The sequence below is a fragment of the Oxyura jamaicensis genome, chromosome 7 (assembly GCF_011077185.1).
Source record: "Oxyura jamaicensis isolate SHBP4307 breed ruddy duck chromosome 7, BPBGC_Ojam_1.0, whole genome shotgun sequence".
Taxonomy (NCBI): Eukaryota; Metazoa; Chordata; class Aves; order Anseriformes; family Anatidae; genus Oxyura; species Oxyura jamaicensis.
In genome coordinates this window covers 7,867,968-8,004,667 of record NC_048899.1, presented here as the reverse complement: position 1 = coordinate 8,004,667, position 136,700 = coordinate 7,867,968, and the positions used below count along the sequence as shown (strand labels likewise).

At 44.1% G+C, this 136,700-nt stretch overlaps 1 protein-coding gene across 24 annotated transcripts; it reads left to right on the top strand.

Annotated features, from left to right (window-relative positions):
- Positions 1-17,239: 17,239 nt before the first annotated feature.
- Positions 17,240-130,490, top strand: IKZF2 (IKAROS family zinc finger 2). 24 transcript variants are annotated; one of them, XM_035331384.1, is made up of 9 exons: positions 17,240-17,577; positions 18,784-18,819; positions 20,113-20,161; positions 20,890-20,997; positions 75,572-75,838; positions 85,213-85,380; positions 108,784-108,921; positions 116,332-116,475; positions 122,376-130,490. In XM_035331384.1, exons 3-9 carry the CDS (start codon positions 20,128-20,130, stop codon positions 123,098-123,100), a joined length of 1,584 nt encoding a protein of 527 aa, XP_035187275.1. In that variant the 5' UTR covers positions 17,240-17,577; positions 18,784-18,819; positions 20,113-20,127; the 3' UTR covers positions 123,101-130,490. The 24 variants fall into 24 exon arrangements, with proteins under 24 accessions (XP_035187275.1, XP_035187274.1, XP_035187285.1 ...); XM_035331387.1 differs by having other exon boundaries at positions 17,241-17,577; positions 20,893-20,997; XM_035331389.1 differs by lacking the exon at positions 17,240-17,577 and adding an exon at positions 18,101-18,373 and having other exon boundaries at positions 20,893-20,997.
- The last annotated feature ends 6,210 nt before the right edge of the window (positions 130,491-136,700 follow it).

The window sequence follows — 136,700 nt, the reverse complement described above, 5'->3', positions numbered from 1 at the left end:
GGTAAAAAAAAAAAAAAAAAAAAAAAAAAAAAAAAAAAAAAAAAAGATGCATCACTTGCGCGTTACATTTTATTGATGTTACTGTAAAATACATATTTGCTTGCATTCCTAATTGGGGAAGCACAGATGGCAGTGGCTTCTGTTGGAGCGATATGCTCTTTAAAATATCTGCTAACATTACAACAGCGTATAGTCATTAAAATGACTGTCTGCGCACCCGTACGTGGCAGGAGTTTGGTGCTGGGGAAAACAAGTTTCTCTCTATTTTAGGGAGGGAGGCCTGGATTAACCCTTGCATGTGCCCGTGCCTGGTACATGGGGATAGCCCGGCACAGCTCTGAGCAAAAGGAAAGGAAGAGCAAGGTGACATCAGCTGCAGGTAGCTCCTCTCCTTCCAAAGGCGCTCCTTGTTCCATCTTCCCGTCCAAACCAAGCTGTCGCGAGCAACTGCAGAGCAAGTGAGCAGCATTTTGCATAGCGCCTGCAATGTGTTGGCAGCAAGCAGCCAGAGCGTGCAGGGAGCTTTTGGGAGCGAGCGGTTCTGCCAAGGAAGCTGCTGCACTCGGGTGTCCCGTGCTCCGCGATACACTCCTGTCCCTAAAAGCGTGCTGCTGGACCCAAGAGGGTCTCCTGCTCTCTCTGCTGCCCTTGGCCAGAGTGTGATGGTGCTATAGGATGGAGTATGATGGCTATAGGGTCGCTATATGAGTCTAACAGCAGGCTTGCCTTCCATCAAGTCGTAGCAGGACTGGAAATGCCCTGGGTGTAAATTCATCCTATAGCTTCCCACTAAATGGGATTTATGAGCTAGGTGGGTTTTCCCCCCTCTATGTGGGGGACAGATGCAGTGGAAAGTTTTTGGAGGGCTGGAAAAAACAGGTGTAGTGAGCTTTAGGAGGGGTTTCCCCAATGGCAGAGCTCCTGAATGCTTGCTTGTGGAGGGGGAAAAGCTTCCATGGGGACTTGGGGCTTTACGCAGCCCTCGAGGGGGTTTCAGTCCTGTGCCCCCCAGGGCTGCTCTGTCTTTGAAGTCAATAGGAAAATTATCCCTGACTTTGATACGCTTTGGATTGGGCCTTTCAAGTCATGTGAAAGACACCTGCGTTATTAAACCAGCAGCAGCAGAGCGCTCTGTCAGTTACGTCGGCTTTTATTTTTTAATGGCAGTGGTAGGTTTAGCCTTGGGCACTATCTGAGGCTCATAAATAAGCCATGTCTAGTGTAACACACCTACTGGAGAGCCACAGAAGACAGAGGACTGGGCTGTTTATCTCCCTGCATTTTTCAGTAACGAGCCACTCGTACCTTAGGAGGGGTAGATGTCCTCTAGCGTTCATTAATAAAGCATCCTTAAACAGCCAGCCTTCTCCTTGATCGTGCAGGGCTAATGCGATAAATATCTTCTTTCCGCACTCTCCTGACAACTGAAAGACAGGAATGCAGTCTAGCTTACACCAGCGGTCGTGGGAGAATATGGCAGGTCTCGCAGCATGGCAGAGCCAGGGCTCCTTCCCCTTTGGGAAGCGGGGACCTGGGCGTGAAACGCTGCACCCAACAGGGCTCGGTTTTAAGCTGTTTAACCCCTTAAGAGGGAAGAGGAAAAAGAAAAAAAAAAAAAAAAAAAAAAAAAAGAAAAAAAAAGAGGTCAGCCATGAAAGGGAATTTAATAAGTGCATCTCATCCATAAATATTTGCTTCTGCTCCCCAGTGGCTGATTCCTCTAGTTTCTCTCTTAAAAGAGGAATACCCAGGGGACGCTCGGTATAAAACCGCCCCGTTTCCAGAGCTTGTTAACAGCCTGGTGCCAGGAGCATCCCATGCTCTGGAGAAGGGAGAGGGGCTGGAAGGGACCAGGGCTGTGGAACAGCCCCATAACCACGTCCCCATAGCTGTGGGTGCATTCCTGGGCTGGCAGATGTGGGTTTGCACAGCAATTTGAGCATCCAGGGTGACTTGAACTTCTTAGGAAATGATGCATTCCTAGCGGTGTCCTTCTCCTACAGCTTATTTTCCTTTCCCTCTATCCCCATTGCTCTGCTGCTTGTCTTCCCCTGCTTGGTGACCTCCAGGGCTCCCTTCCAACCTCACCCCCCTTTGACTCCCCAAACCAAAGCATCCCTAAAGCAGAGCTGGGGCATCCGACCCGTGCTCTTCTCCCAGCCAGCTCTGCACTGGGGCTATAGGTGGCCAAGCGACAGAGTTTTTCAGCAGCAGCCTGAGCCAAAAGGCATTCAAGTCATTGCTGAAGATTTGGGGTTTTGCTTCGCTAACCGCAAATGCAACTGGAAACAGCCCGGTAGGATACAGTTGCAGCGCGAGCTGGCAGGTGTTAAATAGCACACCCGGGGCTTCAGCATCCTCCGGCTCGGCAGCTTTGAGGTGGTTTCTGACTAATAGGCTCCAGCTTCGTTTTTAGATCTGAGGAGCCGTGGCTGATACTCGCTGAGCCCCCCCACCCCCAGAGCTCGAGCTACACCAGGTTAAAGCCCAGGAGGTCCCACAAAGCTGCTTCTCAAACGGACCTGTCCAAGGATGGCCTCAAAACACCTTCCCACTCTCTTGCACGTGGGCAGAAAGCCCCAAATCCTGATAGTGAAAGCTGTGTGATGATGCCTCTTCCAAGCTGAGTGCTTTCCATCCCAAGTATGGAACAAGAATTTGATGCTCAAAGCATGGTGGGTACGTGAGCATGAGGACCAGCAGCAGCAGGGGCGCTCCTGCCTTCCTGTTAAATCTCTCCTGCAAAAGAGGGGTTGAACAGGGAGCTCCTGGCCTTGCCAGGTCTCATTTTTGCTCAACCAGAGAGCAGAAAGGAAACTGGCTCTGAACAGGGGCAGGTGGGGAGAGGAGAGGCCCCCAGGTGGGTGCCCACCCCCCAGCACATCTGGAGCCCACAGCTGGCGAGCGGGGCCCTGCCTTCAAAGGGGCACACAGCGGCAGTTTTGGGGGAGAAAGGGGGAAATTGAAGGAAGCACAAGAAATACAAGGGAGTGACAGGTCTCACCCATAGGCCTCAGGGATGTCTCCCTTGGCCCTGCTGCTTCTCCTTCCCTCTGCAGCAAAATCAGGCTCTTAAAACGCCGTGGGTGGGGAAGAGGCAAGTATTTCGCAGGGGCTGTCAGTACCGAGCTTTAGCGTTGGTGTATTTTTTTTTTTTCTTAGAGAACTCAACACTGAAAACAGTTTGGTTTTTTTTTCTGTTATTATCAAAATGTCCCTTGTTGTACCCCTGCTATGAAGGAGGAAGAGAGGAGGTGTGTTTTGATTTTTTTTTTTTCTTACCTGCAGAACGTAAAGGAATTAAAACGTCTCTGCAGATCCTAAAAACCTTATTACTTCTGCATTCACTCAGAAGCCAAGGATGAGCAGAGTATAATTTGAAAGCCTTCATTCTGCACCTTTGAAACAAATACTCTCTTCCTTCTGATAAATGATTAAAGTACCGGCAATTTATTTTTTAAAGGAAAAGATCACAGGAATTGCAGAGCTCGGCACCCAGGCTCGGGTATAAATTGGTCCTCGCTGAGGTTACGCTGCTGTACTTTAATAGCTGGGTACTTCCCGCCGTAGTAACACAGGAAACGAAAAAAGTGCTGCCCTGAAATAATATATGCAGTGACAATGAAATTGTAGCTTTCGTAAAGTTTCCTTGATGTGCTTGATGCAGCCAATTTCCAGCATCGTGACATTTCGTGACACCGGTGTCAGCTACAGCGGGTTTGGTTGTTGGGGATTTTTGTGTGTGCGCTTTGGCTTTTAAAAAAGTCATTACAACAAATGTTATGGACAAACTTGAAGGTGTAAGATTTTATTCTTCCTCTGCCACCACAGATAATGAAGTTTTATCAACTCCCTTTTATAATAGTAATCTCAAGCAGTATCCTGTAATAGGATCGTAAACATTTAATGAAACTCGATGCTGTAGGAAAAAAAAAAAAAGGCACAGGAGAGGTTTATGGGTGGGCGAGTGGATTGGAGAACAAAAGGAAATCAAAGCAGCTCAGGGGTCGCCAGTCCAGAGGCTCTGCAGGTGATGTCCAATGCTTTGTTATGACGGGGATTTGGTGCAGGGAGCGCCTCTGCTTAAGGATGAATCTTCCCTTAGGGGAGATTTTCCCTTCCAGGAGCTGCTCATGGGGCATCGGGTGCTTTGCTTTCCCTTCCCACCCCACCATGAGTCTCCCCAGGTCCTGAGAATGGAAAGGGGCCACATCCATACATCGTCCATCCCTCATCTGTACACCATTCATCCCTCACCCACATGTAGCCCTGGCACCATTGCTTAAAGCCCCTGGCGTTTGTGGGTTTGAACTTCTATGTATTCAGAGCATTGTGCCTCAGCTTTATGATTTATTATTTTTTTTTTTTTTGCTACAGTTTGAACACTTTTTGGCTTGTTCTGCGGGCCCTTTTAATGTACTGTTTCATCGCTTACTTAAAAAGAAGGGGATGTTAATTGCTCTGACACCATGAGAAGCATAAATTCTGCCTAACTGACGTTCACCGGTGCATTTCAAAGAGCAGATGTATATTATTATAGCGTGGCAGTTACATTAAGCCCGTGCAATAACAATAGGAAAAACTGATAATAAACATCAAAATCATCTGCCTTTCACCACAGAAGAAGAAAGCTGGGGGGTAGTGGAAAGTTTTGGCTTCTGTTGTGCAAGCTACCCCTCTCTTTCCTGCTCTAGAAACCTTCTGAAGGGGGCAGATTTCCGACTGGAGGAGGCAGCAAGCAGCCCCCAGGCCCCTAATTCTGTTCTGCGAGAGGCTCTCGTTTTAGTGGGGGCACTCGTGAGGATGGTGAAGAGCTCAGGAAGGATGGGGATGTGGGACATCTGATGCCCTGCACGTGCCTGCAGACCACACGCAAGCACACGTGACTGCAGTGTGTGGTTGTCTGCTCTTGCCCCTTCCAAAATGCACGCCTAAAAGCATCTGGCATTAGCTCGTGGTAGCCAGTGTGTTGTAAGTCTGGAATGCCCCCAGATTTGTGACACTGCCCTTAAACACAAGGGCAACAAATCAATGAATGCTGAGCGCTGTTAACTCTGAACAAGGAACTTGACCAGAATAAGGCAAATAATGTTATTCTTTAATTATCCTGCATCTGTTTTCCTTCCCCAGAACCTTTGCTGGGGATTTCTTTCTGTCCTCTGCAGTCTGGTGCCTTGCCTGCAGCTATGGACTAAAAGCAAGAACAAAGGTTAAAACTAGACAATTTGCCATCCTTTTTTTAACAGAAAATTTGAATTTTAATTAAGAAATATGGACAGTGAAATCATTTCCACTCAGCATGATGGTTTATTTATTTATTTATTTATTTATTATTAAGAGAATGGAAGATCCCAAATCCAGAAATATGTTTCCAAAAGTAGAAAAGTTAAGTTTGGGTTAGCCATTTCTTCAAGTTTGACTGGTAGAAACCAAAATGGGGGGGGGAAGGTTTTTATTATTATTATTATTATTATTTTTATGGCAAGCAGTCCCTCACATTGCATGTTTTTCTCTCTGTTGCAGTAAATTGTAAAGGATGGGTCCTCAGGCACTATAAGCTTGTGTGATTAGTTTTGTGTTTTCCACATTTCTCCTATTCTGAACTAACAATATCAGTAAATGTATAGTAGTTTGTACTAACTTCCACCTTTCCCCTATTATTTCAGTCTTTGTACGCGTGGCATCCGTTGTGGCCCAAAAGGAATAATGTGACATTGAGAAAAACATGGTGTAAATTTGATTTCAACTCCACAGCTGTCATTTTAGCTATACCATAGGTGGGCTTTTTTTTCCCCTCTGCTTTGTTTTAGTGAAAATGGGGAACATCATTGTGAAAAGGGAAGCTTCAAAAATAACGTGTGATCTGGAAGCATGAGAGCATAAATTATCGGAGCCAACTTTTGAAAACTACATTTGCAAGTGTTACAATCAGACACGTTTTAGAAAGTAAACTGTAGTAGTTTTAAGATAAATGGCTCCCCAGAGGAAAGCAATAAATAGTACAGCCACACGCTTGCTATGCCTCAGCTGTGTATTTCCATTATTTATGAAAAGGTAGAAAGCAAGCTACAATTCCACAAAGCCCTTTGATCAGTGTATTTTTCAAATACCTTTAAAAATAAAATAATAAAAAAAATGAGAAGTCATTGAAAGACTGGAAATTGTCTATGGATTTTAAATATGCATGAAGGGCAAAAAAAATTGGGATAAGTAGACAACTTCCCTTGAAACCTCTCCTTGATGTCAGTGATAGTGCAAAAATGATTAAACCACTGGAAACCAACTCTTTTTCTGTATCTTATGCTGCCTCTGTTATCTATTGCTTCTTGTATATATAGACTGTCATGTCTTTGAGCCTGTTTGTTCTCTGATGGCCACGGGAGCACTCTGAGGGCCATGTGAGACTCAAAATATAAGGCACTGTTAGTGCTAATGTGGAATTACTAATGGGGGAATTTAGGTTGGAAGGGATGTGCTTCTGGAGCTCATCTAATCCATCCTCCTGATCAAGACAGGGCCAGCTGCAAATGCAGTTATTGGTTTAAGCGCTTTGTTGGATTGGGACCCAAACCTAAAAACTGAAAGGAAAAGGTCTACATGTTTCACTCAGCTGAAAGGAAAGCTGAGAGACTAGGAAATATATATATATATTAGTACTTCTTACTAATAGCAAAGTTAAACACAAGCAGGTGTCTCACGACAGAAAATCATGGAAATCATGGTGAAATCATGGAAATACTGGTTGTGACTCTATAAACAAGTTTGGGCTGATAGTACCATTAAAACTGGCTCTTGGGATTCCCTCCAAAATTCACATCACTTATAAGAAGTGTCTGGATTGTGCCTCTATTCTGGATGTCTGGGTTTCTGTGCATGTTTTGAGACATTTTGTTGAAGGTATGGGACGTCAGAGGGCTGTTAGCTCTTGATGTTTTTCAGGGTTTCCAAGTCTTGAAGTTCCTCTTGTTTCATCTCTACCCCTGAGCCAACAAGTAAACATATATAAACATACAGTCAAGTACAGAGAAGGTGATTAGCCTTCACCCAGCAGCATAAACTCCCATCGTACTGCTTCCACCCATGTGTGTGATCCCAGTGAAATATACTCAGAAGTGACTTTGAAGGCTCTCCACATTTTCCCTCTCTGACAAATTTCTCAGAATCCAAACCTTCAGAAATGTCAGGGTAAATTTACAAAGGTCTCCTGTTTCAGAAGTGTCCTCGAATCGGTTGTTGCTATGTAGGAAAGACGATGGTTTCTGTTGCTGCTGGTATATTGCTCAGTACTAACGTGAGAAGGTGGAAGGATGGGTAGGTAGTAAGATGCTAACCTCACTGGTTATGGCTGAGTGAAGAAGTCTCATCCGGATGTGGTAGAGTGGATGTGATGCACAGTTGTAAAAAGCCAAACATAATAAGATCAAGGTGGTACATCAGCATAATATGCTTAGTGTGGGCTTGGGAATTGGCAAATTTGCAAACAAGTAACCTATTTGTGTGCTCCTGCACTGAGAGCTGGAGAACATAATCCTTCTTGGCAGACCTCGAGTAAGCAAATAGGAGGGTGATGGGGTGGGTCCTTTTTCAGCAATTCCATTGAAAAGTGAAATTTGGAAGCTAAACAACTTGAGGCTCCTCTATATAAATCACCTCTGTGAAGTGGTGACATCTGGGGATTGAAGGGCTCCACGTTCTCCAAGTAACCACCTGGTCCTCTGACCACAGGGCTGCGTGTTTTAGTCAGGGAGAAAATGTAATTTAGGCAAGCCAAAACAAAGTGAGCTGTGATAAGGAACGATGCTGTTGGAGGCCCCTGGCACATCAGTGCTTGTACGTGGCCGTCCCTACAGCCCCTTCCCCCCTGCTCCCAAAGGCTTCAGCAGACAGAGCATCCCTGCATGCTGACAAGTAACGCTGCGCAGCTGTGACCTGCTCAGAGCACTTGGACTTGGAAAATCAAGGTGAGGTCTTCTCCCTTAGAGTGTTTATGTTGGCCACGTGGCAATGGGTGACCCTAAAAACTTTGCTCAGTTCCCTCTGATGTCGCCCTGGCCATGGGTGAGAACAAGTTGAGGCTGAAGTGGATGTAAATAGTGTTGTACAAAATGCAGAGCAACACCGTGGCCTCTGTTCTTCTTAGGGAGGCTGCTGCCATGTGTTGACTTCAAATTCTTAATTAGCCAGCTATCAAACATCACGGAATAATCTTGTAACCTCATCAGCTTCCTTTAAAACAACGCAAAGTAAGGTGATGCTTTGCTCACCTGGAGAAGTTAAAATCAAAAATGTACGCTGAAGTCAGAGCACTAGTCTCTGTTGGAAGTCCCCAAATACAATTACTTAAAATACGAGTGTAGCTCGCGTATCCTTGAAAACCCTTGTGAGAAAAGCTAAACGGGTGAGTGTTCTGAAAAGGCGAGCACAGTTTACCCCAGTTTCCTTTTTCCCTTGAGGCTGAGCCAGCTTAGTGGCACAGAAAAAAAAGAAAAGTACACGGGCTGAAGCTGCTTAGCGTTAACAAAAAATCCTCCCCGTTTAACAGCTGAAGTTACTGCCTGGAAAGGGTGATAAGAAACAGGACAGTGCTTTGGAGATGCTGTGCATTAAATTTTGAATAATGTACTACCTTGATGTTTAAAATAGCTAAAGTGCAAAGTGATCACACAGGCATAAAAGGGCACGCTGGTTACATAAAATATAATGATGTACCGTTCAGTGAGGTGGCATGTTCCATGTAGAAGATAATGTACTATATGAAACCAGTAACATATAACAGAGCGAGGAGAGTTTCCGAGACCAGACAGGAGCAAGGAATAATACCAGGGGGTAGCACATGATGATATATGACATGTGGCGGAAATAAGAGAATTAGATTGAATCTCAGGGAAGATTGAAGTTCTCCACGAGGAGATAAATATAATCTAAAACAAAGATAGTTGGTAGGAAGGAGCTACTTACCAGGCAATCATGTTGAAAGTGCCTAAGTGGATAGCAAATCAGACATAAGCATGCAATGCGATTGAAAAAGAAGTGTATAAATGCCAGTGTGGTTTGGGCTGTGCTGCAGCAGGGAGGTGGAAAGGGACACTTCTCCGCAAGGCGCAGAGATGGTGCTGGGATTGCAACGCTACCTTGGGACCTTGGAAATAAAGCTGCAGAGGTTGGAGCTGGTAGGGTGAGGAGGAGGAGAGGGGCTTGGGATGAAGAAGAGAGGGAACCCCGCGGCAGCAGGATTTTGTCATTTTTTGTCATCACTGACAAAAAAGTCAGTAATGTTGGTCCATCTTTCTACAGAAAGGGATTTTGTCATGGAGCAGGACTTTGTTTGGCTGATTCCCCAACGACAGGAGAGGAAGGAAGGGCAGCCTGCACCTCGTGGTGCACATCGCCTGCTTCACAGTGGTGGGGTTTTGGGGCTGCTGTTGGACTTGCTGCTGCTGAGATGCACCAGGAGGTTCTCCCATCTCCTCCTACCTCGCCTGCCCCGAGGAGAGGACTGCTCACTGGCTCGCAGCGTTTCAAGTACTGGGGGTGGCCAGTGGGTGTCAGTTTTGCTCCATGCAGGAGCTGATGGAGCTTCCCTTATCTAAAGGAAGAAACTATTTCTTAAAGGAGGCAGTAGAAAAAAAAAAAAAAAATGGGAAGAACACTCCCATGGAGAAATGTGAGGTCAGCCCCACAGCCTGGCGTTTTGTTCTTGCCATAGCTCAATCTGCTTTAAGCAGACACAAATAACAATTTGTAGGGAAGGCTTTGTCTTAGTTTTCCCTCTTTCAGAACCTCCAATTTTAGGGTGATGACAACTAAGTGAGGGTTTTTCAACAGAGATCTTTAATCTCTCCAAAGAAAAAGCCACCATCCACAGACAGAAGAACACTTTATTTCAAAAGGTCATATGTGCAAAAGTTCCAAAACCTTGCGTGAGCCAGCGATGATAACCTCACAAGAGGGTTGTGATTTTGTTGTTGGCCAGCAAAGGTAGCTCAGTACAGCGTGGAAATCACTTGATGATCAAGTCAGTGCTAAAGACCTCTGGCTAACTTAGGATACAATATCCATGGAAAAATGTTGTATGTTAAGGATCAATTTCAATGCTATTTTTAATTCTGAGCTGAATGCAAAATTGTACCTCTGTTGAATTAAAAACCAGCAATCCCCAAACAGCAACAAGCCACTACTAAAAGCATTTGACTTTCTAATGCAGTGAGTAAGCTGAGACCCATACTTCTATATGGCTTCACAATAAACTTTGTGAGTGGCTTGCACCAGGAAAGTTTTCTTCTGGAAAGAAGTAGTTTGCAGTATAAGGATGTAGTAAGCTGGCCTAAGCAATTCAGGGAACAATCCTTAACACAAAGATGATGATGATGATGATCTTAATGTCTGCGAAGGTTTTCTCCTACTTATGTCCCGATTCATAATCCTGTAAAATGGGAATCTTTGTTTTTCACATTTGTAGGCTTTAGATTGGGTCTTTTTAGCTGAAGTCAGTAAGAAAATTTGTATTGATGTTTGTGGTGTAAGCTCAGGCCTGTACAGCAAAAAAAAAAAAAAAAAAGATACCTGATACCGTGACATCTTTAGCCATTGTTCCACCAACCAAAATCTTAATTAAAAGACTCCCTCATGTTGTCAGGAAACAGAAAGTAACATTTGTTCTTCCAGATCTCAGAAAGAATGACAGTGCTTTAGCAGAAGCCGGGAGGGAAAGATTTTATTTTTAATCTATAGACTGAATTATTTCCTTATTGATTTAAATCCCTAAAGGAGAATGGAAAAAAAAATGGAAACACCTCCCTCTTAAAAACAAACAAACAGGAAAAAAGAGACATTTTCAAACCACAAGAATGAAGTTATGTTTTCTTTGCTTGCACAGTTATGTGTGGGTAATGTCTGGATGTAGAGAAATGTTGTTCCTTTACTGGATTAAAATAAGAATAATAAATAAAACTTTGAGAAATGAAGAAATCCTTACCACCAAACAAAACAGTCTCTGAAAAAAGGCCATGAGCCACTCCGTCAGCTCTGCTGCTGGAGAGACAGCAGAATGCGTCGCAATAAAATTAACACGCAGCTCTAAAAGGCTGTGGTCAAACACTGCTTAATGTAACACTGAGAGCAGTGTAAAAAGATGCTAATGCTTTATTTTTATGATCTAAATTGTTGCCCAGAGTTAATCAAAGTTAACCCAGCTCCACTTTAAACTGATTATGTGGCCAGTTAATTTAAGGTGACCATATTTTCACAATCAAACACCAGGGCACTTGTATGATGACATGGGCCAAAAAAAAACAAAACAAAACAAAACAAAACAAAAAAAAAAAAAAAAAAAAACAAAAAAAAAAAAACCACCCTATCTTTAAAATGTTTTCCCCCTGTATACTCTTTTCGCCTCCATCACAGCCGTATCCAAGCCTCTGCCCCTCTCACTGCGGTGTTGCACGATTCTCAGCAGAGTTGATGGGGGAGAAGAAATATCATCAGCTTTATTTTCTAGGTGAAGAGTTGAAGGATGAACGAGGATGTTCACCCACTGGAAGTGTAATTTAGCCAGCTGATACCTCCAGCCTCCCCGTGTAGCCACTGGGGAAAGAAATGCTCCTCTGGAGAATGACTACAGGCAGGAGTCTAATTTTTGTTCCTGGAGTTGCAATCTGGACACATCAGTCTTTTTCCATGGACTCCAGAAGCAGCCTGGGAATATGAGGCCAAGTGAGGTGCCTGTAGCTGTGTGCTCCTTGTAAATGGAGAGGGAGATGAAAATCCTCCTCCAGAGCGAGGAGCTGATGGTGAGTCCCCCACACTGAGGCTTATGTTCAGTCTCCAGGCTGTGTGTCACCTCCAAAATGACATGGTGTCTGTCAGCCCCTGGCTCAGCCGTGCCTCTCTGGGAGGTGGAGAGCTGGGCGGTTTTGTTTTCTTGGACAATTTTACGCTCTGACTTCATTACTCATGAGACTGACGACGTTCTCTTTCTGCAATGATCACCAGACTGGTCTGGATGGCAGCTTTTTAAGCCCCGGTGTTTAAGGCAGATGCAGTCCTGTGCTGAGCAGCACTGGCCTAAGGTGAAGGGTGCAGGGGGACTGATCCCTGCCTGTCCCCTGCCATGCACGCTGAACAAAGGTGTTGTTTTTGGAAAGGTGGCAAGTGAAAAGCGAAATGAATAATCAGGACATCCCTCACATTTTTTGAAGTAAGGCTGTGGGACACTGAGGGAAAACGTGCAACCATCCAGGTAGAAAATGGACTGTTTAACTTCCAGGCAGGTCAGCCAGCTCCTGCAAGGTAAAGTGAGATGTGAGCTTAAAAGACACCAGTAACTTCCCTCATGCACAGCATCACTCCAGCAAAGGAGGAGTGTGATGCTCAACAGCCACAGCTGAGCAGAAGCGTGCACAATCGATTTGAGCATCTACCTTCATTTCCTTCACAGAAGCTACTCTGAAAGCTCATGCACAAAGTTGCTCAGCGTTGAAGCTGGCTGTGTGGTGTCAGCACTCTGAAGGCACTAACAGATCCTAAGGGCCATGACCAGTCTTGGCTGTGGCCTCCACCCACACCCCTGCCACCAGGCCAGGAGCACCTTCAGATTGTTCTTTGCTTGGGCTCTGCTGGTCTCCAGCCTGGCTCCAGCTGTGGACCTTTCTGGTAATAACTTGCAGATTGACTTCCTGGCTTGACACCAGACCTGCCTCACCCCTGCAGGCCTTCTCAAAGACCAGGGCTCTTGGTTAGACTTGACCAACTCCCCTGTTCCCTTCTTGGGGGGTTGTGGGGTGGGCCCTGGCTGATAGGGTTCCTGCCTGGGGTTTCCCTCCTGGCCTGTCAGGAGCCACTGGCCCATGCTAAACTCTGGCAGGTAGTCCAAGTCCTGGAGAAGCCCCTTCAAACCCAACTGGGAACTTATGACCTTTTGAGATTCATGTTAATTCTGCCACTGAGAAGCAGGAGGACTTCATTCCTGACAGATTTTCAGATGCTGTAAAGCCGTAAGTCCAGTCATTTGTCCCTGAATGTTCCCTGGTACTTTGCAATGCCAAACATAACAGAGACCTGGGATTTGTACTAAATTTCAGCTTGAGAAGCAATTGCCCATCTGCCCTCACCTGCCAGTAATTTGAATAGATCCAGCATATTTTGTATCAGCTGCTTGACGAATATCATACTGCTGTGCTGTTCTTTGTTCAATATTGGGTGTACGTGGTTCTGGTGCTGAGATATCCAGTCAAAAGCAAAATACACCTTGACTTTCAATTCTGGTGAAATATTAAGCGGGATGCTTGGTCGTGCATAAATCCTCGCTGTGCTAGGTGCCGTACAAAGAGATGATCCCTTGCTCAAGGATTCTCTGCTCGTAGCTTGAGTCATAATTAAATGTTAGGGCATGAGAATTGTCCCACCTACCTGGTAAGTGATGTATCCTTATACATTTATATCTCTATAATAAAAGAGAAAACCTGTATACTTTTACTGTTGATAGTAAAACGTAAAATATTATACTATTATCCAAGCATCTTGGATATTGTTAACAGCTATTGGATATAAGTAACAAGTTAACTTGGATATAAGTATCACACAGTCTGAGTATGTGGTGGGGAGGAGAGGAAATCTTGATTTCTTCTATGCCTTTGGTTTATATACACTTATAGCTGTTCACTTTGTAGAAGCAAGCAGTATTTGCTGTGAAAATTGTCTCACATGGAGCACGCTGAATTCAGGTGGAGAGTACAGAGCAGGAGCTGGTGCCTTCTAAGAATAAATACTGTGTCTTCATGAATAAAGCTCCAACAGTAAAGATAAGAGAAGAAAATACAGCAACCATGTGATATATTAGCGGAATGTTTTACAAAGTCCCCCACAAAGCATCCGCTGCTCTTGAAAAGCCTAACCAGCCCAAGTGAGAAACTATTCACAAATTTAGTATTCAGATTACATACTCTGTCTTTTCAACTGCTCTCTGTACAATGAATGCCTGTAAAACTACAGTAACAGACACAGATCTACAGTTTCTGTGGCCTTTGAGCTATTATGAGTATTGTGCTTCTCCATAAATTACATCTGCATGTCCTGAAAATACCAACTGTTTTAATAGGAATTAATCTATAGGCTTTTATCTTGGTGAAATACAAGGGGTGCAGTATGTTGAGTCCCTTTTAAAATTAATAGGGTATGGCCTGAAAATATTCAAGGATGTTCATTATTTTCTTTATAGGTCTCTTTATTGGTGCATATAAGCATAAAACAGTGCCTTATTGTAGTAAAGAGGAGGAGATGGAATAATGAATAGTTTAGTGCTTATATGGTTTTAGATTGCCCAACACAGTTAAGTAAAGAAAGGTCTACATTTGTCCTGTTCAAAGTATATTGGGATTTGGTCCAGCCTGTCTTCAAAGTGCCCCTTCTGTGGGCAGAGAAGAGAGGATTCAGTCCAAAGGCAAGAAAGCTGATCCGGGGGTCTGCAGCTCTGTGGTGTTCATGAGCAACGGTGTTAGATACGCCTTTTAAAAATTTGCTAGATCTAAATAAACCTGGAGCGAGCTTCTGGTGCGATAATCTATTCTTTAGGTGAATACCTAACACAAGATTTTTGGGAGCTAACTCCTAGAAGACTTTGACCTTTATAAAAAGGCCCATGAAAAAGGAGAATTGGATAATTTAAGCCAGAATTTACATAAAAGCCTTTTTGTTTTGAGTAATAATTAACACATACATCACACGCGCATACACAAGAGTTAAATGCATATAAAGTTAAATACTTTGCCAAAAATAGGTTAAGCCCATCACTGACCTATCGAAGCATGTTACTGACAAGCTATAAGGAATTAATTTCTACTCCCAGCATCCCCGTGAGATGGAGGGAATGATGCTCTCATTTTTCACTGCATTTTAGAAACAGTGAACTGAAATGTAGAGCAATAATGACCTGGCTAAAATTACACAGAGGACTTCTGGCCACAATTGGGTGTGAATACTGGTCTCCTGGTCCTCAAGATCATTGCAGCTACTCCAGAAAGTGTAATTTGGAGGCAGAAGTGTGTGTTCGATGTAAATCGCTGGAGCTCTCGCTGCAGCCCGAGCTGAGGCAGAGCTCAATTTTGCAAAGAAAAAAGTGATTCACCCCCACGCCCGTGTTGCTGTAGTGAAGATGCTGTCATCTCTGCAGTCCTTGGAGTTAACATATTGATTTTTAAAGGTGAGGTCTTTCACTTTATTGCCTGTCCCCTGCTTTTCCTTTGGTTATTCTTGCTTGCTTTCACAGCTTCATTTGGTTTTGAGAGCTTACGGAGCACCAGGATTAAAACCAGAAATAATTACTGTAGAGGTTGGGTCTGGCTTTTCCCATCAGCTTCCACGACTCAAGCCGGTTCCAGCAGCTTTGGGAGAAGAGCTGTTAGTTATTAAATTATTACCTGTAAGGAGAGCCAGCTGGAAGCTTTCAGCTTTCAACATTTTGATGAAAAGCATAATAAAAATCCCAACAACAAAACTTCTAGAATTTCAGTGATATTTCTCGCATTTATTCCCACTTTTCAGTGTCCTATAGAAGCCATCAAAGTCTTCAAAGCGCTGCTGAGACCTGTACCTCAGGAATTTTGACCCTCCAAAAAGAAAAAAAATGCCAAGACCAAAGTGTTTGCCGTTGAGTGAATTCATTAGGACAGCTTTTGGGAAGTCACCTTCCATCTGGAGGAGAATGTCCACAAGGGGAGTTATTCCGGCAGAGCTGTTATGGTATAATTACACAGCTATAGCTATGCCAGTCTATTTTCTGATGTAGGCAAGCCAAGTCTAGTTGTTGAAACGTAGGCGTGGGAAACAAGAAGTCTGCTTTCTAGGCTCAGCTCTGAGTACAGCTCTTTGTGGCCTTGGGCCAGTCCCCTAACCTTTCTGCCTCCTTCCTATGCAAAATGAGAAGAGTTAAATTAACCCACTTCACTGATGTGGCGTAATGACTAATTGGCTAAAATTTGTAGCGCTGTGGAGAGAGCTATTAACTTCACTCTTTTTGGCTCGCTGAATAATTTAATATATTGTTGAAAGTGGAGTTTGTCTCCCTCTCTCAGGAGAGGGTGGCTCTGTCACTACAAAGCAGGATGTCATTTGATACGAAGTGGCCAAGCTAATAAGGGAGGGATTTTAGTGCCTCGCGCAGTGGGATCTCAGCATTACACCTGCACGTAGCTGGAGAAGGCGTTGAGGATGTAGTTTAGATTTTGTTTGAACGCAAGACTTGGAGATACCTACAGCCTTGCCATGCTCATAAATACGCAGAGAATATGGATATGTAGCGGTGGAGGTACTCTAGTCAGGAAACATTTGGAACTCTGGCAATATGCGTGGTATTCCCCGTTGGTGACCAGTGTAGGTGAAGGATAACTCCGTCAGTTCCCGTTGGGTGTAATGGCGGAGTGTTATATGCAGCCTAAAGTCTGATGCTTCCTAATGCTTGTGCACTTGACTTTCCAAATTTAATTTGCTTTAATATCTGTGTATGTAACACACGACACACAACCAGAGTTTTTGAGCGTTAACCCAGGTGCCTACTGGCACCCCACACTTGCCCGCATCCCTCCCTTCAGCTTCGATGTCCAGGGGCGATCCTATGGCACCGGACTGAGGCGTTATGAAGGTGGTGAGGTGTCTGTGGTGACATGACGGAGGTAGAGGGGTGCCGGTGGTGACATAATGAGGGCAGTGGGGTGGCTGTTGAGATGTGAAGGCACTGGGGTGTCTGTGGTGACATGACGAAGGTAGAGGGGTACTGGTGGTGACATAATGAAGGCAATGGGGTGTCTGTTGTGATGTGATGAAGGCAGTGGGGTGTCCGTGGTGACATGACGAAGGCAGCGGTTTGCCTGTGCCCCAGGCGTTCACCACCACACCTCCGCCTGGGCCCTCCATGAGGCCCCGCGTGTCGCTTGTGACTCGGTGGGGGCGTGAGGTACTGTCTTTGGGGTAGGCGCTGGGGGAAATGCTTTTTTTTCTGACTGAAAAACGCTTGGAAACGCTTTTATTTCAACAGGGCTGCGAAGGGAAACACTTGAAAGAGGGTTAGAACCAGAAGTGCTGAATCATGACTCCGACGACAACCCACCCACCCCTCCCTCACGACGGCTGGGGGGGGGGGGGCGCGCCCCGCTTGCCGCCGCGCTGCCCTGAGGGGGCGGCGCGCGTGCGCGTGTGCGCGCCTCCGCGGCCCTCGTCCCCTAATCGATTGCCGAGCGCGCTGAGCGGCCATGCCGGCGCGGGCACGCGCGCGGGTCCCCCCCCTCCCCGCCTTTCCCTCACCCTCTCCCCTCACGCTGCGCGCCCCCGGCCGGGCTGCGTGTGAGCGTGTAAAGGCGCGTGTGAGGCGGGTGTGAGCGCGGCGGAGGTCGGCGGCGGATCGGTTTCTCGGGGTTTGACCAGCCGGTCCCGGGCTAACCCCCGGCTCGCTCGCCGAAGATGGAGGCGGCAGCGCCCGGCGGATCGCCCCTAGCTACGGCGCCGCTGCCTCAGTTTCCATAGCCGGCCGCCGTGCCCCGCACAAACACCCGCACACACACACAAGGGGGATGGAAGGGACTCGCTGAGGTAAAGCCGCGCCTGCCTTCTCCTCCTCCTCCATTCCTCTTTTTTTTTTTTTCTTGCCCCCCTTTCCCCCCCCCCCCCCCCCCTCCTCCCCCTGCCCAGGGGGTCCCCCAAGTGCCTGTCGCTGAGGGGGCGACTTGTTGCTGTGTGTGTCCCCCCGAAAATAAATAAATACGACGATAAAACAGAGAAGCGGTGGCCGTTCCCCGGCCACAACTGCCATTTCCCTCCGCCACCTGCCTTGAGGAGCCCTTTGGGGAGGGGGGTGGATATAAACGCGAGGGGGGCGGTAAATAAAATCCCCCCGGCAGGACTTGGGCTACTTTGACAGGTCGTGCTGAGGGCTGGCAGAGGCAGGGATGAGGAGCTGTGGTGGTTTTTTGGTGATTTTTTTTTTTTTTTTTTTTTTTTTTTTTTTTTTAAACCCGCGGGGGATTTTGGGGGGGGCGGGGGGGGGGGGGGGGGGGGGGGGGGGGGGGGGGCCAACCCCCCCCAAAAAAAACCCCAAACCCCTCAGACCTTCCCCAAACCCTCCCCAGCTCCCCACAGACCCCCCCCTCGGCTCCCGTTGCCGTGCCGATCGGGAAGGAACCGGTGGATCAAGTTTTTCTCTCTCCCTCCTGGTTAATCGCATTGCTGTAGCACCGGCTGACCTCCCTCCCTCCCTCCCTCCCTCCCTCTCCCCTTCCTTCCCTCCCTCTCCCTTTTTGTTCTTCATCTTCCCTCAAACTATGTGCCATTCCTGAGCGCCTGTCCCCGCCGGCTCACCCCGGGCTGCCCGGCTCCGCATGCCCCACCTGTAAGTGCCGGGGGCGGCTTTCTCCCCCCCCTTCCTTATTTTTTAAACTTTCCCCATCTCGCTGTGTCCTCAGCACACCCAAAAACTCTCTCTCCGTCCCGGGGGGGGGCCCCCCCCCGTCGTTCGGCGTGGAGGGGAGAGCGGAGCAGGCGGGGGGTGCGATCGCAGCCTAAAAATGGTGACCGAACTTTTTTTTTTTTCTCCCCCCCTTCCCCTTCTCCTCCTCCTCCCCGCTTGGAAAAATAAAAAATAAAAGCCAAACCGTGTTTTAATTTTGGTTACGGATGTTTCTGTGTTTCTTTTTTGCCTTCCTTTCTCTTCCTCCTCCCTTCCTCCCATTTCTTTCCTTCCACTTCATTGGCTGGGATGATCTTTCCCTGTTGCTTCTGATGTTTCTTTCTTTTTCTCAGTGTGTGCCTGCCTACCTGGACTAGGGGGAAGATAAGGTAATTTTGAAGGGCTTGAGGAAGTGGCTTACCTGTTTTGGAAACTTTTTGGAGATTTTTTTTTAAGTTGTGAAAAATCAGTAACCGAAGAGAGTTTGGTAGCAGTCGGGCAGGTTGAAATTTAAGTGTTATGTGCTGAATGCCTTGGGAATTTGATCTGCTTTATACCAAGGAAGAACAGAGAGAAAAGTATTTATTTATTGGGGGAAAGGCGGGGGGGTCGGGGAGGGAGGAAAGCGGGTTAAGGGAGGGGGAGGGAAGTGGTTTTGGAGACAAGAAGTGAAGCTGCCTGTTTTCCAGTAAGTAATGGAGAAATTCCAGGAGCCAGGGCTAAATATACTTGGCGATCAATACAGAAATGGCTCATTGTGAATAATTTAGCTGCCTGGTGCAGTGAGAGTTTTGAAACTAAAGGCAAAAAAGAGGCCATGGAGGGAGAGAGGAAATAAAATTCTCCTCTGGTCATGTCAGTTTCTTAACTTTTCCACTTAAAAGAACATAGTTATGATTATTGATCTCTCTCCCTCTCTCTCTCTCTCTTTCTTTTTCTCAATATATATCAAATGATAGCTAGGGGGTGTCATTCTATACAGTTACTTGGGTTTCTGGAAAGTAATAGCTTGTTCTGTGTCAGCAAAGTGCTTCCAGAAACTTTAAGATTGCTTCACGCCAAAAAATGCATGGTCTGGGAGCATCCAGTGTGACGTTCAGCCCCGTGCTGGGGCAGATCAGTAAGGTTAGAAGGAGCAGGTGTGTGTACAGGTGTGTGTGCTGGTGTGAGTGAGGGTGGTGGCGTGAGACAAAAGCTCGTGAGGACCCTCTCAAGGGGGCATGGGCACGGAGGGCTTTATTTTGTTCAGAACAGGATGGAGTCTCCTGGACTACGTGTGAAAAGAGCAATTGTTAAGAGTAGCAATCTCCTCAAAGTCTGTTCTGGCTGTGAGAGGTGATAAGTGATAAAGAATTACAGTCCTCTCTTGGACAAAACAAGTGGGAAGTCTGGGGAGGGAAAATTCAAATGAGGTAAAAATGTGAGTGGGGGACAGCTCTTGGTCAGACCATGAAGATCCCAGCACAGGCTGCCCAGGGGACAGCTGGATTTCTGTGCTCAGATAATTTGCAGGAAGAGTTCAGTGATTCGCAGACGAGCACATGCACTACACTTGTGTGTTTCTCTAGGCAATGGTTGCAACAGCAGTAAAATGGGTAACTACTTAGGGCTTTAAGTAAGTTTAATCATTTAATGGTTGATACTGACAGGCGTCTTTGAGGGTGTACTTTTCTGCCTTGCAGCACTGCACTTTGACTATGGAAGCAGAGGCTGCTGATGGATATATAACATGTAAGTAGTCATTTTATTTGATTATTCTGAATTACTTTCCTTTTCCTACTATCTTTTTGTCATGCAGACACCTGAAACTTTTAGCTTTCTTCTGTATGGGCTTTGCTTTAAGATGCCGCTGAATTAATGGCATTTAAACATAAACTTGGAGTATGGCTGAGAAATGTGTGGGTATGGGCTCATGGGTGAGTACCTCGCAATTTAAATATTTGCTGAGGATGAATGAACTTTGCAAAAGAGAGAGAGAGAGCTCATTTTCAGAAATTCACAGTGCAGCCAGAAACTTTTAATGCTTTTCACCGTGCATTTCTCCTGTTTTCCATGTCAGGGCAAAGCGTCTTACTGAGCGCGTTGTTTAACCGTCAGTTAGCTGGAGCCTCTGAGGGGAAGGTCCGTCCTGTAAAGTAATATTTCAGCCTACTCCTGCCCCGTCCTGATTCTCAGTGTTTGCAGACAGAGAAGTAATCCTAGCTTCTGTTGAGACAAAGCAGCTGGGGCAGGATTTTTCGTAAGAGACTAGTGACAGTAGATTTGAGGGGTTCTTAAAATCAGTCAGTCAAATATTTACGCGTGGCCACTGGACCCAGTTTGCACAGGCTTTTTAAGTCTCCCCTCGCAAAGGGAGGACGGGCAGGGGCGCAGGGAGCCAGCGAGGCATAGCTCTTAATCAGGGGGTCTCTTTGCGGGACAGCAGGATGGAAACTTATGGGTGACTTGTTTTGTGAAAGCAGGTGACAATGAGCTTTCACCCGAAAGGGAGCACTCCAACATGGCTATTGACCTCACCTCCAGTACACCCAATGGGCAGCATACCTCACCAAGTCACATGGCAAGCAGTAAGTCTCTTTTAAACGTGTTTCTCTCAAGCAGCGTGTTTGGGTTAGTCCGGGTCCTCGGCTTGCTTTCTGTGTCTTAACTGCCACTCTAGGCTTTGCTAATAAAAGAAGAGGACGGGGTTAATTTTTTTTTTCTTGTTCATGCTGGTGTCTCATCTAAACATGAACGGGATTACTAGTCTGAACTATCCCAAGGTGGCATTTGAGAGCTGGTCCTTACCTGTTCCAGGTAGGAAAACGCTAGGCTTGACGTGTGCTGGCTTTGTTTCATCAGGGTTTGAAATCCCAATGCAAATTGTTGCTGTTATTATTTTTTACTATTTACTGTGCTTCTAGAAACAGCTTGAAGTAGTTTTATTTGAAAACAAACGCTCTATTTACAAAAAGGCTTTACTCTGGCAAAAGTATAAAGTTAAAATGTCTGGGTTTGACGGCAGGTCGTGTTTTACTGTTCCATATAGAAGCTTCAGCATCCTATTCATTACTGTAGCTTTGCCTTGGCAAGTCTAGGGATGGCTGGGATAATTGGAAATTTATGGCACTCAGTAGCTGACTCGCTAACAAACTGAAAGGATTTTGTTTTAGAGTGTCGAAGAAGAAACTGAGAAAATGTGGAGAGATTTAGGAGCCTACTCCGAGTGTCAAGTGCTCGTAATACTTTCATAATTATTTTTCATGCTGTAGTACTGAGGCGAATAAATGTAGTGTATATACATTTCGTAAACTAGCCTCCTTTCTTTTCTGTTTGCTTGTTTTACTTCTGGTTACAATTCTGCACTGAGATACTTACCTTAGAGTACCTCAGTACTTGTATTCAAAAATAATGTGGTGTGCTTTGCTTGCAGTGTACTTTCAGAAGGTTCCTCTCTATAGCATGTGATACTGATTTTCTTTCTAGTCTGTGTGCTATAGATACGTATTTATTTTTTTAAACTGCCTGTATAATACCCCATCAAAGCATGCAAAAGAAACAGAGCGCACTTAGAGTTGCTTGCTTTAAAATACGGTGCATTGCCTTCAAAGTCTTTCTTACTGAGAAAAAGATGTTCCTTTCCTTTAAGAATTTCTTCTTTGCTCCTGCAAATTACGAGTCAAACGCAGTTTTTATGAGCCTTTAAAACTGAGGGTTATAATGAATACCTACCAATTATATACATGTTGCTAGAGAATATGATTGCTAATACTCTGGACTGAACTTTATATGACAAGCTATCATAATTCAGCATCTTTAGACAATTCCAATCCTGCTGCACTGGGATTCTGATATATTTTATTATGTTGTAAAAGTTTTACTACTCACTTTGTTCATTTTCTTTGTTTCCTTTTTATTAATGGGAAGGCTTCGTTTGAAGGGAGGAAAAAAAAAGCTCCCTGTTTTAAATCTTCTTTATAATCTAGACTAAAAACCAGAGTCAAATTAGGGAATAAAAAGATCTAGGATGAAGTCATGCAAAAATACTCTAACACATTCAATATTTTCATGTTCATTGTGTTAACTTTTTCAATGATTTTTAAGCATCGTTAATTCATGGAGCACGCATGTGTTTACAGCCTTGGTGAATACATTTTTTTTTTTTAAAAATGTGTTTTGTGGTATCTCACAGGTGTCTCAGTTGCCTTCATCCCCATTGGTTTTTGTTAAGCACATGCTGCTGTTGGAAAATTAGGGGCTCTGCCTGGGGTTCTTAAGCCATGCAAAACAAGAGCATCTTAAATTTGTTGTCGCTTAGTTATTCTTTGCAGGCATGGGAATGTTTTGGGGAGAGGCAGTTTCTGTGTTAAACGTGGAAGGTATTGATTAGAGGTTGTTGGCTTTTGTGGCAGCTGTTAAGGTGGTTCACTTAAGGTTTTTGGGCAAATCTTGAATCTAGCATGCACGGACTAACTCACCAGGCTGTGCTTCAGAGCATTCCACCTGATTTGTGGGGTTCAGGAAACCTTTCTACAGAGAGGAGAGTAAGGAGGAAAGGCAGTTTGTAAAACCAAGTATGACTTCAGTTACTGCTACAGGAACGAGCCATCATCCATCCTGCTGTGGTGCTGCAAGGAGGCCTGTGAAGCAGCGATGGGACGGGAGGGGAGGAAATGGCTGTGCTGTACGCAGTGCCCCTTAATTTCCAGCGGAGCCATTGCGCTGCTGTCAGCCTCCCATTCTTGTGAAGCCCAGGGCACGGTGTCCCAGGTGCGTAGGGTTTGCGGCTGGAGGAGGTGGTACGAAGATCGGGCTCCGAAGGCTTTGCTCCCGGTTCTGTCGCCAGCTGTCCCAGAAGGCGGATGGCCCTGTTTCGCTGAGCGCTCGGGATATGCACCTGCAGGGTAGAGCTCTGAGTTCTGACCTTTGTTCTCGCGTTCCATTGACTCGCTTTGAACCACAGCTCTTAATTTAGCTTTAATTTATGTCTGCCTCAAACAGAGACAAAATCATAAGAAGCAAATTTCTTGGATCTGTACCGAAACAATTGAGCAGTGCTCTCCCAGCAACAGTAAAATTATGTGCTAGGTAAAGAGTTTTCTATGCTCATTAGCCCCTGGCAATTCCATGTTAGTAGGAGTTCTGGCTGGGCTACTGATGTTTTCAGGTTCTATTCCAAAAGGTTTCAGGTTAAATATTTTGGCTTGCCGTGGAGAGTTGTCTGCTGCATCCTTTAACCTATTATCATTTCCAAGTATCTAGACTGCATGTATAGGTTATGGATGGGGCCGACACTCAATTTTCCTTGTGAATGAGGTGATCCTGAAAGATAAATCACAGCAAATCGCCTGTCATAGCTAACTAATGATCTTACATATACCTTACGGTATGCATCTGCCTTTAGCAGAACATTGTATGCATGTTGGCAGATGCGCTGTTCTAAAATACTTTATTGTAGTTTTGTGTAAGCAAAGATTTAAAATATGTGTAAATAGTCAAACTGAATAGGTTGATGGATCATCTCGCTTTCTTGTATAGCAGAAGACTAGTATAGTGCTATACTTGCTGATTACAGATGATGTGTTCAAGTAGCCCCAAATCTGGAAGTCCAGATTTTCTTCGGATCTTCTGTAGGAAAACTCCTTCAAAGGGCGATGCGCAGAGCTGGGTGCCCAAGGTCTGCCCAACTAGCTCTGCGTTGGGTGCTGAGGAGTTCCCTGGGTGCCCTTGAGCTGCCTGCTGGACCCCTCAAAGCCCGAGGGAGTCAGACCTGTTGCCTCTGGTTGGTGTTGAACTGTGCTGCCAGCGATCAGGAACCTGAGAGTAGGAACTGCTATGCTAATTTCAAGGCTGATGGGGAGTCGTTATAAAAGAGGCTTTTGTAAGGAGGTGGCTGGAAATCATTTATTTAATACCACACTAATTTCTTACTACAGTTACTGCTTTTTTTTTTTGCCCATAGGTTAAAATGGGCTTAGCGGGTCCCCTCTAGAAGCCGCAAGGCTCTGTTGTTTGATACTTCACTTGGTGACCGCTTCGTGTAGGGCAAAGGCTGTTTCTCGTAAGACCACTTGCTTGGTACGCTATGGAAAGTAACAGCAGCTATTCGTATCTGACAGGCAGGGACAGAGGAAATTTCCTCTTAAATTAGAGACTTTACAGTGGGCGTCCTAGATAACTTTCTTATCTCTGCTTTCATAGACAAAGGGAGCCCTTAAACAAAATGGAGGCAGAACAATCATAAATATCAAACCCAACATCTGATGGTTGGAACTGATTAAAATTGTGGTACGCTTTCAAGATGTGTTTATAATAGCTTAGAAGCGTTACTAAGTTATGAGGTATAATTTATTAAGAAAATAGCATTGTTGGCTGCCTCAGTTGCTGAACGTAACGAGACGATTCCATTTTCTGCGTGGTGGGGAATGATCGCACTATCTGACAAGAGAGCTGTTGGGACAGCCATGTTAAGCGTGAGTGGTTCCTCTAACAGTATTTACGGCCGGCGTCTGTTGCAGAGAGCTCAGGCAAGGTCTCATTATGGAGCAGTAAGTACTGCGTTCCCAGCAGTTGGGGTGGACTGTGGTGGACTCTCAGTTGCTTTTTATTTTATTTTATTTTTTGTAGCTTCAAAACCCCACACCTTTCTTGATTACTTTCGGTTTTCCGCTGTAAACTGTCATACAAGCCCTGCTTTGTCACACTTGTGTTGCCCCGAGCAAAATATTTCATGTACCACCACTGTATCAGCACCACATCTGTATGGATAAAGAAACGTAACTACAGAGTCTGCCTTTTGGGATGAAACCGGGTAAAATTAGAGATTGCTTCATGCCTCAGCTACGCAGCGAACAAGCCTTGCCATCGCCAGCACTGCTGTCCAGGCAAGTGAGGCTGGACCTCGTGCTGGGATTCCTTTTGGCTCAACGTGTGTTTTTTTTCAGTGCGTGAGGTGGCTGAGCCTCTGCAGGAGGTTTTTCCTTGGGGCTGGTGGCTGGGGTGTCGGGGCCGGGCTGCAGGAGGAGGAATCGAGTTGGTGCTTTGAGGCAGTCACTCCCCTGACACAGGCACCAGTGCGTGAAGGATTCTGGCAGCCTGACTGTTGCGCTCTCAAGTGGGGATTCGGGTCTCCAGTTCTTCCAAATACATGCAAAGTGTGAAACGCTGCATATGGTGCTAAAAACTTGGGCTGGATTACCTCATGGTGCCGAGGAATCTCTTTCCTCGGAGGCCTTTTTAAGGAACAGGGTAAGCAACATCTGCTGGTCTGGGCTATCAGTGCGGGGAGGTGGGCTTCTGACTCGCTTGACACGTCCTCCAGACCTTTGTGTCTGACTTACCAACCTTGACAGTGTGATGGTTAGAGAGGTCAGCCGGGGAATTTCACAGTGGTGCCTAAATACAGATGTACCTGTGGCTTCTCAGGTTGAAGGGTGGCAAAGACATGCTACACCAAGATGAGCTTAGATGTAAGAAGAGCTCGATAAAGCGCAGCAGGGAACTGGAAGAAGCGAGCTACGTTGACACTTAGAGAAGCATTGACTTTGCTTCAGTCTTGTAACCTCAGACTCCCTGAGAATTGGTTGGGGGAATAATATTCACGAAAGCTTTAGCCAGTTATCTTTCTTGAAGTTTAAGGGAGGGAATAAGGTGATGATCGGGCTTCAAATTTTTGTCCACATATAAGAAACTGAAGCTCTGCAAAGTTGTGTTGCACCCATTTAATTAAACAAAAAAAAAAGTACCAGGAAATGAAACATGCTGGGATGCCGTTTAGGCTGTAGATTCATTCATATCAGCTTAGATCCTTCACAGTGGTAGGATTAAAATCTTGAAGTAGTTCCTGCGATACAAACCCTGCGTGTAGACAAACACCAAAGAGCTGCTGAAACTTCTGTGTATTTCTCGTCTCTACTGTCAGTGCGTCTCTGGCATTCCCGACGGGATCAGATACTTGGCTGTAAAAACATTCCTCCCTCTCGGTGAGTGTTATAATGAGGGTGGAGTGAACTGATCAGTTAATCTCATTAAATAGGTTTTTATTCATTCTGATGGAACTCTCTTGAGAGGTCATCTGCCAAGGCTTTGTTGCAGCACACACCTTTCTTAGGGAGCTTCTGTTATTCTCTTGGACTGTCAGGTTCGGTTAACTTTCCTTGGTACACACCCTGTTACAACACTCGCTCTTCTGGGTAGCTTCGTAGTCAGCATGTTTTCAATATCTGCTTCTGGAATTTCAGTTCCTTTTCAGACACGCCAACGAAAAGAGCAGTCCTCTTCCTTGAAGCGCAGCGCTTTGACAGCGGCTGGATGACTAGATACCCGTTACGGAGCGCTCCGTCCCTCCCATCCCCAAATCTGGGGGAAGGTGCCACTCCTGTTGAAATCAATGGGTATTTTCTCTTGGGAAATTGGATCAAGGGCTTTTCTCCAGTTCCTGCGGGCCATTGGCACTGTCTCCTTCACTAGCCCTGCAAAGAGCCATTTAGCTAGGCTTTTTATGTGGCAGTGCAGCTGCCTGTGTTGTCCTTACGCATTGCTGAGGGTGAGCAGAGCTTGTCCTCCTACTGCAGAGAGGGAATTCGGAAGGAGTGGTGTTTATCCAGGAGGGAATGACATACCCCTCTTCTGCATTTTCCTCCGTGAATTGCGGTGAATGAAACTTCTTGCAGGGGTCTGCCTTGAGGCAGCTCCGTAGAAGACTTGAGAGAGTGCAGCATGTCTGTAGTGACGAGGCCAGTTGCCAGCCTGTGGCACTGAGCCTGTGCCACGGCGTGTTGTCCCTTGCCCAGAGCCATGACGTGCTGGCAGCTGGCTGCTCACCCCAAGGGAGGGGAGCACAGCCAGGGCTGCCAGCGAGGAGCATTGAGCCTTGGCAGGTACGGTTCTGGGCTAGGGGATGGGGGGCCCAGTTTTTCTCCCAACTCTTGTCATCACTGGGGACTCCTCTCATGTTTTTCTGTCTCTTTTTTCCTGAATCACAGCGGCCATATATCACTCAGGATGCAGGTTTGGATGGCACACATTAGACCTCATCAAAAGCAGGAATTCTGTTACAGTATGTACTTTGAGGTCTTGATTTAAATTTCATTTCTGCAACCTCACAATTAGGCACAGATAGCAGTACCTCAGTACCAGTGTAGCTTATTACCTGTCCCACACAGGAGTAGTTGTGATAGTCCTAAAGCCTCCTGTTGTTTCAGTGTGCTTGCATGGCAGCAGCCACAGCGTTTTAACTCTTCTCATCCAGCTCAGCCTTACCAGGTCTGTGCGTGGACAGACCCCAAATTACACTGCCCAGCAAAATGTGCCCTTGATCTGGAGCCAGCTCTACATTACCGGCCTCTGCTGGCACCGCCGTGTCAGCCTGTGGCTTCGGAGAGCTGCAAATCCCCCAGAGGCAGAGCAGTGCTGGCAGAAGCTCCTGCTGCGAGCACGGCCCCGGCTGGCAGGGTCACCTGTGAGCGGTGTTACAGGTGGTACTCTGGAGCCTGTCATAAAGCAGGAGACGCTGTTCCTGGAAAAGCATGGGCTTGATTCATCCCCCTCGTCGGTGTGCAGATAAGTCAGCTAAACTTCTGTGAACTAGAACCTCCTGGTTTTTAACTGGCTTTTGCTTTCTCTGTACCTCTTCTTTGAGGCTCTGTATTCCAGTTTTGGGGTTTATGTTCCATTACTCTGCTGACTCCCTCGCTATGGCCAAGCAGAGCACCACCTGTGTGCATTGCATTTGCTCTTTTAGCTCACGATTGCTCTGTCCTCTGTATATCTGGAGAGGCCACAGAGCTCTTGGTACCCCTGTGATGCATGTGGGGACACCTGGTGAAGCTGCAGTTGCTGGTCGGATCCCCTTGTGCCCTAGGAACAGGGCGTTATCTGTAGGTGATCGGAGGTCAGTCCTAGGGCCCAACAGCTCCAGGTGTGGAGCAGGTAAAATTTGGCATCCACCAGCCAGTGGTGAACAAAAGACAGTGGAGTTTAAGTGCATCACCTCCCCAAATGGGTGGGAATCCCTGTCCTCAGCAGGCTGTGGGTTTTGCATGAGGCATGGGCAGAGGAGTGTGATTGACTACAGACCATGGCTTCAGGTTACCTGGAGAAGCTTGGAGAAGACCTTTTGTGTTTTTTTTTTTGTTGTTGTTGTAGCTTTGTTGTTTTTTTTTGTTTTTTTTTTTTGTCCCCCTCTTTCTACTTAAGTATTGGTACCACCTGTGAGGCGGTCCTGAGCACAAGTGTAGCCCCTACAGAAGGGGAGAGGGAAGGGAAAAGTTGACATCTCTTCCCTCAGTGTTGCTGGGCTGGAGAAGGCATTTTGAGGACTCAGCTCTGCTGTCCAAACTGCAGCTTTGCGCAGCAGCAGTAAAAGACCCGGCTGCATCTTGGTGCTGCTGGTGTCACCCTTTGTCCTGCAGGCAGAAGTCTAAAGCAGTTTCCAAAGAAGGTAGGACAGTGAGGCACAGCAAATCATCACCCTATCTTCCTGTCCCGTCTATCACCTTTTTTCTAATGAGGTTTCTTCCCACGTGAGACAGCAAGACAAGTCTGTATTTCATCTCTAGCTAATGGAAGCTCTGTGGAGGGCTTACCAGAAGGGTGATGCATCTGCAGTTAAAGCACATACATGACAAAGGCTGAGTTTCTCATGAGGAATATTTTTATTTATCCCCTTTGTTCTCTTCCCCTTGAACAACAACAATAAATGTTATCCTGAAATTATCTGTGCTCTGACCTTCATCAGTGGGATGGATCCTTCTTAGTCCATTGTTGGCCATGTTACCGTTGCATTCCCTCAACTTGTGAAAAACCCTAATTGTATCAGAAGTTTTTGCCCTTTTTTTCCTCAAGGGATGTCTGCTCCCTCAGTCCATGAAAGTTATGGGGTGAGCAGCACAGAAAGCTGTCTGGAGAAGCCTCTGCTATGCCCAGATCCATACTAATTTTTCCTGTAATTACTTTTAGGTGTGGTGTGTGTGCGTGCGGTGAGAATTCACACCTACGGTCTCCTAGTTCCTAACTCAGCCTACAGACATTTTGTGATTACCTCTGCAAGCAAATGTGTTCTCTTAGGTAACAGTCTAGCCGTAAAACACAAACTGAGAGAATTTTTTGTAACTGTATCTGGGCATCCTTTAAAATCCAGCAGCTTGAATTAAACACCCCCTTCTGTCCAAAGAGTAGCAAGCGCGGTGGCGTGAATTCCCTTCTTTTGAAAATGAAAGAGGTTGCTTCTTTCTCTCTGAAAACAGCAAGTGTTTTTACACAGAAGAGGTACGACGTCTATTCATCTGAGGAAGAGTAGCTATTCTCTTGAAGTCATGGATGATTTAAAAGTTTCCAAGAACGAGCTGCAGTAGAGTCAAGACCTTATTCAGGTTAGCAAACCAGTTGTGTGACAAGGGGAGAAGGATCAGGCCAAAGCAGAAAACGGGGTTTGGTTTTGGTGCGTGGTGGTGGTTTGTTTTCATAATCTCTTAAATTTACCTGATGGTGTCTTAAGAAATTGACACCTTGCAGTGTATGTTTTGCATTGTCCAGGTAAGGACTTCAGAAGGGGAGCAAATCTTAATGAGCAGTTTTGCAAACCTCTTTTAATTGTCTATTCCTAGCTTTGGTGTTTGTGTTTCATGTGCAATATTGTGGTGAGGGCCTCTCTCCCTGGCTCTCTGGAGAGTCTGCGATCATCTGGCACATGTGCTGTGTTTGCCTAAGTGCTGAAATATTTTGGAATACACCTTTGTGCCTTGTATTCACACCATGCCTTAACCCTCATCACCTTTCAGATGTAGACGTGTTCTAGACACAGCATGTAATAGTTTTATGGTTGTATCTCCTCAAATTGGGTCATTGTTACCAGGTGTTTTGACCTTGAACCAGAACAGGTGGCTCCTGGGTGAGATGAGTGCACCTCCATACAGCTGCAGTGGAACAAGCTGTGGTATCAGCTTTACTTGAAACACCCTGTTTGAAAATTTCCTCTCGCTTAAATACACAGGCCTCTCTCTCCAGCACTGTTGGGTATTATCCTTCGGATAATCTATTCTTCTAGAGTTTAAGGTAATATCTCCTCATTATATCATGCCTTTTCAACAATAAATCTTGCAGAGCTTCACAAAGGGTGCCAGTTTAAGAGATACAAATGGGCGAACAAAATTATAGGCTGAAGAGGTGGAGATAAATTAGATAAATTAGTGTTAGTATGAATTCAGCTCCTATAGGTGGGAGGCAGTCAGCTTCATCATTCGTGTGTGTGACTTGAAAATGGCAGCTTATAGGTAGCTCTGCAGTTCAGAAGGATGTGCTAGCTGCCTATCAAAGGGTCAAGTACTTGAGAACTGGGTGTATTCCAGTGCCCTCTGAAATTTGTATTTTATCAGCTGCACAGTATCTTTATTTCTCCAAAATTCCCACGTGCTCGTATATGTATCCCAAGCCAGAGCGCTCTCAGGGTGTAAATGCTGTCACCGGTCAGCTGCCCATAAATAACTAACACCAGGTAGAGGAGGTAGGCAAGCAGCTGGCGAATACAATCTGAGATGTGTCTAGCCCTGGTTTGTGACAAGCCTGTGCATGTGTGATGTGTGTAAATCCATGGTAAAAGCACTTTTAGAGAGTCTTGGTCAAATACAATAGAGATGTACGGGCTTGAAAAATATTACAATCATGCAAGCCTTATGAAATTAGGAAGCTAGAAAGAGAGATGTGAATTCTGCCTCCACTGAAGGAAAAGCTATTAAGCACCACCCTTTTCTAATGTCAAAAGATCTGCATGGGAAAAAGTTGCTGGAAGCCAGTCTCTGCGAAGCCTGCTGCTCGCAGAACCTACTTTTGGTTAGATGTTTGTGCAAAATCACCTCGCTGGTGGGACTGTGAGACCAGACATGACTCAGCCCATCAGCACGTAACGTGGTTTCAGGTTGCCGTCTCGCTGCTCTTGGGTTAAAGTCCTGGAAAAAAAGTATTTGCTTTTTTTTTTTGTCTCTCACTTTTAAAGCATTTCACTTATTTAAATGTCATTAGTGCTATTGTTATTTAAATTTAGCTTGTGACTGGTAACCATTAAATATTTATGACGAGATCGATAGTAGTGAGATTTTTGCTGTAGTAAATATATATATCACATCTGTATTCAAGCCCAAAGTGAATTGCAGTGCATTCCAGGAAATAATCTATAACGATGCTCGGTGGAGCACTTGCTCGTCGTCACATTGAGACGCTTTATCTGTGTCCCAAAGCAACCACTTCTGCAGCAGAACCCTCTTTTAGGCACTGTAGCCTGGAACAGCACTGCCCGGTGCCTCAGGAAAGGAGTAAAAATAACATTTTCATGGAGGAACGTGAACGAGAGTTGCCATATCCCAGGTTCTTCAGGGATTATATGCAGGGAGATCACTGAGTTTTCTGTCGTGTCTGCTGTGCAAGGCTTCAGCGATGGGTTGCTGTGTGCTAGGGTGTCTGCTGCGCCCTGCTGATCCTGATCCCTCTCTTCTGCTCCGCTTTCTGAAGTTCTTGAATGTTGCTTGGTTCTCCTTGCTGTGGCATCTGAATGCCCTTATGAAACCAGTGGTGTAAGAGATTCCCTCCTCATTCACTGAGGAATTTCTGACTGGTTTCCTGTGGTGGGGTCAGAAATCAGATTTGGGTGGAGGAAGGCTGGGCTTGCCAACAGGAAAGTGTTTTCGAGGACATGCGGTCTGACTTGAGGCTCTCCTACTCACCTCCGGAAGGTTCTTGCAAAATTACCCACCTGCCAGCCCGTAAGGTCCCCCTTATCACAGGTGAAGCCTGGACAAATTGAGAATGTGCAGCACAAAACTTCATCTGTAAATCAAAAATTGATTTTTTTTTTTTTTTTTTTAAACCAGTACCTAGTTAAACATCGAGGACTTCAAGTGGTCTCAGAGGCAGACTAGCATTCCTTGGGGAGAAAGGTATGGGAGATGCGGGATGTGTGAGGAAGGCAAGTAGCCCATTTCTTCTCCAGCCTGGGCATCTACGTGACCTCCTCGTGCAGCTCCAAGTGGAGTAAGTCTCGGTAGGTCAGCAAGGGGAGGACCTGAATCAATCGCCCTGGCCAGGTGTTTTGGAAGGGAGAAAGCTTCCTTAGGAGCTGGCAATGAAATGTCAATTTATAATTATGATGGTAGTTTATAATAATAATTCTAATTATATACATAAATAGTTTAATCTACTCTAATGTAATATGGTAACATTTGCTGAGCTTTGGCTGCTTTCAGATAGTGAAAATATGCTGGTGGTTGTTGGCTAGGGTTCAGAAGCGTTTTTCAGAATTTTATGCACTAAGTGAACAACAAAATTTTGTGTGGATTAAGCAATTATTAATTCTCCCCTATTATCCTTCAGATAAAACTACAACTAACTCATTAACCCAAATTAAATGTAAATAAAGCTGATCTGTTGTTGAGGAGGCTAATTAGAACAGTAATTGTGTAATGATGATGCATTTTAATTTCAAAACGCAGATTTGAAAGCTACCCCTTTTGGCAGCGACAGAGCAAGGTGTAAAGCAGGATGCTTGTTGCTGTCATTGTCCTATTAATTAATACAACCAGAGTTCCCTGTGTTTGCAGCTCTGCTTCTGTGCCCTGCAGAGCACTCAGAAACGTCCTAATTCTGCTGACAATGATGCTGGTGGTTCAGCTGCGATGGGGCTTGGACGGGAGGACGGCGCGGTGTGGCAGGGCTGGCGCTGCGTGTGCCTGGGTTACAGTTGCAGCAGCGCATCCCCGAGCTCGGGGAATAGGGGCCGTGCTTTGGGATTTGCTGCGGGCTTGCCATGGAGATGCATCTGGAGTTTCAGGCCAACAAAACTGAATTGTGACTCATGTTTTAAAAATGAGTGAGTAATTTTCCATGCAGTTTCATTACGGTATCTTTTGCCCCGAGGATTATTTACCGTAGGTTAACTTCCAGCAGTTTTTCACTGTTGTACATAACCTGGAATTTTAACAAGAAAGGAATTGTTTAAAGCAGTGCTTTTATCCTGAATTGCCCGTTTCTAACGGTAAAATTAGCATCAGTAGTGATCAGCAGTTGTACCTGCTAGCCTGCACACACAATTTGTTGGATTTTTTCATTTGTTCAAATGTATTAAATACTATTTTGAGTTGCTTTTCAGCATAATGTGTTTTATTTTAACTACCATTTGAATCACTAATGAAGAAATAGACATGGGGTACAGAGTACATGATTTACCTTTTCTTGTTGCTGTAATCTCTACTGATTTTTTTTTTTTTTTTCTGACGGCTTTAGAGTACCTTCAGTTCTGAAGGACTGAATTAATCTTGAATGTTCCTAATAATCAGATTTGAAGAGGTAAAAACACCTTTTCCTTATTTTCTTTTTAACTTTTCCTATGTAATTTTTTCCTGTGCTTCCTGGTTCACAGGGGGGAAAAATCCTACAAGCATGTTTTAGTTGCATCACTAATATTAGAACTGAGTAATCGGGTGGCTTTGGCAGCAGTCTCGTTTATAAATTGTTGGTGAGCAGATGGCTCACCAAGTTGGCATGCCAACTCCAAACTTTCACAATCATGAGTCAAGTTTTAAATTGCAAGATTGCCTTACGTGCCATGAGTTTTTTTTTGTTGTTTGTTTTAATAAATGTAATTTTCAGTGTATCTTCTTGTCTCTGAGCTGTCTTCCACTGAGGCATGGCTATTCAGCAACCTCTAGGGCTGGGAATGCCTTTTTTTTTTTTTCCTACTTAGATAATTTTTATAGTCACTTGGTGCAAAGAAAAAGCAGTAGCTAGCAGGCTAGTGGTCATCAAAGTGAGACTTGGCAATCCTGGTTCATGTCAAACAGATAAACTGCTATGATCACTGATAATTTTAGCAATTCCTGGTTTGTAGGAACAGCAATTCACTAGAAATTCACTACTAGTATCTGTAATCGTGAATATGCAAATCTGTGCCAATTTGTTTGTTTCCCGAGCGCCCGGCTTAAGTCGTTAGGCGGCACAGAGTACAGATCTTAGGCTTGGAAATGCAAGAGTGAATATTGTCTGCAAGCAAAAACGTAGCAATGAGAAAGGAGAGCTTGAGTGCTCAGCTGTTCCCACTACGAACACAGCAAAGTTCCAAAAGGGTCAGATCTTGATCCACTTGAGAATTTGGGCAAATATTAATGGCAGGATTTACAAACAAACAAACATTCCCTCAACTACAATTACCATGGTATATGTGGGTTATACTGCAGTGTGGGACCTGCTACAGAATGGTAATTACAAGTTATTTCTAAATGATTCCCCACAAAGTGTGCTGTTGTAAATGCTAAACAACTGTGTTTCATCCGTAATCATGTAATTGGTGTGTGCAGCTAATTAGTGCGCGTTCAGTTTAGGCCCAGATTTTTTGGAAATGTCTCCTGTTCTGGTCCTGATTTAGCAAAGCCCTTAAACAGCTGATTAACTCCCATTGGCTTTAATAGGACTTAAGCACATCCTTAATCAGGGCCACTGTGTCAAATCATGTCTCTCGGTGACAATCAGAACAACCTGCCAGAGCTGGAGTGAAAATATCTGTAGGTCCTCCTTAAATGCAGATTAATATTTCTTGTGAAGCATTTTGTTTCAGAATCCGAAGCTGTGTAGATTTTTTTAAAGCAAATGCTTATTGTCACAATCTAATTGTATGTATAAAGTTTAAAGATTTTAACTAGCTTGGCAGGAGGCTGTTTACATCAAATCTGCTCAATACACCTTTGAGATGGAGAAGAAGAAAATATGCATCTGAGAGTGCCTCGCTGGAATATAAATGTCAGCGCTGATAGATATCTGTGATAGAAAATTTGTGTGGGAGTAATAATTTAGTAATAAAATAGGTCAAATTAATTCTTATGCTGAAGGGGATACCTTACAATAACCATTTTGTAATTTTATGTTTGACAGTTTGCTCTGCATTATGTGGATAGGTGGAGCTGAGATAATGTAATCCATTTCCAATTGTAAACAAGATTGCTTTAAGAGCTGCTGTAGTAAGATGCATGTTGGCTGACTTTAAGCTGAAAGGTAATTGCCTCTGAATATTAATGTGCATGTGGGGATTTTGTTTTTAATTCTGGGATTTCATCTTTGCCCTATAGCAGCTCTGAGGAGGCCCTTGTTTTCCCAAACCCCACTTTGCTGCTAATTGAAGCTGATGGCAAGTGTTGCGCTTTGGGCCCTTTGCTTTTATTTTATGTGGCCTGCATACCTTGGAGAATGCTGCTTTCTGTGGCTTTTTTTTTTGTTGTTTGCTAACCACTTTTTCAGAACATGTGTATCGGAGATGTTCTTGCTTTCCTATGGTGGCTGTGTCTAGGTCCTGGGCAAGGGGAGGCTGTGAGAAAGGATAAGTTGCTGCACTAATTGAATTGTAGCCTTTCAGGTAAATGGGACTTAAGGTGAAGATCCTGTGCCATGTAACTGGAGGGCTTCCCTGGGAGTAACTGAGGACCTGATCCCAAGCCCACAGTGAGAGGTTCTCCGTTTCCACCTGCTTTGGAGCAGATGCACAGATGCACCATGGAGGCAAGGTGTAGGTAGTGACAAGCTTACTCTGGGGGAAACCTCAACTGGCTATGTTTCTATGTGACATTTTTAGGCACAGAAGGGAACAGCCAGGCCACGATCAAGTCTTTCCATTTCAGTTCTGCCACTTGGCTTCTCTGGGCACCGTTACCCCTGCTTGCAGTGAGGCTCTGCACTGGGTGCAGTGGGCCTGGTGCTGAACAGGGTGTAACTGGGGTGAACGGTGGTCAAACAGCATGGCAGGCACTTGAAAACAAGCTGGTGTGTGCCAGGATTTAACCTGATTTAATGGCACCAGCCTTGTGGGCTGTCACTTAGTACTTTGAGCAATTTACCTAAGATAGTTTGAAGATGTTATGGCTGCCAGGTGGCCTGCATGCCCTTCTAGCAGAGATGACTCTCCGTAAGGCTTGCATTTAAGGTAGAGTTAAACATGCCTTGCTCTCTGGCAGGCTGGCTGGCTGGTTTGGTTGTTTTTAAATAAAGAAACAGAAATGGGGTATTTTTAGCTTGAATCAATCAGTGTACTGCGTGGTCTCTCACAGGGACAAGGTGATGTCTGAGCAGGGCTGGGAGCTCCTGGTGCTGGCCTTTCTGCAGAGGGTGGGTGGATGGAGCTCAGAGATCTCCCTGTGGGGCAGGGAGGCAGTGAATTGGCTGCTCTGCTGCCTCTGCCCAGCGTCGTGGGGTGGCTGCCCCTCACAGAGATGGGGCCAGCAGCAGGGAGGCACTGGTTTCACAGCCAGCCTTTTGCAGGTCACCGTCAGCCTGGGGGCCACAGGTGGTTAAACAGGGGGTGGGAGGTAGGTGATATTCATAGTGGGATCTTGATTTTTTTTTTTGTTTCAGAACCATTTATGAATTTGTGTAGTGCCCGCCTCCAAAGGTTTGGTCTGTCCCCTCTTGAAGTCGATGGGAGTCCTGGTAATTCAGTAGTTTTTGCAGTGATGCTGCTTGTAGCAAAGCTGTTCCATGGGTGCCCTCCCTAAAAAGTAAATAAAAAAGCTACAGAAACATTTGATTGTAGGCTGGCAAGCAGAAAAAGTGAGTGTGTGTGGGTTCGTGAATGTATGTTGCCTATTAAAGAGTCTCATTCTGTGCTGTGGCTGCTTCATTACTATGATAAAAATAACATAAAAGGGTTCTAATAACTAATTAACTTGTTCATTAATGGATCAAGCACTGTCTTAAGGGCAGCTGTTTAAAAGAGTCCGTTTAATGAAAGTTGACTGGAGGTGTGTCCTGCGGCTATGACAAACTTTGTTTTATAGTGGCATGTATTTTTCAGTAGCTCCTTACCGTGCTGTAATGTGGTTGGAGCGGGAGAAGCAGAAAACTGGCCATTTCCCGGCAGATAGCGATAAGTTTCTACTCAGTCAGAAGGCTCTATACCCCGTGATAGGTTTATAATTATTATCCTAAGATTGATGTTTTTGGGGGGAGTGTAAATTTGTGCAGCAGTAATCCATTAAGAAATCAATAATCATTCCGTCCTGAAATGCAGTTTCTGTATGACATTATAAATGCACACCAAAGGTTTGAAACTACGCTTGTCTTCCCTTCTCCGCCACCTCCTCTTCCCTGAACTCCAAGCTCGACGTCCTTTGCTGTGTTGGAAAAGCAATTACACGGTAGGACCCTTCTTTCCCACTGGAAAAACAGGGATAATAGTGGCAGCATCATCCTGAGAGCCTGTAAGATTTGTAGCACGACCTCTCCTTTATCACAGCACCCATTTGATCTTGGGAAATCCCCCCTCTTCTCTGCCTCAGTTTCATCCCTGCGAGATGGGGATGATGAAGATTCACGCGGTGCTTCTCTATAGAGGACTCTGGAGAGGAAACGTTATGTAAGTGCAAAGCCGTGGTGTGTGCACACTTCCTTTTCCTCGCTCTCCCTCCTCATTCAGTCTCCGTTTAACATTTCATGGGCTGGACCATCAGAGGCCACCGCGTCCTGCAGGGCTTCCCTTTTTGCTCTGAGTTGCACCCGGTTTGGCAAACGTGTTTTCAAAACACTGTTTTAAGTTATCCTCTGATCTCGAGAGCTGGAAACCTGCTTTATCTCAGAGTACAGGTGTTTGTAGCTGATAAATAATAGACTGTAAGGGACGCTGGGAGTAGTGTTTTTGCTTCGCTGTGGAAGGCTGGGTTGTACAGCACAAGGCGCTGAGCTGGTCCAGTTTTGATCTTGCAGAGGAAATTGTGGATGGGGCAAGAAGATGCAATTACACTAGTAAGAAGGCACTTACCTACTGACTTCAGCAGACCTTAGCTAAGACCTTAGCTACTCAAAGCATTGGAGTACTTTAATATTATATTTCCTTGTCCTTTGTTTTCTACCTTTCTCTATTTTTGTTAGAACAAGTCAAAAAATCAATTTTAATGGAAAACACCTCCATTTTTCTTTTGAGTTTAAATTACTACTATTTTTAGCCAGCTCAACTGTTGTTGCAAACAGGAACATTCCTTAACGATAAGCTTTGTGTCTTAGATCCGTGATGTTTGTTGTCCAGCTCTAATTTCCCTGTTTGCTTTCTCATCTACCCCAACAAAAGCCGCGTGTGAGGGGCGGATGTGATAACTCGTTACCTTCTTTTTACTCTTCTGAGACCATCATCATGTGACGTTCACCAACCTTTTCAGCTTTTGGAGGGAGATCAAGACCAAAGTGTTCATCGCCTTTCCTTTGGAGATCAGAGTCTCAGGTTGTGGCCAGAGGCTGGCATGTGCAAAATGTGAGGTTTGGCCTTTGATTTGGCTCATGGGTACCTTGGCTTACCAGAGCGAGCCACGGGAATACCCACATGGAGAGAATTTTTGGTGTATTGCAGCATTCACAGGCTTGTGTCCTGGATGAGAGATGTGTGGAGGAGCTGCTGGTGAAAGAAACTGGACTTTTAGAGGCTTTGGCTTTTTGTCTCTTGAATTCTTTTTTTTTTTTCTGTTGAATTGCTTTTTTCTTGTTTAAGGCCACGAACCCCGCTCTGGGCTGCTTTCCCATCAATCAAGAATACTTCTTCATTTCTGCAAAGCTCTCCCTGATGCTCAGCTGCTGGTGGCATATGTGTTTAGCAAGGGCTGGCACTTTGCTGCGGGTTTTGACTCGCCTTAGTTCAATACCTCGTAACTTGTACCGCTTCTCTGTTGGCCCACGTACCGATCAATGTCTTTTATATATCAACATGATTCTTAGTATTGAAAATTGCCTCATTTATTTATTTTTCTCCCCCTCCGGTCAATTTGTGATACGGAAGCAGCAGCTGACTGACAGCTGATTTTTCTGCAATGATTTGCTCAAGTGCTCATGCAAATGACGTGCAGCTTTTCAGCGAAATAGGAAGACTTTATCACATCTTTTGGGGTTTTACCCATGACCATTTTTTTCCAGTGGTTGCAGAATGGTGAGTGCTAAAAGCCCAATATCGGCTCACAGGATGCTGAGTTTAACAGATAGGGCTTTATTAGCTCTCAGCTGCATTTGTCTTTACTTCACAAGTCTCTATTTAGAATTACCTGCAAGTGTTTATTTTCCAGTGTGGTTTTCTGAGACAACCCTTTTCTGCTTCTTTTGTCGTTGCTATTTTTTGAGCTGCTAACAACTCACCACCATCTATATGACTACTGTGACTGCGTGTCCACCTGTAGCCTGAATGGCAGCATACAGAAATTGGTCAAAGTTGTTCTTTGGAACAAAAATTCTCCAAAGAGAAACATTTAACCAAGCGAACAATTAAGAGATGCTATCTCAATCAATAAGTTAGAGTTAATTGGCTGTGTACAAAGCATTTCTAAGCCATTCCCCTGAAGATTCTGCATATTAGGTTTAGAGTGCCTTTCTAGTGGACTGTTAAGCTACTTCCAAAGGCCAGTTTTCAGAAACCATTATTTTTCTTAATGATTATTGAAATAAAAAAAATAATTCAATTTTCTTCAATTTCCTCAAATGTTCTACGTTTCAGCTATGGATCTCACAAAGTGAATTTAAGGCTGTTTAATAGCAGCTTTGCATTTCTTTTTCTTTTTTTTTTCTCTTTTGTTTTGTGCCCCTAGGATTATTCCATGCTCTAGTGGCTGCAAACTGCTGCTCTGGAGGACAGTCCCCAGCCACTGTCAGCCCGTGGGCAGTAACAGGACTGCAGACTCACTGTATTCAGTCCCATGTCACCTCATTTTTCAATTTCTGTTGCTTTGGGCATTATCAAAACCTACCAAGTGCAACACATTGACCACAGACTGGGGGTTAAGACCAATGGTCCTAAACTGCTGATTTAACCTGAAGCTTCTGTGCGTAGTTTAACAAACCACAGTGGAATGAAGAGACGAAGAAGCCCCAACTCTCACGTTAGAGTTAGCAGGCGATGGTTCAAACAGGGCCTTTCACCCAAAGGTCTCAAAGACATTGAAGGTGAAAGGGCAGTAGCCTTGGTGCTTTCAGCAAAGAGAGGTGGGAACAGAGCTCTTTGGGCAAAAGCCCTTGTTTTTGGGATGCCTCACCAGAGGTCTGGCTTCCAGAGATGGCATGGGTTGCTACACAGTCTGAAAATTGGTCAGGAACACATCAAGCTGGGCACAGCTCCTGAAGAGGTGGTCCAGAGTGACTCGGTCAGTGACATGCCACATGAGTCAGTGGCAGAGCCACAAATAGAAGCTGAAATGCCTGTTTGCCAGCCAGGAGCTGGCTTTGCCAGACCAGCATTTCTTGTCCCGTGGGCTGCGCACACATGTTAAATGTGTTTCATAGAGCTTCCTCCACTTTTTTTTTCCCAAATGTCACCCCTAAAAGTCAAGGTAAATTGTAAGAAAGAAAAAAGAAAAATCTGTAACATAAAATCAATAGGATTAAGTAGTTCAAAGCAAAACACTTTTTCTTCCTTAAATGCTAGTCCAGGAAATTGTTCTTCCAGTTCTGTTCCACCAAAGGTCCTCTCCAGGACTCGTAAGGCAGAGGAGAGTAAGAGCTCCACACCAGTTGAGCAGTGCTCTGTTCGGATGGAGGAATCGTAACCAATCTTATTCAGGCTAATTCTCGCCAGCTCAGTTGGGAAGAGGAGGGGGGAGTAAATCATTGAGTAGGTATATCTTCCATTCAGCAGGAGCTGCACATGATGGGATTATTAGTATTTCTAAACTAAAGCCCCTGACAGATCCTTGGATGCTTAAAGCTGTTGTGATGCTTTACCAGATGGTTCAGAAACTCAGACTGGAATATCTCATTGGCTGGTGCTGAACAATGACATTTCAAACCCACACGTTCATTTGGATTTTAATTTTCAGGAGGATTAAAGCTTTTTGGGATATGGGCTGTCTCTTTCCATATATATGCTCAGCACCTTATGTAGTTGAGATGCTTTTGCAGTGTCTTTGTAATTCATCGACAGCCGTGGTACTTAGGAAGGAGCAATTTGGACGGTTGCACGACATTAACTGGGTACCTGGTCCAGCAAAACGTGGACGGGGTAAGCCTGCGAGTTGTTGGCTCGTGTGGTGCGTTTGGTGTGACTCCCGCAACTGCTTCGTCTTGTATCTGGTAACTGTGAACAGGTGACTGTGCTACAACATGCCGTTTTGGTGCTGTATCCCTCTGTTCCTTTCACTTCTCAAATCTTGTCTTTGAAGCCCCAGTCCTGCAAATGCTGACACATTTCCCTAACTCAGTACAAGCAGGGTGTCGATGTTTCTTCCTGCGAGGAGCTGAGCTCTTCAGTCCTGGCTCAACCAAGTGCTTTGACTGAGACCTCGCTGCTCTGGGGGAGAAGATCAAAGGCAGTGGGCTGTTTTTTACTCCCTTTCAGTCTCACGGCATTTTTTTAAAGCAGGACGGAGAGCCCCTCTGGCAAAATGTGAAAAATAAATTCTAGAGCCTGCCGAGTCAGGGAGTCCTCCCCGGCTGCCCTCGTGGCTGTCCTGTTAGCACTGGGACCTTTCTGCTACTTCTCAGCTGCCTGGAAGAAGGGATGGGAGTATTGCTGTTAAATTCCCTCGTAAACTCCTTAGGGCGAAGATTGCTTTTTGTTGTCTGTAGGTATGGTGGGTGGTGATAGGTTACAGTGTAGAAATGCGGCCGCACAGACGACGTTGGGATTGGGGAAAGGATTTGAGCTTAGTATTTTAGGAATGCAAAATTTATTTCTAACACGTGTTTAAACAACAGTGTTAACTCGCATTCTGCAGAGCAATGAACCAGGATGCTTTGCTGGCAAGTCTGGGAGGTTTTGCTTTCTTTCTGCCCTTACTTACCCCCTAGATGTCTACAAAGATAAAAGCATCAGTGGGGAAAGAGTTGGGTTCTGTTGAGAGGAACAAGGACATTTTATGTAATTATTTTGGGGTGTTAGACTGGTACATTCAATCCCACTGCTCTTCACATGATTCATTCTATTTGTACATGACGGCTGCACAGAATTAAATAATGCGGGGGGTGTTTTTTTCTGTTAAACAAGTATTCCCTTGGCTTGTCACAAAAAGCTGACACATGTTCGTTCTTCACTCAGGGAGTTCTGCATCTGTCGACACTTCAGACATAATCAGTTTAGATTTCAGCAGCTGATTAGTGCTCACCTCTAACCAAACTGAGAAGCTGCTCCTCCAAATGGTAACAAATAATATCCTAATTAGTCCTCTGCATATCGCTAGCGGGAACCTTAGCTGAAAGCGACTGATCTCGGAGGCCTTTCTGTTCTAGTCCGCTGGCTTTGCAGACTGTTGTTTCAGCACTTAGCTGGGCTTTTATTCCCCCTGCCTCCCAGTGCCTCGCTGAGCAATTAATTATGCACCTGAAGGTAGGCATTAGGCATGCAACAGTATTCCATGTCCAGTTACGGGCGTTTCATTAGTGCCAGTTAATTTATGGATGCTAACGCATGTGGGAGCAGGAATGCTGGGCAGGACTCCAGGATTATCCCGTTCAGCTGGTGGATGTTATGTGTCCCTGCGAAGCCGACTGAGCTGACCGCCCGATGCAGCTCGTGCTGCCTTAACCACCGGTCTGCTCAGAGCAGGATCCTGCGGTGAGTGGAGCAGAAAATGCAGAAGGGAGAGCAACGCGGGAGCGACTCTACCGTGCGCTACTGCCTGCCTGCTTGTGCCAGCACCAGGAAGTTTTACATGGGTTTATGCTCTCCTGAGTCTGATTAGCCAGTTAGCAAAACATGCCCATCCCTGTCCATTAAACTCTGTGTACTTCCTCTTAGCTGATAGTGTTTTATACAACCCTGTTGTGTTTTTTTAATGAATAAATGAGGATGAAGGCATAATTTAACAAGTACCATTCACAGCGGTTGCACAGTATCCATTGTCATTTTGCAGAACAAAAATGAGGTGGGCAGCCTCAGGTGGATTAGTTTGACCACACTAACACAAAGAATTGGGGAAAGAAAAGAGGAGAGAGGTCAAGGTGGGGAGAAATGCCTCAAGATGCCTTCAGCAACATGTACACCCACGGCTGTCCAAGGGCAGGCTGTGAGCAGGCCAAATGTTACAACAGATAAATATCCAATACTTTAAAAACAAGTTGTAAAGTTTAATTTGGATTTTAAGGTTCCATTCGATAACTTTTTAAAACCCCGCTTAAGTTTGAGATTGAGATAACCCATTTTAATAAATGAACTCTAACAGAAAAATTGCATAAATAACTGCAAAAGTGCTGCATAAATATTTCTGGCTGAAATGTTTAAGAAAGTCTAGCTGCTAAAAGTGGGGATGCCACAAAATCAGCACCTAAAAGCAGAGCTGGCTGCTGAAAACGCTTTATTGCTGTAGTTGGTGCTTTTTCTGTTGGTACAGGGGTATTTTCTTCAGTGTATTCAGAGTTCGGTTGAAGCAGCTGAAATGATTAGGAGACTTAAAAATATATATATTTTTTTCTTTGGCAAGCTGTTGGATACAAACTGGTTTGAGAGGTTGAGGCCAGATCAAATTTGTGTTCTGGATGAAGGCGACATAAATAATGAATTTTAAAAATCATCTAGGAAACACTGTTAATTAACTTTAATGCATTAACATGTAAAACAAACGTGTGACTAAATGAATGCAAAGTTGTTTAAATGAGTGCAAAGTGGTAACAAAAAAGTGTCTGATCTGCTATGGAGCTGATTTACTTGCAAAATCATTGGTTTCTGTGGCTAATAGTTAATTTTTGTTTAGAAAACAACTGAGAAGTCCTAATGGGAGGCGAGGTTATGCTGCGGTATTTAAACTGAAGTTTTCTGCTTGCTTTTTTAATCGCCAGCTTTAAAAGGTGACTCAAATGACTCGATTATGAATTGATTCATCGGGTCTTTTTCTTTAATAATATACATTTATGTATGTGCTAGAAAGAAGAAACATAGCATAGCTAATCTATTAGGGTTTCTTTAGAGCAGCTGATATGCTATTACTGGGAAAGCTGTTAGTTAAACTGAGAAGATAAATTGATGCAGCTATTATAAAGTGTAGGAGAAAATGCCTAAATGGAAGATCATGGCAGGCTGTAATAGACAGGAATTATCAGGCGACAAGGAGGTTGCAAGTTCCTTCTGGTTCAGTCTCAGAACTGATTTATTTCAAATAGTCATTAATGATTTGCCATTACAAACGATGAGTTACTGATCTGACTTCCAAGTCAAATCAGAAGGTGATGCCGGCATGAAGGGGAGTCAGAAAGTTGCACAGGAAGAGTTGAGGCACTTAGGCAGTGAAAATAAGCTGCAAGGTGACCATGTGGGGCTGCAGGCACTGGTACTATAGGAATCTGTTGTAACCTGCATGCCTGGGAGTTGGAAATGAAAGAGGAGCAGAAAGGTCTGCGTGTTTTCAGGTGACTCGAGACGTCTGTCAGGCGCCGATACAGTGCAGTTAGGAAGAAGGCACATGCCGTGCTGCGATATCGCAGGTGAAGTGTTTGCAGCAGGGATGGGAAATGCTGACTCTGCCGTACAGGCCCGAGAACCGAGGTGGCCTGGCCCACACAGAGGTCTGCACCGCAGCACCAAGACGTCTTCTGCTTCGTGAGCTCCTTCTCAGGCTAGTTCGGGAATGGAGATGTGTTCGGTCAAGTCTTGTCAGCCTGGTAAGGTCAGCCTTGAGAAAGGGCAGGGGGTTGTGCCTGTTGAACAACACAGGAAGGGGGGCATGTCACACTGAGGCACCCGTGCTCTTTATAGAGGTCACCAGTCGTGTGGCCTGCCTGGAGCCATGAGAACGCCTTCCTCATCTTAAATCCTGACTTGAACAAGGCTGGTGTCAGCCCCTCGCTACTCTGAAACCAAGGTCTGTGACGCCTGTGTGCTTACACGAGGTCTCACAGTTTAATTGTGCAGCAGCAGGGCCATCATGTTTATATACTTCTCAGGACTTCATGCAGCTCTAGCGCGAGTTTGCTGCCCTGTCAAGTGATGTGAGCTCCAGCAGGAAAACCTTGGCAAGAACTGCACTGCATCTATAGGAGGGAAGCAATTGACTACGAAATGTGCTGGGCTGCCTGGAGGCATGGTTATGAACTCCCCTCAGCTGGATGACACGTCCCATGTTTTACTCCAGAGCTGGAAGAACTTAGGACATGAAAGTTGTCTTTTTTAAAATTATTTTTATTTTTTGTTGTGCCATCAGGCAAGGCAGTGCAAAAATGGAAGTCTTCAGACGCTTCCATTTCCCCTTCTCCTTACTTAAGGAAAGTCATTTTCCTGAGCATCTGTGAAGAGTCTAAATAACGTGCTGCTGTTTTGGTACCGCTCAGTGCGGCTCTTCTGTTAGCCACTTCAAGCAAGGTGGGGTGTGACTTCATTGCTCTGTGATAACCCATGTTATTCAGACTTGCCACACAGCAAGCGTTTTCAGGAGGGGAAAATAGAGAACAACATTGTTTTCAGCAATGTGTCTCTTGCTAACAAATGCCATTAAAATACAGAGATTTTAATCTTTTTCCCTTGAAACTTACAAATTTAGTGTTTTATGCCCCTCATGCATGTTTTACCTTACTTTCATGTTATTTCCTGTATCCCTCTACTCAGAACCTCGTCTCGGGTACTTTACGAGGAAGAAGTTAGATCAAGATATTTCTCACTGGTGCCACATGACAGTAGGTGCAGGTTCTGAAAACAGTGTGTGTCCTTGTTTCCAGTCCACTTGGGTGCAGGTTTTTTCCCTGCTCGCTCTGTGAAGGGCAAGGTTAGACCCATCTTTGATTTTTAAATGTATGAATAGCTGCAGAAATCAGGGCTCAGGAGCACTGGAGATTTAACTCTCCCTTGGATAAATGAAATTCTGGAGTCCATTCAACTTTTGGTCAAGCCATTTATTTATTTATTTATTTATATTTTTATAAAAGCTACTGTAAGCTGTGCATAAATATTATGGCAAACTTGCTTTGATTTTTATGCAAGATGTCAGTACGGAACCAAAATGTCATCTGATGCCAAATTTTCAGCTGATGTAAGCTGCCCTAAGTGTAGATCCAGCACAGGGCTTGTGATTTAGAGCACCTGACTTTTAGTTTTCTAACTCGACGTCATTTTTATTGGACATAAAGCTCCATTATAAACTATTAGTTGGTTTGTTTTCCTTTATATTTCTCACATGGAAAGGAATTCCATTTTTCCATAGTGTGTTGGAAATTGAATTCACTCCAATCATCAAAATTCAGTTTAACAATCTACCTCTCCTCTGCTATGAAGTAGAATGGTGTAGTGCCACGTCTGGCAGACAAACCAAATATGCTGCCCAGATAGTAAATGAGATGAGGGATTAATTGAGGCTGGCTAACTGGATCTTTGGACAAGAGTTTTCTTATAAAGAATTAATTATAATGTTTCTGAGAATTGTATTTTTTTTTTTTTTTTTAGTGCTAGAACGCTCTGGGATATATTTTCTAAGTAGTGTTTGCTAATCCTGTTAACAAATAATGGGATTTGTGTGTGTACCTCCCACGGGCTGATATGAAAACATACTTTTAAGTGTCAGAAGTTTTCTGGATGCACGTTTAAGACTGACTACATTCTTTAAAGGCTAAAAATAGCTGTTTCTCAATGCTCTAAGTTTTGATCATACCTGCATATTGGGAGAAACTGCTACAGATGGTTAAAATAAATGTCGGACTACCTCAAAATTACATTGTAATGCAGAGTTCTTGTGGTTCTGGTGGGCCTGATGTTACAGTGGAAGAGCCTGGGCTTTTCTAGGAGGTAAATACGTTCATTGTATTTATGTAGAAGAAGCTATCTATAGTGCTTTTCAGGAGAAAAGCTATTCTAATCAGCCTTACCTCAAGATCTTGTCTTTGAAACCCGAACAATAAGAAATTCTGCATGCATATGTGTTGAATATAATTTTGGTGTTTGTGTTTTTGTAAGGTTCACCACAGGTTAGTACCTGCTCGCCCTGAGGTTGGCGATATGATAGTTCAATGTGTTACTGACAAAGTGACAAAAAGGGTTCCGTTCTTGCAAATTTGTTTCCAAAATTTAGCCTTATTTCCACTGCTGGGCTACTATCTCTATAAGGCCTGCCTGACAAGGGGAAGGAAATGCACATTTTGGTTAAAAACGAGCACTGAGCGAGTTTTTGCCCACTCCCTTTAAAAGGAAAGGTGAACCTAACGCGGCTCCTTTTTATCAAGGATCTTTTTTGCTGGAGGCAAGCTACAAAATGGCGTCCGGGGCCTGTGGGCCCCAGCAGGCCTCAGTTTAATACAGCAGCCTTTAAATATTGCTTTAGTGATAGGCAGGTCCGGGATTTTCTGTGCCCTAGGCCTGCGGTAAAGCTGGAGAACAGCAAAACAGTTGACTTAAAACCAAAACAACAACACAAAAAGTGTGTTTGAAAGCCAGGAAGTAAAGAGAAGTGTCTTCCTCTGTTCTCATGGCAGTTCTGCTGAATAATCACTTGGCAAACTGCAGTGACATGCCGGAGAAGCTCACAGTTGCAATTTAGGTATAGGGTATTTTGGGAGGCTTTGCTAGCGTTTAGCTGGATGTTAGAAAAGCTGTGTGATAAGGACATAAGTTTCCTATTAAGCCATGTCAGTGGTCTGCAGTATTTGAGGCTCTTAACCCAGTGCGAATGAGGAAAGCTGATGCTTTTTTCTGCTTGGTAGTGGTGGCGGAACTGCCAGAACTGAGGGAAGGAGACAGGCTTTGGAATAGGGCTTTCTTGCACTTTTTTTTCCCTGAAGAAGAAAGTTTCAAGTGTCTGGGTGCTCTCTTTTATTCTTTCTGAGCCCTTGGAGCTGGCTTTTCAGAAGAGACTGAATCCAGCAGAAAACTGTTGGTCCAGGAGCTTAGGTGGATTCAGTCTGACCTGCTCTGTACTAAGTCTCTAAGCGGAGTTAAAAACTTCAGTTCTCCTCTCTGGGTTACATTTGCCTGAGTTAAGCAGGCATTGAAGCAAATCTATTTACTTCTATTTTTCTTTCTGCACTGCTCCTTCGTTTCTGAACCTTTTACCACTGTGAAACAGTTGGCATGTGAAAGGTGTCTGACCCTCCTGTACCGATAAACATTTCTAACGTGTCCTAGAAATCTTCTCTTTCTGTGGAATTTAAGCTAGCTTCAATTGTTCTTCATAACGTCGGAGTTTTGGTATTTGGCATCGTCCTGACCTGCTTCTCATTGAACTGTTTGAAGGGTAGTGATAAAACATCCTCGAGGAACTGACTGAGATGTATATAAGTTCATCAACCCATGTATTCCTCAAATGTCTTAGATCTGAATTCAGCAGCACACGGCTTAATTAAGCAGTTCTGCACTTGTTCAACTTTGAGCAATTCTCTCTTTGAGTAATTCACCATGGGTCCGTAGACGCTGACAAACCCCTTTGGTGTGAACAGGATTTGAGTGTGCACTCAACAGCCTTGTTGAATGAAGCCTTCTAGAAGAATAACCAAATACCTTGTCTGCTTTTTACTGGTTCCTGTGTACCACACTGGAATTTCTCTGTCACGCATCTGTCATGAGCCCTGGTTAGGAACAGGGGAGCCTTTCTGTCTCCTGTGCTCTTCTGGTTGTGAAACTGTCCTTAGCTGTTGTGAAGGCAGCAGTGTCTCAGTTCCCTTAAGCTCCATGCTGAATCTGATGAGGCTTTTTGCTCCCTCTCCTCCCCAGCATATCTAGAACTTGTCTAGTTTCCAGCAGAAATGTTGTTGTGCATAAAGCTTAATCTATTTTGTTGACCAGCATGCTGGATTATGGTTTTAGGTCCTTGTGTGTGCACGACTCCCCAAGTATCAATGGGTTAGGTTCATGTAGCTGTGAACTGATTTAACTACTTGAGGTTCGCCTCTATCAAACATCATGTGGGGTGCGACAGCTCTGTTGCTTCACTGTTCTAGTCCTGTTCCAATATATTTGTATTATTTTTGCCTTTTAGTAATGGTAACATGATGTGCAAATGTAATGCACTGAAACATGGAAGGGAAGAGCAAACCACAACCACTTCTGCTTATATCATATGTATAAATATGCAACAAGAGCCTTATTAAGAGATTTAAACTGACCCCTGGAGTGCCGTTCTTTTGATTTCATACCACCCTGAAGTATTTTTACTTCTGGTACCATTTGGCTCCTTCTCTTAACTCTATTTACTGTACAGGCTCCCACTTTAGATCTTCTTCCAAAGCTCTTCTCCTTAGCTGTTGGTGCAGAACCTTGTGAAATGCTTTTTAACGCTGTGAGTATACAACAGCCCCCGAAATTCCTTCACGTCATTGCAGTGCCGTCCTCGGGGAATTCCAGAGGCTTTGCTAAGCGTGACCTCTTCTGCTTCCGTCCAGCCGGCACAGTCTTGGGCAAGTTGCTCTCCACGTTTTCCTGGTGTATCATTCTTATGGCATGCAGCTTCCAAAGCTTTCTCCCCGTGGTTGATTTTCAGCCTTCTGACTAGTAATGCTGCTGCTTACTTCTTGACCTGATACAAAGTGGTACTAAAATGAAGGCTTTTCTAACATAATTCACTAAAGATGAAGTCTGCATTGTAGAAATCTTGATGCAGGGTCATTTGTGCATTATTGCGACAGACTAAGAGGAGCTCAGCTACTTTAAAAGAAATTGGAGCCTTTCTGTATAAAAGTTTGACATGAATTAAAAAGGTTTTGGCTTTTTACTCAGGGGGATGCAAGTTTGTGGCATTTCTTCATTTTTTTTGGATGGTATTATCTGAAAGCGATGTAATATGGTTATTTCTGGTTTGCAGAGAAGGCATTTTTAGAGCAAGCTGATAGAGAGCCAAACTCTCTGAAACCTTAAAGTTGTGGTTAGCAGAAAGACAGTTTAGGAAATTAGGTCACCATTACCTCACTATTCTCTTATTATTTTTTTAAATTTTAAATCCTGTAGCATCTCCTGTAGTTGCCACTGTTGCTGTTTTACTGGTAGCACCAAAGATGGATTGGATCCCAAGCTGGCAGCAGGAAGGAGGCTGACAGCCTGAAGCTTCAGAGGGATGAATTTGCTGTGCGAAGGCAGTGCCAGCAGAGGAACAGCAGGACCAGTGGGTTATCTGCGGAGGAAAGCCAGAGTACAGACTCATCGTGGACACTGGAGGAGTGGGTTAGATTTAGGGATCAGGTAGGAGCTGCTGCCCTGGCGACTGGCTAAGCACCGAGGAGGCCAGGCGAGATCACAGCCCAGGGGGCAGCTGTGGGCACTCCGCCTGCCTGAGTGGGCATTTGCCTCTGCACCATCAGCTGTTACACCTCCACTGCTGCAGAAGGCATCCCCGTGTAGGCTGCCAGGATGAGGTGGGAGCAAAAGTAACTTGAAAACCCAGACCTATTTATATAGGCACCAATTTTTAATTTTTTTTTAATTTTTCTTCTCTTCAAAAATGCTATTAACAGAGTCTGGGAATAGCTGAAAGCTTTATTCCCATCTGTTACACTGTGCGTGGCTCTTTTAAGGTGTGACCTTATCAAAGCTGGAATCAAAACACAAAGTAAAGCTGAAGGCAGGCTCAATCTAGTTGAGATTCCCTTCAGTAGACCATGGCAATGGGGAACAATGGAAGTGCTGCTGAAGTTCATTCTTTCCCTAAGTGTGGTTTTATCAGCAATTAGTGTGTAAAAATAGCCCTTACTGGCTTCAGGATCCTTCTTGCTTGCAGACTTTCCTTGGCTTACTTTACCTAAAAATCAAGGAGGTTTCTACTCCAACCAGAGTATTGACCGAACCAGTACAGCCACACCTGCCACGTTACAACACGTACTTGTTCCTCATCCCTGGGATTGCTTGTTAAACTCCAGCTGCAGAGCCTTTACTGCTGGGTTTTCTTCATGGGCCGGGAGGAGACCAGTTTATATCTTCGTCTTCCAGGCCCAGGGAAATGAATCATTTCGGAGAACACCAACATAGTATTGCGCTGTGCTGGATTTTGGTTGCTTTTCAGGTGTGTTTGGAGTGCTTTTTGCAGTTTTTAATGAGTCATTGGGGTTATTGTGACTAACTTGGTCATGATATATTGTAGGGAGAAAGAGAGACTGAAAAGGAAGGAAAAGGAAAGATCCAATGGGCAGATTTTATTTGTATTTGTAATCCCTGAACTCTGGCAGAATAACTACTCAACACAACTTAAGCAGGTAAAGGTAAAATTGGCAACACCCCCTTTAACCCTACTTTCTCAGCCTGCACTTACACCCCATGCTTACCCCAGAGGTTTGGGTCTGTTCTTTTTGGGAGGGAGGCTGTTATATGTGGAGAGGTTCTCCGTGTGAATTGCAGTTTGGGAACTGTAATTTATATATTGTTGAATTAGCTTTCAGGACCCTAACAAACATCGAAACCTCATTCTTCCATCTCTTTTACGACATCACCTGTGACAGCTTCAGTTTACAGACTCCATTCTTTTTGTGGAAATTTTATTGTGTGACCATTTCCTTGTTTAGTAATACAGTGGCTTGGGAGGAAGCAACTTTATACTTTTGATCTAATTTTAAAGCCTCAGAATAGGTCATTCGCTCCTCCAAACAATTTCTAAAGATTTTCAAATAAGCCATAACTTGATTTAGAAGGCGAGGAGTAAAGTGTCAGGGCCAAAACTTTGAAGGAGCTTTTATGTGTAACCTTATTGGGATTTTTAATGGGCTAAATACAGCATTGTAGGCAGAAGCTGTAAGCTGAGAAGCCCTCCATCTCAGCAGATCCTTGGGGATATGCCCTTGGGAGGGTTTCAGACTGCAAGAAAATGTGGAAAAACAAGAAGATTGCTCTGCAGGGATGGACATAATGCAGGGAGAGGTTGGGAAAGATAAATCCTTCTGGCCCCCTTCATTATGAGAGTAAAACGACACTTTTGGCTAGAGGCCAGTGAAACCTGGGAGATCTCGGATGGTGCAGACAGGACTAGCAACAAGTTTTGTCAGGGAATGGATTGGATGAGTGCAGATTTGCCTCAGTCTTGTGGTTTTTGTTCTGAACGCATAGCATTAACCCCTCCTTTCCTGCCGCTTTCCAGAAACAGAAGCGAGGCAGAGACGCTCAGCCCTCGCAACAGAGCAGGGGAAAACTGCTGTGGATTTTAATTAAATTTGGAAAAACAAGTGGAGGTAGAGGAGGAGCTGTAGGATTGTCGGAGGAGCTGCCTGTTGCGACTTTGACCCAACGACACAGAGGTTAGCAGCCATCCCATCCTCCCTGTGTAATCAAAATTGGGCAGTGCTGTGGAGAGGAGGGCTACCAGGCAGACTGGCTTACTCAAATTAAAAAAACTATCGTTTTTGTTTGTTTGTTTTTGTTTTAATAAAAGAAATTGAAAATGATTTTCAGCAAGAAATCTGCTGTTCTGAAAGGCAATGATTTTGATGTAAATTTTCGGCATGCCCTTTGGGTTTTAGCCATGTTGGCTCACCAAGATATGGCTGAGGTGGTGCTTTCAGGGAGACAAGGAAAATGCTTGTCCTCTTTAACATCTTAAACTAAAATACAGCACCTTTCCTATGGCAATGGGAACTCAGGTATTTGGCTGTAACCCTAGATTTTTGTCTGTGATAAGTGAAAATTTGAAATTAGGTCATTAAGGGCTAGTTCCTGGAAGGAATTTGGGGTCCTCTGCTCCTGTTAAAGCACACCTGCAGTTGGAGGGGTGACAGCAGCTGCAGGTTTGCTTGGGTTGCCTTTAAGTTAGCCCATATATCAGCATGGAAGGGGACAGCACCGTGCCCCAGCACTGCTGTGATGCCCGCTGCCACCCTGCCGGAGCAGCTCGGTGCAAAGGGAGCAGTGGGTGCTGCAGCCTCTCTCTGTAAAGCTTCCAGGAGTCTCCCTCCAGTTGGCACCAGCCAGCCTGAGCGTGCTCGGGAGGCTGGGTGTATTTGCACGATCTCGTGATCTTCAGGGGACAGCGTTTAATTTTTTTATAGGAGTTGCGTGTAAACATGGGAGGGTAGAGCTTGGCCCGTAAATAGGATCTATTTGGGAATAAGCCTTTTCCAGAGCTAGGCTCGTATAATGATAGTTTTCATTTCTTCAGTTAGACGCGAATGAGGGCCACGAGCCTAAAAAGGCTTACATGGAGGCTTTATTTTAAGATTCACCAAGTACTGAAATTAGCCTGTAACTTCAGGGCTTGTAAGTTAAGCATGCATCTCAACTTCTGCAGTGCCTCTGGCCATACCGCCTTTCACCTTGGAGTACTTGTGCTGTTCCAGCTGCTGTAAGTCTAGGCATGATAGCTTTCTATTTCCAGAATCTGAGATTTATTTTCAAGTCCAACTTGGTGAGGCTGGGGGAGATATCACTGGAAAGCAGTGCCCTTCGCTATTGAGGTAGAGCTGGGCAGTTGAATAAAGCTTCCTATTTCTAACTAGGAGGAATTAGCAGTTGTGTTTTAGGAGGTCGGAACCAGGACAACACATACGAAGGGTAAGTCTGAGCTGGCTTTTGTCACTTGAACTTTTCAGCGACCAAAAACCCTAGGAAATCCACTATAAAAGACTTACGGACAATAGGATTTAATTGTACATCCCTTGGGTGTCTGTGCTGGCAGTGCCCTAAGGAATGATGCTATTGATAAAGATGTTACCACCCCCTCCCACCTCCCCCCCTGAAAATCATAACTGATCTTTGGCCATGGAGAGAGGGTGCTGAGTTGTTAACTGGGCATAGTACCAGGGATTTGTGAATGAAATGTCAATTGCCTTGTGTCTGAAGGCTTCTGAGGGCACCGGGAAAGTGAGAAAAGTTGTTTGCAGTCAGGTCGTTGTGCTCAGCCCAGCACCTCTGCCCCAGTCCTAATTTTCTGCTTTTACCTACTCACTTTCGAGTATCATCAGCCTCCACCGTTCCCAGGGTGCTTAGCTGTAAATCACGCCAAACCTTTGAATCCTTGAGTCATTTCTCGCTATGACTTTTCCTCCTCTGTGGTATGAAGTACACGTGTGTTATCTGCTCACCTGGAGCAGATCTGAGAGGTGCTGTGGTCTGCAGGAATGAAAACAAGGTTGGGAGGCAGGAGGTGGTGAAATCTAGTTCTGGCTCATGGGGCAGACTTCAGCGAGCTGCTTCACCTTTCTGTTTCATTTTTCTCGCCTCTGCAAGGAAACGAGTAAGAGTGTTTCCCCGCCTGCCTCACACGGCGAGCATTGGGCAGAATAGTTCACTAAATCCCTTCCAAATCTTGGGAAGCATGGCATCATATGGGATGCAAATATCTTCTGGTGACTGTTAGCAGCAGTCTGATAGGAAAGAGTGGATTGTCCTCACTCACTCCGTAGTTGGTCCGGAGGATATATGCATGCTCCGTGCTTTCTTTGTTCCCAAGCCTGTTTGCCTGTGGCTCCGAACAAGGAGATGTAGCAAAGGTTGGCCATCTCGTGCGTGCCAGTGCAGAGCGATAGGAGCCCTGTTGGCCAGCGGGTCTCCTTTTGCTCTGACACACGCTTTGGTCACGGGGCCAAAACATGCATGTCCACTGAACGTGGGAAATTCACTTAAGGGAATCCTGTCTCTCCCTTCTTGCTCTTCTTCCGCAGCGTTCACTTATTAGCACCTTTCCTCCACTTGGGGAAAGGCTGGCAAACAAACACCTCACCACCTGCCAGCAAGGACCACACCTTGGGCTTCCTGAGAGTCACAGCCGTCAACTTATTGCAGGGAGCATGGATCTGTTTTCCAGCACTGGAGCCAACTGGTGGTAATGCCTATTAGAGTAATATCTAACCTAAGACCAGCCATTCTTAATATAAGACAAATAGCCACTTTTTCCCCTTCAAGTAGCACGGAAAACCTGTTGCTCCATCACATTTCACTGTAGGAAGATTTTTTTCTAGATTTCTTTTTTCATGCCCTAGGTATTGCTTAGATATTTTCTATAATTCCCTATGTGTTTCTTTAGGACCTTTTTTTCTCTCTTTTTTTTTTTTTCCTTTAAGGAAACATAGAGGATTTCTTTTCTGTTAAGTTTATAGGTCCCTCCTACAGGCTTGCCGCTTTTGGGCAGGGGAGCCGTGCAAGTCAGCTTGCAGGACTTGTGCCCTCGCAGTGCTGGAAGTTGGGAAAAACTCCAGCTCCTGCTGATGTGCTGCTTTCCAGCAGCACGCTCTCATCCTCTCTCGTAGCCTGGGATTAAACCTTGCCTTGCTCGGTGTCCTGGGCAGAAGGACAGCGTTAGACAGCCACGTGCTGGTATTTTCGGGATGGGTCACGCAGCACCGTTAGAGCTGGGAACTGTCCTTGGAGGAGCTGTGTATGTAACCTGCTCGTCATTTACAAGGGAGGGAAGTGAGTTGGTAGAAACCTTTGAACTACCTGCATGTGGCACCGGCAGCAAAGGAATACGAGTGGTTTGGGGAAAGGTGGCAGCCAGCGGGCTGTGGCTTCTGTGCAGGCACGGATGGGAGAAACTCTGTGCCTAGAGAGGGCAGGCGAGATCACAACAACCTCTTCTGACCTCTGTGTGTCTGAGTTCTGCCTGGTTCTGGGCTTCTCAAACCATCCTGTCCCCTTGGTTATTGGTAGTTTGCCTTTTGTTGTTTCACAGAGATCTGATGGGAGGTTTCGTGCTATCATACGATGCGTGGTGTGGATGCCTATAACCTCGTGAAGTTGTAGAATACCAAAGCTTTCCTATGAGTGTATGCCTCCCCGTGGCTTTTCACTTCTGTTTCTCTGTGGTTGCTTCTCCCATGGAAAGAGGGAAAAGAAAAGGGTCTGTTTTTTACCTCTGCAGAGCAGAAGAATATTGACCTCAGGCATTACTAAAATCAGCATTGCTAGAGGATTTGGCTGTGTACAGAGAAGTGTACATTACCTTTCCCTAGTCCCAGTTTGAGGTAGTTGTCATTTTTATTTATTTATTTATTCCTCCAAGAGTCAATACAGTAATTGGAGTAAGTACAAGATATTTTTTTCTGGCATAGATTCACCCTTGATCTGTAATAGGGAATTTGGAATAACCACTTCTATTATCGTAAAATACTCTGCCTAAAACTTTGTCAAATCTGAACAGGGCTTATAATAAGGTAAGAAGAGCTCAACTTCAGCATCATGTGCAAAACACAGAAATAAAGGTAGGGGTGAGCCATGTCCTTTAGGGTTTTTGAGGGGACAAAACAGGGAATAAAGCAGAGGAGAGGTGATGGTGGGGAGTCTCAGCCACCTGGAAGATGAAAGGGCGTAGCAATATGACCCAGATTTACTTGTTGTCTAGTGAGGATGACTTGCTCTGAAGGTGATTTAAGGCTGTTGTTTTAGTAATAAAAGGCTTCAGCTGACACGATTAGTGGAAGATTTTTCCCCTTTCTGTCTAAGGATCTGCCGAGTTGTGTGCTGAATGGAGTCCTGTCTGCGTGGAATTTGTCTCGAGGAACCTCAGCCGTGCAGAGGCTAGATGGCTGGTTCAAACTAGTCGTTTCATCAGCTCCTGTAGGCTCTTCCAGAAATCATCTCGCAGATTAGGTGGGATGAAATTATTTGCCCTCTGGAGATGCGCATTTATTTGGATTGACTTCACAGGGAGCCTAGACAGTGCTAGCGGGGACTTGGCTAACCGGCTGTTAGATGTGTAAAGCGAGGTGGCATAAATTTGCCCTGGCAGCAGGGAGCGGGGAGGTGATGGTTAAACTCACCACGGGGAAGGACAGAGATGGGAATGCAGGCACAAAACCCTTCTGGAATTTGAGTGTGGCGAGGCCACCTCTCATGTTGGTAACTTGAAATACAGTGGTTGTTTTGATATGCTCACTGCTCATAACAGTAACCATCTTCATAGCATCAGCCGGGCGCTGTCTGCGCGTGGAGCTCCCGTGCGTGATGGAGGATCACCGCCAGAAGATTGCACCCGAGATGAAACTGGGGTTCAAGGTGACAGCATTCTCCATTTCAGATGGCAGAGACACAGTCTGGGGACTGGTCACTCTGGCATACATCTGCGAGGGGCAGAGAGGAAGACCCTGGTGCGGGACGTTTGTGCAAGCTTAGGGGATAGCAGTGATGTTGGAGTGGTGCAGGTGGGCATCTCACCTACCAGGCTACTGCTGCACAAGTTTGATGATACTTTTTCATTCCTTCTGGTGTTGCTGTGGTACATACAGTCCTTACCAAGGATCAGAGTTCTGAGAGGTATTTACTGAATGTTATAAAGAAACACTTCCACTTCTCACTGGTCTCTTAGATGAACTAAGCTGACCAATCCCACCAAAGCCATAACGCTCCTTGTGCAAGTACTTTATACCTCTGCTGTCTCCCATTGCCTGTTTCTGTTCTGGTTACTTGGTCTGTGGCCTTGGTGGAGCTTTCAGTGATTTTTAAGAGGGAATGCCAGAAAGAGCCCCAGTCTAAAAGGGCCTTACACCTGCATCATGGTCAGTAACATGCTGAGGGTCCTCCTTGTTCTTACCTGGCCCCCAACCACGGGCTGTGCCAGCTTTTGTCTCCTTCCTGCCTGGGCTGGCAGCACACCCAGCTGCCTCTGGCTCGGACAAATCAGAGATCCATTTACAGCCGAGTTGATTCAGGAGGGCTTCAAGCTTCATCTGGAGCGAGGCTTCAGCTCTGCCTCCAGGTCTGTAGCTAAGACAGCACAGCCACTTCGCAAAGGGCCGCTTCCACCGATGGGCTGTTTGCGGGTAAAGATCCAATTTGGCGTTTTAAGATTGGGAGGAGGCACGTAACAAGTAATAGCACAGCCTGATATGCAGCAAAGAGCTTATCAGTCAGTAAAATAACACAGTCCCTGTATTTACTGGAGTGTTCTGCTCTACGTCAGGTGCAGACTTCAACATTTGAATTATTAGGGCTGAAGCTTCTCAGCCTGTAAGTGCAGAAAAGCAGTTTCATTGCAGGCAGTGGTATGCAGGCAGCATACGGCTGGGTCTGCGCTCCTAAGTGTTGGTCCTTAGAACGATCTAGAGAGATCCTTCTTTTTATTTTTTTAACTTTATTTATTTTAGCTCCTAATGGTGTCCTGCTGTCTGCTGCCAATAGCTACTGGCCTTTTTTTAGCAGAATTTCTGCTGAAAACATGAAGAGATTGAACAAATAACGTGAGGCTGGTCTGTAATCAGTACCTTCCCCAGTACCTTCCCCACTATCTCTGCTGCATCTCTAAACATGCAGTTTTGCAGCCTGGATCTTTCCCTCCTTCACCCCCCAAATTCCCTCCAACTGTACCAGATTGCTACTGTTTGGAGGGTTTCTGTTGTGGCTTGGTTGTTGTTCTCACCAGCAAACGCTCTGACATCCAGCCACCAGAAGCCTGGCTACTAGTTCCGCATCATGTGTTGTAAGCCGTCACAAAGCTCCCTCCCTAGGTCCACGCTTCCTCAAGGGAGCAGCTGTTGGTTAATCCTTCTGCAGAGAGCAGAAAGTGAGCAGTTTGGTTCCAAGAAGCTGCTGCAGCCTTTGGCCAGCAGCGAGCAGCCCTGATAGCATCGGTTACGCGAGGATGAGGATTGGAAACGGCGAGGCCAGTTTTGGAACAACTGCATCCTTGTTTCTCTACCCTTGAGGACAAGGGGGACAAGTGCCTACATGTGTTGGATTTTGTTAGCTGGATCCAGTTGCTGTGTTGAGCTAATGAAGGTCACGTTAGTGTGTGGGATGCTGGGAAAGCAGGGGAAGCCGAAACCCAGCTGGCCCATCCCCAGGCGAACTGGTTTTAACCAGGAAAGAGTCAGAGAATGCGAAGAAACTTCTTGTACATCACCTCAGGCAGTTATGTATTCTGTTTCCTAGTTACATTTTTTTTTCCTGGTATCAATTCCAAAACAAACAAATGGAGAGGGAAAAAAAAAAAAAAAGCATTCCTTAAAATAACCCTTTAACATCTTGGGCCAAATTCTGAAGATACAGTCTGTCTGCTGATATTGATAGAGAGCACCCCAGCTCTGTGCTGGAACTTGCAGGAAATGAAACGGATGCCTTTTTTTACTAATTTTGAAATAAAGATCGGAGTGGTAGGGTTATGTCATGTATTGGCAGCACAGCAAATAACAGGCTGGATAAATGGGCAGGGCACTGCAGGTACAGGCCTCCTGCCTTGCTGCTGCTGCACTTCTTGTTTGTACTCACTGAGCAGGACAAGAGCCTGGCCTCGTCTGGGGTCTGCAGGCACAGCTCTGATGGAAGGGGTGGTAGCACGGCCATTCAAACAGCAACTTTGGTGTTTCAGAGTAGTAGCTCAGCGCGACTGTTTCCTATTGGGCTTCTTAGGAGCAATGGCACCGCCAAACGCGGCTCCCACAGGGCTTCTGTTTGCTGGCTCACGTTGTGAGTGCTGAAACCTCGGGCCTCCTGCATTGACTGCACATTTTCATTTCACTGGGGCATTTGCAATGCATGGTTGTCATACTGCAGTGCTTGAATAAAGCTGCTTTTTTTGTCTCTGGGTGAGCACATCCACTTCCCCCTCCTACTCCGTGTTATTCTAGTCTTTCAACTAACTTTTGACTCCAAAAATTTAGGGAGTTTATCATGCCCCACTTTCAAACTGACCGTTTGATCTTCCTGACAGCAAAAGCAGAAGACATTTCTCAACTTCCCTGCACCACTGCCCTCTATGCCATCCTGTGCAGAGCTCCTCTGTACAGCTCTTAAAGTGCTATATAAGGTTCTGAAAAGTATCACGTTGCTTGGCTCAGTGCTGAAGGCAGTAGGGCACACAGTCTCTTTGGCATGCTCCAGCAGCCAGTGGAAACAAGGGTGAGCCAGCTCGTGTACATCTTAGCTTTGGCAAGGATGATCAGAGCCATAGCTCAGCAAGAAATCAGCATTCCCTCTGCGAGTGAAAGGTCAGGAATGCAGAAAGCTCACTGCCTTTTTAAGAAGGTTGAAAGTTTGCCCTCCCTTTTTTCCCCTCAAAAAAGAAGGCAGATAGGATAATAATCCCGTTTTCTTTTGCAAAGATGGAGCATTTGGCTGAAAGAAGGTTGGTAACCTCTGGTCAAATCCATTTCGTTTGGTCCTGCCGTTGGCTTGACTCACCAGTGGCTGATGATGTCCGCCAGGTACCAGAAGGCAGTGCTCTGGCACCAACTTCTCTCGCAGGCAGATGAAGACGCGATAGGAACAAAGCCCTGGGACAGCACTTCTGGTGCCACCAGGGAAAATAACTGGCAGCTCTTCAAGGCTTGTGTTTTCTGATAACGTACATTGGCAATATTCCTCTTGGTGGTAGCAGGCGTGCTGCGGGAGGAGATGCCCAGTGAACCATCACAGGCATTTCTCGGGAAAACCTGCAGCGCTGAGCTGTGGGATGGACAGTGCTCTGAGGAGTGCAGGATGCTCTCATGGTTTCAGGCAGGGACAACCAAACCCAAACTAAGGAGAGAGTGTAGCTTCACCAGCAGGAATGTGTGCATGTATATATGTGGTGTGTGTATTTTATATATATATATATATATGTACCTTTTCTACCCAAAAGCACGGGTGAAATGGGTCTGTTACCAGCCATTCTGCTCGAGTGGGTGGGAAACCACTCACAGAAGCTTTTTTCCTGCAGGAAGCCTTTGGTGTCTAGAAATCAAAGCTTCTTGCAGATGTGTGCAAGTCTGGATGAGTTCTAAATTGAGAAGATTTCTAGCATCCAGATGGAATTCCTGCTCAAAATGCCCTTGCCAGCTGAGAAGGTAGGGGAGATAGCAGTGCCACAGAGAGCTTGGGCTCAGTCAGTCTGAGCGAATGCTTCAAGTGTCACTGAAGACCCCAAAGGGGGTAGGGTTCTTCACTCTGCTGGAGCTGGGGCCTGCCTTACATCTTCAGGACTTTCTCAATGACAGCCTTGACATTTTCTGTGTAATAAAACCCCCGTTTAAAGCCAGCGCTAGTCATGCCCTGTGTTTAACTAGAGGGAGAGGATAAAATGTATTAAGGACTAAGTAGGATTTTGTTCCGTGTCTATTGAAATAGATATTTTAGCAGACGTAGTGGGTTTTTCTTGCCAAATTACTGTTAATGTCGTATTTTGTCTTCAATTAACATCCAGATTCTGTTTTTGATTAATCTATTCTGTTTGCAGTATAAGAAAAACTCGCTGTAGTGACACAAACTAATTTTCCTTTGCGCAGTATCTGGCCATGCTTCCAGCACTGGAAATAGCGACTTATGGATTCAGCGCGGTCTTTGTGAAAGACGTGCCAATGGGCATGGTCATGATATAAGATGTTAGGGTTAGAAGATTTTTCCCACTTACTTGAACAATTTCTCTTTTGTGCAAACATATGCGAAGTCCTGCCTTTCTTTCCTTTTCTTGCAGCCTGTGTTAAACTTCAGTTGTCACAAGAATTTACATTCCAAGTTGTTCTGCATCAATTCTGTTGCACCCAACAGTAGAGAACTTCAAGGATGTACAGAGAGATTTTTTTCTGAAGGGCTCATAGGAGAGGCAGGCTGCTACTACTAGCTTGAGCCAAAATATATGAAATGAAAATTGTGCAAGTTTCTTTGCAAGCAGATGTATCTCGTCTCTGATGGAGAAGGCACTTGCTTTACAAATGCTGGGATTCCTGTAAGCAGCGTGTGCCACTTAGGCTGAATTAGGATTTGTTTCTACTTCCATTGACTTCAGTGCACAAACATTAATCTCCACTGTTAATCAGTTTATTGTGGCTGATCCCCCACAAGGTAAGGAGTTACAGCCTGTTTTGTAGATGAAATGAGTTGCAGAGAGTTTTAGATTCTGGTTTAAAGGTTTGTTTAGACATCTAAAGATGCAGCTAGGTGCCGAGTAAGACTTACGGAGGTGCCTTAGCTGACTTCCAGTGGAGGTTTAAGGTCCAGAGAAGTGAGGGGCTTTTCTAAATGCAGGTATTGCCTATCCGTGCCATCACGTGTGGTCGTCATAGTTGAGGACATAGAGATGCTTCACGTCTTTCAGTTTTTGGTGGTTTTAGTTGTGTTGCTGTGGTTTTTTTGTTTGTTTCATTTTTTTTATTGTTATTTTTTTTGGTTATTTAAACGATGCCTATTCCAAAAATTCCTAGACTTAAACATATTCCCTACTTCTTGATGCAGGAGACTAGCTTGAGAGTGGTTTGCGTCTTTCCAGCCTGCTGGGAATGATATGCTGTGGTAACTGCTAGGTAGAAACAGCAAGCAATCAATGTGTCCAAAAAGGCAGCCTGCGAGCGGGACCAAAACGAAATTTGAGTCAAGTCTGATGAAAACGTTGGGGGAGAAAACACTTCCTGACATTGAAATGGCTTTTGCTGCTTAAAAGTAGAAAATGTTTCCATGTTTGCTTGAAGATGATCTATTTGAGCTGTAAAGGGCTGGCCCTTGAAAGGGAGGTTACACAATTTCCAAAATGTTTTATTTTCACTCAAATAAATGTCTTGAGCCAACTCAAGTTATTTTAATAGCAAACTAAATGTTTGCTTTAACCCATACGATTCTTTCTTTTTGCCTTCTGTGGTCAATTCAAAATCTCCTCTTTCCTTATGTCTCCTACCTGAACTGAAAGTTGGAGACTGGGACGTTCCCCCTCTGCGTACACGCAGGGTGTGGGTGCCTAAAAAAAGCCTCTGAGCTTTAAGTGTCTCAGGCTCTGCCTCACGGTGGATGTTTTATTCTTTCCCTTGAGTGAGAATCCCCAGTGGGCGATATCTTTAAGGAAGCCAGTGCTCCCAAAGCCCCAGGCGAGAAACAGCAGAGTAGTAACAAGGAATTGGTTATATGAACAAGTCACTTTATGCAAAGAGCCTTTAGCTTATGCACGTAAATAATAGCGATTATGAACGTTTGGGAACATTAAAGGAAGTCAGTGGATCCGATACCCACATGAAAGCAGATAAATGAAGCATCACGTGTGATATGTAAAATTATACGTCCTACCTGGGGGTATGCGTGCTGCCTTTCTGAACCCCTCAGATCGAATCTGGCACTGAGCTAGCTGGGTCTGGCATGGTTCTGGTTGTAACCTTTGCAACTAGAGTTGTGCAGGTACGTACTCTTGATGAGAATGTGACAAGAGCAAATTGAATGTAAAGCCTGCTAGACAGCCAATAAATTTGTTTTATATCTTTATCTCATCCTTGCTTGGCAATTATTTCAGCAGGCACCGAACTCTTTTGTGCTCGCTGTCAGCGAAGGTGCTCAAATGACCTATTGTAAATTCTTGATATTTCCTGGATTTAGGAGAAGACAATCACCCGAGGAACTTGGATATTTATTGCAGATTAAGAAGAGTTTTAAAATAATGCATTTTGATTTTTTTTCCAAGATCAAGACTGGTCATAACTAATGGTTGGTTACCAAGTACAGTATAACTGGTAAACATGCAGACTGTCACCAAACCTCCGTGATCTGTTTTTAAGAGAGTGAGGCGGCGTTGCCACTCAGGTCCTTCTACATTATTTGTTGTAATTCAGCAGACTGTTAATGACAGCATATCACTATTAGGTTATAGCCCTCCTAGGTTATGATTTTTAGAACTGTAAAGCAAGAGCTGCAGGATTTCGGAGGTTGGTTATAGAGAGAAGTTTATTGTTATTTCTTTCACTTAAATCTGCCAGGTAAGTTAAAATAGGCAAGTAGATGCGGAGTAGAAACAATGTGCAGTTAAACACACAAAAAATCTCAACCTCCCCTCTGCAGGAAAGCTATTAAAAATGTTTATTGTACATTAGTATTGTTTGTTATCTGAACTGCTACTACAGGCAGTAGTTTGAGCAGGCTATTACCACCTCTAGCTTCATGCTGCAGTGTTCTCGCTTGTCTGCACAGTTGACCCGATCCTGTATGTCATCAGGGAGGAGATGTTTAACTTGTGACACTACTAATCCTTTCCTCAAGGCTTTTCGTTCTTCCTGCACAATGTCCTTTCATTGCTTTTGTGAGCTGGAACATGCCTGCTCAGCCCAGTGATGAATTAATGTAATTACCTATGTATGTACCAAAGTCCTGTTGACTTTAACGTTAAAGATCGGTGATTGCTTAAGTATTGCACTGAATCAGGACCCCCCAGGCACTTTCACATGTACGAGCTGACTTGGGAATTGGTGCGCCTTGCTGCGTCTCTCTTCCAATGGGAACAAGGTCCCTGGCTGGGCACGGGGACAGCTAGGAGCTCAGCACCCCAACAAGGGACTCATCCCACCAGGTAAATCTGCAGGCCACGGCTGGCCTGTCTTCGTTTGGTTAATCCAGTTGTAGAAAGCTTCATCCCTCTGTGTGCAGTTATCCAAAAGCACACGTCCACGGCAGGAATCTGCATCCCTGTATAGGGATGGGTGTGTGCACACCTGCACACAAGCCCTGTTTGCAGGAGCGCCTGGTGCAGAGCCCTTTCTGTCCCAGCCGAAGTTTCACACGAGGGCATGGATGCTTTTCCACGTGCCTCTTGAAAATTGCTCATCTCTGCATTTTTATATTGCTGGTGTCAGTGTGTTGGGGGAGCGCGGTGTGTTGTGGAAAAGGTGGCATTATTGTCAAGCCCAGAGTCTAGGTTGGTCTTGCTGGCATCAAGCCTTTGTAGAATATCACTGTCCTCAGCTGGAAGGACAGACAGTCCTGGGAATCTTATCCAAACTGGAAAAAAAAAAAAAAAAGAGAGAGAGAAAAACTCTTGCTCTCCAGCTGCTCTGTTGTCATAGCCCAGCAGGCAGGTTGTATATTCCCCGTAGAGGCTCATTGTGATCCTTCCTAGTGCAGCTTGCCCTCGGATGAGCGCTCGCCCTTTGTCGAGGGGGAGATGTTACTGCTAGAGCAGTTCCAGTCTGCGCTTCTGCTGGAGGCCTGTGGCATCGCTTTCTCGTGTTGATGATGGAGGAGTGGACTTGTGCTTTCTCCATCCCTTCAAAAGCCATCCGTGCTGCTTCCTCACTGCTTTGATATTCTGCCAGCCGAGGGAGGGAAGAGCCATTTATAAATATTTCTGGTAATACAGTAAGTACTCTCACATGTTTTGCTCACTCATTTTCCGTATCCAGAAATCTATCCGACCAGAATCGGTTCACTCTCTTTTATTAGCAGAAATAGATCCACAACAATTAAAATTGATTTATAAAAAAAAAAAAAAAAAAGGAAACAAAAAAAAGAGAAGCAGCAGCAGCAAGCACAACATTATATTGACTTAGTGTGCTTATATTCACACTGGCTTCCAACCCATGGATAATTACCCCTCAGAGATTGTGTGCTATGTACAGTACGGTGATGGAATTATGCACTTTAAAGAGCTTTAGCGAGGCTCTTAGGATGCCAGATTCTTTCCTTTTTTTCCCCCCTCTTTTCATCTCAGTGAGTAATGATTTTTAAATGCACATGACCCATCCTCAAAAACTAAGCTACGTCGGTGATGTTTCGTGTCTCTGGACCTCACATTCCTTGCATTGATAAGAGTAGAAGAGGAGCACTGGTGAGATGAAATTTGGGGAATGGTCAGAGGATCCCCTGGGATTGCTGGCCCTTGTCAGTGAGAGGAAAAGGGTGGACTTGGATGCTACTTGTTCTGTTTGGTAGCAGGTACCTGAAGTGGGACTACTGCCAGGTAGGAGGGGTTGAAGGAGACTGTACAAATCTGGAGAAGAACACAGGCTTCGTTAATGTGGCCGGTCATGGATCAACTCGTTTTAACTGAAGAGCCAGCGGTGGGGTTTGCTCCCATCTCGTTGTCAGAGCCAGGCGAACTGTTGTGATGGCAATTTCACGCACACAAAAAGATAAAATATTTCCTACAAATTTCAGCCTAAATCATTTTTGGCAAAGAGAGAAGCAAGTAAAAAACAGGGCCTTATCGTAGGAAGTGTCAAGCAGTCTTAATTTTAGGCAGAGATACCAGCTCCTCCTAGAGGAAAGGAGCCAGTACGCAAATAGCTTCCAACAGATCCTTCACCCAGGGAGACAAAAGGTTGGTGTGCACAAGTTGCAGCTAATGCCAGATTGGAGCTTTTGTTGCGTTCGTCTGCAAGATGTGGCTTGATGTTTCGGCAGGAGCAGTTCCTGATGTTTGTGCTGTTCAGAGGTATTAACAGTTCTCCGGATCTGCTGGAGATCTTTGGAGAGCAGCTCCCAAGGTGCAGTGGTGGCAGATGAAAAAGGAGGTACCTCTTAAAATAAACCAGTCGGGAATGAAGTTGTGGAGCTGCTGTGCTCCTCTGGGGCATGGGCTTGTTCTCTGGCCATCCTTGTGGCTGTTCATGGATTTTATCTTTGTTGAAGTCTTTAATGAATATTTACCAACAGTTGATGGTGCTGCATCTCGTTTCACTGCCCCGTGCCAGTGGGCTGTCACATTAAAGGCAGGGCTCCCAACGACAGCTCATTGTGCCCCAGTGAAAGTCCCCTTGGGGACAAGGTCCACGCTGAACAAGGTTTTACTTGCCACCTCCCTCCAGCCCCTTCCTTCCCGTGGCCCCACCACCCTCTTCCCTCCCATTCCCTTAAACGTGTGCAGCTGGTGAATAGCAAATCTTCTTGTGGAGTTCTTTGGGAATATTTACTGTAGGGTTTTGCTTTTGTTTGCTTTTCTGGTGACTTGGAGATGGCATGGTGAGAAAAGAAACATGTGAGCTAAACCTGTTGGTTTGAACATTGTGTCAGAAAATATCCATAAATTGCAAGTTACTACACAGATGTATAGATTTAATGAGACTGTGCAATGCCATTTATTTATGCTAAAGAATCTGACACATACGGTACTGAAAAAAAGTTAATACTCTAAGAGTTATTTTATATTTTTCCATTGCCATCTGTCACTGCCTACATAATAATGATACAGGTGAAAGCCTAGCATTTCTTAAAAAAAAAATAATCAGAATGAATAGTCATTTAAATATCTTGCTGCTTTAATAGCTGGTGTGTTTTAAGTTGTGGGAAGGAAGCACCAGAGATACCCTTCCCCCCGTGTTTAATATATTAAATTTGGGGCTTAAACAGATTTAGATTCGTAAAATGACTTCTGAAAGGGGGAATTGATTGTAAAATGCTCTGTCCTTTAAATCTGGAAGAGTCAAGGGACTGAGCTGGGTCCTGCAGTCCTGCTAATACCATCGGTGGCTGGCTCTAGGAGCAGTGCTTTGATGTGCACCCTCAGGTGGAGGGGACTTGCTTGCTCCGGGTCCTGCCTGCGTGCGCACAGCCCCATACAGCTGGGGGCTGGGGATGTGAGGGGGTCTCGCTGCAAAAGCCTGGTCCCTGCTGGGTATCTGAAACCAGTAAAGAAGATGTAAGGGAAAGGCACTCGATCGTGTGTCTCGAGTGAGAATACACAGCTCAAAGCAGCACCGTGCTGACGGAGCGCGGCGCTTACAAAGGCACTGTTGGCTTTTAAGAGTTTTCATTCAACTTCATGCAGTCACAGCGTGCTTAGGCAAAACTGTTTTCCCTCTTTGCTTTTAATCACAGCGGAGCCCAACACGACAGTGACTGTGAAACACGGGGGGAGAAGTCCCTGTACGGTGCTTTGGGGCTGCGAGGGGTCGTCGCTCCCGGCAGCTCACCGGAGGGTTCCTGTACCAGGGGAGCTGCCCCGGCTTTGCATCAGTCACCTGCCTCCAAGGGCGCAGACAAGGCTCTGCCTCAAATAAATAAAAGAGACAGGTTTCTTTGTTAATCCCCTTTTTACAATTTGGTGACAAAGACAGAAAATATTTTTGTGACAGGTGCTTATCCTATAATTTTCCATGGGCTGATGAGTCAGGGGAGGCGCCTCCTTTGGAGGAGGAGGAGGAGGACGTGGCTAGGTCAGCTTGCATTAAGATGATTTAGAGTTGGTACAATTAAAGACAAATGCATCTTTTCCTGAAAGCTGTGAAGGATCCAATAGTGTGGCTGTGTAATCAAAGCCTTTCTTTTGTTTAAATTAATGTCTCTGATGCTAAAAATGCAGCGGCAGTGCCAGAAAATGAAGCAAAGGGCCTGGTCCAGACCCTGGAAGTCGTTCTGTGTGCTTCAAGGAACTTTGTCATCTGTATTTTCAAATACAGTGCAGATCCCTCACGGAAAGTTCCTTATAAATGAAAGAGCCATTACTGTTATAATTACTACTCTGTGCGTATGCTGGAAAGCATTTTAGGAAATCGGGCACTTTTTAAGAAGCAGAGACGACAATGAGTGAGCAATGAGGTTTTGGTCGCTTTGAAGGGATGTTATAAATCACTTTATTTTTGTTTATAAGGGATGATCCATATATAGCCCGAGTTTGTCAGCATTTTCCATTACAAACTTCTAGGTTTGGGTACCACGCAGAGCTCTCAGCAGGCTCTTACAAAATCCTCTTAGAGGTGAATGCTGTGTCGTTGCTCAATGAGCGTGGGTTTCTTTTGCTCCCTCGTTAGAGTTTGAAGCAGTCTTAAACACAAAAAGTGTTCATGGTCTTAGTGCTTCGAGACAGCGTTTCACAAAAGGGCTGAGCCTGATTTTCTTCTTTCCTCCTCTCCCTGCTTTCCAGCATACTTTGGAAGTAGTTGTACTGCAGGCAGAAGGAGCGGTGGTGGGAGAGGAGCCTGGCTTCCAGTATTTACCGCGCGTGCTGCGGGCAGTAAGGGACTTGCTTTAGATCGGCGAGGGGAAGGGCCGTGAAAGACCACCCACGTCACTGAGCCTTGCCTCCTGCAGTTCAGCCGAGCTGTGAAACCAGAGTTGACAATGAAAAGGGGCCCTGGAGAACACCTGCTATGCACTGCAGCCCCCCTGCCCCCCCAGACATCACCTGCCTGCCTGTTGCAAGCATCAGGGCAGCAAGACAAAGTCCTGGTGGCTGCGATGTGCCGGGGAGCGCAGGCACTGACCAGGTTTGGCTTAAAGGCAGAAAGTTTGCTAGATGATGGTTGATCAGAAAATCATGTTTCATAGAGAGAAGGAAAAAGAAAATCCTTACACCTCTGTCCCCACCAAAACAACCCCAAAAGGAGCAGAACAAACAGGCATCCAACAGTTGGACCTTAGGGAAAAATCATCCACGACTCCAACCCTAGGAACTGGCTGAGCTCGGGCACCGGCAGAGGACAGAGCAGCTTGTAGCCGAGTACCGCTGCGTCCTGCTTTTCTTTCCTGGGGATCAGGTTCTGACATTGCACATGGATTTACAAGGGTGTGGGGACGAGGAGGCTCTTCCCTGCACCTGAAGACAGGCAGCAGAAGCCTGGTGTTACGTTAAGCACAATATATGTTGCACCATAGTTACTTGGGAAGCAGAGGGAAAGGAGGAGGGGGAGGATGGGTCACCAGAAGTGCTTTTGCTACCCTGGGATATGAATACATGACTCTCACTCGTGTAAGTACAAGTTGCATAAGTGCATTTGCGGGTGAAATTTGGCCCGAGGTCCTCCTGGAGAGGAGTCTTGCGACACAGAGCAGCCGTGTATGTTCGGTTAGCAGTTCGTGCCCCTGCCAGGTGGAGGTACGCAGCGCGGCTGACTCGCCGTGAGCAAGCAGGCAGTCATACCCAAGCTCTGCCCATCTGGGGCAAGCTGTGGTCTAGACGCTGCCGTCCGTGCTGGTGCCGAGGTGCTGCTCAGTCAGCATCCCGGCCTTTGGGCTGGAGCAGGGTTCTCACTGAATGGGGCTCAAATCATCGAAACCATCAGGGTTTGAAAATCCCAGGTGGGCTCCCCCTGACCTCCTACAGCCCTCCTTTCCCGTGATGGCACGGGAACCCTGATCCAGCTGAAAAGAGGTGGCTTGCTCGGGAGGGTTGCTGTTGGTTTACCGCCCAGTTCCCCGAGCACTGGTGCCAGCAGAAAGGATTAGCAGGGGAAGGGGTGGGGAATGGGAGCGTGGCAACCACGGCTTGTGTCAGATAAAGCCTGACTGAGGCTTGGCTTAGCGAGGCAGCCACATCCTAATTTAAGCTCCACTTGGGTGTAACAGACCTGTTAGTCTACACTTGGTGCACGCAACACCTCCAGAAGATACGAAATAACTACTCAGCCACGTTCTGCGAAGGTTTAAATGGGTTTCAGAGGTAGCAGGCTTAAACTGAGATCCTTCAGTGTGGAAACTAAAAATTTCTGAGGTTGCCTAAATAAGCCTATGATTTCTCACTGAATTTCTGGCATGTTAACCAGCTCCATGTGGCCATGCATGAAGGCTCCCATTTGTAGCATGCAGAAAAGGACTCGGCACAATGCTTTTAAACCTTTGTGTTCCCCCTTCCTCCTTTTTATTAGCTGTGAACTCCTTGGCGCAATCTAACTGACAGGAGCGGCCGTAGCTCTGCTGCAGTCGGTGTGACAACATGGTGTCACCGGCTAAGATTCGCACTTGCTCGGTGGCCAGAAGCTGGATCTTTTGGCAGCTCGTGACAAACAAATTTGACACCCAGCATCGGGGATGTCCAGGTGTAAAGTAAGAGGCCCTGCTCAGGCTTTTGTCACTTGACTCGGGTAATTCCCCTTCCTCTGCAGGTGACATTCACCCTCATTTGTTCCATCCAGAGACAGCTTCACTTCTGTAGAAGTGGTGCTCCCTTGTTTACGCGTTTAATAGCTCCCAATTTAAGCAAAATTGACTTGAAAAGCCTCGTTAATTAAGAGCCAAATTGTACCAGCAGCAAGAAGCTCAGCGATGGAGTTCTGTATTCACCGAGACTCCTTTGTACCGTTCCAGGAGGAAAGTATGTTGAAACATGCCTTGAAGTCTCACTATGCTCCTAGAGAGGTGTAAACACCCTGCTTAAGGACCCTTTTTGCTACTGGAGTGCTCTTAGAGTAAGAGTCAGGGCTCATTGTTTCCAGGGTTTGTAATTCCTTACCTTGGATTTTCAAAAAAAAAAGGAAAAAAAAAGTGCTTTGAATAGTGCGGAAGAGGGGCTCCGCATCCAGGTGTCAGTCACCATGTTTAAGAGCTAGATACCCAGGTTTGAAAACGGGAAGAAGTTGCGTCATTTTCTGTTTGTGTTGAGCTGCCAATTAGCGATGTTGTTAATTACTGCCTAGGAGAAGTTTGTGAGTGGAGCAGCAAGGTTAGCTAGCCACTGGCAAGGCGATGTGCAGCGGGTTGTGCTGTACCTGCCTGTCACTGCTGGAGCCTGGTCCCATTTTCCAGAGGGACATAACACTGCTTAACTTCTTTGCAGTCGAAGCTAAGGGCAGACCTAGGCTGCACACGTTGCATTATTTTGTGTTCTGGGCAGGGAATCCGCAGCAGCCCCCGGGAGAGCTGCTGCACAATCTGCCCCCTGCGTCCCATGGGGCCGGGGAGGGAACACGTCGTGTCCGCCCGAGCTGCAGCCGTCCTTCGCTGCGTTCGCCCACGGAGCCACCCCAAGGCTCTTCGGGGGCAGCAGATTCGAATTTTGCCTCCTCAAGGATGAGGATCTGAAGCCGGGCCAATGCTTTGTTTCCTGCTGGTGAGAGGAGAGGAGCCGGGGAAGAGGCGAGGGTCAGGCTTGCTTTTTCTGCTGCTCCGGGGGCAGCAGGAAGAGGCCGGTGGCGCGCTGCCGCTGCCAGGAAAGCTAACCTCCAGCTGGAGACCACAGTCCCTTGGTGACAGCGGCCAGCCTGCTTCTCCGAGCCCACAGACAAAATAAGCAACGACCTAGGACAGCAGACAGCGGACGAGACGGAGGGGCACAGTCCTGCTGCGTGCTCCCTCATGTGTTGGACAGACGGATTCTTGTTCCTGAGCAGGAATTGCCCTCTGCCTTGCTTGCTTAGGACAAGGTGACCAGAGCAGTGCTTTAAAGCCCACGTGGGCATCGCATCTCTCAGCAAGGCTGGGAGGTGGTTTGGGTTTGGTGCGTTTGTTTCCCCCCCAAATGTCACTTTGACTGAAACAAATTTCTAGGATAGAGGACAAAACACGAGCAACTTCTAGCTTCTGGTGTGTAGCTACACTAACTTGTGGGTGAAGGAAATATTTTGGTACTGAAAACTTGCCAAAATGCAGTTTAACAGGGAATTGCAGTTCAATTAGCACTTCGGAGACATGAACAATGATCGCTTTCAATTTGGCCACTCAGGATAAGGTGTGATTCAGGATCAGCTGCTTGCTGCTCTGGGATAGGAAAAGAGAAGGAAAAAAATGGAAAAAAATATTGCCGTGTGGTCTGCTGAAAGTGTGCCACTGGCTGCTTATCCACAGGTAGAAGCTTTTGAGCCTGCTCATCTCTCTTTTGTGAGCGTGTGTTTCACGAGATCTTGTCTTGGACTGGGGAAAAGTGGGAGGCACTTGTGTTAGCTGGAGGGAAGTGGTTTGACTGTGAGTTCATGCTTTTGCAGCAAGCTGGACTAGAGTTCATCCCCGCTATCTCATTTGCTGTGATTTTTAGGAAAGGTGCCAAAAAATTTTTAAATTTTTTCCATTTACTTATTTATGCTTTGCTCTGCCAAGAAATGAGAAAGCCTGCCACTTTTAGCAAGTGGGTGAGCAAGAAAGGCAAGGGAACCCGGGGTGAAGCTTGACGTGGAGATAGCAAGCGATGCATCGCAGCCATAAACATCCCTTAAATATTTCTTCTCCCTTTGTAGCAGGGTTCATTCCGCTCTCCAAGTTTGTGGCTGGAGGTGAAAACAAAGGCAGTTCTGTAAAAACGACTGTAGTTTCAAAGGCTGGCCGAGAACAGAGGAAATAGTGTGCGCAATTTAAGCGCCCGCTTGTATACAGCCGTGCACCAGTGTGATGCAAGGCAGCGGAGCTGACCTGATTAGCCAAGCTCTGACAAAGAGCCGAGGAGATCCTGCTGCACCAGCGATCCCCTCCTTGGAGACCTGCGAGCAGTCCCAGCCCAGGGAAACCTTCGCGCAGCAACAAGCTAACAGAGGGCTTTTGAGAATGGCAGAGGCAATGCTCGGTGCGCGGGTAAAGGTGAGGGGAATGAGTACGGTAACCAGCCTGCAAAACTTTGCAGAATAGCTGGGATATTAAGAGAGGGGCTTCAGAAGCTCCGTGGGCTTTGTGAGCCCTGTTTGCTGGATTTTGGGAGAGCTGCGTGTTTTCGGAAGGTCGTATTGCAGCGAGCTGCTCGCTCCGCTTTGTTGTGCTGCTTGTCCTGCTGGACAGCCGCCAGTATTCGGCAGCAAGAAATGCTGGGGCAAGATAGAGTAAGCGATCTTCCAGTTTCATAAGCTCTTACGGCCTCACTTTCACAGGGGCTGAGCAGCCAGAGGTCTGCAGGCTTGCATGGGAGCTAGTGGTGCTGGGCACGGCTGCAACAAGTGATTACTATTCCATGTCAGAAACAGAGCTCAAAATTTCTGAAAGTAACACAAGAAGACTCGTAAGATATGATGCTTTCTCTCCCTTGAGGGTATGTATATTTATACACAGTTGGTATGAAGTATTTTGGCTATTCTGTGCACTACTGTGCAAGGAGAATGCACGGTCCTGTAGCAGCAACCCAGGATCTCGGGTGCCAGCACTGCTCCTGGCCCTCCTGTAGCTACTTGTGTGGCCAAGTGTATTAAATCCTGCTCCTGAGGACAGCGAACCATTTACTCGGGCTCCATTCTCTGACTTGCTGAATACCCCAAAAGGCTGCTATTATTAGAGAGAACTGCCATTCCTTAGCTCTAAAGTCAGGCTGTCCATAAATCACCAGCATGTGCTTCGCGCAGGGAGATGGGGTGAGGACCTCGGCTGCCTCCCCGCCAGCGTCCTCCCTTCTGCTCGGCCTCCTGGCCAGGAGGCTGGCGGAGATTGTGCCCAGCCTCCCCTTGGCCTGCTCCAAAGTTTTGCAGTTGCAGAGTGTTGTGATGACAGTGCCTGTGCTGGTACGAGTCTGCTGTGATCCGTGTCCTCCTTCGGGCTGGGCTCTGCGGCAGTTGTGCTTCCATTCCTGAGCTCCCATTAGCGCCTCAGTGAGTAGTGGAGGATGCATTTCAACAGTTTTATGATTAAAAAGCAACTTCCTGACGTCGTTTGGTCTCTGGTGCCTTCGTCCCTTTCATTACGCTCTGTCGGGTAGCAACAGCCATGGTTTAGAATTGCAACATCAGTCTCTGAACCTTGTGTTTTCTCTAACCATAAATCTGGGGGCAGGAAGGAGGAGAAGGGACGAAGGAGCAATGTGAAGCAGTAGGGTTAGTTCTTCCAATACTACCAGGCCAGTTGTTTGAAAACATGATGACTCGCAGTGATCAGACACTTCTAATGCTTCTGTTCACTTCTCAGATGTGGTGGGTGCTGCTCTGGGGCACATCTAGCAGGGCTCTGGGGACACCAGGTTCCCCCAGGCCACGCGCCTGCGCTCAGATCCCCTGCTGCCATCGGCTAATGGCCTTAGCACCGAGGTCAGAGGCTGCTTAGGTACGAGGGCTGAATCACCTCCTTTTTAAACCCCTCAGCAGGATCAAGGCTTATGGAAAGTGGCACATGGGCTTGCCTTCTGGCTGGCGGTGCGGATGGAGAGTGTGACTGTGGGGCAGGCCTTTCAGCAGTTTCCACCGATCACGGAAATGTTGAAACGTGAGTGGCTGGGGGGTTAAAACACCCCTGCACTGAGGCCCCCGCCTAAAAAAAAAAAAAAAAAGCATGACACGCTTATTTTCGTTCAAGACTTGCTGATCGCACGAGCTCTTAGTAGTTTTAGGAGACTTGCCCTGTGACCTGAGGATCACAGAAATCAGCGGGGGGCCTGTGGGCCTGACCAGGCGGACAAGAAAGCTCTTGAATTGCACTTAATTTCACAGATATAAGTAAGCCAGCAGTGTAGGTCTCGCTTCAGACCTGTTTGCCTTGGCAACGTCCCATTTAGGTGAATCAGAAGATGGTGGCAGAAAAGCACTCAAGGCTCCTGTGGCGATGCTCTCCCCTCCGTCAGGAGACAAGCCTGTGCAGGCAGGGTGCTGTGGAGATCACTGCCACGGCCCTGCTCCCCCAGGTCCCTGCATTTTGAACAATCCTTTCTGCAAAGTGTGCTCGTTTCTGTGAGCTGTGGTTTTGGGAAGGTTGGGGCTTGCTGCCCTACCTCAGGGCAGGAGGCACCTGGCTCCGTCCTGCCCGTGTGCTTGGGTCCCTCGAAGGGAAGGGGGCTCCTGTATTTCGCGTTGAGCAGCAGGAGGCCAGTTTTTAAGCCTGACGCATCTCTGCAGCTTTTGGTAGGTCTCTGGATTGCTCCATGCCTTAGATTCTGAGCTGTAAAATAGGGATAGAAAACCAGGAATTAAATGCCTTGAGGAAAGAATCAGTCACAACTTGTGCTACCGTTACCACCGCAAGGCCTTCATGGTGGTTTGAGCCTTCAGCCTCTGCTTTAGTATTGGTACTAGTAGCAACTTACCGTATTAGCAATTGGGAACTTAGAAAGTACACGTTTTTAATGTTTTTTATTTTTTTTATTTTTTTTTTTATTTCAGCAAATTCAGTAAAGCTAGAAATGCAAAGTGATGAGGAATCTGACAGGAAGCCCCTGAGTCAGGAAGATGAGGTCAGGGCTCATGATGAAGGAAGCAGCCTGGAAGAGCCCCTCACAGAGAATAACGAGATGGCGGATAACAGAAAGATCCAGGAGCTATCGAGCGAGGGAGGAATCCGGCTTCCGAATGGTAAACTGAAATGTGACGTCTGTGGCATGGTTTGCATTGGGCCCAATGTGCTAATGGTACATAAAAGGAGCCACACTGGTAAGCAGCTGAAAGAAAATCTGATGACTGCCCGTGGCGTCTGATGTTGATGTTACCTGACAACTCTTCTCTCTTCCCTTTTCGTTCAGGGGTAGCAGGTGGCTGGGGAGGGGAAAGGTGGGCTTGGCTGTTTCGGTTCTCCCTCTGCTCCTTGGATGCTGGTGATGCTGTGTCGCTGGCAAGCGTGGTGCTTCCTGATGTTGTTTTCCAGCCTTTGGTTCTTAAAAATGCAAAACAAGTCTGGAAATCAGTCTTTCTACTGTTCTTGACCGGGGGAAGATGGCAAGAATAATTCTCCAGCATGGTGTGTGTGTGTGTTTATGTGTGCAAGGTTGTTGACCCTTTACAGAGAGTCTCGGAGAGCTTTCCCTTGGAGCTGCTTGCAAGTGGATGAGGCTAGCAGCCTGGGGGACACACACCTCCTGCATGAGGGGCTGGGCTTGCTGCTGGGTGACCTGGCCAAACCCAGGCTTAGCAAACCCATGGGGTGAACACGTTACCCCATGCTGGAATGCTGATCCTGAGGCTGGGGTGGGCTTGCTGCTCTTTGGGTGACAGCTCCAGCAGGGAAACCTCACCTGAACCACTCTCATGGGCTAGTGCTTCCTCCCCTGACCATACAGATACCATTTTTGTGGCATCTTTTCAGTGCATGCATTCTCCTTGTGTTTATTTTTATTATTAGTGTTGCTATTGGTTGGAAACCAGAACATCTTACTAGGCGTGATGATTTGAAAAGTCAAGAGGCAGATGAAAACGTTTGCTGTGTGCTGGTTGAGTGCATCTTTGGGACCCAGAGATGGGGTCTTGAGTGGCAGACAGGGAGTTCTGGGGGAATTTTGAGCTAATCCAGTAAACTGGAGTGCCCAGAGGTGATACACGCTCACCCCTGCTGCTGCTCAGGTGGGAGGACAGAAGTTCAGGCGTTGCCAGAAGACAGCACTTGGGTCTGGTGGAATCTGCCTGGCCAGAGCCTTTGATGCAAAAAAGCACTTACACATGCTTAAACGGCATAAAAAGACATGCTTAAGTCACCTGAAGTGCTATTATATATGTTTAAATTGAAACCCACACTTAAATCTTGCAAAGGTTAAGCAGATTTTTATGTTGGAGCCTTGGGGGGTGTTTGTTCTCCATGTTTTTGTGGACAAAATGCAAGAGATTTTTTTTTTTTTTAAATCTCTCCCTGCTGTTATTTAATGGGGGTGAGTGGCTCCCACTGTAACTGCGAGATATCTGCCAGGATACAGAAAGAAAAGTGGGGTTTTAAGGTAGAGTAGGAACAGACTTTGTCTAATCCCTTTGTAAACCTGGTAGTTTGCAGTCGAGTAGGTGCGCTTGATGGGAAAGAAATCAATAGAATTTCTGTACGGAGGAATCATAAATATATATTACATAGTTAATGCCCTGTATATAAGCGGTATTGATAATAACTCAACATAAATGTATAATGCAAAGCATTGCAGTATCGTTTATGACGCAGTCATGATTTTAGACAGCAGTTACGAAGGGAAACACATTAGCTGTAGGAACAAAATCTTGATTAACAATTTGACATGCTATTACTAGGAAAGGGGAAGGCAGCAGACTGAGTCCCAGCTTTCAACCTCCTGAAAAGTTTTTGTTGGCACTCGCATCTATCTGAGCATATGTATTGTAGGTGCATCAGAGTCCACGTATTTGAACTTGAACAGATAAATTAGGCCTACTAAATTTAGATTTAGGTACTTAATTAAATAGTCTGTTTTTTGGAGATAGCTTGAGATACCGCCGAGCTGCCTTTTCATTTTAAAGAAAACAAGCAAGTTCTAAACGAGTGGGACAAAATGTCATCTGCGTGCAGGCGATGACCACTAGAGATGTGTGAATTGATAGGAATTGCATAACCAGGAGCTTTTTCCTTCTGGTGGCACTTCATTGAGCCATGGCTTTTCCCATCTGAGCAGAGGGGCCCTGGTGCACTGCTCTGTACGGATGATCTCAAGCTTTATAGAAGCGCTGTTCCTTTCCGCGTGCAGCCTGGTGCTCTACTCAGAAAACCAGTTGGCAAATTTTGCGGGGGATTTTTTTTTCCCCCGCTTTGTTTGTTTGTTTTTTAATACATGCTGCTACTTCACTGTCCACAACAGAAGGAGAAGCTTGCTTGGATTTCCACATCCTTGATTTTGAGGAGTATTTTTAACCTACTGGTATCTCTCTCTTAAAGTGCAGAATTTTAAAATATATTGCCACTTCCTCAGCAGTTGGGCTAAACGGGCTGGCCCCAGCTCTGGAATGAGCCCTGACCTGTGGGCAGTCTGGTTTTGCAGCCCAGGGGAGGATGGTGGAGGGAAGGGAGGTTGTCCCTGGTGAGTGGAAACTGATGATATTCTTTATCAGCTAATGCAACTGGCACGTAAATCCGTACCTCTGAAGCCAGTTCATGTGTGTCTTGGGAGCTGGATCCTGCCTCACTCTCCTCTTGACCATGCACAGCCAAAGCACGGTCTGGCCAGTTGTTTACACTGGCAAAAACCGAAGTCCTTCTCCCTTCCCCAAAAGCCTGACAGCATTCTATGTAAATCACCCCAAATGCTGTGGTCACGGTAGAGGTTGTAATTTGCATGTATACTGGGACGAGAGTGTGGCTTCCTTACACCAGGGACTGAGGCTTTGTGGAAAGCTGTGCCATATGGCTTTGGCTGTGTTGTGCACATAAAGGGAGATGGTTTTCTGCAGACGTTATTCATCTGTTACTGAGGAGCAGTTGTCTTTCCCCTGCCACATTATGATAGTTCAGTCAAATGCATCTAGGGGCGGAAAAAATAACCTCTGCCACGGGTAAGGTCAGAGCAGATGAGTTCAGTGTCCCATCTTTCATCCTCATGTGCTGGAGCATCCATTCCCCTGATGGCTGTGGCCGCCCCTTCCTATAATAGAGCCAGGTATTTCCCATTCATCCTTCGAAGCATTGGGCATGTGGTGCAGGGGATGCTCTGCTCCCTGGCCCCTCCGTAGCGGAGCTGCTCACCTGCTAGCACAGAACACAACATTTCTCTGAAACGCTGACAATTCAGGTGAAGCGTTTGGGTAATCTGCGTGGCCATCAGCAGAAGGCCTTTCTATTTATTTGTCATCGCTGACAGAAAATAAATAAAGTGCTCGATGTGGGAATTGTGTGATGCACCTGCTGCTTTAGGGAGCTGGGTAACTCCGCACCCCCATTCCTCACGTGCTCGTGTTGGAAAAACAGCAAGTGTCAGGTTCAAATTACTTTCTTCCTCTCCCATACTATCTCCTTTTGGTCCAGTTTTCATACTCCACAGCAAGTGCCCCAGGTTGCAGCATCTATATTAGAGTTTTTTGTTAGTGCAGGAGGTGAGGAGTCAGTAATGCTCCAGGGGCTTGTGCTGGGGCATGTTGAGGAACGGGGAGATGAAGAAGCTCAGTTCAATAATCCAATTTGTCCAAGGTAATGAAAAGGAATGCCAAAGACTTCTCACCTCTTTAGGCTTTCTGCTAGTGGGTCTGAATTAAAATTTCCTCGGTTTTGGCAAAGCAGAAACTGTTTACTATTTCAGCCATGCCATGGCCGTGAGAGATAAGCCCCACTTGTTGCACTGTCAGTAGCAATTTTTCTCCATGATAACATCCAGTCCTTTCTTGAGTCCACTGCTGGATTTGGAAACACCTCTTATTTCTAAGAGAGGGTTGGGACCATCCTCATTGTTGTAAGATTTGGGAGTGTTAGACACCCAGAGGTTAAGGGATTTGCTGTGCTGATGCAGCAGGACAGCCACTGCACCCCAAGCCTCGGGGAGAGGACTTGGGGTGCTGGGCACGACGCACCAGGCACAGGTGGTAGCTCTCACCATGCTCTCCGTTTTGGCTGCCGTTGCGTTATTTTTAAGCTTTTGTGGGGTGCTAACCGCAGCAAGACAACAACAAAAAAACTTAGTAAAATCACTGATTGCAAGTGAGGTGCAGCCTGTTAAGTGACTCTAGAAGAAGAGTAAGTAAGTAGTATTTAGACGAGACAGTCCCCGGAATAACAAGCACAGAAATGGAGCCACTGGTGCTCTGTATTGCACTTGGGTGAAGGCACGATGCAACTCATTGCCTGCCAGGGTGTTAGCAGTGCGACTAATTTTTCATTTGTGTTCCTGGGACAGAGCATGTGCAGCATCTGAAGAAATGTTTCCTTTTACCAGAATATGAACAGAAAAATTGACTACGGAAGGGTGAAAATCAATGCTGTTAGTATGAGCAAATACTTAAATACTTTCTCATGGCAGCATGTGCATAGTAATGTTGCTTTAAGAGGTTAAAAGAAAATAGATTCCTGTCTTAGAGGTACCTAAGTTATACTTCGTGTATCAAAAATACATGCCAAAAAGAAAGGACCAAGATCTTAGGTATATATTTAACTAGGACTGATGTTAAACATAGTCCCATTGGACCTGGTTCTTATATTTTTAAAGACTTAATCCTGGCTTTCCTAAGTATTTTGACGAGTCTTTAAAAACAGTGTTTTTTTAAATTGTAATTAAAACATTCATAGGAAAGAGCTTGCACACTGCTGTGAAAGTAAACAGGCCTCTCTTATAACAAAAATTTGTATGCTAATGTGTATTAGTCTGTGAGTCACTCCATTTGATTTCAAAGGAACAGAAGTTATCAGGTGAGGGTTATGAAAATCCAAGTCTTCTTCCTTGGGAGCTCTGTTTGTTTGAAAAACACACGATCCAGGAAATTGGTGGTTCACTTTCACAAACTTTACCTTCTAAAGGTTTTAAGCTGTAGAAAGCACAACAGGATACCTCTGATGCAGGAAGCAATTCATTTAAAATGGAGCCAACTTCAAATATTTTCTTTCCTAGGAGAGCTGCAATTTTTTTTGTGCAGATTTTGCCAACTACCTGCGATAGCCTCATTAAAAGCGTTACAATGATTTTGGACGTGCTTTGTCCTCGCTTCGATTTCTGTTTTGATACAGAAAATGTCACTGGTGTATTTTGCACCCGTACAAAATTCAGAGAAGGATAACTCATACTGAAACTTCTGCGCAGCGCTTCCGTGCTGAGGCGGTAAAGGAGAATTAATGTACAGGGAAGCTTCCAATTAAGCAGAAAAAGGGGTTGGTTTGCTTTTTGAAATAACATTTGACATATACATGGTAAAATATGGCAGCTATTAATAGGAAGTTAATGAGTTCATTCGCCTGGTTTCAGGTTGTATCAGCTAGAAAGCACATGTAGCTTTTGCCCTGAAGCCTCCAGCCAGGAGCCATATATTAAAGATACTTGCCAAAGGACCATGTCCTACTAATAACCCTGACTCTATCTGTCCACATCATTTTTCATCTCAGTGTTTGTTTACACAACAGCAAGCCAACCTGTGTACTTTAGACACTAGTGTATCTAAAGAGCAGTGATATTTCATTATAATTTTTTTCTGGAGAAGAAATAGCTATAATGGATGCATGTTAAGCAATGCACTGTGAAGTTTCATCAGTATTTTACTGTAACTTAGATGTATGTGAAATCATACCTGTTAATTAATACTTTATTTAACTACAAAATGATAAACTCCCTTGGGTTTTGTTCTGTTTTTCTTTTTAATTACCAGTACTGCTTCCTGGCACAAGCCCCTCTTCCTAAGCCTTTAGGAAAGGTAATACTTGGCAGCTCTGCCTTACCTTGCCTTGTCCATTCCCGAAGTAGCTTTAGATAATTAAATTCTCTGTGCAGGAGAAAGGGGCTTTTTTAGGCATTCTTGGTTTTGTCTGACTTAAAGGTCTTAAATCTGGAACTGGAAAGGAAACGTCTTTTTTTCTTCCGTTAGCTGTTCTTCTCAGTCTCGCAACTTAGTCTTTTTTAATCACTAAGGTTTCAGGGGTTTTTCTGCCATTTTAGCTTTAAAAGAGGGAAAGGATTTAGTAAGTAACAGTAGACTAAAAATATTTTGCAGTCATGTAGTTTCCAGTGTTAAAAAGCAAAAAGCTCATTTAGTTATATTTCAGTACATGCCCTTCTTAGGAGTTCTTATTTTAATAAATCAGTACAAGTTTATAGAGTCAAAAAGCAAGTACATAGATAGCTATAAATGGTGAAACATACACCTTGCTTATAATTGTCCGTAGCCCCTTGTAGTCATGCATGCAGTCCGTTTAATAGGTCTGTAGTTTCTAATACATCTGTGCTGCAGTCACCCCTAAGGACTGGAAAATACCTTAAACACAGTCAGGGGGTGCAAAATGGAGAGGAAATGTATTTAGGTGAAGATTTTTCATGAGTCAAGAGCTTTTAAAGTGGGCGGTGGAGCTGCCCAGGCCAGCATCAGATAGGTTATCCAATGCATCATGCAGTGCCTGTGGAGGCTTGGGGCGGTGGAATCGGAGCGACCCTGCTGCACTAAGATCTCTTGCTGCACAAACCAGCACCTCGGAGAGACCAGGTTGCTGCTGTCTGATTCTAGACTTACAGCTCTAAATCTGGTTTGATAATCCTTCATAAAGGATGTCCTTTAATTATTATTAACTGAATCTGGGAACATAGCAGAGTTATTATCGGTGGACATTTAGTTAGGAATACGATCAATTTTCAGCTTACAAATAAAAAAAACTTTCTACAGAAGTGTAAGGGAACTGAATAAGGATGCCAGGATTTATTTTATTTTATTTTATTTTTAATTAGGAAGCAAAAATAATGCTGGAGAACTGCTTACAGATATACTAGGAGAAGAAAAATAAGGAGCAGTCTTCATAAGGCAGTGATGACGATTGGTTTACTACTTATCTGAAGTGGGCATCAGACAGCAGAGTTCTTGGAAAGGCAGCAAAATCTTATTCAGTTTTTACTTTTGGGGGCACCCTTCTGTTGGGTAATTGTGTCTCAGATTAACTGTACTAAACATAAAAGCTGCTACTTGACAGCATGAATGACTGAAATTTATGGTCATCCCAGAAACCTGCAGTTTAATCAAGGAGCAGAGAAGAAGTGATTGGCCAAAAGTACAATAAACTGATCAAAGCAGTTATTTACTCAGAATTAAGCCAATAAGGAAAATGAATTCATGCTGGTTTTAAATAGATATTGAAGGTTATTGAAGGTAAAACGTGCTATCGTAGCAGACTGTGTATGTGGCAAGAAAGGAACAGACTATTGGTGACTTTGTGAAGGATGTTCTTGTGTCATCTTTGCCACTGAGCTGTAGTGCAGTAGTTATTTGAATTCCTGACTGAAGGCTTTCAGCACCTCCTTCAGCTGCCTGCTTATTGAGGAGTAGTAATACCTGCTCTTATGTGGCCTCCAAGAATATCAAAGATCAGTTGGGTAAAACACATTAACTGCATAGCTTTAAGTGCAGCAGGAGTAAAAGGCAAGTCTTCAGACTTGGTAAGAAACCTGCTGCAGCCTTTAATGTTGTCATCCTGAAACTGAAGCTATCATTCCTGAGAAGTGTGTCAAAGGAAGGGGTTTTGCCTGTTTTCTCAGACAGTGAAAGCAAAACAGAAAAGAAAAGAAAAGAAAAGAAAAGAAAAGAAAAGAAAAGAAAAAAAAAACAAAAAAAAAAAACATGTATTTGTCTACTGCAATCTCTTTACATATCTCTGTTATGGACATTTTAAATGATATAACAGAAGATAATGGCTAATCAGATCCTTTAAGTGTATTGTGGGAGTTTAAAAGGGAAACCACAAACTCTTTATCAATTCCAATGAGCTCGTGTTCAGTATATTGGAAGAAAAGCTTTATGCCGTGATTTTTTAAAAATTATTATTATTACTCCATAATATTCTTGGCAAGAATGTGTGAACCTTAGGATTTTCTGCAGTGCATCTGCAGTGGTTTCAGGTGTAGTTTCCAGCTCGCACACATGAAATGAAGTTGCAGAGGGTTGGTATGTACGTGGCACACCTACCTCTGGCACCCTCCTTGCAGGACCACGCCGCTGCGGTGGTTTAAACCACTGCAAAGAATTGCTAGAGGACATCTGTAAGAGCTCTCTTCATCCCTCTGTTTCCAATTGAATCAAAAGGCAGATACTGGAGTTTACACTAGACACGTGAACTACTTTGATAAAAATGTAGCATTATTTTTGTACAAGGGAGTAACCATTTTAAGGCAATTGAAAAAGAGTTTCGAGAGATGCGACGGGTCACAGACGGGTCACGTTTATTTTTCATGAGAACTGTGCTTTAGGCCAGTGAATTCAACCTCAAAGTCCCATCAGGATTTGACCGAGGCTCCACAATAAGTGATGTACTGAAAAAAATGAATGAAAAAATGAATTTCTGCTTACACCTGAAATCTGATGTTCAAGACCTTGTTGAACTGGGGCCCTGGTTGGTGAAATGATTTCAGCATTGAAAGCCTAGCTTCAGTAAAGCACTTGGGCAAATAACAAGTGTGAGTATATACTTGGGCCCTGTTGATTTGCACTGCACCCGGTGAGATATAAGTAGGTGATGTGATTACAGCTGACTGCAGGCCTGAGGGTCTGGGACAGGCCCGAGTGTCCTCAGCAAATGTTGACATAGAGTATGGTTTTAATAATACTTTACAAAACCTGTGTCAGCTTGTATGTTTTTACCTCTTTAAATTAAGAAATAAAAATTAAAAAATGGATGCTCATGGACCCAATCCCCACTGTCAAGGGCAAATATGAATGATTAACATCATCTTAATCTGTGTGTGTGTGTGCATGTGTGAATGTTTGGGTGGAAGGGAGCAGGTAAGGGGTAGAATTTCTGTTAAAACTACTATTTTTTTTTCACCTTGCAAGTCTTTTCCATTAGTTTTACTTAAAACACCAGTATTCTTATTTCTCAGTTTAATGGTGTGAGATTTTTTAGTTTTCTACTTCGAAAGCTTGTGGGCCTGATCCTCACTTGAATTAATTCTCCTCATGCCACTCCAGCAAGGAAAAGCAGCCTTTAAAAGGGGATGTCAATTAAATTGTAATGAAAGTGAAAGATTTGGTTTGAAGCGGAGACCTTAATATCTGTCCAGGTCAAATTGTCATGATGAGTTCTAAATACTCATCTAGATCAGATTGATACTAAAAATAAGTGGAAAACCATAGCAATAAACACCACAAAACCCCAGTCATGGATCTAAATTTTGAGAAGAGCTCATCATTTATGGAAGGTGAAACCTCTGAGGTGTGGAGAACTTGAGGAAAATCAGGCTGTGCTGGTCACCTTGAGTGCTGCAGCATAAGGAGGATAGCCCCGAGTTGGTGCCAGAGGCTCTGCCCGTTGTAGGGCCGCAAGATGGTGGTGGTGGGAGCGGGCCTGGGTGGGGAGGTGCTGTTATACAGGGTGAGGTGATGGTCTCCCTGCACCTTCTGACGTTTCTTGACAGCTTTCTCCCTTCCATTTTCCCTTCCAGGTGAACGCCCCTTCCACTGTAACCAATGTGGAGCTTCTTTTACCCAGAAGGGGAACCTGCTGAGGCACATCAAGTTGCACTCTGGGGAGAAACCGTTCAAATGTCCCTTCTGCAGCTATGCCTGCCGACGGAGGGACGCCCTCACAGGACACCTCAGGACGCACTCTGGTGAGCCCGCCATGTCATTTCTATCCTGTTGTTTTCTTTCTCCTTACTGTTGAAGGTTGTGAAAATAACTGTGTGTTCCTTGTGGCTCTGTACCTGCCTCTTCAGAGAGCGTAGCTCTGAACCTTGGATAAGCCTCGATGTGAATCAGTGAAGTTGTGGTTCAGCCACACCTCTCCTTTTGTGTAACTGAGCTCCTCTGCTGATGCTATCGCATTTCCCTTTGAACGTCTCCTTGGGTGTATCCAGACTTGGCTGGCAGATTGTTCTGACACTGGGCCCCAAAGTGGCTGTGAAATTCCAAAGATCGCTAAGAATGAATTTGTGCTTTTGGAAGCCTCCTCTGCAGTTCGTACCCATTTCTTCATCTAATAAATGCCATATGCTGGTAAAGTTCATACTTGTTCATCTTTCAAAATCCTCCTAATTGCATTTTTGGTTCGGTTATTTCTTGCTGTGAAGTCCTAATTCGTGGCAGGCACAGCACTTACCCTAGAGCAGGAGGTGGGGGAGAGACTGGGTTTTCCTTGCCATGGGTCTCCTTGATATAGTTTTTTGATGGGATCTAAAAAAAATACCTGTCACATAATTGCATGTTAGTAAACACGTTGGTAGCCCCGGTGGTTGGGATCGGGGGTGTTTCCGGTCTTTGTATGCTACCCCAAGGTGGGCTGAATTCTGCTCACATACTCATTTGTGTAGGACTCTTGAGTAAGTTCTTAGCTTGCTGTGTTTCTTTCCTAGGATGTTCAACTTTTATGTCCAGACCATTAATAGGGGACTATGCTTTTCATTGTTGAATGAGCAGAGATAATTGGGCTGGTTGGAAGTGACAGGATTACAGATGAACTTTTTTTAAGGTGTTAGCAAATGTGTGACTACTGAAACATTGTGGCTGAAGTGCAGCTGCAGGCAGAAACTCTGCATGTGAAAATGTCATTGTGGAGCTTCCTGACTCTATACACATTTCTTCTAAGGGTCAGCCTCACTTCAGTGGAGCTTTCTGTTTTACAAGCATTAGATTGGTTTTCGGATCCAGAGTTGACTTTACAGTTCTGAGAATCATAAAGGATAAGCTAGTAAACTTCTCAAGGAAGACCTCTTCTCCGGATAGAGTATGCAGGAGGCTGCATTATTGCAAACATCCTTCTGACAGAAAACATGAACGTGAGTGCAAGCATGGGACTAGGCTGAAAAAGCATTGCCTGAGAGCTGTCAGCTGAGAGGATTTGATCTGAAAGTCAGAAGGGAAGATGTCTCTGTGGAACAGTGAGTTGTAATTTTCACACATCTGACCATAACTAGTTTCAACTTGAAATTTAGTAAAAAAGAGAACATGATAAAAATATTCATAATTAAATTAAAAAGGGAATCGTGACATAAAATAACCCACATTACAAAACACGAACGTTGTGGTTGGAGATTGTTTTCATATTATGAATATAGATTTTTTGTTACCTAGATACAGCCATTGATAGCAATTTTTCACTCTTCCTGTGTGAAAAGTGCATGGCTGATCTTTCTGCTTTTTGCATGAGGATGAAACACAGTTAAGGTGTGGGATTTTCAGCAGGCATCTAAGCTGCTTTGGCATACAAGTCCCCCTGGAGCTCCTTCCCTAACTAATGTAGCTGTGCTCACTTGTTGATTTTATCTTTTATTTCAATGGAGAGAGAGACATCTCTCTAAGTTACAACTGTTTTGAGCAGAAGCCCAGGAGGATTTCAGTTCCCACAGTAATGTCGAAGACGATTCTTAGCGTAACACTTGCAGATGAAGAGTTACAAACCTGGGATATTACCCCCAAGCCTACAGCCACCTATACAAAGCTGAAATACCAGGCCAGCGTGAGCATGGATGTTAAGGTGTCTATCCATCACTGACATGTAGGTTGGTTGGTTTTATGCCCACATCTGTGGGCCTGCTTCATGGAGATGTGTAGATGTTCCCCAGGGATTTATACTATTTCCTATCAGTGTACTATGCAATCACTTTCTGCTTTAATAAAACACGCATCAGAGTATGACGGGTAAATCTTGAAGACTAGAGAAAAATGTAGTAAACTTCATTGAATATGTACATCTGCTTTTTCTGACCAGAAAAGAGGATATCAGGTAGAAAAACTATTAAAAGAAAAGGTTGAGAACTATTTTGAAATATGAGACTTCAATCCAGTTTTAATCTGGTACATTTATGTCTGAGTTGAGGCGAGTCTGAATATGTTTTTATATTTATAAAAGGAAAGCTCTTTAAATCAGATACTTAGCTAATATAGATTGTAATGACATCTCCTAAGCAAGGCAAGTAGCGTTATTTTGCACTAGCCAAGAATCTGGCACGATTACATAAATGCAAGACTAATTTCATTTTTTCATATGTCCCTTTCCACTTTGAGCGTGCTAATAATAACAACAACAAAAAATAATCAAGAATGTTTTAAACTGCTCATTCTTTGTGGAAGACAGAATATGCAAGAAAGGAATTGAAGAATTTTTTTCTTTTTTTTTTTTTTTTTTTTTTTTCTGCCAGCTAGTTTGATCTGTGAATTTGAAAGCACTTTGTTTGTGTCACCACTTAGTCAGTTACACCCTCTCACTACTGCCAGTTAGTCAATTTTTCCTGTGCTTAGTGCAGAGTTTTCATACAGTGAGACAGGGAAGGTGAAAAACTAAGGAAATGTAATTGTGGAGAGGAATTAGCAGAAACATCTTGGAGAGATTTGAAATAGCTGAAACTACTATTAGCTTAAGAAAAAAATAATTTGACAGCTTTTTCTTTTTTTGCTATAAAGGGATTTTTTGCTCGTGCCATTTAATACTATTTCCTACTTATTTCAAGTGTTCCTAAGCATCACAATCCACATTTTGCCTACCTTTCTTGTACAGAATAGTATCTTTCTATGTAAGTGTTCCCAGGATGAGTGGTTAGCAAAATATTACTTTGCATCTGTAATGCTGCTGCTGTTTAACCCTAAATAATTAAGGACTTATCTTGCAGTTATTTACTCCTGCGATTATTTACCTTTTACTGACATATGCAGTTCTGATGAACTTTGTGTCTATATTTTCCTCCCACATGCAGCTTCTTTGATTTCAGCAATATAATGATGCCTTCAGGACGTCAGCGGGATAATGCCTGGGGAGAGATTCATGCACAGAATTACACTAAGAGTGGGCTTGAGCCTGGAGGTACTGACAGGAATTTCAGATGTTGTTTTCAGAATTAACTCTGTAGCTCCACAACACAGATGATATTGGAGAGGTGCCTGAGTGGGCTTCCATGGGCATACATGAGTCTAAAGACAGGCTGTAGAGGGCAGAAGCAAAAGTTGGTAGCCCTTTTGTGCGGGGTGTGTCTGACCAGACAGCAGGCATTGGCTTCACCTTGCCTCACATCTGCTCTTTTAGATAAAAATATCCAGACAAAGCCACTAGCCTGATGGAAGCCACAAAATACCTGCCATCTCACCCGGAGACGTGCCCATACCTTCCATCGTCTCTAGAACTGCACAACTGAATAAAGGCAGATAGAACACAAATGAGACAAATGCTGCTGTAGGCAACTATAGAACAAAATACAGATTTTAAGGAGGACAGTTGTTCTGATGATGGATCTGATCGTTAAAGCACCTAGGTGTTGACCTCTGTGTTTTGAAAGATGTGAGATGCAACCTGATGCTCTTTTATCCTGAAAAGCCAGGCATCCTCAAGTGGCCACGTACAATTATCAATTACATTTTGACGTGAATTTCTCATGTCTAAAATGGAGCCAAGTCAGCCTTTCCCTCCTAATGCTATTGTAAACAGAGACGCTTTGATAGTTATGAAAAAAGTCAAGGCTGCAATGATGAGCAATCCAGAAAAGCCCATCGAAAACATTAGTGCATTAGTTTTCAGAGCAGGGCTTGGGCTGTAAGCAGTAAATGAAGGATAGGATCACTTGCTAAGGGGAAACCAAAACACAGAAAAGGTTTTCATTAAGTGGGATGCATCCATCCATCCTTTGCAATAAGCAAGGGTGGTCCTGTGGGCAAATTATTTTGTGTTTTTTTTTGTAATTAAAAGACTGTGTCTCATCATGCATACACAGAAAGGCCAAAAGAAGCCTTCTCAGGCATCCTTAATTCTGGAACTTTCTGATAATTCTGTCTTTTTCTTGGCAACCTCAATCACATTCCCTTACTGTGGGAGTATGTAAGTGTTATTCATATATGAAAGCAGTTTTACTGTTTATTTTTTCCTAAAAACTGGGTATTCAGATCATTATTTTTTTCCTGTCACAAAAGCTTTTCCTCACAATACATTTTAAAATTTTCTTCCAAGCTACTTCTTCCCTGTCTAGAAGATGATTTTTCTCTTTTCTGCTTTTAACAAATATTTGTTTTATCTTCCCTCTCTTCTTCTTGCATTGCTGCTGCGCTTTGTTACTGCCCAGCTCTTCAGTAGCACTGAACTAATGGTATCACTTTATTTGCAAAAGAAAAGCAGTGAAGCATTTGTTTCAAAAAGCAAAGCTTAGGCAAAAACTCCCAAAAGCACAATCTTAGGAGAGTATGTACAGTGCACAAGGCATGTCTAATTAAAAAGGTAAATGCCCTGTATATGGAAAAGCAATTGAGTAACTCTTTTTGCGTTTCTTGTTTTGCAGTTCTCATCTACAAGGGCTTTCTTCTCAGCTCCTTGTGTTGTAGCAAGCCATGTGAGGTGTCCTGTATGCCTGCAATTGCATGGCTTGTGTCAGCAGAACCTTTTCTTAAGGGATTGGAGCACTGATATTCGTGCACGTGGCTGCTTAGAGGCAGAAGGAACCTGGTTCTTAATTCTGACCAAGTGCCCGACCCAATACATGTTTGGAAGAGACATCCTACCTGTGAGTCTCAGTCCAGCTAAAGAATCGGATAAGCAAGCACAGTGCTGAAAAACTGTTGTGCTTGAGGCACTGCCTGGCAGACGCCAGTGAGAATTACTGAAAGAGTGGCAAAGGTGGCTATTGAGAATTGTAAAAAGTCTATGTTTAAAATTGCTTTTTTCATCTTAAAAAGACTTGTATCACTATGAACACCTCCGCTCTCAAAAGACCCAGGTAAAGTCAGTATCTATTCTGTAACCATATTTTTGATGATGAGAACATCATAATTACAACAGTCTTGGGACCAGAAATTCTCATTATACTCAGAGCTGGACTGACTCAAGCACATCATGAATGGAGAAAAAATTTAAATGTGATCAAGAAGGACACTATCTGAAAAACGAAACAAGTATTTGAAGGGGTGGAGGCGATATTTTGCATACAAATCCCAGTTGTGCAAATAAGGCTAGCAAACAGCATCTTTGCTTAGATGTGATGAGCCAGTGGGCATTTGTTCTGTTGATCCGATACTTAGAGCTCTATTTAATCAGGCAGAGCTGCTCTTCCTCTCAGGTTTTCTTACACTGCTTCAGTTAAACTCAGTGGAATTAATCTCGTCACAAAATCATTTGGTTATTTTCTTATCAGACTCCACGTTCTAAACCACTATTAGCATGTGCACAATACTGAAGCAGCTCTGCTTCTCATTAAAGCCTCCAGTACCCAGAGGCCTTCAGTCCGTGTTGTAGTCTCTGAAGTCTTTAGTATTCTGCTTTCCATGTTGTTTATATGTGCAACACTGGAAGGTGAGAAGATCAAAATATATACAAGGGTAGGAGTTTGGTATGCTAGGTCTTTCATCCCCTAGGCATCCTCCTTTGAAGCTTAATCTTCTGCAGAATCAACTTGTATCCCATGCTTCACTAAATCTGAAGCTGGCCCTTGAAGTGGGGGGGTCATTTTCACCTCTGGAGAGCTACTTGGGCCAGCATCAGTATAAGCTATATGAAAAGATCGTCCCTTATGTGCTCAGAATTATCTTAGTGTAGAAGCTTGGTCATGGTAAGTCTTTTCTACAGAGCATAATTATCAATGAGAAACTATCTTTGATTTCAAGATGCTGTAAGATCATGCTCTTTCCAGAAAAAAAGTACATTTGGACTTTGTGTTCAGGAGGAACTAGTAAAAAGATAAGGTTCCACCCAAAGCAAGAAACGTTCACTTTTTGCTAGTCAGACCTTTAAAAGTCTTGAAATTCCATAAAGATTCCCTCTTATCTGCAGCAGTTATGAATCAGTCTTTGACTGTTCAACCCAAGAGATCTGTTTCCTGCAGATAAGACAGAGAAATAGGAGAAGTGGTCATGGCAAGCAAAGGTGAACGTGCTATATACCAGCATCACAAATCTCTCTTAGCAGTGGGTATCAGCTTTTCTCCCCCCCTTTTTTTTTTCCTCCCAGGGTGTGCAATTGAGATGACAGGGGAACAGATGCTGTACAGCTCCCCGCTTCTTCCATGTGTAAGCAGGGGATGCCCTGTTCCTGTAGTGCTTCAGGGCTGCTTGTAAATTGACTGGATAAAGAAGGGCTCACCCCCCTACTAGTGATGAGACACACCAGTACCATGGGGATATTCTCACTCCACGTGTCAGTTCACAGCAAGATCACTAGATGCTAAGATTTATTGCGTCTGTGAGACGAGTGTTGTGCCTCCTGGTATATCTTGGTGGAGCATGGCTGTGTTAGGTCTCTGCCACCTGCAGGTTTCCCAGCAAGCCCTCCCTTTTTCAGCAGAGAGAAGCAGGGAGAGAAGGTCTGGAGAGAAATTCCCGTCTCCTCCTGTCGCTGATCAAGTTTCCTCTCCTTAATGAACCAGGGTTGCAGAGTTGTACATGTGGTGTCAGGACCTGTAAGTCTCTGGACCCATAGCAAGGAAGAGTTTACTATGAAGGTAGGAGGTTCTGCACCCCAAATTGGAGAAGAAAATGGAGTATTAATGTCCCCAGAACTTCAGGTTCACCATGAGGGAAAGTTCCTAGGGCAGATTTCTGTTCTGCCGTGTGACTGGATGCTCACAAGAGGGGACTGCGTGTCCTTTGCCCTTTTTTTCAGACTTCCTGAACCTTCTGTCAACATATTCAGAAGGTCAGACAGCACCACAGTACTTGGGAGTATCAAGGTCCTTGTTTAGATATCTTCAGCACAGTGTAAGATTCACATGGAATCATCCCTCATTAATTTCGATTTGTTCCTTCTTCATGTGTAGCACCAGTGCCAAGATGCAAGTGTGTGTTTGGTACAGGACTGGTTATGTCCAGTTTTCTGCTTGTTTTCTGTCTCCCCTCCGTGCTAGCAGTTCACATCCTTCTGGTGGGACTGGCCCGCTTTTGTGTGCTCCAGAGAGAAAATGGACGCTTCTCTGCTGCTGAGTGATGCCAATCTTTATATCAGCCGTCTTGCTTTGCAGCAGCAAATGTGATGGTGACTTTCTCTTTCCTCTAGGCATTGATTGTGCCACAACACAACAGTGGGATTTCACTAGCACCAAAAACACAGATGAACATGATAAGGCTTCTGCTTATAGAGCAGCAGTGCTAAGCAGCGCACCTAGCCTGTTCTTTAAACATCCACTGAGGCTGTGTTTCTATTGCCTCCCTAGGGACGCAATTCCACTTCCCATCTGCTTTTTATAGCTATGACTCTCATCCTTATACTTAACCTAAACTATCCTTTCTTCTGCTGCAGATTATTGCTCTTGCTAACACCGCCTTCTGTGACTGAATAATTCCTGTACTCAGTTTATACGGTGACAGCATTATAGTCTACAGTCATCTGTCCAGTATTGATTCTGTTCTAGACTCTTTAGTTTTCTAATCCTCTAATCTTTTTTATTACTAATTTAGATTTTTTTTGCTACTCATTTGTGAGGGACCTAAACTGTGAAGTCATTTTCCTTTTGGGGAAACACAGACGAGTACAGATGCAGACCCCTTAACCTCATCTCTGCCTCAGTTGCCTATCAGTGAAATCAAAATAAGAGAACTTCTCGACCTTGTTGTGATGGAAAGAGGGCAGGATGCACGAGCGATTGCAAGGCTCAGGCATATTGCTGCAATGAAGGTCATGTAAGTGCACAGCAGAGTACTCCAGTGCTGCTGGCGCCCCTGCTGCATAGCACTGCGTATTATCTCCTTAGTTTTAGGTATCCTTTGTTCAATAGTGAAATGAGATAATTACAAAGTGGAAGGAATAATAACTTTGTATTGTTACCGTAACCACTGAGGTATTATACCCTGATACCTGCGTGATTATCTTAGACACAATAGTAAGGTGATTATTAATAATACTAAAGGACTTACTACTTAGCCTGCAATTTTTGCGTCTTGTTTCCTTTATGAACCCTATCTATTTCATCAGCCCAAAGCCTGTGTGAAGTGGGTATGTGTTGTTGCCTCGCTTTTCAATGATGGGAAAATGAAATAGGAAAAAGCCCTAGGAGACCCAATTTGCAAAATCAGGTATCTAAGCACTGAGGTAGCTTAATTTAGATTACTTGTCTTTCTGCACCAGCACTGCTATGGACAGGCTGTCAGGTGAGGGCCTAATAGCTGAGATGTTTAAAGATACGTAGTCCCTTAGCTCAACCTACAGAAGCCTCTTTTGGGCCTTGTTTTCCCTGTCAGCAGGGATTATTACACAAATCCTATATTGGTCGGCTCAGGCTGGCATCTGGATACCAAACTGGAATGGAAGGTGCAGCTGTAAACACGGGCATTGCACAGCCAGCCTCCAGACTGCCTTTGGGAGCTGGGTGTCTCATGGCACTGCAATACCATTGAGGGACGTGGTGCAGTGAATCAGGAGTCCCCCTGCTCCAGAAGCAGCCTTCTGAGGTAGCTGAAGTTGTTTTTGCTGAACAAGAGGACCAAGTGGTGACAGCTTTCTCGTGCACTTGAGATGAGAACACTGCTTTTGACTTGACCAAGCCACATCGCAGCAAAACCAAGACCAACTGCTTCTTGCACGTACTCTGTTTCAGCAGCAAAATACCACAGCAGCCCTAAGGAGGAAAAACCTATTTGTCTTTCCCCTGAGAAAACTGTTTTCAGGGGTGAGAAGCTTTTGCATATTGCCTCTGAGGAAAGGAAATGCAGCATTTGGAGCTGGCCTTTGTCAGTTCTCGAAGGAGCTTGTGAAACCCTTCAGCTGAAGAAAGTTGGAGCTTGGAATCACAGACTGGTTTGAGGCCGTCTTTCATTGCTATCTCAGACTTTTTATGGGGCAATGTAAAAGGAGAACTGCTACCAACATTTAGGAAGTATATGAGTACTTCAAGGTGTAAGAGAGGTTTTTTTGCCACCTGGAAAGGAAGCCAAGAGAAACTAAAGGGGAAAAAACAACAACAAAAAACGTGGTTAACACCGTGCCACAGCAGAGCTGCAGAGAGCTGCTACTGCTGTATTCTTCAGAGCTCTCAGCAACCTGTAATTATGAATTGGCTTACAGCTAAGATATTGATGGATATCACTCAAGAAGGAAAATGAGATTGTCTACTTTTTTTGTAGTGAACCTGTACTGAACTCTGTGTGACTCTCCTCCTATTTATAACCCTGTATGAAGTTCAAGGAAACTTGTCCTGGAGGTTTCCCATGAGAGGGAACTGTGTTTTTACCTGACTAAAGCTCTCTGGATATTTTCCCAATTTTTATTTGATCTAAGTGTGAACTTTCTCCACCCTCTGCCCCTCCTTCTTTGCTGGAGTAGTTAGCGAGGTTGATTACAGCGAGGATTACACAAGAGATGCCAGTTGCACACATGTTTTGCATAACTGTGCTGTGTTGATTTCAGACAGGGTGCCCCAAGTTCCCTCCTTGCTTTGCAACAGAGAGACAAGATCTCTATCTTCATTCCTGAAGCTGGAGAAATGCTGTTGAGGCCCTGCCTATTGAAACTTTGACAAAGAGCACCTGGCTGGGACACTCCCCGACTGCACAGTTATCTGTATGCTCACAAGCTCTCGCTTTTGGAAGAGCCTCTGCTTCAACGTTGTTCCTTCTGTTCACATTAAATCTGCAAGAGCAGCTGTACCTCTGTGAACAGTTGGTGGGGCAGTGCTATTCGGGAGGATTTTTGGTGTCAGGCTACAGAGTTCCTCAGGATGCTGCTGCCCTCAGACTCCTCGTGCCCGGGGAGCCGGGTGGTCAGTATGAAGGCCGGGGCAGTGTGGTCCTCACACACAGGGACGTCCCTTCCTTCCCTCCTGGTGTGACAGGCCGGCCTGGATGCTCCCATGTGCCCTGAAAAGGCTGAGGGCCTGTGGTGAGGATCCTGGCCGGGGATTTAAGACAAGCTCAGTGCCTAGTGCTGGTTATGGGGCCAGTTCACCTCAGCCCTCATTTGTAAAAGCCCTGAGGTCTGCTTGTTTTCAGTCAGACTTAGGGGCTGCCTGTGCCTTCTGACAGCCCTCAGACACGGACAGAGCTGCTCCCGCAGGTGGGCAGAGCCCGGGCTGTTTAAGGGCTAGAAAATAAACCACGTATCAAGGACCTGCTGCCAAGAAGTGACGATGAGATTTTTGTGCGGAAAAGCGACACGGGGCACAGACTGTCTCTCACTTGGATACCCTTCATCTGCATGCGCTTTGCTCGTCTCCTTGGAGACAGTGGGCTCGTCTGAGAGCAGCTCGCCTTGGCGAGGAGAGGCCTGGCGTCTCAGGTCTGGGGGGCGAAGCTGTGCTGCTGAGCTTTCCAGAGGCCGTACAGGCATGATTTGGTAATCGTGTAAGCGGTTCTGTACGAGGTTATCGGGTGAGCATCTGTCCCCAGTACCTCTCTGGGGACACAGCATGAATCCCTGGTGTGAAAGACGGGTTTGGAGAGCCTTGAGGAGAGTCCAGCAACCTCCATCCCTCAGCAACCAGAAATGTTTGTGAAATTTCTCCCTTCCCTTTTCCTTCTTCCAAAGAGCTGAGTCAGCTGGACTGGCACGTCTGGAACTCGGTGGCACTGCGAGCGGGCGGCCTGCCAGCTGCATTACACACCGCATCCACAGGAACACGTCACTCCCCCCCCCCCCCTTCTCTCTTTTTTTTCTTTGTAATCTCCACCCTCTCCCTTTTTATTTTTCCTTGTTGATCCGTGTAGGTGAGTCAGAGAAACCTGCTCATCCACAACCTGTTCCTTCTTGCCAAATCCTGGAGCAGCACTCCCAGTTCTTGTTAGGTGTCAGGAATAGGTTATGAAAACAAAAGCTGATATAGGCAGTGTGCTGGGTATAGAGCACATACTGTAAATGAAAATTAAATGCACAGTAAATGTGCCACTTAATGTGTTCCTAATAGAGTGATGTCTTTTGTAGGAGGCACTTTATTCTGTGATTCATTTACAAGATTAGTTTTCTTCCTATAAAACACCAGGATGAAAACACCAGGATGGAACGGGGAAATGATTTAAGGCATAAGTAAGAGCACATTTAGGGAGAAAGGCATCTCAGCTGCACTGGATTTTACAACAGGAGAGTGGAAAATCCCAGTAGGGAAATAAGCTGCACACAAATGTGCTTTTGAAAGAAGTGACAGTGCTTTGATATCAATTGTAACTGTATTAATCTGAAAAAACTCCACTGATACTGGCAGAATTCCTCAGACTGTACATCATTGATGTGTTTCTAACCCCAGGAATTAAAAAAAAAAAAGAAAAAAGAAAAAAAAAAAGATGAATCTGGATCCTCCAGGTCACAGTGGCTTATAAATGAGGAGAGTGCAAGGTGCTAAATTGACCTTTTTATTCACCTGAAGACACTTATTTCATGAGTGGGGAGGGAGGGAGAAAACATGCAAGCTAACCTTTCCTTTGGTCAACTGATTCCTGGAGGTGGAAGCTGAAGGAAAGCACAGTGTTGTATCTGACTTGAGGGGAATTGCAGGTGTTGGTAACGCTGTAGAGTCAGATCTGTATCAATATCTATAGCTACGTTACCACTGAGCAGCACCAAAGGATGGGTTTTTGGCATGTTTCATTGGAATGAAGCTGCTCAAATTCAAGGAATAGATCATCCACCAGAAAAAGTGCTTTGTTTGACTTTTATGTGCCACAGTAAAATGTCCACGGTAGCTATATTGTGAAAAATGTATCCATTATGTTCATGTCATTAGTCTTCTGCAAACGATGAGTTTGTCCCAAGGGCTAATGAGGAGCCAACTTCAAGAGACTGCAAGTGCAGATTTGGTTCAGATGCATGAGATTTCTGCTTTCATCAGCGTAAACTCCAGGATGAATTTGAGCTGGCTGGCATGCAGTTGCTGGGACAGGATTGCACAGTTGGTAAAGACAGGAAAGGACCACTTTGTGTCAGGTAATCTGTAACAGTTAATTCTCAGAGTTCAAGCCCAAGACAAAAAGACAGGAAGGCTTACTGCCCAACCACATTCTGCAGAGGATAAACCTAGAATACAGGCCAAAAGGGACTTGCCAAAGACATTCAAGATATCAGTGCTGCAGATGGGAATGAACCCAGATGTCCTAAATTCCCGTTCCCTGACTGTGTTACAAGGTTCTCCACAAACCAAGGAAAAAAATAATAGATGTAAAAAAATGAGAGAATTTTTTCTTCCAGGTATTGTGCAATAAGTTTTATACCCTTTCACTCTTGCTTCAGATTTCTCAGAGAAATCGCTTGTTTTGAATAGTGTAGTGGAGCCGTCAGTATGATTTTTTTTCCTTTCATCAAAGAATGCAATTAAATGTATTCAGAGTTTCCTAAACTCCCTGTTTTTACAGAAAACCTTTTAAAAGCATTTCTGGATGTTTAGAGAGCTGTGTCTTGTGTTTTCCAGCATTTCTGTCTACTTTCAGCCCAAGTAGATGCTTTTGCTTTCATTCTTTTCTTTTACTTTCTTTTGGTTTAATTTCACACCCATATTTAATTTCCTTTCATTTTGCCTGCCTTTCTTTCAGCCAGGATACAGTTTCTGAATCTATCCAGGGCTTGTATTGCAAAACTAATCACACCGAAAAAAGAAACACCCTAAAACCCCAAATCTTTCCTTTCTTCCTCTCCCTCCTTTCTCGTTCTCTCAGCTGACCAAACCTAAAAAAAAATCAAGGGAACTGCAAGTGCTCTGGAACTGTCATTATTTATTTTTTCTGCTAAAAAAAAAAAAAAAAAAAAGTCTAGGGAAGATATCAAGACTAACAGGAATTGCTGGATTTTAATACCCAAAAGAGATTAATGTAACGTCGATGTCAGATGTAGACACTTGATGTATAGAGGTTTGCAGTAGAACAGAAACTGTCCAGGAGCCTCAGTTCATTTCTCAGCTAAAGGTTCCATTGTCTTTTAAAAGATATTTTTACTGTTAATATTTGTTGTGCTGAGAATTGTTCTCATAAAGAAATGATCCTGATTTCACTGGAGCAGTGAACACCACAAGTGGCAGCACAATTCCAGATCTCTGTGGTGGTGGCAAGCGTGGTGGGAGAGGAACTGTCTATCCAGCCCTCATGGCATTGAACTCATTTGCCTTAATGAAGCTGGAGTAAGTGTTCTTGGTGTCGGAAGAGTTTTTGAGAGCAGTGAGCTGGAAGAGCCTTTAGCATGTGGTTTTCAGCACTATGCAGCACAGCTGGGCTTAGCACTCTCTGTTTTAGGAAAGTCTCACCCCCCTATTTTAAGCTCCTCTGTAATGCTGGTGTTAAATATATATATGTTGTCAGGCACGTTGGCAGACAGCAACACGAGCAGGTAAGGAAGCTGCATAGGTAAAAGGAGTCGGTCGGCTCATTTTCGGTTTGCCCTCATTTGACATCTGTGCTAGAGATGACAAAACCTCTGAACAGCAGATCTTTACAGGACTAACACAGTGGTACTGGTTCTTGGGTAACAGGGAAAGTATGACTAAAAATCTTCATGTCCCAAAGGAACCCATTAGTTTTGCTGCCTGACCTGTTTTTTGGAAGCAAGGTTCATTTCTTTGCTGGCCTTGATCAAAATAAGTGAAAACTCCCAGCTTCAATGGCTGGGAAAAGCAGAGGAGCTGTCAGTATTATTCCTCCCTTGTCGCTATTATGTTCACAACAGCTTGCTGTTAATGGTCTGCTTCCAAGGCTCTGCTGATGGCATTGACTAGAAAAGAGAAAACTTAAGGGAAACGGGAAGTTGTTCTTTCTATATCCTACTATCAGACACAAAACTAAAAATCTAGAAGAAATATATCTCGTGCAGTAATGTATAGGTGGAAGTCATTGCCACGGGATGAGGAGTTGGCTGGAGTTAAGGGTTTGTTTGGTGGTTTTGTGCAGGAAAAAAACTCCAGTGCTATAGTGAAAGTTAGATGTGTATTCCCTATCCCTTTGTTTGTATGGCATAAAATAACCGGTAACGCTGTGTTTGGCACTGCTTGCTTCAAATAACTCATAGGTTGTGTTGACTTTACAGTCAAGTGCTAAAGGGCTTCTGCAAGATATGCAAAGGGGCTGCACTTGTAACAACTATAAACTGTAAGCAGCTGATGTAAATTGGCTTCAGGGAATCACTTCCATTTGAACCACCTATAAATCTAGCCCAATGTCTATGCTTGTTTTCCCCAAAGGGGGAAAAAAAATCAAAACAAATGAGCGCTTCTTGAGGGAGTGTTTGTCCAGCAGCATTCCTGCTCCGAAGCGAGGCATCCCCACCCTGTGCTGTGTGTGCGAGCTGCTCCTCTCCCCTCAGAGCCGGCCGCTGCCGAGCGTGACTCGTGGTGACGTCTGGGTCCCCCTCCTTCGGCTCCCGCTTCGCTGTGCTGCTGACAGGAGCGGACAGGACAGGGCAGAGAAGAACAACAGACCCACCTAAACTTGTTCTCTCTTTTTTTTTTTTTTTTTCTTATTTGCTGTGTCGCTGGAGCAGGTTGAACTGAAGAGAGCGTATTTTGGAAGGCTTTTGTTGCGTAAACGGATTAACACTCTGCATATCAAGTCAACTTTAACGTAATGTTAAAGGTCCGAAGCAGAGTGGAAAGTACAGAGCCCATAAATGCAGTTAAGATTTAACCCCCATCTTACTTCCACCCACATCCTGATAGAGCAGACGAATTGCAGGAGGCTCCTGCCCTGAATGGACTGTCACACTTGAGGAGTCCCCTCTCGTATTTTTGCAGGGCCTCTCCCCATAGAAGAAAGCTGCAGCAAACCTCGTTGCCTTTAAGCATTTTTGAAACTGGCAAGGTGATAAAAAAACATCCAGTTATTTGTGGACTTCCTGGTTTTTGCTATTTATCTCACCGCCACGCTGCTGTTTCAACACAGGCTCTCGTTAGTAGTGTTTAACCATTTCAGAGTTGCTGTAAAATTCCTGGGGACACCCCCACCAAGTGCCAGGGGTGCCCGAAGGACTGGGACATGCTGGTAGGGCATGAGGACAGGGGGCTCGCAGAGCATCTGCGCTGAGATTCCCAAATGAAGGGGGGACCTTAGAGCTCCATTGCCATTAATAGCAACTAAAAAAGTTGTGTCCCTTCTGCCAACTTTGAAGCTCTTATTTTGAAGGTAAGAGAGGTAAGCCAAGAGAAATATGTGAAGAGAGCTGCTATCTGTTGCAATAGATGTTTTATGGGACATGAATTCAGAGGAAGTAACTGTGGATTACATCCTTTTCAGAACTTAGTACAACCCTGATGTCCTTATCTGTGTTTTCCTTGATTTACTGTGTAATTTATTTACCTGGTTTCACTTAGACAAATAGACTTTTCTTCTGTTTTCATACATACATTCACATAGATGCAGCATACAAACCTGCAAAGTAAACTGTTTGTCTTGTGCGTTGCAAAGGGAGAAAATGGGGTGCAAGCTTTTTGCTTTTCTGGTTTTGATTGATTTAATGGGTGCTGAGAGACTGTGACAGGAGCCCTCTAAGCGTCTGGATGGCTAGGGAGATTTCAGTAATTATGTGACGGTGCCAATGGAACAGGAGTTTGTTTGTTTGTTTGTTAAACTCCTGGCACAAAAAATGCTGCCTACTTATTTATAACCCTGGTGGCAGATTGGAACATTGTTTTATCTGTAAAACTGTGCAGATCAGTTAATAAATAAACACAATCTGATGAATCAGATTAAACAGTAGAGCCAATAACCGCCAGTAGCTGTGAGATAAATCGCAATGAACTAGTGAAGTACTAAAAAAGCTGCAGACAGAACCGTCCTGAAGGTACAAATAAGGACCCTGATGCCGTAGCTGTCGGGCACTGATTTACACCACGTTCTGGCCGGTGTGCGTTATGCGTAGAGAAGGTACAGTTGCTTGAAATTTGCACTGACTAGTGTATTTGCTTGTCCTCTGCACATGTTTTTGTGGGTCCCTTCTAGCCAAAATGTAGCACGGATGAAGTCTTTGGAGTTTATGTATGATTGGATGTTTAACGCCGCTCGCCACAGAAGACTGAGGAAGAGCTGGATGGCAGCGCAGCACTGCACTGCTAGCCACTTGCTTTACAATGCCATAAACAACTGGCGGGTAGGTGCAGGTGTCAAGCTGCTGTTTTGTGCCCCGGAGATATTTATAGGAAAGGCAAGCGTGCCTAGAAAACAAAGGGTGTGTAGGTGTAATGTTTTGCCATTGTTTTACTGCGTGCTGACGTACTACAAGCATCCAGTGGTGTTTCACTGCTAGCTGGCTGGGGCTGCCCTAATAGTACTGTCGGCAGAAATAACTTACCCTTGGCTGCTACTGTGCAGAAATGCAGGGCGAGCTGTTTTTCAGTTGCTGGGAGGCTCACAAAATCTTGAACAGCCACGTACATCTCAATAGGCAATTGATAATAATCTTTGCTAAGAGGCATTGGGCCGTGAGGTTGTGAAGTGAGTCAAATGAACTATTTCAGGTGCCAAGTCAAGAAGGTACGAGTTGCTTAATGGTGTGTGTGGAGGCTTCTCCTGTCGTCATGCTGAATTGTGTTTCTTGAACCTGTTGAGGCTTCCAGAGTATCCTGAAATGTTTGTAAGTGCAGATCTATCTCTATGGTTTCTCCTCTACTGCATGACTTGGAGAACCTGTCCGTTAGCACGTCCTCGCAAACGCTGATACTTGGCCCAAAATATGATAATCTTAAAAAGTGCTTAGCAAACACAGATGTCAGAACTCCGTGAGATCCAGAATGCAGTCTGCATCTCATTTAGAACAGTGAATCTATAAGGGATAAAGCTTTTTTCTCTTTCCAGAAGTCAAAAAGGCAAAAAAAAAAAAAAAAAAAAAAGGATTGAACTTCACCATCTGCTGAAGGTGGGGAACAGTTGGAAGAAGCAACCCCTGTAGTGTTACCTGTAATCAAGTTATTGTTATGTTTTGTCTTTCTTCCCTTCCCCACCCATCAAACAGTAGGAGGAGGCTTCCTTCCAGTGGATCTACAGTTTATTAGTAAGCAGGGCTTTATTTCTGAGCCATGATAAGGCAAAGTATCTCTGCATTTAGCTGCCACTCAGGTGCTGAGACATCGACACGTACCGCAGGAATTGCTGCCTGTTTGGACTGACAAGCATTAAAAGGTTAAAGCAAAGTTTTCTTAGTATGAATAGAGATCGGGTTCTTTCTGAGAGTCAAGCTGCGTTAAGATGTCACAAGTTGAGTGCTCAGAAGTGGAGGCACCTGGCACCGTCTCATGTCTGTGTGTTTGTGTGTCCTGGCAGCCTGCAGACTTGTGTTAGATGTTTACATGTTGTGACTTCTGCGTGGAGGTTGTCTTGGACAATCTTGGTTTAGTTGTGGGACTAGCTGTTATTTCTGAACTTGGGTATAGACTGATTATTTTGTGTCTGTATGTTAAAAAAAAAAAAAAAAAAGAGCCCCCATGAATTTCAATGAACGCATTTACAGTCATTAGGCACAGCAGTGAGATACAGCATTGGAGTGGGAGGCAGTTTCCTTTGTAAAACTAAGTGCTGCTCAAAGCCAGCACAGGCTAAGGTATCTCTGTATTTTTCCTGATTAGTTCAAGGGTCTATTCCTCATGTAAATTATTTTGTGTGTCAAGCTTTGGGATGGGCACCTCTAAAAAGCCAAGGTGCACTGTTTGATTACAGCTGTGACCCAGGGGACCAGTTGTTGCAGTGCCTCTGCTGCCTCAGTCCTGCTGCCAACTCTTTTTTTTTTTTTTTTTTTTTTTTGTCGTCTGTGGTGGTAAAAGTCACCAAGCTAAATGGAATTTTACATTTCTCCAGGCTGACCATTTCACAGCCCAAAAGGACACCATGCTTGCAAATTGCCTAATATGCCACCTACTTTTTTCTCTGATTTGGTTTTCTTATTCCCACTTGATCCTCTACTCTGTGCTATCCTAAATATCTCCTCCTGCTCTTTAATGTTCACTCCCATATCTAATAAAATCAGTGTATTATTAAGATCTTAATTTCTCAGTAGAGATAGGGGCCGTACTTCCTGTTTCAGCCTACTTGTATGAGCTCCACCGAATTAGCCTCTGTGCATCTTGCAAAGTGCCTGAATTCATTTACATGCTGCAAAGAAGGGAATTATTGCCTTAATCATATGTATGAATAATTGAAGCACGGGAAATCAGAGTAACTTGCCTGCAGTCACAAAATTTGTAGCCTGAGAATTGAACCCTAGGCTCCCTAGTCCCAACCCAGTGCCTTAATCATATTTCCTACTGTAGTGTTAAAACTGCTCTTGGTATGGCGAGTCCCATTGAAGGCTGCTTTGTGGTAGGTAGTGCATATCTGCAGAGCATCTCCCCTGTCCCAGGCAGCTTCCAGATGTAGGGAAGAAAGGAGAATTAATGAATTAATATTGGTTATGGTTGTGACGGTGGATTCTACAGCCTTGCTCTCGTGTGTCTTAGCCCCAAAGAACATTTAAACTTCTTTGAAGCTGCTTCAGAAAGCTTCTTTTGGGGAATATGGCGGTTTCTTCCAGCCCTGAGGTGTTAGGGGCCGAGTGGGGGTTCAGATTTTACAGACCTGAGTCACACTGGGTGTGCTGCCATCAGGAGGGCTCCATTAGGTGAAAGATGGATACTTAGTCCAGAAAACTGGCTTTCCTTCTGAGAAAATAGTTGTCAAATACTGATACAAAGCTCAGTGTAAAGGCTGAAAGATGCTTTAACAGCCCTTGAATTGGGCTGACCCACACAAGAAAGCCGTAGTAACGCATTTCCCTACACAAGCTGGTACTATTAGTGGTTGAGCTGTTGCAGGGAGTCGGGACGCAGACAGACGGACGGGAAGGAATCCTGCTCCACACTGCTGCAGAGAAGCATCTGATTCCCAAAATAGGGAATGTGGGAGTAGTTAATCCTGTCTTTTGAAACCAGTGAATGTTTTGTCACTGGTGTTAATGAAGGCAGGGCTTTAGCTTAGTGAACCTGTTCTGTAAGCCTTTCTCATGTTGTGTGCTCATGGCAAGGTATTACCTGGGATGCCTTGTTATTTCCCTTTGACTTACTTTATATTCTGCTATGTGTTCCATCTCTTTTGAGAACAAAAAGCTGCACAAATGCCTTACGGGCTCTTCTTCTTGCTGACCTTTTTTTATGACTTAAAAGCAGTTTCCCTAGGACCAAGTCTGCTTTCTGTCTTGAATATTGACCCGAGAGTTGCACCATCTCGTTGTCACTGCTTGCAGACTTCTCAGCTATCAAAGTTCACCCACAGGACTCAAAGTATTCCTAACTCATGAGCACTTTGCCTGTTGCGTCCTCCTCCTCCTCTTCCCCCTCCTCTCTGCACACGAACGTTTTAATTTCACGAGCAAACTCGGTTGCTCTGTGAATTTCAGCGAGTGGTTTACCTGTTTCATGGTAAAAATTCTACTTCAGATTGAAATATCTTTTTTCACTGTGACTGTCATAATATTTTCCACTTGAGGCTGAGACTCCACTGTGGGTTTTCTGCGCCACATTGTCATCTGTATGAATCTGAGCTTAAATGCATGGAAACTCTGACATTTAAGAAAGAAATACGAAGTGTGTTTTTTGTATTCTTAAGTCAGCTGTTTCATAGATATGGCCGCTGGGTTTTGCCCGGTGCCCTGGTCTTTCCCAGTTCAACAACAAATCGAAGGTTTCTCAAGATTTTTGGGTTTGTTTGCCTTCGCTGTATTGTGTCATTTTTATGAGAATGAGTGATGGTAATTTTTTATCTGATTACTTACCCTGAAAAGGTGGTATAGGAACAATTACCCCAAACCAGGGATTTCCGAACTGCGTTTGCCAGTGTGCCACTGCCATTGACCGCAGCGGTGATGTCCAGCACTGAACATGATGTCCAGGCACTCAGAGGAGGCGACTTGGTACTGAGCAAGCCAAACCAAACATTGGGTGGCTCTATAAAGAGATGGTTGAAAGAGCTGCCTTCGGTGGGGCTCAGGGGGGGTTTGGTAGGCTCTGAGGAACTCTTTGCCTACAAATGGCCCCAAGACCAGGACCCCCTGACTCCAGTAGCATAATCCTTATGTTCTGGGGGGAACTCATGCCTATTAGCGTTTACTTACCATATAATATATGACAAAAGCTGAGAACTCTCTTGGCAGCTATGTGGTCTCATTTGGTGGTTTGTTGTTGTTGAGGAGATCACCAGTACTGAATTCTTCAATAAGCTCTTAAAGCTTTCTGTTGGGTAACACAAAATACGGAAAAATGTACACCCACTGGCAACGTTCATATTCACAAATATGTTTTTTTTTTTTTTTTTTGTCATGAACTGCTTTGATGAGAGTATGAGGGGAAATTTGCAGCTATTTCAATGTCTTGGCATTTGTCACAACGACCAGGTTCCTAAAATCTAGACTGCAATTGCTTCCACTGCTAGCCACACTTCTTACCAACTGGACTGCGAGCGTGGCTGGTGACACAAGATACTGCTACCCAAACCTACTCCGTTGTGATCTGTCTTGATCAAGTGTACCATGGCCCAAGTTGCAGTTGCTTTGTGTAATTTTATAGTATAAATCGCGCTTTCCCTGTGTCACGTGCAGTGCTATGGTGTGATTGCATCTATAGAGCCGGGGGAGCCTGGGGACCAACTTGGCAAGTGAACCCGAGGGAATTATATTCAAATCTACTGAACTGGAATGCACAAACTTCGCTCTTCCCTGTTGTGTTTGAGCAACTTCCAGTTGCATATTAGGCAACATGACTAATATTTGTCACATGTTGTTTATTCTCTTATCCTCTCCCCAGAGGAAGGAGCTTGTGTGCTGGAGTATTTCTTTCCTTGGGGAGTTACGTTCCTCAAATCCCATATTGCATGTAGAAATCTTACCTTTATCATTAGCTTTTATCACCTCCTATGAACCTTGAAATTTGATGGAATTTGGGTGACTGGCTCTCCCAGATACCACTGGAAAAGCTCAGCGTTGTTTCACAGTTTGTGAAATGGTTGCAAGGCAAGGAACAGAAATTTGAAGAGGTAAAATATCAGCTTTTTTTAATGTTGAATCATTTTTTTTTGTACTGCAAGCTTGCAGGAGAATATGTTTCTCTGTGCTAAGTGATCATATGTTTAATTAATAGCAGCTACCTCTGGAATAACTGAAAGCAATCATCCGTTTCCCTTGCGTCTTACAGTTTATCTAAGTTGTTCGAGAAGCTGGTGTAGCTGAACTGGGTAGGCTAATTCAGCCCTGCTTCAGCTCTGTTAACTTAATCCCTCCAACTGCTTTAGATTTCTTGATTAGACATTAAGCTAGCTTCTAATAAAGGCATCAGACTGACGGACGTTGAAGCCATCTAGAGGCATGACGAAACATTTTAATTGTGATGATGAAAGTTTTTCCATTCCGGGGAGCTACTGGTACGTTATCCTGAAGGTGCCTGCAGGATGAGGCAGATGGTTTGCATTTAAGAGCTGAGGCTCGATCCAGAACTTGTTCATATCAAGGGTAATTACTCTGGGAATGATAAAGAGCCTCACATCCTTGGCCTCAGCTGAGTTTCCCAGTAACAATACCAGTTGGGGCAACAATGTGAGAAAAATATGGACCACAAGAACTGTTTTGGTCGGAGACACATTGCTTCCCTGAGGATGAACTTATCTCCAAATAAAGAGAGAGAGATCCACAATTTGGCTGCTTATTAAAAGCAGCTTTTTCTCCCCTGTGATACAATAAGAATAATTTCTCTGCCTCTGGGTCTTCCATGTTGGGACTTCTTGAGATGGGGCTGAAGCCTTCCTGTCTGACTTGTTGGTCATGAATTTCCTCCCACTGTGTCCCCTGCAACTCCCATCCCAGGGAAGCACCCCCAAGCTTTTTGGCTTGGAAGCCCATGGAGAGCAGCATCGAGGGGTAACAGAGTCAGCTTTTGGCTGTGTTGGAGGCTCTGGGACCGGTGTTGGTCCCGTCATGCCACCGTGACCCACAGCAGGAGGAAGGGACTGGCTGCCCCCAGTGACGGTGCCTCTTGGCTGCCGTCAGTGCAGCTTGGGTTTCATTAAGTAAATGACAGTGAAAAGCTTTCAGGACTGGGACAAACCCCAACAGGAACATGTATAGTATCCAACAGAGGATATTCTTGGTTTCTTTGGCTGGCAACTGAAGTTCTTACCGAAGACTTGCAAAACTCTGTGAGAAGTTTGACCTTCCCCATCCCTCAGGCAGCTCTGAAAACCTCAGCCTGTGGTGTTTTACTGGACTTGCAGCGCTGACTTAATAGCTCTTTAGTTATTAGAGAATAAATGCTTGTGTTCTACGAGTTGGAATTATATTAAAAACCTTTATTAGCATGGCTTGGCAAACTGCACTTCTGGCTAGCTTTCTGGCCTTGGGTTAGGCCATTCTTGTGGTTGCTTAATGACATGCTATGAAAGGGATATACTTTATGGGGATGTGGTGCCAGGTTTTGCATGTATTAAGAGGCATTTGCCATTTAGTCATATTGCTGCTGAGTGAAACACACATACCAAAGAATTGGAGTTATGTCTTGCGTTCATCTGGCTCGATTTTTGTTGTACTCGGCCTTTTTTTAATATTATCCGGTCTCTGTGAATTACTGGTGACAGCTCAGCCCTGGTGTGTAACAGAGGCCGTTACCAACGTTACTTTCTGTTGTCTCTTCTGTGTTTTTTTTCAAACCTTCCCCTGGTAATTTTGGCCAAGTTTCTCGATGAAAGAACCCCTCTGTGCCCTGTGATGGCTACCCCCGGTTCGGAGCAGAATAAGGCCACTGGGGCAGCACGTTTTTGCGAGGGCAGCTGCTCGTACCATGGGCAAAAAATCTCAGAAGTCTCTTTCCCACGAGGCTTGGTGACACACGGGCAGCGTCGGGGTGTGATTCAGCTGTTTGGTTTGCTTTCCCCTCTTGCAGTCTGCTTGTTTGTTTTGCGACCAGCGAGTTTGCCTCTTTTGGCTTCTGCCGATACCGGGCGTTAGTGTGAAAAACTGATGGGGCCAAGTACCCGGCGGGTGGGAGGAGGTGCGTGTGGTGGGAAAACAGGGCTGGGAAGAAGGCCTGGGACTTGAGTAACCTTTCTGAGGCGTGTTTCCATCTCGAGAGTGGGTTTGTTGCGAAGATGTGATGTCGATAGCAAAAGTGGGTTGCCGTGGATTTGACCTGAAGCTCTCGTTCTTTCCGCAGTGGGGAAGCCTCACAAGTGCAACTACTGCGGCCGGAGCTACAAGCAGCGCAGTTCGCTGGAAGAGCACAAGGAACGCTGCCACAACTATCTGCAGAATGTCAGCATGGAGGCTGCCGGGCAGGTCATGAGTCACCACGGTGGGTGGAAACCACGTTTTGAGGTCTCTTGGACTTCGAGCATCTCTTTTTTTTTTTTTTTTTTTCCCATCTGTTTTCCTTCCTTCCTTTGCGCTTTGCATCGCTTCCATCTTAGAGATTGCTTGCATTTGGATATGCGAGAGGAAAAAAGATGGGCTAAAATCCTCACTCTGATTTAACAGCTATTTTTTGCTGGCTTTTTGTTGTTGCTTTGAAGTCAGTATTTCGCTTTTTTAGTTGTACAAATATGCAGACTTCTAAGTGATCAAAGTCACCTGTGCAAAGCTACTGTAAAAACTAAGGCATGTATAAAATGTATGAATTCCCTTCCCCCCCGTTGTGATGGTGACTGGTAATTTTAAGAGGTAAGGATGGTGGAGGTACTCAGAGGTCATTATTTCCACTCCTTATAATAACATATTCCATCAAGGAAAAAAAGGAGGGGGGAATTGGATGTAAAAACCTACAGAGTAGCATTGAAGTCAACAGTGTTGAAAGTAATTATATATTTAAAAAAATGTTTATATGCATTTACATGTGTTGGTATTAATATGCTAACTAACACTACATGTGTTAATATACAGAAAGACTGAAGATTGCCAAAAAGATTGTTGAAAGCAAGAAATGTCAAACTCTGTGAATTTGTTTTCAGAAATTTCTGTAGCTATTGGTATGGGTAATGAGCATAGCATCTCTAACTGCTGGGTTATAGGTATATCTCTAGTGCTAAAGAATAGTAGCTGTCCAAAAATTATCTTTTCATTCAAAATTAGTGTTTTGGAAATTGAACGTCTTTTTAACTTCTGAAGATTATCTTTATTTGATACTGGAAGTATTTTTCATTTCTCACTTTTAAAGAAATATAAAAATGACATCCTTTTTCCATTTTGAGTAGAAAATACTGTATACCTTAGAATGTCAAAAAGCTAGACAGTAGGTAAATGAAAAAGGAGATATTTTTTTTTTTTTCATTTTGCTTTTCATTGTTGAGTGTCGTCATCTGGCATCATTTGGAAATTAGGTAAAACTTCTGAGAGGTAACTTCTGAAAAACCTAAAACGACAAGCTGAAACAAATTCTATTCAACATTTCTAATGTTAGGTATTTTTTGGTGAAAATAATCACCAAAATATTTTTAAAAGTACCTTTCTGTGAAAATTTCAAATCTATAAAGGCATTAAAAATTATTGCTGTACATATATTCAAAAGGTTCATTCAGATCTATTAAGTAAGTAATATCCTTTTAGGTAGGCTGGGGACTAAAATCAACCTTTAAAATGTAATGGATGACTTCAAAGTCCTTGAAGGTAGTGATTATCTACTTTAGGCCTTACTTTATGCTTGTAAAAGTCAATGGGAAGACAGATTTTAGGGCTCTACTATTTGGAGGGACCTGTTGCATGCTTCATCTGTTAGACAGAGCAGTTTAGGTGATAGAAGGAGTTTAGCCACCTACTCCATTCCCAACAAAATATGTGCTCTTTGCTCTGCACGGGTCTGCATGTCTTATGAACCAGCTAGGTGATGGTATCAGCCAGCCTTTTCTTAGGGAAGTAACAGTTGATCAACAGCACTGTGACAGCCAGACTCAGAGCTCACTTTATGGAGGTTCTGCCCAAATTCCGCTCAACTTCTAGGTTTATCATTGTTATTTATTTATTCTAAACGGGATTTCTATTGTTGATAGTGTACTTCTGAGGAAATATAAAGCTTTTTCCAAGCTCTTAATGTTACGACAAGAGGGCTAAGTCTCTAACCTTGTCCACCGAGAGAAGCTCGTATGGCTGACCTTGCACTGATTTTTCCACCAGCTGAAGTTAAACCAGCGCGAGCCCCATGTGGACAGTTATTTTATTTACAGCCTGACTGCCTTTACTTGGGCTTAAAATAGAAGCATGCACACAAATAGTTCACTTTTCTCAGCAAAATTAGCTTAAAACAGCACTTCGAATCCCACTAGTGCCCCTTTCTCCCTTTGGTAAACATGCCTAAATGTCCCCTGGTGAACGTTTCTGGGATGTTTGATCCACACTTTGCATCATGCTGCTTAGAGAGGGCAAAGCGAGGATGGGCAGCAACAGGGAGCCGCAGAGCCGGCTGGGCAACAGTAATAAATCTCACCTCACATCCCTGTACGGAGTACAGGCTCACCTGGAAAGGTCTGTGTGTGCCAGAGGGTTGTGAGCACCACATTGTACAGATCTGCGGCTGAGTCCTGCCTCTGGGGAGTATAAAATCACCAGGGAAGGACACACAAATGATTTCTCTGCTCTTTGTTTGATGCTGGGTCTCAGTCTGACTCTGAAAAATGCCTTAATTTCCTTCTCTCCCATGTCACACTTTGAAAAGATATTCTTCAGGCTGCATGAGGGTGTGCTTTAGAGATCTCAGCCGTTCCTTGATTTTGCATCACACGGGCATTAAGCTGGCCTTACTCTCTTTCCAAATGCTTTTGAAGCTTTTTTTTTTTTTTTTTTTTGCTGAGTGCTCTGAGCCCAGCTGGGAGCAGGACGTTCTCCAGCCACTTGCAATGATTCCTAGAATTGGATTACCTGGGTAGGTACGTTCACACTGGCCTCCGAACGTGTGTCAGTGTGATTGCTCTTCACACCTCTAACACCATGAAGCACAGAATGGGTGAACTTGGGGATTTGCTCGTTCCTACCAGCATTCTGCTTTAAGGGTAAGGTGGTAGTGCTGGGTCCCAACCATTACAGCCAATATTTAACATCAGCTAAATTATTCTTGCAGAGATTAATTCCGATAGACTTGGGGCAGCCCCTTGAGAGGTCGGGTGTTTTTTTTTTTTTCAAGCATTGTATTCTGATTGGTCAAATTATAGGCACGCTGCAAATATTTACTTTGATTTCAATTATCTTTGCATTGCAGATGGCTAGATCACCTGACCAAAGCCACAAGGGGAAGCAAGAGGCAGGCAGAGAGGCTTAGTTTCAGCATGTGGGTAGGAATGTACAAGTTTCTGGCACTGGGGCTCTCTCCAACCTTTTGCAGGGTGCCGGCTGCTTGCTGAGCTGCCCCTCCTCGTGGCTGGGTCCTGGTCCCAGCTTAGCACAGCGGCTCACTCACGTGCTGCCTGCCACAAGAGAGCTCCCGTGACATTGTCAGCAGCAATTCTCAGCTAAGCAGCTCTGGCTCTTGGGGTAGAAATTAGTCTACAGTCTACTAGCTAGTGGTGTGTTGAGGGGTGACACAAGTGACAGTCTCTGAAGGCAAAGAATGTGATCTTTGCATGAACAAATAGGGAAAAATGTGAATGCCAGCTATGGTTTATACTCAGATATATATTCTTCTTCATCTTCACAAAGCAAAAAGTCCAGGGAAATTCTTAAAACAGACTGGAGAAGAATACTCTTTTTAGGAGGAGAAAGGAGTTTAGCCGTAGGCTGTGAAAGGCTCAAAGGCCAGCTCCACATAAAACACACAATGGCTTTGTGTCCTTCCCTCTTACATACTTGTTTAAAACGTAGTTAAAATGCTAGTCCCACAGGATACTTCACACTAGGGTCCATGGGAATATTGCCTGTCATTTCTCAGTGCATGCACACACAGTTTTTAAAATAGCAATATTGTGAGCTTAAGAGAGGAAACTGAGGGTGGTGGAGTAATACTAATTTGTACCAGCTGAGACTTAGCCCAGTGTCTGTTGTCTGCACACAAAAATATTTATCAGCAAAACACACGCTGGGTAGGTTTTGCCTTGTTTTTCCCCATTCTTTCCTCATTGGAACTGTATAAACTTTTTTTTTTTTTTTTTAATAGTGCCTGTGGTTTCTTTTAAATGAGGAAGCAAAAACTAAGAAAAAATATTCCAATTTGAGCACTACGACCCTGAGACCAATCTCTTCAGGAAAATAAAGACTTTGTTCTGAAGACCATACAGATTTGTGTATAGAGAGTTTGAGCTTAAACACCCCGTTTGGTGTTAACTGCAGTTGAGGACATCAGCAGTGTCAGCAAACGTTTGCACAGGCAGTCCAGGAGTGCCCCCGAGAATGAAAGAAGAACATCCTTTAACAGAAACAGACTCAGGCATGGGCATTTCATGGACTAGAGACTTCCTTTTTGGAATTAAAAAGCCTTCCTGAGCTGAGACTGTAAGCTCACAGGATAAAATAAGTTGTGGTATCAAATCTAGTTATAACGTGTCAGCTGTTCTTCAGTAGCTCCCTCTACCCGAGGTGATGAAGCACAATGAAATGCAACGCAAAGGGAACTGCATTTATTGCAGAGTAAACGTGTGCATGTGAGCTTCCATCACAGAGCAGCTGGTCGGTGTTAACTGTTGCATCTGTGGGATTGATTTGATGCTTTTTTTTTTTCCCTAAAAAAAAATGATGCAGGCTGACCTGCTTGACCTTCATCTGTACATTTTGGAACTGAAATGAAAATTAATGCATGTGGAATTGATAATGTGATCTTTAGCTTAACTCTCTGGATTCTAAGTTGTGACATCTCACCTGTTTGGTCCAGGTTTGCATGTGCTTTAAATACTTTTGGAAACCAGCCTATTTCCGTCTCTCCTTTCTTCCAGGAAATCTACATAACAAATTCTGGTAACTTATTCCCATCCTAACACAAATGTCGGTGGGATTGAGCGGTTCTGTTGCAAAAGAACTGTGCCCTGGATTATAGAGTTGAGTTCTGAGGTGGGAAAAAGAGCTTGCAGGATCAAATACAGAAAATAAAATGCTTTTATTGTGATGCTTTTACTTTTAGAAGTCCTAGCAGAATTTTTGCCTGACTTAGAGAAGAGCAGATGTCTTTTTTAGCACTACTCATTTTTTTGTGGAGGAAAGGTTTCAAATTCCATCTAGGAAATTTTGCACACATATGCCCAACAGTCAAATTATTCAATTATTAATCTTTATAAGACATACAAATGTCACTACATTTTGGGCTTAATCACATAGCGATGAAAGTAATTAGGAGGCTTTCAATTGATTTTGTGGGCATGCAGTCCTACAAAGGTTGCAGGTCTTCATAGGAGGGATTTAGAGCCCTCTGCCCCTCCTTAGGTTCTCACCACGAGTCCTGGGCATCCCACAGGTAAAGGCTGGAAATCCTTGAAGTGGTCCTCGGTGCAAACCTATCCCATCACAGCGAGGACGGGTATTGCCACTGAGCAGGAATCTGGGGTTTCACCCGGAGCGTGTGCGCATCTGCATATGCTGATTTTTGTGAAGCCAAAAGGACAGTCAGACACCAGTTCCCAGTGGAAATCAGCAGATGTAATCGCTCCTTTCTTACAAATCTCCTCGGTAAATACTTGAGTAGGGCTAGCATGGAGAGCTGTGGCCCAAGCAGAGCGTTTACGTAACCTTAAGAATTTAGCCATATCTATTAGAATATTTCAGACCTCCCAGGCTGCACTGGGTATTAATTAGGTCACTTGAACACTGCATCCCAGTTTGTTGCAACATTAGATTCATTTCATATTTGTGCGTTTTCTTCCTCTCTTTCACTGATGCCAGCAGGACTGCCTTGTAAATGAGAAACCATTGTGTTTCTCAGGGGGAGCATCCTGTACAAATAAAAAAGCAGCAGAGTAAATCATTTTATAGCATATGGGAGATTCTAAAACTCCAAGTACTCAGCTTTCCCTAGCAGCAGAGGCACAAATGGAATCAAATGAATAAATTGCCATGTTTTCTTATTATGAATGTCTGAACTGAGCAGTTCACCTGAGCAGATACTCTGTTTTGTGATTGCCTGGTATTTGCTCTTCCACTACTAGAAAGAAGGCAAAGACAAGGCTTTTATCACCTCATTTTTCATATATTATGTGCTAGCAAACAGCTGCATGCTCAAGAACAGGCAAGTGTTCCCTATTAGGATCCTAAAGGCAGTCGAGTTCCAGGGGAGGAAAGCAGGCTGGCGGTGCTCACTTACGGCACAGTCTCGGGGAAAAGGTAACTGTGAATGAGAAATGACATGTGAGGCTGCTGCAGAAACACCAGGGAAGAGCTAGCAGAAGATGTGGCCTGTCTTTGCTACCTCTGCAAGAGCACCTGTGACTTCACTGGAAGTTTTACCTAACAGAGAGAATGTGATGGGATGGTCACAGCTTACAAGTAGGAACTCCTTGCCACTTTATCCCAATTCCTATATCTGCTATCCATTCTTCTCAAATAATTTTCTTATTATTATACCTTGGCCTTCTTATTTGCACACAGACAGTAGTGGATCATCCTTCTCAGGTTTCTATTGCTCCTTTCAGAAGATGAATGAGGAACAGTCAGGCCATGTATCAAATTCATTGCTGTGGAGTGGTGGGAATAGCTGCACTTGACATATATTGGGAATGACTCAGGCTGAGTTTAATCCTCAGCGTGTTACCACTGACTCTTCTGGTGTTTGTAAGAGGATGCTCAACAAAAACAATGTTCTGTAGATATTTAGCAAACAGTATGTCAGCAAGTGACAAAAATAAAGTGCTATTTGGACCCTAGCTTGGTTGGTAGCCCATGGAATTCCTGTACTTTTTTTTGCACTAGCACTTTATTTTCTAACCCAGCAAGCACTGAGGAGTGAAATGAGGAGACAGAAGAGGTCATTAATTTCTTGTTATTGTTTCAAAGACGATATATGAGCATCCCCTAGCACAGGTAGCACAGGGATGCTCTCTGCTGGTCCCGAACAGCAGGAAGACATGCAGAAGAGTTGCATTTACCAGCTGTTAGGTCTGCATGTGAAGGGGAAAATGTTAGTACAAATACTTCTTAGTTTCTTTCACTGATTCTAGAGGGAATCTCCATATAACGATAAACCTGCAATTTCACTATGGTGTTTGGTGAATTCTTGGTGTCATGTATAGAAAAAGGGAAATGCACCTTAAGCATTGTTCATTCTGAAGCCTTTGTCTTGGGGAATGCAGAGCCAGGCCCAGGAAACTCATATCACTAACACCTTGTATGTTTTCTAGTCATTGAGATTAGCGCGATAAGGAAATAAGATGGGTAAACATGGCACGCGATAAGCTTGATGTTAAGTGAATGCATGTAGAATGTTACCGGTGTAACTTTAAGGTTGTCACGGGACCTTATTGGAAGGAGAACAACAGAAAATGGGATCTGCAGAGTTAAGTTTTCAAAAGTGCTGTGCACCATTAGCTCTCTTCCCGCCTTGCTGGGGATCTTTGGTATTCAGAACAAAATAAGTTCTTTAATAAATGCTTGAAGCTGGGCTTCTGCAAAATAAGGTGGTCCCAAAGACAGGGAATTGAAAAGCGTGGCTCTGACTGCTCAAGGGTGAATGCTGTCTTGATGCCCGTTGTGTTCTTGCTTTATTTTGCGTTGCACTTGTTGCGCGATCAACAAGGCTCAAATGATTTGTCGTTGTCTGTGAAGTGTAGACCAGACTTGTCTGATACGATTTTTTGGTTTTATGTAGTACCTCCTATGGAAGATTGTAAGGAACAAGAGCCTGTGATGGACAACAATATTTCTCTGGTGCCTTTTGAGAGACCTGCTGTTATAGAGAAGCTGACAAGCAACATGGGAAAGCGTAAAAGCTCCACCCCACAGAAGTTTGTGGGTAAGCTTGAGATACGCCTTTTATTATTTTTAGCCTGTAGGTATAGGTTGCTTGTAACGTGTGAACGATAGCCAAAAGAACAAGGGGAAAAGTAGCACTCTCAGAACTTGGATGTGATGGGGAGGGGCAACAGCTAAGATGGCTAAATCACAGCAAGAAATTACACAAACAACGGTATTAGTTTTGCCAGCCCAGGCTATTCAAAATTGAGGTCCCCATAATAATGAAAATGGCTTAGAAGATCTTGAGCTTTTCCCTGTGCCTCGGGTCCGTGTTTTTAAACATTTCTCTGACCCTTTTTTCTTTTTGACAAAGACTTGTCATCTTTCCCTCTCTTTACCCCAGCAAGTAAAATATAAAACTCATATAATTACCTATCTACATATGTGTGTGTTTAAAAAAAAAAAGTATCACAAGACTTGTATTAAATTCCTGAGAACTGGCAACAACTGTTCTGATAATATCAGCATGAGGAAGGAAAATCACATCACTTGTATTGGAAGAAGTGCTTGCTCCAAGTGCAGTGTTCTGCACCCGATAAACGTAATTCATGAATATAAAACAGCATTGGATTACTTTTGGTTACCAAATTTAGAATCCTAGCCCCAAAATTTGTATTTTGCTTTGTATCTTGACATCTTAAAATTGTTCTGCTAGTAACAGGAGACAGTATTGACAATTTTACTTGAGGTCCAGCTAAAGGTAATTTTCACAGCTATTGAGGCAGCATTAAACTACTTAGGAGGGGAGGTAGGACAGAGAATTATTTGGGGTAAGTGTATGCCGCTAGACTCTGACCTAATGTAATGTGTATTTTCCACACTCACTCCCTGTAAGGACAGTCATCCAGATTTTAAGGGTGTCGAGTACTCATTCTGCCTACACTGAGGACACTTATGGAGAGAGGATCCAGAGGACTGTAGGCAATTAAGACAGCAATTTGGAAAAGTCATTGCCCCTCAGTTAAATGGAGATTCAGATGGATTTGTTAAATCACCTCTGAGGGTGATGTTAAGCTAACCCACGTGGTTTTGAATTGTAGGGGGCTAACAGCGTGGAGCTTCTCACCTGAGGGGTGCTGACACACTGACCTGGCTGCTCTCAGTCATCTGACCATGCCCAAATACCCGTGTGAGGCTTCTTCCGTGCACTGATTAAAAATTTTCATGTCCTTTCTTTTCCTTCTAAGCCCAGGTTAGGTCAGGAACAATCCAACCCTCACAAGAAATGCTAGGAGGGTTCCATTTTTTTTTTCTATATTATTATTAGTCCTCCTGAGATAAAAGCTTAATTCTTACTTTATTGTCTTTGAGTGCTCTGAAATGAGTTACTGTACATCTAGTAAGAACTGGAGGATGATTTAATCTACTGCTGTGGGGCTAGTTACAGTTGAAAAGGGTGACAATAGGAGCAGAACTCTATACTGACAAGCCAAATCCAGCTTATATGGTACAGTAAACATAGTTCCATCATAACAGATCTCCTTAGCGTTGTCTCGGTAAGTGCTGTACTTCCCTGCACATTGTGATCAACAGTGAAATAGTTATCCACACCGACTTTAAACTGATGCACTAGACATCAGATCTGTTACAGCCTTGGAAGAAGGGCAGTTCGCACCTCTCACTCTTGCCTTTTTTTCCCTCAAGTTGTCCACAGATGTAGACATAACTGTATTTACAACACCTCCTAAAGGTTAGCTTTTCAGGGGCTACAGAATTCATCTGGGAGGACTGGAGACCTCTCTCCTTTCCCCCTTATATTTTGGAGTAGCTATGCTGCTGTCAGAAGCAGCATGGTTTTACTTGTTAAAGTAGAACTTGAATGATGTCCTTCACGACTGAGGATGGTATAAATCCCATCAGTTTTTGGAAGCTATAGATGATGACCTCTTCTTTTTTTAGACCAGGAAGGTTATTTTATTTGTCCACCCGTGTGCATTTGGCCATATGTTGTTAGTCTTAAATAGCAAACTTACTGCTTGGAAATCCTTGCATGAGATATGCTAAAACTTTTTATTATTCTCTTCAGTAGGGTATATTTCTTTGTTTTAAGATGAAGCTGTTTCATTTATAGGCATAACAGATGACTTTTTTATTCCATTTTTCTGAGGCTAGGAACTTGGGGTTTCACGTAGCATGCAGCTTTTTATCCCGATTCAGCTGTAGGGGAAAAGTGTCCTCTTTCATATTTACTGTATTGTATTTTTCTGCCACTTCTAATCTTTCCTGGCAGCACTGTCTGAGCTGAAAACCAGCAGTCTCTCTGCTTTGCTACCTTGGTTTTTCACCATGACCTCACTTTTCTTCCCGTTTTCTCCCCAATGAAATATTGTTCAACTCTATCAGGAAGAACTTGTAATGGTTCTCTTGCTTGCAGGAAATTTTCCTGTGCATACTGCAAGTATGGCACTTGTCCAAAACAACTTAATGGTGTTTATGAGAAGGTCATGTAAGCGTAAGCTCAAATCTTTGCATGCTACATCTATCAATGCTTTACTGCTCTTTCTGATCAGCAGTCTCCAAGGACCTTGGTTATGGACCACAGTCTCTACTCTTGGCTGAAATTTCGGGAGGAGAGGAAGCAGCATACGGCAAAGAGAGTTAATGTCTGATTGAGGAATTTGGTTATAGATCTGTCACTGAGGTACTGGTCCTGCTAGCTCTGTTGAGATAGAAATATAACTTAAGATACACAGGCGTCTGAATACTTTTTGTCTCTCTTTCAATGGAGAGCCAGGCGTTTAAAGCTATCTTCAATCCAATCACATGAAGCAGATTCACATATTCTTCATTTGAATGTTGTACTCACAGTCCCAGACTGTCATTGAGGTTAAGAACTTGGCAGGACACAAAAGAAGACATTTATACATCTTGTGATAAGACCACAGCTGTTGCAGTAAGAATTAAAAATGTGCAGGCATCTCAGAACAGATGAAGATCAACCTGCTTCAAAGTTGGTCAGCTTCTAGTTAATGGGGGTCAGGAAGAAATGTCCGCGGTGGTAAATTCTGTATCTGATTTCTCCAAGGTTTCTTACAGCTTTCTCCAAAGTGTCTGACACTGCAGTTGCTGTAGATACTTGACAAAAAGGACTGCAGGTACACAGGACAGATGTGTCTGTGTTCTTTGATCTAGCTTCCCATATCTGTTTTGTGGGTGTGGTTTTTTTGGATGTCATATGATAAGATGACCACAGTAGAGAATTTCTTCCATTTCAGTAATGTAGAATAAGAATGCGTAGAATTTGAGCATAGTTTTGAAGAAATTAAAAACGATGAATCTGATTAGTTAGTTCTAAGTCCAGATTTGGCTAAAGAGGAGCTGAAACAGAAAACCACGTTGGATTGGTTTGTTAATGTTTCTTCTGAGCTCTGTGTTTTATGCCCCCTTCTCTTCATGTTAGCGTTTATTTTACTGTTGTGTGTCACATGCCATTTTTAAGGCTCTGACATCTTTGAAGCATAATTAAAGGAATGAATAATTCAGGTCACTGGCAACTTACTATTTTCTCTGCTCTGCTGTCTGGTGGAGTCGCTAAATATGGAAGGTAAAAGGTATCAAAATAAGGTCTGCATTGTTCATCCAAGTTGTCCATAAAGGACAGGTGCTATTTCTTGATCTATCTAGCTTACAAAGGACTGACAGCATGTTTGGAGACTGGATTGGACCCTTTCTCACCAGATCCAATTCCTTATTCAAACACAGTAGCGATACAGTTGGCCTGAGTGGGTGTCAGAGTGCAGTGGACTCTTCCATTTCCTTTTCTTTCTCTCACTGTGCCAGAGGCATCCCACATCTCCTGCAACTCTCCTCCAGTCACACTTTGGCCCTACCTGGGAAGTAGCTGCTCAGTTTTGAGTGGGGCCGTACCCACCTCCCATTAAAGGGTCATCTGTGGCAGGACAGTCGTAACTGACAGCAAGACAGAAATGCTAAAAGGGGATGTTTGATTACAGGAATCATCCTTAAGTCACATTAGATAACAAAGGCCATCACTGCAATACTGTATGGTTCTTCCTTCCCTATTTTTCTCCAAATGTCTAATGTGCAACAAAGGAATGGTTTTCTATGTTCTGCTTGCTTTCAGTGAGCTATAAGTGTAACGCAGCTGGCTGTAGGGAAATGTAATGAGATATACAAACGTGGTCCCTAATCAGGAGCACATGAACAGTGCTGCCAAAGAGTAGGAATATTCACGTGCCTCACTTTAAACTTGCATTTAATTACCTTGCTAATCAGGGCTAAGTTCCCGAGCAAAAGTGGTGCATCATCTCCAAGGATAACCTGATTGTTCCATGGGTAATGTGAAATTATTTCCCTCTTCATGCATCACTTTAAGATAAGCCACACTAAATGGGATGAATTATTATAGTCAAAAATAAAATGCTGAATGATAGCTATGTTGAAATGTACTAATGCTATTTGGAAGAGATTTGGGATTACAGTTCTGTTTCTTTTTTATGTTGGTTTATACACGTTTTGTTCCAAGCAATTTTGGCAAAAGGTAACACAAGATTTTTGAGTTTTTTAATGCTTGGATAGGCAAACCAGTTCTATGTAGTGACTCCCTGAATTGATGAGCTCACACTATTGAAGAAAAGTGTGCTTTTATGTTCTGAGGCATCAAAAAGTAACAAAGGCAATGAAAACCCACCAAAATTATTTATCAGACTTGTAAAATCAGTTTCAAAAATTAACTGTTAACAGTTAACTAATATTAATGCGTGAACACGAGTGTGTGTGTATCTTTTATGCATACAGTAAGCATATAATCTTTTATATTTAGTTAAGAAGAGCTGTTAAACGAACTTTCCTTGTACTAACTAACACACTAAAGCCGTCACTGGAAAAGCAGTGCTGCTAAGCTGAGCCCTGATGTAAGTAGCTGTGATTTTGTAACTTCAAAGGAGATCTGCCATACACAATGTGCCCTGTGACTAGCATAATTTACCAGTCTGTGGTTCTGGTTTCGTGTAGCTGTAATGCCATTGATTTTAAAAGGCTACAAAGATTTAAATTTGGATTCACATAGTAATGAATCAGCCAGCTTTCATCATCATTATATATTTATTTGTCCTATGTCAATGAAAGATGCTTTTGCCTTTTACTAAATGAAACTAAGCTGTACATGTGGTTTCTCTATTCTGCTTTCCTGCCTAGACAGCTACTTGAAGGGTTTTTTTTGTCCTTTTCTTCAGCCCAAAATGCTGGGGAAGGCTTTGTTTCTTGTTTTGAGGGGATGAGCTGCAAAAATGCTTTACCCTGAACACAAGATGTCAGGTGATCCCATTATTTGCTGCATTCTGTCGTCCAAGTGTAGTCAAATTTTATTTTATTTTTTTTTTCTGTTGGAAGAAGGTTTTACATAATTGTGGCTCTAAAGGTGTTAGGTCCCCCCCCAATTTACCAGCCCTCTGTAGCTGTTGCTTAAACTTCTGATTATGCAGCCCTGATGTAAGGTAGGTATGAGGCACTGTAGAGTGGGGCGGGGGACAGGTGGTACTACCTTCTTTAATTTGGGGAGAGCATGTCTAAAGGTATCAACTGGTAAAGCTTCATTGACTTCAGCATTACAATCCCATTTTCTCCCTGTTCACTTGTGTTTTCTAACTGGAAGCATGGGCACAGGGAGGCCAACTGGAAGGTTTGGAAACGGTCTGGAGGTCACTGCAGCTGCTTGCTTCACCCAGAATAATAATAAAGCTGTAGGTGATGGTGCTGTTTTACCCATCTCAAGACAGAAACTTTGTACGAGCTCTGTTAACCAGAAGGAGGCAGATTTTGGGCTCTGGAATGAATTCCACTTCAAGCCAGGTGTTTCTGTCCCTCTCCACCCCTTGTACAGTAAAACCGTGTAGCAATTGCATTGATTTTTCTCACTGATTTGCTCTTGTCCCTTAGGTGAAAAGCTCATGAGATTTGGCTATCCAGATATTCACTTTGATATGAACCTACCCTATGAGAAGGAGGCTGAGCTGATGCAGTCTCACATGATGGACCAAGCCATCAACAATGCAATTACCTACCTTGGAGCTGAGGCACTTCACCCCCTGATGCAGCACACACCGAGCACAATTGCAGAGGTGGCCCCGGTCATCAGCTCAGCTTATGCTCAGGTCTATCATCCGAACAGGATAGAAAGGCCCATCAGCAGGGAAACAGCTGACAGTCACGAGAACAACATGGATGGCCCGATCTCCCTCATCAGACCAAAGAGTCGAACCCAGGATAGAGAGGGCTCCCCCAGCAATAGCTGCCTGGATTCTACTGACTCAGAGAGCAGCCACGAAGACCGCCAGTCCTACCAAGGAAACTCTGCCTTAAATCCCAAGAGGAAGCCAAGCCCGGCTTACATGAAGGAGGACGCCAAGGCTTTGGATGCCACAAAAGCTTCTAAGGGCTCTTTAAAGGATATCTACAAGGTCATCAATGGAGAAGGGGAGCAGATTAGGGCTTTCAAATGTGAGCACTGTCGTGTTCTTTTCCTGGACCATGTCATGTACACCATCCACATGGGCTGCCACGGCTACCGGGACCCACTAGAGTGCAACATCTGTGGCTACCGAAGCCAGGACCGCTATGAGTTCTCGTCGCACATTGTCCGAGGGGAGCACACATTCCACTAGGCCTTCTCATCCAAAGGGGACTCTTATGAAGTAGAAGAACTGCACATGAAGAAATACTGCACTTACAATCCCACTTTTCCTCAGACATTGATGCGCCTATTTTGTTGTTGTTGCTGTTGTTGTTGTTGCTGTTGTTTAATTATTATTATTAACCTTATTTTTTTTTTTTTATGGACCCAACCTCATTTGCTCTGCCCAGCTTAAGAATGGAAAGAAGGAAGGGAAGGGATAAAAGAAGGGTTTGTTGTTGCTGTCACTTTTTGGTGAGTGACCTGACTTGCTTTCTGTGGGAGTTGAAAGGCAGTCTGTTTCTGCCTCAATCAGCTGTATATCATGTCCTATTTTGGGATGTTGCTCAACCCTGCTAGGTGCTTTAAAGTCATGATGAGTTGCCGCTCACTTATAATTTCAGACAAATAGGTAGAAACATTTCAGAGGAGAGCCTTTTTCAAATGTGCAGATACGGTGGGGGGTTTTGGTGGCTGGAGAAGACTGGGGGATCTTTATTCCACAGAATAACAATTACATTTAAAGCAAAACTGTTTAGGGATTTAGGAGCATGAATCAAAGTCAATATTGTTTTCAAAATTACTTTCTAGGGTGAGCTGCTTTCCTGGGTTCAGTTTGTATTGCCCCCCTAGAAGGTAAAGAAAAAATTAAAAAAAAAAAAGTATGTCTTAACACTGTACCACGTAACAGCAGTTTAGTTTCATAAGTCCTGAGGGCCTTCTGTGGTAAGTCTGAGGCTCTTTATTTTCCTTAACTTATGAAGCACCTTTTTAGAATTGTTGATTTGCCATTACTCCATGCCTATGTGTTGACTCACTGGCTTCTTAGAGACCCTTGGGAGCCTTACATATTTAGTTGCACCCTATGGTTTAAGAAATATCATTTGCAAATAACATTTAAAGTTGCTTCTAGGACAGTAAGTGGCCTAGGAGTGGGCGAGAGAGTCTGTAGTTTACTCAAGAGGTTCTGCTGCTCTTCTAAAATAATTTTGTTTCAAAATTACAGATTTTAAAATGACAAAAGTACTGGTAGCAAAGTGTTCTTTAAATATAATTATATATCTATATATACCTATATAAATACTTTCTCATTCTATTATCACAGTGTTAACCTCTTGGCAACAGCCTAAACTTGAGACTTGCAGCTGAGAAAACGCTAGGAGCCAGATCGTCAGCCAGCATTAATCCTCTTAGCTCCATTGAATTTAGTGGAACTAACCCAACTATTTCAGCTACGTCAAGGTCTGAGCCTCGATCACTTTTTTTTTCTCTTGTTGACATCTTATTTGCTGAAACAGTGATTTCCCTTTGTTTTATTGTCATCAATTTTTCTTTAATTTAGGGGTGAAAGTGCAGGTTTTGCTCGATAGCCTTTGCTCCTGGAGAGCTCACAAGCCTTGCAAACAAACAGATGTCATATGAAATTCCCTACTTCTTTAGAAATTGATGCATGGAGATATGCAGGTGCTGTGCTTTTGATTTCGATTCACAGACTTCATTTTTATTCATAATTTATTAATTTCACTGTAGAGAAAACAAATAAAGAAACAAACTCCAGAGCAATTCCTTGAGCTACAGACTGGACAAGAGAAAAAGAAAGAAAAACCACCAATCTGTTTTGTTTCCTTTCTTTCTCTCCCTAAAAAATAACAAAGCCAGCAACCACCCAAGTTGCAGGTTGCAGCAGTAAAAACTGGGCTTAAACCTATGTGACAGATTGCCATTGCAACCCAACTGTTTGTACCAATCACAATTGAAATGTTGTTGTTTGGCAACAAGAGCGCAGCTTGAGAATGGAAAGAAATGCATGGGTTTAACCCCCTCCATGCAAGCGGTCCCCATGCACTTGGCGAGACCTTTTCCAAAGTACGAAGTTACTGAAGTATAAAAGAAGAGAGCAAGATCAGGCCATAATGAGTTCCCATCTGCTCACTTCAATCTGCATACACTATGCACATGCCAGTTTGCCGTTTGTTTTGAGGGTACTGGGTTTTTTCTTCTCTTCCTAGACCTGGAGCATTTGAAAGTAAGGAGCTGAGTGGTATCGATTGAAATCTTTTTATGGTGACAGTCTTGGCAGCTAGAACCTGTGTTTAGAAAGGATACAGTAGATCATGGCCAGATTACCTGATGACTGCTTCCCAGCACTGAAATGCTATTAAGTAGGAGCTGGTAAAGTCTTGCAGTAGCCTATTAATTATAATACAATATGGAGAGAAATGTCATCTTGTGTAATGTGAGAGCTATCAAGGCTGGGAATATACAGGCTTTGGAGAGACAGATTTAAAGACCTATTCCCAACATTGTTCTTAATGTTGTTGGGTTCCTCCCCCTCCTTCTTTCTTCTTTCTAATGCAGAGGAAACCCAGGCAAACTAACTGCTGCCATCCTCCAGACCTTTCTTGTTTTCTTGCACTTGGTGTAACCGAAAGAGATTGTGCAGGAGAAAAAGGGGTACATGCTGGAGGGCATCACCTAGGTTTTGTATGGCTGATTGTCTAGATCTAGGAAGGTTGGCTTAGGAGGTGGCAGGCTGCATTCTGCATCATCCTGGTTGGAAATCAAGAAAAAGGGGGTTGCTTTTACAGCATGTCACAAAACAAGGGTTGGGGAGGGGGAAAGTGGTTGCAACTTCTTCTGAGGCAGCAAGGGTTTTCTAGGAACCATGTGCAAAGGGAAAGGTGCTGAGCTTGAAGGTCACTAGGCTTGCATGGGACTCGAGGAAGTCCCATTTATGTGCAAGAGAAAAGGGTGGCCAGGAATCGCTTTCAGTCTCGGGGGGTAACAGTCCATTCTTCCCTCTGGTCAGTGGAAAGTGCAGCCTTTGGTTTCTTGAAATAGCCAGCACTAAAAAAAAAAAAAAAAAAAAAAAAAAGCCTGTGTATGGAAAAGCAGAGGATCAAGGAAAGGAGGAGCATCGTTTGTGTATCCACAAATACGTTGTCTGCGATTATACCCACAGTTTGTGAGTGTGCACTTCCAGTCGCTGATGATTCATTGATACCTCCTGCAGTGTATATGCTGGAGATGTTTAAAAGATGAGACGGAGGCTCGGTGGTTTTGTAGCTGGCTTCAGTCAAGCCCAACGTCTTGTTCCAATGGCAGCACGCAAGATTGGTTTGTGAGCAGTGCCCTGTCCTGGTATCACAGAACTGGAGGATGGGAGAGACGGTGGGGAGGGCACTCACTGTTTGTTACCTTCCAAAAACTGTATTTTTTAGAGAGCAAGAAGCTGAATGGTTGCATTAATTTCTATTATCAGTGTCCTTTTCTTAGGGTTTTCTTAGGACTCACTGAAGTTTTTCATCCTAGAACCAGGGAAGGAAGAAAGACGAAATTCCAACTGAAGTTTTGAACCAAGTTTTCAACTAGTATTTATTTTTAGCGTTGAGTTCCTACTTGGCATTTTTGTTGGGAGAGAGGAGTAGGAAAAATAAGGCAGTCCACAGTTCTTCAAAATCAGGTGCCTAGTTGATCTAGAGAAAATGAATAGAGAGTTTTGTATACATCACTTTGCCCCTACATGGGCTTGTGCAAATCTGGGGCCTTTGAGTTGGTGTTTTTTGTTTTGTTTTGTTTCTTGCTTGTTCTCTGCACTTTTCTAAGAAAAGCTCTTGAGTTTTGTCAAATCCATTAGTCAAAGTGTACTAGGAATTTGAGTAGATAAGCCTTGGCCTGCAGATCCATTTGTTCTAAGTATTTGGTGTTTGAAATCAAACCTGGCTGATTTTTACTGGACTCTCTTGAAGTTCTTGGAATTGGGTTTCCAGTTAAAAACATGCATTTGCAAATTTAGAATTGGCTTCCTGCAAACATTCCCCATTTTCATTATAAAAAAAAAAAAAGCCACTTCTGCAAACATCCCTGCCAGTAACCCCTTTCACTTCTTTTTACATCCAAAATGGCAAGATTCTGACTCAATTTAGAGCAGCACAAACCTATTAATATAAATAGAAGTGTGCCTGCTTATTCTCTTCTTGATATGATCCATGGTCTTGGAGCAAAGGGCATTATCTATATATCTGCTGTTATGGCCAATGAATTTTACAGCCACCTTTCTTTGCAATCAGGTAGGAGTGCACATCAAAATGTATAGCATTTTTCAGGAAAGCCAGCTCTTTACTCAGTAACTGATGAGATTAAAACAATTTTATTCTCCTTAAAAAGTGCTTCCATCTATGAAGTGATGTGAAAGGTGTCTAGGCATTAACCTCTGTTGGTTTGTATTAGAGAGAAAGAATCTAAATACGTAAATTGGTCCTTTTTTTATAGTAGTAGTTTCTACAGTCTGAGAGGACAGCTCACATAACAGCCACGTGGAAATATTTAAACATATACAGCTGTATATAATATTTACTTAAAAGTGAAGAAATTCTCAATTTTAAAGAGTTCCCAAATTTCTCTATTTACAAGGGTGTTCTTAAACTGCAGCTGTCAGGCAGAGGAGGAGGCCATGAATTCAACCAAACCCTTCAAAACTGATCTTTAATAGGATATTATTACTGTTGTCTGGGTCCTGAGCTTTTTTTTTTTTTCATGCTTGAGAATACATTGAAAGAAGCCAGAAAACAATCCTTCCTCCTGAGAGAAACTATGGAGACAATTTAGGGAAGGGTGCGTATTTCAGCCAAGGACAGCAGCAGCAGTAATACGGTTCCTGCACTAGTTGATATTCCTTTATTTAGCTGTTCCTGTGCATTATATTATAATGAGGGAGAAGGGAGTCTGCACTGTTACCTGAATCACGTAAACTCAACTTGTGGTTTTTAGGAAGAGTGTGATGAAATTGGCTTCGGCGCTAGAAATGTGCATCTTAGCTTGGCTTAGTGTCCTTTCAAAACAAAGGTGGATGGTAGTGATGGTGTGCGGTCTAGAGCAGCTGGAGATTTTGAGAAAGTATATTTATATATATGGTATCGTATAATTAGATATATGCTTTATTGTATATGTGCCTTTTTCTAATGCATTTTGAAAGTTCATGATGTCATTCGTGATATCTTTCCCTGCCCTTTCAGAATGCATGACAAAAACCAACCCAAAGTAAAAATCCCTTCTCGTACGACGTGGCAAGGCAGATCCCAGTCCCCCTCTGCACCCTTTTTTGCAGCTCAGCCGGGAGGGAAGGCTGTCTTAGTATTTAGCTATGAGATTTCCTGCAGAAAGCTGGCGTTAGGAGTGGGAAGGGCTGGCATTGCCCTAGCAAAGTGCATTCCAGCCAGAGCTGGTCTCGGCGCTGGTCCCAACCAACGCAGCGTTGGACTTTGCTTGACTGTGACGCCGCCTGAATCATTGACATGGAGCAAAGAGAAACCTGCCAGGGGGTGATGTTATGGGTTCACCTCTGAGGCTGGGGCAAGCTCGTTCTCCTCTGCGGGGCTTTATTAGCTGGCATGCTTGGGTGAAAAGTGCAGTATTGTTTTGGTACTTTCCTGGCAGGCTAGTGACCTACTTTCAGGTCTGGTTATTTACCCTGCACAGGTGCAGCATCTGAGGGTGCAGGCAGGGGAGGAGGTCAGGTCCCCAGCACATCTCCCACGGGGTCCAAGTCACCCACCATCCCTCTGGGCCTGGGGCCACAGCGGCCACAGTGAGGACATGGGAGCAGGAACCAGGAATTAGGTAGAGAGGAGACAGAGGTTGTTTCACAGCAAATGTATTCCCATTCATCCCGTTAAGAATTGTGCTGAAGGACAGGCCAAGGAGAACGTTATCGGTTTCTATTCTAGGCTCAAACAACATTCCCAGTTACTCCAGTTCACTTCCAGCCCTTGGAGAGGTGGTTACTGGTCTCACGTGGATCCCCATCTGGGAATACAGCTGTCCATGCACCCCCCTGCTCTAAAAAGTTTAGATAAAAATCATGGGACTTCATTGACTGGAGGACAGCAGCAACCATTTCAGCAAAGATGTACGCTGCTGTAGTAAATCCCAATATTATTTACAATTAAAAAAAATACTGTGGTGTATTCACTAGCAGCACATGAAGTATTTTACAGAGTGAACGATGATGAAGTTAATCAGATCATGTCTTGAGGGTGTTGTTATGTGTTCTCCACTGGGAGAAGGGAAGCAGCTTGACCCAAAGCTTGCTGAAGACAGCCGACGTTTCCTTCCAGCAGCAGCCATTTGACTCAGCCCACTGCACCCCAGCCCAAGAAGTACAGGAGCACGCCATGAGCCCCATGTCACCCCTTTGATTCAATTTGGAAGTGCACGGGAGCTTTACCATTAACCATGTGCTTAATCTGTTAAATCAGGGCCTTACTTGCTCCTTGGTACAGCATGGCAAGGTCGATAGCGCTCGGCAGTGGGGTTTGGCGGTGAGCATGAATTCACGTGCGTTGGTGTAGTAGCCTTAATCCCTCATGCTCGGCAGTACGCGCGTACCGGTAGCCTGTAGTCTGTATTATCCATCAAGGGTAAAATACGGGAGCCTCCTGCAAGGCAGAGGGGAGAGCATGACTCCACTGTTGGCACAAAGAGGCCAGTTTGCAGTAAATTGGGCCATTTAGTTATACCTCAAGTGACATAGAATAAGAAAAGCTTCTTGAAGGGGTAGAGGTCACTGAATCCTCGACTATGCACTTACTGGGATTTGACATTACTGGAAATGGATGTTCACTTCTGAACACGCTGTAACAAGGGAAGGACTTCTGGTTATTTTTTGTAGTAGTTCAGATTCTGAAACTGTGATCAATTATTTGACTAATTGTCAAGTGTTCTCAGAGCTTGAACGTGTTCACTTCCTCTGTCATGTAGCAGTTCCCTCTGGTTTCCAATTGTTTTCTCTTTCTCCCCCTTTTCCTTCTCTTAGCTTTAAGTCTGGGCCTGCTCTTATCTCCTGTAGCTTTGGGCTGTCTAGGGTTTTTTGTTTTGGGGGGTTTTTTTGTTCATTGGCTGTACAGTCTGTTTACATATTTTTGTACTCAAGTGTAGTTTTATATTAAAAACAGGAAAAAGAAAAAAAGATAGTTGATTTGAGAAAAAAATATTAAGGTACGTACTCTTTGTAACACTTTAAAGACCTAGGGTACCTTCAGAGATGACTCCGCAGTGATGTAATTATAATACTGTATATTTGCCTTTTTAGTTGGTTTTATTTTCTGGTTGTATTTTTTTTTTCTTAAAATGTATATCTTTTTATGAGAAACTGGAAACTTTTAATGCAAATGTTTAGAAAGATTTAAAAATTGTAAAGTTAAAAAAAAAAAAAAGTCATATAACTTTTTTTTCCTGTTGGAAGAAAATGCTTTAAAAAGTTTTACTACTGTTGTATTCCAGGGTGGGGGTTACCAACCCCAAATTTCCTTCGTATGCTTCATTCTTGGATCTTGCTTTCTAAAGATGCTCATTGCAGACATGGATGATTTGCTTATGTTAGTGTTTTGTTTTTTTTTTTTTAAAAAAAAAAAAAGACAAAACCACCTTTTGGGATTATCTTTCTGTTCAAGTGCAATACTTTCCTTGACGTCTTATTAATGTACAAGGGTTTACTTTTTCTTTCCTCAGTCAATACAAATCAGTCAAATGAAATTCTGTATCTTAAATGCATTCAAAGATAAGCATCAAGTAACCATGTAAATTAAGATTGACTGACAAAAGGTGAAAAACTGTAAGTTAAGGCTAAAGCCCAGACCTTAACTCTGGCTTTTATTTGACATTGAAACACATCCAGTGGTCTGAAATAAGGACAAATGTGTTCTTGCCTCTTCCTTCATTTTCTTTTATAATTGCAGCTTCTTTTTTTTTTTTTTTCCTCTTAAATAAGCACTTAATATTGATGTTTATTGAAAATAACAAAAAATAAAAAGATCGTTTGGTCTGATCCAAAACCCACTCAGTGGAGACTCTTGTGACTTTGATGATGGATTTTGGATTAGGCCTAAGCTCTTGGCTAGGGCAAAACTGCCATTTACTCTTATGGGAGAGATTTGCCCACGTAAGAATTACAGGACCGGTGTCCTTTATCTACCTGAGAGACCAGAAAAGCTTCTTTAGAGTTGTCCTTGTCTTATATACGTTTAGATGGGACTTGTTTTACATATCATACATATTTATATATAGTGTATTTTTAATGCCTTTTTTTTCCACCCCAGTAGACTGAAACCGCTGTTCTGTAAATATGTATTTAGGTACGTAATAAAAACCCCTTGAGATTCTTTGAAAGGCAGTTACTGCGCATGCACAGTAGCCACTTTTGTCTTCTAAATTTCTATTTAAGATATTCCTTTTTAATAACAGCAAAGGTGAGGAGACGATATCCCATTCTGACAGATTGCCAAAATAATTTCCCAGACTGGACTGTTTGAGTTCAAGTAGGAAAATGCATTCAGTGGGCGACTGTCGCAGTTGCCCACAGGGTCACACTCCTAGGGCCAAATTCTGGCAACCTCCCGCAGGTTGTTCAGGTCCTCCCGCAAACGGGGACTGCACTGAAGCAGTGAGATCATAGCAAAGCACGTGAGCTCTTGTGAGCACTATTTCAGGCTGTCGGGTCTTGACCCGTTTGTCAGCATCTTTGTGACTCGTGCGCTGTTGCACTCTGCCCACTCTAGTGCCGAATTGGACATTGGTCATTTTCTGGAGCAGGATAAGATTTGGTGAGTAATCTGGCAAATGAAAAAAAAAAAAAAAAAAAAAAGTTTTTTCCCCGGTTATGATTTTTAGTTCTGCAACAGATGTTCTGAACTCAAATTGAGGAATCTAAAAAAAAATAAAAATCCGAGTTTATTCCAAAACCATTGGAACGTGCTCTTAAACTGGAGTTCAGAAACAATCACAGTGGTGCATGTGAGCAACCCCAATGTAAACCTGCATCCCCCTGCTAAAGAGTTTTGCCGCTGTAGACTGAACTATGGGACTTGTTATTTTTTTCTCCTTAGCGTACATGCATACATATGGTTGCACATCTGTATGTGTGTACTCCGTACATGTGTGAGTGTTGTACAGCCATGTGAGAGTGTGAGTCTGTATGTGTGTATAAATAAAAAAGCTGCAGAAACTTTGTAATACTTTGTGAAAAGGATTATATTATAAAGGTTTGTACTGTCTTGAGTGCACAGCTACTGGAATAAATGTAGGGAATCTCAGGAACAAGCATATAATTTGTCCAAGAACTATTTCTTCTCAGAAGTGTAAGTGCAGTTTTTAATTCTGTATATTATTTAATATTTTACCAATAAAAATAAACTTCTGACATGAAAGGGTTTTCCATTCAAGCTTTCTAGAAACATTGGTGTATGCATACATTTTTCTTTCTTACAGCAGGAACCATGAGTGGTAATTTTGCACCTCGGAGGAATCACATTTCTACCTCGTAACAGATCCTATTAACTACCTAGAGAGGCTGAACGAGTTTTGAGCTGGGGTTATGAGTATGCGTTAGGAGACTGAGGAATGGGGCCAAAATCCACTTTAAGAGTGTTCTCTTAAATAAAAACTTAGAATCTGTCCACCAGCTTGAGCACATCAAGTTTTTCAGCATGAGTTAGAGTAGTAGTCCCCCTAAGGTGCTGTTACGTGAAGTGGTGGCATCAGGTACCTCCCACTTGGTCCACCCTCTTTTTGAAACGAGTTAGTGGCCTGAGGTCCAACTTGTGCGGGAAAATGCTGAGATCACGTAGGCAATGACTTTGACCCCTTCCCTCAGCTTGGGTTTTTGGCTGAGTTCCCCTGTGTCGTGTCCAGGGGTGATCTTCGCCGTATGGATTTATGGGTTAGTTCACATTGCCCAACTCATTCTTTCTTTCGTAACACAGCTATCAATCTGGTGGTGTTCATGGCTTAAAGGGAGGAGGGAAAGGAGAAAAAAAGAAAAAAAAAAAAAACTCAGAGTAAAAGGAAGATCTCATGAAGCTTCTTAAGTTGTGTTGTTTGTTTTAAGAATTGTAAATTTTTGGTTAAAGATTAACCAGCCTCTCCCCAGTAATAAAAGTGTTCATCATTGACGTGAGAATGGAAACTCCTTCAGATATCATCTGAATAAAACTTAATCTTCTTTTAAGTTGCTTGATGTATGTTGTTTCTGAGGAATGCCTCTGCTGGCCGGGCAGAAATTCCCATTTCACTTCACTAGGGATTGCCAGCTCACTGGTTTTGCTTCAGAAAGACCCAAGCTTCTGCTAGCGTGACAATCCAATTATTTAAAGCGTAGACAAGACATCAGGTCATGCTGTAAAATGTTAAGACTGAAAAGACAGACTTGACCCACTTGAGGTTCTGCCTGAAGACTAACTGCAGATGGTGGTGATCTTTTCCTTGACTTCAGACTCTTCAGAGAAGATTCAAAGACACGGAGGGGAACCATAGGCAGAAGCCAAATGAGCCATAATTATTAGGGCTACCAAGTTGTTTGTCTGCAGGAGTAAGATTCTGTGCATGGTCCAGGTACAAGTCACACAAAGGTGTACCATTGCCTGTTGCTCAAGATCACCCTTCAAGCAAAGGGCAATCTCACCCATTTGACTCTATTTAGGCAACAGGAAATCACGTCTAATCCTTTCCCTGCAGTACTTTTGCTGGTTAAGCCCTCCCTCTGTTGAAAATAGCCCTTTCCTGCTTTATTAGCAACCACTGTCTGTATGTTCTGCCATTACCAAGCCTTAATTTGGTGTAGGAGAGGCAGTTTCAAAATATTTCATGGTTTTTCTGTGTGTCGTCTATACTGGATCAAATGATGTAGTCATAGCACGTCTAACCTGCAGCATCCCCCTCTGTTCGTTGGCTGGGTCAGCCTAGCAATGAGGTAAGCAGTGTGTTTCTGACCCACGTGGCCAGCACGCTGGGATTAAGCTCAAATTCACCTTGTCACCAAGAGGCAGTGACGGCCCAAGTGAGTTTTGACACGTGCCTTCTGCAGCTTTACTGAAACCAGTCTCGTTTCCCTAGTTAATAAATATTATGTTCCTGGAGCTATCAGCTCGATAGCTCCAATATCTCCAGTTTTATGCGGTACTTTCAAGAAATTACTGAAGCTTCATCTGAGGGCGAATTTGTGTTTTCAGAAACGGGTGAATCAAAGCTGGCTTTCTCCATCTCTGTGCCTGAATGTGAGATCCCAGCCCTACAGTGAATCATTCCCCGCTAAGACACCACGGCGCATCGAGCACAGTGCTGCTCGTGTGCCAGAGCGGCGGGCCCTCCAAATCGCATTATGAAACTCACAATAATTGAGGGGCTAAAAATAATTTTTGCGCAGATTGCACTTTGAACATGCTTTATTTAAAAAAAAAAAAATTCTTCTTTTTAGTCAATCCTAATGTAGTTAGTCCTCAGTAAACTCAGCTCTAAAGTCCTGCCCTTCAGTGCTTATTTTTGTCTCTCCCATGCATAAGCATGGCATAATTTCCAGCATGCAGTTATTAGTATTTATTCTTTTCTTCACAGCAGAGCACCTTAGGAGCCACAATGACTTCTGGATACGATGAAATGCAAGGTGAAAGGATTACTGTGTAAGTACTACGGTTGCTTAAAATTTAAGGCTGAGAATGAAAGCTCTTTTCAAATGAATATCCTCATGAATTAATAGGCCTGTGTCCTATTAATTCCTGTTACAGAGATTACGGATGGAGTCTCAGAATACAACATTTCCCAGAGATTTCTGTTGGTAGAGGAATTTAGCCCTTCTAATGAGACGACATGAATGCTCAATATTATCTCATTATTTTTCATTAATCCATGCGCGCCAGCCCGCCTCCACATGCTGTAATTCCACGTTACCACCCGTGTTCACATTAAAATAGGAACAGATTATTCAAGACTCCCACACAAATCGTGAACCTCTATCCCTTCTGAGCTGTTCCTGCAGCCAAGGCCATTCCTGGGACGGAGGAAACCTCTCCGCAAGGCAAGAAAAAGTCCTTAACCCCGTCTGCCTGGCACTTGGGTGCTCAAAATCCCATTTCTATTCCTGACAAATGCTCCCCTCGCATCCAGCATCCAAGCCTGGATGAAGCTACCCTGTCAAAACTGATTTTTAACAGAAAATTGCTTTTTTTTTGGTGAATGCCTTCTCTATGGAAAGTGTATACTTTTCATAGATTTGGGAGGATTTGGGGATTCTTTTCTCAGGAAGAAAGGCTGAAACTCTAAACCCTCTGAAGGTTTCTGGCTTATTTTGTTTGGTTTCAAGAGGAAATACTTCCCTCCCCTCAGCTGTTTTCATATCAGTTCAAATAATGTTAGGACGCAATTTGCTGCTCTTTCCCATTATTTTTGTTACTTTTCCTGTTTCAGGCTGCCTGTGTGTAGTTTATAGGGTGTGGTAAGGAATGTAAATTATTATTTTCACATAGGTGTGGTAGCTATTCAGTTGTAAATCCTGTTTTCAATCCTTCTGACTATTTTATTTGTGATCTGTAATATTGATCTGTCTTCAGGGCAGAGAGCACTGCAATCTATCAGGAGCAGGGGCTTTTATTCCTTACTAAAATAAAGCATTCAAAGCAGTCCCTGAAATCTATGAGACTGGGGGTGGGGGGAGATCTTGCTTGAAGCTTTTCTTTTATTTTTTTTCCCTATTATTTGAAATGAGTAGAGGAATTTGTTTCTGTGGTTGATTTGTTTTTATCAGTTCGTTGCAAAATGCGACTGGCCTCCCTTTTCAAATTCACCTCCGATGGTAGCCTGCCAGTGGCTGTCTCATGATAACTGACTTTATATATATATATATATATAAAGCTTTAAGGTTTGCCTTTAGATGTTATTCATGGTGGTGAAGAAACAGGGATAACTGAGCTCTGTGCTTGTTACTGGGCTTGAGTAAAGCAGTTGAGATAGTCGTAGTAGACACGTCTGAAGCACCGCTCTATTTCGCACGAACTGCAAAGAGGCAACTTCACAGCCTGCTGTCAGCAATACCTCCAAAGCTCTGGCTCTCCAAAATCGTCTTTCCTGAGCCACTCTCATCCCACAAAGTACAAGCTGTTGTGTAAGGCACTCCTGGGGGTCAGAAGCCCTCCTGCGGCTGGTGTACAGCACCAGATTCCCGGCTGCTGCAAATCTGCTCTTACTGGAGCTAAGCTGATTTATGCTGTGTGAGCGCTCAGCCCAAGGCTTCGTGAGGTCTGAGTGCTCCTCTGAGCCCTCTGGGCCCTTCTTCAATCATCTGCTTGTCACAGGAACTTCATCTTTCTGCACACGTTCTTGTGGATGTGCTCTCATATGTGCATGCTCTTATGTACAGGATATGCATGTGTCTGTTCTGGTGACAGCCATTATAGCCACCAAAAGCTGGAGATCGTGTCGGCCTGTGTTAGTGCAACTTGACTTCTAGCGGTCAGTTCAGTCCGCACCTCACTTATGGATAAATCCAGGTGTAGATTTTAAGGAGTGCGGTCATTGAAGAGATTATTTCAACCTGGATGGTTTGTTCAAGTGCCACGGTGTGATCGTGCCTGAGGCTGTGCCTCGTGTGACTTTTGGCCCTTCCTGATATCTAAATTCAGGTGTTGCATGTTTTATGCTCCAGACTGATGGCCACGCTTGCCCATTTTGGCCATCACACAATCTACCTGTCCTTGGTAACCTCTGCATCTTGTCATGTAGCAAAGAGATGCTTAAAAGATGTCAAACATCAGCCTTAGAGAAAAATG

Bases quoted from the DNA above. Each gene is read 5' to 3' on its own strand.
- IKZF2 (XM_035331378.1), top strand. The intron at 75,839-85,212 runs GTAAGCAGCTGA...TTTCCCTTCCAG, and splicing joins ACATAAAAGGAGCCACACTG to GTGAACGCCCCTTCCACTGT. The intron at 116,476-122,375 runs GTAAGCTTGAGA...CTTGTCCCTTAG, and splicing joins CACCCCACAGAAGTTTGTGG to GTGAAAAGCTCATGAGATTT.